General features: G+C 37.5%; 1 protein-coding gene across 2 annotated transcripts; it reads left to right on the top strand.

Moving 5' to 3' along the window:
- The first annotated feature begins 42,851 nt into the window (after positions 1-42,851).
- On the top strand, positions 42,852-106,471 carry LOC132951693 (protein tiptop-like). 2 transcript variants are annotated; one of them, XM_061023569.1, is made up of 3 exons: positions 42,852-43,456; positions 99,259-99,457; positions 102,085-106,471. In XM_061023569.1, the coding sequence occupies exons 1-3, from the start codon at positions 43,417-43,419 to the stop codon at positions 105,176-105,178; spliced, it is 3,333 nt and encodes a 1,110-aa protein (XP_060879552.1). In that variant the 5' UTR covers positions 42,852-43,416; the 3' UTR covers positions 105,179-106,471. The 2 variants fall into 2 exon arrangements, with proteins under 2 accessions (XP_060879552.1, XP_060879551.1); XM_061023568.1 differs by lacking the exon at positions 42,852-43,456 and adding an exon at positions 74,829-74,952.
- Positions 106,472-144,179: the final 37,708 nt, after the last annotated feature.

Here is a 144,179-nt window from a genome sequence, read left to right as displayed (position 1 = left end):
AATCCAAAAATATAAAGGAAAACATGCAAAGGAATCAAAGTTCAAGCCCGAGTAATAAGTATAACTCCGTGACTGAGACGATAACAATAATAAATAATAATATTGTAACTTGTAAGTACTAACGCTGTATCGTACAGAGTATGCATGGTTATTTAACTACCACGATGACTCGATATTATCCATCAAGCGAGGTATAGTCGCGCGCGCACACACATACACCTATCTAGGTACCTACCTATATATTATATTCGGAGCAGGAGGTTATTTATTGGATTTTTGTCAAGCTGCGTCAATAAAGGCACATATCATATTATTGTTACGCAGTGGGTATAATATATGTCACGATAATATTATAGGTACTATAAGGTACCTATATTCAATGGATAAAGGCGCGCGCCGGTTGCGTTCAGTGTAAACATTTTACGCGCGCTCTATTTTAGACGGCTACCTATCACGAGTAGGTACATACCGTAACATATTATTATAATATTATGTGTAATATGACATATGGCAATACGTTCGTCGTACACGAAGTACAATAATTGAATAATGTCCTGTCGTCAATGTTTTTACGGGTACGGAATGCGTCCGTAAAACCTTACATAGTATATTAATAAAATGTACCTGCGGTGTTTTATTCATTTAAATATACTGGGTACCTTATATAATAATATAATGTTATATTGACATTGATCGCTCATCAGTGAATTTATATTTATTTTTTGTCCGATAAAATGTATCCATTTGTCTCGCTATTTTATGTCGTCCTCATTCTATATAGTTATAAAAAAAAATCGGGCCTTATGCTGAACACGCAGTTTTGTAGTAATCACCTAACCTATACGATGAACGACGAACGTATACTATAAGTACATACATTTAAAAAAAAACGAAAATTGTCGTAACCAATTTTAAATCTCCATACACCAGGCACTAACTGCTAACAGACGTCTGCTAAGATATCCGTAACAGTATGGCACCTCAGATGTTCGCCACAACCAATCTCTATTTCGTTTGTGAGGTACGGCACGCATATAATGGTGGAGTTTGTAGGTAGTACAACAAGTAAATAATATGAAAACGCGCAAATGTGCCGTACAATAACAGTAAGAATATCAAAATAAATCCTTAAGATTTGCTAAGATCTCTTAAAAAATATATCATTTCGCCATCTACCTTAACCGAATAATTTAATTTAGGCACATAAGATATAATGATATTGCAAACCATTGACCATATATTATTACATAATATTAATATATTATACATGTGCAATCACGAAGTCATGAAAGATGAGGATGTCTATAATATAATATCATATACAACAATATACGTCTATACGATTGTACCTATACAATAATAATGTGTATAAAGAATTGTAATATGCAACGGTAATAACGGTATAGACCGCCAAAATATTTTGGCGTTTCCGTGGCAGACGTGAGTCTATACATATATCATATAATATTATATTATACTATATTGTAGTATAATATACAGATATTTAATATTATATGTTTATTGTATCTATTTATTGTCTTATTACATACTATGTATAGGTACTATTTGTTTTAGTTATACAAACACAAGTGTCAACTTCAGTTATAAACCTGGCCCAACGTTTTTTTCCGGTTTTTACTTTGATTATACGCGTTCATTAAAAACTCATTCGATGTATTACTTATATACACACATATCAACGCCACTAATACATAATAAACATGAAAAGCAATTTCCCCATGTAAATCGTGTATTCGATTTTACCGATAGAAAAAAAAAAATCTGATGAAAAATATTACAATTTCGACAAAATTTATCAAATTTTAAATTTTATAATTATTTTGTAGTTAAAAATTCATAAAATGTTCAACTTTTAAGGAATTAAGGATTGAACATTTAAAACAAGGTTCCACGTAAATAAGTTATAAATAAATTACTTTATTCACAATAATATCATCAAATATACTTAGTACCTAGTATCATTATAGGCTGACTGACCGTTTTCGCTCAGAATTGTTTTTCTTATACAATGATATTATATCATTGAATTCAAATTTAACACCATCCATTACAGTGACCCACTTGTAACCTTCTGTACAGCAGAGTGACACCCACTTGCCCACCTTTTTTTTATTTGATAGGTAATAACTAATAATGATAATACTGTGTCAAAACAAAGTTTGTATTTCCATGTTATTGAGATTTGACATTTAAATACAATTTAACATTTATCACGCTCATTATACTATACTTAATAAATATTGAATGCCTTTACCGGCTTTACTCATAAATAATCTTTATGAGCACTTAAAATTGTAAATGCGTCCTATAAACACTAAAACTAAATATATTATAGTAGGTAAACGAAGCTCCGTCCAAAATCGTTTTTCGAACTCCATGATTTATGATTCCCTTCAAAATGATAATAATTATACAACAATTGCTTGTAAAGTTGTAACTTACCTGTTTCCTTTCCATACATTTTTTTATTTAAATCGTTATAATTACAAATGTTATAAATATAATGTACATGTAATATATTACATTAGGGGTTATACGTAAGTAAATACAATAAGTATCTTTAGAGATAAATAGATAAATATTTTAGTGTTCTTAATTTGATAATAAATGTTTTAATTTTCAAATCTTCAATATATTAATTTTATAATGCGTTAATCAAACAATATTATATGAGTTTATTTAAAATATAAATATATTTACTTAAAATAAACGAACGAATACGGGTGAATTCAAATTAATTTCTTATTTTTGTTGAACTTAATTTGTTGGACATTTTAAAGTGAAATATCAGTGTAAAAAAATAAGAGGTGATACAAATAATGTTTTAGCTTTTACTATAATAATATCATAAATATAATAAATATAATATGTAACGTTTAACAGTTGATAATAATAATAATATGAGATTAAAAAATTAGATATTGGCAAATTTAAAAAGATACCGTATCAATATCATATAATTATAATTTAAATTATAATTAATATTATGTAGGTAGGGGTAATAACATAGACATAATATATTAATATAGAACAGAATATATTATTGTTATTGCATTTATTAAGTATATGTACCTATAGGTTGATCGGCATCTAGTATTGTATAAGTATAAGTAATTTTTTAATCAATGGTTGCCGTGTGAAAATGTCAAGTGCAATGTGCTTGCTAACTATATTGTATAATATATAGTGTATATAGTTACTATAACAGTAATATTACACACGTATAAACAATTCGGAAAATCATTAAATTGTATTTTCTTGTCCGTTTTATCGATTTTTAATTACCCATCAAAAATAACAATTACCCACGTTGTTTTATTATACATATTATGACTTGATGTTTCGTAAATCGCCTTTAAAACGCCCACAGTAATATATGCATGAGAATAAAATATCGTGACAAGTCGAAAATTGTCGAAACTATCGCCACTGGAATGAATACTTATACCAACACGTAAACGCACAATATGTATACGTTTTTTTTCTCCATTTCTTTTTTCGCCGACTTCCTATGTATTTTATATTGTCTCCGGCGTGGAAAATACCGTTCAAAATTCGATACAGCGAAAACGTCGCATGAATGCACCGAACGCTATTGATATACCTATACATATAATATTCCGTCAATTGCGATTAACAATGTGCGTATGATGAGGCTCATAGATATTATTATACATAACTACTATTCTCTTTCATTTTTTTTTCTTTTCCTATAAAAATAAATACGGTTACGTCTGGGGATCCTTATAATATTATACACTATTGTGGGAAACGATGAATGCGATTTATGTATATCTTTAGTGTGGCACTGATTCACCGGAACCTCCCCTCGGCCTGCGGGGTGCGTCAGGTATTCTTTTATATATTTTGTTCTGCTTTGCTTCGCTTTTTCTATAAATCGCTTACACGTGACATTCGTGCGATGGGGTGGGCGCATCGTGACGCGTATGCGATGTGCGTTGAAAAAATTCCGGAATCCGTACAAATTTTCGGCTGAATTATTATTGTGGTACAGTGAAAACCGTTTGGACACGCATACAAATAAAACATGCCCCCAGGCCCCAATTGGTAAACATTTTTCAAAACAGTCTATAATAATTACGACAAACTCAATTAAATTAAATGCTAACATTATAATACATATACATATACATATACATTGTATAATACAATTAAGACGAATATTTTATAGTAGAATTTTAATAGTTTTTTTTTTTTTAATTAGTATTGTGACAGCCTGTTTAGTCATTATATTTATTCCAATAATTGTTTATTAACAATTATTGTATTCATTTTTTTTACATAGTATCATAGTATCAGAATATAATATTATATATTTTTGTTTTTTTTTTTTAGTGAACTGATCTTTATATATTGTCATTAACTCTTTGGTTTATGAAGTTAATTTTAAGTATAAATAGAAACAAATCATCATAATACATCAATATGTATATGCAAAATGTTGACAGCTCTCAACGATAAGTGTTCAGAACCAATATTATTATCAAATCGTGATTATAACTTTTTAAGTACACGTCGAAATTTGGATACTTACCCTAAACGCGATGTACTATAGAAATGTACTGAGTACGAGGATGACGGACAGCTAAGTGGAGAATCGGTTGCAGTAGCTATAAAGTATATATAAATAGATAGTAAATCCGCCGTGGTGACCTCCTAGACGTAGTCAAAAAGTTCTTGAACCACCACTTAAAGTCGTCGTCAGGCCGCGTTACCTGTCAACTCCTTTATAAATCATATTATTCGAGATATTCGATACATTCAATCGACCTTATCAGTATATCAACATGCAAATTTGTGCAAGCTATTATAAATAGTTAAAATAATACATAATTAGGTAATACAAAATATATAATAAATAATATGATGCTATGATTTAAAAATCATTAACTATACTGCCTAAATTGTCAAATTATTTTTACCGAGTTTTCGTTACACGTACCTAAGTATAATATTATAATATATTAACTTTTAATAGTTATGGTGGATAATATACTGAACGTCGCACTGTTTAAGTTTATTATTATCATAATAATATATTATAATACAATAGTCGTGAACAGTAGCCATACAGATCCTGTACACACGAGTGTGTTTACCTGTGTGTGTGTGTGTGTGTGTGTGTGTGTGTGTGTGTGTGTGTGTGTGTGCGCGTGTATGTGCAATCGCCGCGTATAATTTAATATATAAATAGTGCAGGGGGAAAATAAAAAATAACGTCGAAACATAAAACTCGTAGAACGTTGTAAAATGCATAATTTATTTTAGATGTGCACTCTCCCTGTATATATATATACAATATACATACATACCTATACACACTATTTTATTTGTTAAAACTTTGGATATAGCACATAAAGACGGATAGAAAGTAAATTCGCCTCCGGTGTGTTGTTGTATTAAAGTCGTATATGGTATATAATGTATATATATATGTATTTATTTATGTATGTATATAGTCGGTGTACTGTAATAATAATAATAACAATAATAGCACGTGGAGTATACTATATATATGTGTATATATTATATACGTTGTTTGTCCGTGACAGTCAACGGCAAAATTGTTAAGTTCACCCGGTGTTTCTTCAGACGAACGTCAGGTCGACCTTTATTTCGTATATCGTAAAGCGTATAGTACGTAACGCAATTAGCGCAGTGTTTCAAGTCAAACAATTTCGAATACAACAAACGTTTCGTGGCGGCGGCGGCGGCGATAAAGCCAAAGTAAAATCCCGTTGGCGATTCCGAGGATAATACATATTATACAGGATGATTCACCAAGCATGCTCAGTGCTCACCCCAATAAATTTTCCTCTTCAATAATTCAGTAACTCAGTACCTGATTTTTGGAATTTTAAAATTTACTTAATGCCTATATTTTCAAATTCTTGACATTGTTTGTATTACTTAAGTGTCCAGTGGAAATAAAAACTTCTGTTTATCAAATGAGAACCCCCCACCCCCTTCTTTCTACTATACATGATAGCAGGTAATTTTTTTGAAAATCTGGACGTGTTCAAAATCAAAATTCGGCCTGGTAGTTTTTGAGTTATGTATGAACTTTATGTATGAAGAAATCATCTTTGATGTCCATGATAAGGAGTTTAGAAAATATGGATAGTGGGCTATGGTGATTTGAAGATTTTATTATCTAATTAATATTATTAATCTGTCAACATTTATAATTTGTGAAAATAGTTAAATATATTACATCTTTTATATTTTAATGGATCTAATTTTAAGGACTATTAGCTTTTCTATATACATTTTGATAACTGCAGAGAAACTACTGGTTCAAATTTTGAATTAAGTAATTAGGTTATACATAACCTACATAAAAAATGTAAATAAAAATATACACTAAATAATTTATAGTAAATAAGGGAAATTCTCATTTGAAAAACAGAATTTCTTATCACCATAAGACACTTTTTAAATAATATGAAAAAATCTTAATAATTTGAAAATTAATCTTCAAAAATTAGAATTTAAATAAATTCATCATTAAATTTTAAACAATGGTGGTGATCATGCTTGGTGAATTACCCTGTATACACACACACAATGATGTGATTTTATATACAATGGCGTGCATTATAATAACAGTATATTATATATACGCGCACTTCGAGGTAGGAGATCCGGCGTCAAAGACGTTTTTGCCATCGATCGACTTTCGAGCACTCGAGCGAATTTCGTTTTGGTTTTTTTCCACAATAAATTTCGTACTACTGCAACAGCTATATAGAAGTTATAGAACTGTCTATTATATTATACGGCGTATAACGACGTTTTGTCAAGCCCACCCGCGTTTTTATCGCCGGAATTTTAACTGCGACGATCGGAGTATGGAATTCAATTACGCAAACAACATCTATAGTAACTTTGAAACTATTATTATTATTATTACTATTACTATTATTATTATTATTATTATTATTATTATTATTATTATTATTATTATCTATCCGCAGAGATAATAACAACTGTATATAGCGCAGCAGTATAACATAAATCCGTATTATTTAACGGTATTAGAACACTGACTTTGTATCATGACAAACGCCCTGACCTAAAAGTTTATACGCGCAACAACGATATAATATGTATATATATATATTATATACGTACTTACTGAAATTATGGCAGAATTTGTCGCGAAAATAGTACCACCACGCAATTTTGTAAGAGTTAAATAGTTATCAGTTATCACCCTTGAACGTCGTTTTATCCATCGAATTCAAAATTACTATAAAATACTAATATGTATGTATACGTTTGTATATAGGTATAGCCGGAATAGTTGTAGTGTACAGATATATTATTAATTAATGGTATTATAACCGTATTAACAGTATAGATATAATTATTATATTAATTTTTCGAAATACTCAAGTTTAAAAAATATTATTTTAACATTTCTAAGAATATTATATTACAATTAAAATTTGTTTTTCTGTACATATTCAAAGATTCAAAATTAATATTCTTGTGAATTTTACGTTTTAATTTAAGTAGATATTGTTCGAGGTATACATTTTGTAATTTTTTTCTCGTCATTATTTTTCTTATTTTAAAATTTTTGGTTTGTTTTTATCATGTAAAAATATTAGTTCATCTTTATAGCACTCATCGAATCTTCATGTAATTTTTTAAATATTTTCGACCATGACGAAACTTTAATAAATTTATTATTATTAATTTATTTCGCGTTAACGTGGGGTATAATCTATACAAAGATGAATTAATATTTTATCTGTCTCACACGTTTGAGGACATATGTATCCTATATTCCTATCCTAACCATATTGACTACCTTTATATAGAGTGTTTTTTCTGTTTCCGTAGAATTGTGATGTTACGATACTTCCAGCATTTTGCTGTAGTTGAACGCGCATCGATCGAATAAACGACGAAACCCATCCCGGAACCGGAAGCCGTCGCTTAGTACGTTTTATCAGGTTTTAGTGCGTTTATACTTTATTCACAAAAGTCGAACCACACGGAGTACCTATAGTCTATACTATCAGTCCAGAACTCCAGACCGTCTGAAGTTCATCAACGCTCGTGCTTCGAAAACAAGGTAGAACGCTTTTAAATATCATATATATTACAATAGTATAATATTATGATTATGATTATTATTTATTATTTATAAATATGCACAATATAATATATTAAAAGTTAGGCTTATAGTAATATTTATAACAATCAACCCTTAATATTTAGTGTTGACTCAATAATATATAGACTCCACGGTAGTGTGTAGTATTTGAAGATTAGGTTGTTTTTATTTTTTATTTTGGTAGGAACCAACAATCATCATACTGTTATTGTTTCATATGTTCACAAAATGTCTTATTAAATTATACGCGCATCATGGTAATATTATCATATAGCTAAGCTTTAACAAGACTGCATTTTTTGCTTATTATTTCAAGATCTTTTTAAAAGCATATTAATATATTATATTTTATAAGGGATTCGGTTGGGTTAAGATTATAAAATATTTATATATTAATTGTTTTAAAAGTGTAAAATATAAAAATAAACTGTTTGTGACATCACCACCACCAAAAGTCACACCATAGATATCACCCCATACTAATTTATCCATGTATTTGTAGGTACTATAAATTACTATATGTATATTTATACGTATTATTCACACGATGGTTTGTTCCGTATACATCTAATCAACATGAAATTATTTTAAAAAGCATAATAGTGTACACAGTACACGGTATACATAAATACAAAATCTATTCTACCAATCGGATATTTAAATTAAAATCGTAGGTTATTGTAGGTGATATCATAGATTGATGCAGTTATAACTTTTACGAATGTATTGGTTCCGCGATTCGTCATGTGAGCAGGATTTCTCCACGTGTAAGCAAAACACAAATTACCGATTACGAAAACTTCTCGTCCCTATAATATAATATGCAATATATCAAACGCACGATTTTTAATGAAAACGGAACGCGATTTATCGATAAAGTCCTATAATACGTATTACGTACGTAATACTGCACCAAAGTTTAAATATCGAAATAATTCCGAGCGATAAAACAATAGGGCGCAGGCGGACTGAAGAGAACGCCATACAATACGCTGTACGTCGGGTACTGTGTGTACATTCCATTATATTAGTATGCATATACGTCACGCGTGTAAGCACGATACGTATACGTATATTGTATATAATATATAGAAGCAATCGTCGTTCAAAAATCAAAAGTATCTAATCGAGCAGCTTTTGACCTCTGAGTGCAGATTACGTCAAAGCACAATATAATATATTAAACGTAATAATTACAATAGTTTTGCCATGGAAAAGGATAACTTACAGTTGTCACATATTAATATTATAATATGTATTATGAATTATAATAAAAACTACGACAATTGCCTCCTCCGCCCACCAACAGTGTTCGCGCATAACAGAGGCCTCAAATGAGAGAATATAATAATCAGTTGCGGTGTGTGGATGAGGGGGTCTCTTTCACCCCCACAATTGGAGAACTATTTCACCTACCTACTACTAAAATGATTAAATACGCATAACAATATGATTACTTACAAAATAGCATATCATAATATTATTATAATTCCGGTGCGCGTGTTGCGCGTATAATACATAGATTCAAAAAGCTTCACTTGTCAACTGTACACACTATACACGATATAATAATAACATACGTATTGTATTATATAATAGTCGTATACATAAATAATAAACGATAGCTGCAGACTCTCCGCTTGCTGCAAAAATATATAACGACCGAGTTGTGACGGCGGCGGCGGCTGCTCGGACCTACGAAGCGCCGCCACACGTGTTCGGGTATCCCACGCGCGTGCTACCATTCGTCACTGTCCATCAGCCGCGGTATCTAATAAACAAAGGGATGATGACACCGTCGCCGCTGCCGCCCACCCCCCGCGAGACGTTTTTCCAATAACAACGACGACGACGACGACGGACGTATAACGTGTGTGGTGTGTATATATATATAATATGGCGTGTATGATTATTATTACTATTATCATTATTACAAGAGACAAGAGTATCATTTTTCAAAACGAAATATCCGCGTCGAAAACGTATTATTATTTATTATATATATTATTACTCTCCCTGTATGTACTGACGGCGCGAGAAACACCGCGTGATGTACCTATACTATACACACATATTATATATATTATATACCTGATATAATATATTGGTACTATATACACATTACATATATCACATCGTACGCGTATTACGTCACACATTGCGAATGCGTCGTGGGAAACGATATTATAGTAACGTGTAGACGACGAGAGATCGATATCCGGTGTGACGTCGATTTCCGGCGAGACGTCGATCGGTATACACACGCTGCAGCATCCAAGGAATATTGTCGTATATAGGTGTAGACGGGCTTAGTGATAAATATTTTGTTTGCACAACACCGCGAATTCCAGCCCGGAACGCTGCAGCCGTTGTAGCACATTATAATATTATAGTGATACGCGTATTATAATATAGGACATAGGTATAATAACAACGAAGACGGCGGAAGGTATAGTAAAAATATTATAATCCTTTACTCGAGAACGCGCTCGCAAATGTACCGTAAAATATGTATGGGGGTGATCCATTTATAACGTAAGTACCTATCACTCCATATAATTCAGAAAACAATAAAGTTTTTCAAAATATATTTCTTTTACGTAATTTTAAGCCGTTACAAAATATCAACGTTTTTTCTTACTATTTTTTATCGTTATCGAGTGTTGTACTCTATATTGAACAACAACGTATATTTTTAATTTCGAATTCCGAAATTAAAGTCTAAATGAGTGGATGGTATTTTGCGAGGTAACCCTGTACCACTTAACTCTGCTCTGCTTGACCAAACTTCAAATACTTAACTCATAAACTAGTTGTCCAAAATTCGATTTTTATGAATTGAAGTATAATCCAAAAAATATCCTGTTTGGGAATAAGGAATTAAAAAAGCATGACATTAAAAAAATATAATACATAACGATAAAAAAGTGAAACTTTAAATTATGAAAAGTAAATATTTTCTAAAAAGTTAGATAAAAATCTTTAAACGATGAATGTATTGCGTTGTATGCGTCAACCGATATGCACACGCGTAAACATCGCTACAGCAGCGTGCGTATAATAATATTATAATATAATATAACAAAACTGCAGATTTGGTAATAAAATTATTATTATTATTATTATTATTATTGTTATTATTATTATATGTATGTACACACATACGTCGTCGGCGGCGGCGGTGACGGGTGCTTCCTTTGCAGCCAGCGTGTCGGGTTTTTCAAACGGTATTACCTATAGCGCGCCAGAGAGCATTAACTCAACACGCCTATGGCGATTTATAATAATTCGCTCATTGTATAATATGTAGCGGCTGCTGCTGCTGTTTATACTTGGCCTCCTCTCTCTGAATCAAAACGCCCGTGTAAAATACGGCGAAAACGTCGTGTATACATATGTATATTGTATATAATAATATGTATAGTGTGCGTTCCGTATGTAATATAATATTATATACTCGCTCTGCAAAACGGCGGCCAATTAATCAATGTTTGTCGTCGTCGTCGTCGTGTACACATACCGATATATAATATAGTACACGTATATATCATACACATTATATACCTTCGATGTGTGTATACTTACGTAGGTATACTACCGTTTTTTTTCAGCGTGTCGCAGTTTCAATCAAACACGAGCCCGGACCCTTTTCTCTTCCGCGCCGCAGAGGAGCTATTATTCTTTTACGTCCGAGCATACGTATACCTAACCACGTACACGAGTACGGTATGTTGCAGTGGCGTAATTTCAGTTTTTGAGGGGGGGGGGGGCAACATTTTTGACCTACCCATAGAAAAACTGAAAAAAAACGGCTCGCTAACTTACATTGCATTACAATTGAATTTTATCTCAATACAAATAGCTTTCTTACATAATTGTATATTTACTGGTTAGTGGTTACTGGTCACTATCATAGGCATAAATAATCCATTTTTTTTGAGAGATAACAAACTAAATAGTTAATACTTATGCAGAGGGATACTTAAATATAATATTACCTATTAGCTAATATATGAAGACTCATAACTAGCCCATACCCGGTCCCACAGTGGCCCGTTAATGACAAGGGGGGGGGGGCAAATGCCCACCCTGCCACTCTTAAATAACGCCACTGACTATGTTAGTATACGGAGTGTGATGGAAATAACTGCAGGCGGGTTTAACTAACTGACTAGGACACTACGTACATTATTATTACTTATTAACTTATTTAATTCACATCAATTAATTTAAATTTGTTTTTTAGTTTAAATATTATACGTTTAAATAATCACTAATTATTTTTTTTTAAAAATGCGATATTCATCATTACAAAATAATATTTATCACATTGTAAGAGTTAATTACATTTAACAGCTATATTTCTGTTACACTCCGAAGGCACACTGTAGATACTGGATACACAGTGATTTACCAAGCGGTTCACCTCCATTTTTTCCAATAATAATGAATTTATTCAAATAGATGGTACACTGATTTTCGGAACTTTCAACTATAAATTTAAGGACCATATTTTCAATTATTTAGATTTTCATACCATTTAAGGGGTATCCTGTGACGATGATAAATTCTTATTTTCAAATCACAATCACCATTTATTCTAGAAACTGCTGTCAGATGCAAATTTTTTAAACATTTTGTAGATACATAAATCGAAATTTAAACGTGTAGTTTTCGAGTTATTTAACTTTGAGTTCTAAGAATAATAGGTCCATACGGCCATACTACGGGTTTTGAATAAATTATGGGGACTATGATGACTTTTTATATATTTATAATTTGTAGGCTATCGCCGTTTACGTTTTGTCAAGCACTGTATTATAGGTACGTTGGTGTGTCGCGCTGCAGTAACTGATTGTGGTCCTCTCGTTCTCCTTCTTCTCCTTCTACTGTTAACTATTAACTATTAATAAGTAGGTACTTATTACCTAAACATATTATTTAAATTATGTAAAAAAAAGTAATGTGATAAATGCACAATGTTATATTTAAGTACCAAGAGCATAATGTATGACTGTCGAGACTGACCAACGGTACCTACATTCAAGTACCAAGAACCTAACTAAAATCGAGAACCACAATCTTGATAAACACTAATTATTCATTTTTATACCTATTTAAAAAAAACTTATAATAATATTATGTTTATTATCTTATAAAAAAATTATGTGCGAACATTATGAAGTCTATTTTTGAGCATAGGTTATTTCAAATTGGTTCCATGTGTCAACGTATCCAAAAATCCAAATTATTAAAATTACATTTTTGAATAGAGGTGGGAGAAATATTATAGGCGGTCGGTGCAGTCAACCGCACGCAGCACGCGTGCTTTTTTCACATGACGAAAGCGGCCCTAGAGTATAATATACACGACAGTCGCACGCAGAAACGAAACCGTAAGCCGATTAATATACGTGTAAACAAACAACATGTATCGATGACAAATTCGACGGATCAGACGGGATACCTACAATGATAATTCATATTATGTAGCATATAAAACGCGGGCACGCACTTACGCCAAAAACCATCCGAGCGATTTGTTGCTGCGGATCGCATATTATATTATATACTATTATTGTACAAGGTGCCTACGGATTTTTCTCACGATTCACCCGCCGCATTTTCGCGGAGATTATTACATAAACCCACGGCTGCGAGCTTTCGACGTGATGGATCTTTCGCGGCGGTGACAACACAATAGCAAACAACAGTTTTATTATATATTATTGTTTTTTCGGCTCAATTACAATACCTCTATTTTAGTAAATCATATAAATTTTTAAACAAGAGGCCCTTACCCCAGTTGTCAGTTACTTATTAATTAAATAATATATGATGCGAATTCATGAAAAATCACACGATTTTTTTCCGTTGATAAAAATTTCAACGTGAACTTTTACGACCACATCAAAATTATTATAGTATAATAATATACCTAAACCTAAATGTGTATAGACATAAAAATTAAATTTTGTTTTTAGGAATGGACTTATTAGTAATATTATAGAACTTAATATTCATATCACGCATTTTGTTTTCAATGTCTAAGAGTATAATTGCAGTGAGTTTAGCCTGCATGTATAGCCATGTAGATACCACGTTATCATTGTATTAACGAAACCTTAATTTGAAAAATCAAAGATACCTATACATAAAACTTAACTTTTTATAGTGACGAAACGAAACAAGATTGCACTAATTGGATTGATATTATACTCTATATTATATACAATGTATATAATATTTATACATAGGTATTAGTTATAACATACGCATAGCTGGTACCTACTGTATAAAAATATAATATTACAAACAAGGTGGTGGGCGCGATAAATTGTATTTCGCGTGACTGTGTACATCGAAAACACTCAGATTAAAACTTGAACGCATAGCGAGTTTATTAAACACGTCACCGTGCTGTCAGTGGGGTGAGTGGTGGAGAGGTGGGGCGGTGGGGTGGCGGATGCGGTGACTACCGCGACGGAAAGGATAGACGCGCGGATTACGCAAACGAGTGAACGTTATAATAATATTATTAAATCAGGGTACAACGACGACGACGTAAATCAGGGAACTTTCGAGCATTACATTATTATTATTATTATTGTTGTTGTTGTTGTTGTTATTGTTATTGTTATCGTTATCGTTATTATATTATTATATTAATATTTATATAATATGAGTGGTGCGAGTTGGCCGGCTATACGCGCTAAGATTTTTTCCCTCCGTCAATTTGTATTACGCGCCATGGTAAATCGAAGTCGTTGTTTTTGTGACGTGTCAAAACGGAAAATCGCTGTACGAGATTTCGCTCGCGAAGTTAACATTCGATAATTACCTGCACGGACTCAGGCACCTTGGCGTGCAGTGGTATAACTGGGTAAAAACTAGGAGGGGGGAAATAATTTATTAACCATTTTAAAACCACAAGCCCTCCTCCATTTCCAGTTTAAATATACTATTATTCTATTTGTACCTAATTGTTTGACTCATTTTATGGTTTAGAAATAAACTATAGGTAGTAGGTACCTATAGTAGGTTGTACGGGGTACTTGATAAATAATATTAAGTTCATAAAAGTAAAAAATGTCAGGGGGGCATGTTTAGAATTGTACAGCTTTTATTGGGACAAAAAAGTTTTTTCACCTCTCTGCCCCTCACATCTTTTTACAAAACAAAACTACCAACACTGGTGTATTCCTATGTATAGTTTTTTGTGCGCATTTTTTACTTAATTGATTTAACGCACTAAAATTTAGAGTTTTTGAGATATAAAATAAAAACATAATGATCTAAGTCCAAAGCTTTCACAGCAATATGATACAGGAACCAAATTCAAATGGTTTATAGACGTATTAATATAGATCCTTTATCAATAATTCGGTGTACCTATGTTATCTAACTTGGGGCCTATATATTATTTTTTAAACTTAATAACCCTGTAAAAGAATATAAATATTTAATATAATATTATTGGGCCCAACAGTCCAAATCAAAGCATCAAATTCCTCAAGTGAAAAAAAAACCAAGTTTGACAATCATAACAATAATGTTATTTTCGTAACATTTACGCATAGTTGATTTAATATTTTAGTAAAGTGAATATATTATCTAGTTTTAATTTAATACCAAAGCTATTGTATTACATATTGAAAAATCATGGAGATAATGCAATTAACAAAAAAAATTTAAATTATAAGGAGATTTTAGTTATTTGGGTTTCCCGAAAAGTTATAAAAATTACTTTGGACCTACTCCTTATCGGGTGCAGAAATATTATAATATTCTAATAAAAAGTATTTTATATCATGTTTAAAAATTCAAAAACATATTTCAATAATTACGACTAGATATTTTATACACGTATTACAGTAAATATATTATCGTATACACTGTTCCGAATCACTCAGGATCCAGACTCCACTCCACCACCATCAAATACACCGTTGCCACCAATCTACTCAACCAAATGTAATATATAATATGTAAATTTATCCCAATGACTACTGTTGCCGAGGGTTATGTAAAATTAAAAAAAAGTATTTCTTCACTTTCAGTTTAAGGATTGGTCACCCGGTTTTTCAGCTTTGGTTTTTATTTATTTTATTATTATTTCGGGCCTTGTTCTAAAAAGTACTTATTATTAGGGTTAAAGTTCCAATTAATACCGGATTATTGATTAAAAATAAATTAAAAATAAATTATTATTTTTTTAATTAAAATATTTGATTTAAACATTTTGAACACAACAATATTTAACCTATATTGTTTTTCGTCACTAATGTGCTCAATTTAAACAAAGAACCAAAACATATGTAAGTCAAAAAATGTTTATCCTAAAAATCTGAAAATATTTTTATTTTTAAACAAAAAAAAATGGGGTTTTTTATTTACCTGCATAAAAGTAAGGTAACATGTTCATTACGGTTCGGCCCAGACCACGCGAGTTGATTTCAGCACTGCCAATTTTTCGAATGTAGTACAATAGTTTACCAACTGGAAAACATCAGTTGTTCAATACTTACACATTTCGCATATAAGTAGGTACATAATAGTTAGTACCTACTATACCCACAATTTACATTACGCTGTTTGAAATAACCGATTTATTTGTTTTATTGAATCGTAGGTGTTTTGCGCAGCAATAATCGAAAACGATACTCCAACTTCCAACTCTTGTGTGGGAAGCGGCGTGGCGGGTAGGCGACTATGACAAGATTTATTTTTAAAAAAATACTTAAAACGAGTATCTTACATAATAAACAACATAATAGCCAATCGTTGTCAAGGGTGGTTTTTCGGTGTCCGCGAGTAATTTTCTTCTGTACACCGTTCGGGATATTATGCGCAATTTTACGTTAACGGTAGGTAATAATACTAATGTACAAACCGTTTGATATTCGTATTATTATAATATATGTGTACAGAGATATGTTATAATATGAAGGGTCACAGGGTGGTTCGAATATTGCGTTTTAAAGTCGGAGGGGATCGCGTTCAGCTTATATTTTAATATTAACTCCGCCACTCACAAGTACACCCCGTATATAAATACTAAATAGTATATTCAAGTTCGGCGCTGGTATGACATTTATACACTAGTGGTCAGCGGCCATCCGGACGAATTGAAACAATAATAATATAACAGCGGCCGTATTATTGTCGTCGTTTTAATAATAATAACAGTTATTATTATTATTGGTAGTAGTAGTAGTAGTAGTAGTAGTAGTAGTAGTAGTAGTGATGGTGATAGACGGTAGTTGTAGTAGTGGAGTAGTTGGTAGCCGCTGTCAGACGGGAGGACGGGCGGGCGGGCGGATGGACGGTCCTTTTTCCTTCCGATTCGCGTCGACAACGAGCGGGCTCGCGGATGTAAAGATTAGTTTTACCGAAGAATTATTGGATTATCGGCTGCGTGATTGAGCACAAGTGTTCCGGATTTTCGGTAATTAACGTACACCGAACTGACAAAACTGCAGCGACCGCCCTCACGTTATATATAATATATATGACAGATAGACGGTAATAGATTTGTTCGGGGCCGTCTGTCAAATTGTTTCCGAAACTCTACGCCGCGCGGGATTAAACACATCGATCGGCGGCGGCACTGCAACTATAATATACAATACAACACAACTATTTACGCGGACTACTGTGTATAACATATTACATATATATATATATTTATAAACGACGACTGCAGCAGTTATATATATACACACACACACATAGCCTGGTCCGAGCGCGCACGTAGATGTGTATAGATGGACACGGCGGTAGTACGGGTTGGGGGTGGTTGCAGAGTGGTGGTCGGGAGAGGGCTATTCCGATGAAATATTATTTTTCTTGCCGCAACGATTGATCGGCCTTTGGAATTATAGCTAATCATTCTTTTCCTCCGGTTTTTATTACAAGGGGACGAAACAAATGTCATTCATCTCTCAACTTAATCCATTAGATATATATATATGCCATCATGAAGAGAGAATCTTTATGGGTCCCGCGCGCGCGTTGAGAGAGAGATATAGATGGATAGATAGAGAGAAAGAGAGAGAGAGAGAGAGAGAGAGACCATCCCGATTTTCTATTAGTTTATTGAATAACTCAAACTTGACGTTTTTATATCAACGCATTTTCCGTCCGCCACAGCCGCTCCGTGCCCCATACACACATATACGACCTAATGCGCGCACTATAACACGCACACCGTGTACGTGTATGTATGTATGTATGTATGTATATATATAATATAATATAATGTGTGCCACTGCTGGAATTATATAATATGTGTATTGCATATATACGTGCGTATATATTATATACACTTTATATAATAATATACACGCCGCGGTCCCGCGGGGGTCGCGTTTATGCAGTGTATAATATTATGTACGCGGCGGCCGTGGACCGAAGTGTTCTATACGAGGGCGTCGTCGAATCGTTGTTTGTCGTAATTAATTTATATATTTTTATCGTCATTATCACCGTAAAGTTCCAGCCACGGCTATTCAATACAATATGTACACCACCGCGCGCGTACATTTTAAAATTCAAAAAATAAAACTGACGCTTAAGAATTTAAGACGCTGCAGTGTACATAAGCCTTTATGCGTGAAACAAGCACCTAGGTATATGATATACATATAACGTGTGTATAAATAATTCATTTCCATTGTTATTGTACGCGCGTCTCTGTTAAATAAACAAATGTACCTATCTATATATACCTGCCAAATAAAAGTCTTTATAGTTGCTTCTCAATTTTCAAACGTTCGAGAACTTCATGTATACTTATATACGTGAACCGATTAATATCTTTTCAAATATTATATTATACTATATTCCCTATAATAGTCACGCGTTACTTGTTTGACTCATTTCCGTACGAAGGGATCTAAGCCACAGGGCCAGTTTTATGGGAATGCGAGCAGGTGGACCGTGCATGGGCGGAATACGTTACGGAGGTCTCGATTAATAAATTAGCAGGACGCATGCATGGTTCTAGAGAAATGTGGGGGAAGGAAAACGTTTGTTTCATAAAAAATACAGTTATAATTCGAGTATAGTATAATAAATTATAGATAACGTTATAGAAAAGATTTGATAACCATATAAACAATTGTATTTGTATTGATATAGGTATAATGCCATATATAATAATATATTACAAATCTACAGTACCCCCCCCCCTACAGTACCACAGGCTAATGACCTAAGCAGTCGAAGCCTTAACCCTAATAAAAAAAAAAAAATAATAATAATATATTGTTATGTCCGCTTCTGGCAGGACATACATTCTTTTAATTCTTTAAATTATAATATTTAATGTTCTCTTGACTACCCCGAGTCAATTTCAGTAAATTAGAATCGTAAAATAAAAATAAAAATTAGTATTATATACGATTAATAAAATTACATTTCCTTAACACTTTCATAATTAAAATTACATTTTTAAGAACATAAGTAAATAACTTAAAATTCAAATAATTACCTAATGAAAATAAAACTACAATTATGATAAAAAAATAAATAATATTACATATTCGTAATTTAATTATTTTTTTAATTATATTTATGTTCTTACAATATTCAATAATAATAAAAAATTGTGATCAGTGTTTTATGTACGTAACTTACAGTTAGACAATTATACATTTGTGGGGGCCTGTCCCCCTTAAATGCTTCCCAGAATCTAATAAATCTTTAATATAGGATAAATAATGAATTTTCGTGTTGTATAAAACCATTTGATTTTATTTATATTTTCCACTGTATTCTCGTTATATTTTCTAAATTGATTGGCATCATATACCTAACATGTGTTGATTTAATAAAAAAAAACTAAAAAGTGATTATTCTATTAAAATTATTCCGACTTCTTATCATTATATAATATACCCTTTCCCCCATATAATATACCTACATTACGTCACGATATTACTTGCAAAATTATAGATTTCATTTCAAATTTGTTAACAGCTCAAAAGTATCAAGTGATCCCGTTGCACCCGATATAATATAAAAGAACGTTATTATTATTATTATTATATTATAACTCGTATAGCAATATACATTTGGGAAAGTCGTGATTGAATGAGAGTGATCCCCAAACTCGCCACAGCCGTATATCATGTAAGTCAGCTGCCCACAATAGGTCAGAGTTCTCTTTTGTCCGTCCAAAGGGTCTTATATATTCGCCATTCGCCATGAGCCCTGCACCCGTGGTATATTATGTTACACAGTAGTCATGTCTTTGGAATTTAGGTACGGTATTACATACGGTGTGAAGTAGATATAGAGGTATACACTTCGTAAAAGAATCGAAATCCATACGATCATTAATCATCGTCCTTCAGACAACACCTCGCGACTTCGTGTTCGATCGTTTCACAAGAGCGATTAAACGTATTCACGGTGAGTGAATAATGTGTATAATTTACTTGTTATATAATGTTACGTAGGTATGTTACCTACCTAAAATCTCTGGAAACCATTTTAAATAAAGTCTCTATACACTTACTGGAATAATATACTCGCACTTATAATAATTGTTCGATTAATTTATTGCAGTGCTATGTTAATGCACATATTAAATGATTTCGTTGTTATTTCGTCATAGGTAGGTCATATTGTATGGTGTTCTGTTCGCCTTATTATTTTTCAAACATGATATATTATATTATCGATTAATATTAACCGAACTATACGTATTGTGTTTATATATTATATTATATTATATAAGTACTTCGTCACTAGGTACTCTGTATAGGAATATTGGAACTAATGCATTATTATCGTTATATCTACACAAAAAAATGTAGTGGGATTTATATATTTTAAAATGTAGGTATAACCTATAATAAAGAATAAATAAATAAAAGTTATTTAGGTACCAAATTTAATTTTAGGACAAAATACACGTTCATTAAAATTAATAATTCATCAATAGCTTTATTATACATTGCGATTTATGTTGTAAAATATATAATAAGAAATATTTTTTTGATTACATTTCATTGTATATAAGGTAAAAAAAGTGGCTGAAAATTTTATTGCGGGTTTTATAAATTTAAAACGAATACTTTTTGTTTATTTTGGAGAACTAAGGTATAGTAACTCACAAATGTATTTTAAATACGACAATAGCGAAAGTACCTACATTTACAAGAAAAACAACCGACAGCAGTGAAATGAAATGTTTTTCAGAATCTTATAATCTTAGTTTATTATATGAACTTAGCTCAACTTAACTTATAGTCTAAACTTTCTATATATAGTCTAATTTTTTTAAGTCAAAATTTATTGATAATGTGATATTCGATTTTACAACAATTACAATATATATATAGCAAAAACTTATGAAATCCATAATGGTGCTTGTTCTATAAAAATGGTGTGTTTTCAATAAGTTTTGAAAAATAATATATAGGTGCACTGTTAAACGAACTTTGTAGTAGTTGTAAAAGTGTATAAAAAATGTACAATATATCGTAAATGTGTATACATAATGTACACACTATACGCACGTACAGTTAAAAAAAAAAAAGAAAAAAGCATAACCAATCAATTTCAAATTTTTACGATACGCGTATAATACACGTACACGATACACCAGGTGTTAGGGAAAATTGGAAAAATCGATAATATTGCAGCAATAATAATAATATTAGTGCGTTATCGACTGTTGGCACGTTCGATGAAAACACCTGATTTAATCGATAGATGTGTCAAAACGGATAGCGTGTAGGTATACACAATATTTGAATAAGAATGAAATAAAACGTGTCTGCGATAAACGTAGGTATTATACGGGTACACACATTATAAACCGCATAAAAATCAACGGCGTTTCAAAATTCAAGTATCATCAGATTAAAATATATATAATATCTTCACGCGTTATGATATTATGCACAATAATAATAATATATGCGGGGTATAATATTATTATAATGTTATGTGTAGAATGTGTCGTCTGAGCGCGAGACGGAATGAAAAAATAAAAAAATGTCGACTTACCGACAGTTTATATCCTACGCGCTGCTGCAAGAGCTTATATCGATCGTGTAAAATACGAGTTAACTTATAATATTACATATATATTATTATAGATACGTATACCGAACATCTTAATGAGATACTATATTATAATGTGTGTACCTATCTACATCATGCGTCTATACATCATATTTATGTTCGATGATACGACGTATATAACGTTCAAGGGAATAGCCATTAGAAAATATTATATTTACCAAATGCGTGTGCATTGACGACGACCACTCCCTACCACAGAAACGAACAAACTCGGCATCAAATTTAACATATAATCATAATAATCGATTTTCAACTCACCGAACGGCGAATGATATGTATCGAATACCTCTATAATACGTACATATATTATTATACTATCCAAAATATGTACGGTATTCGAGAACTTAGATGCAGAGAATTTAGAATCAAAAATATTGTCGCGTTCAATCTCCTCGATTACTTCATAAAATTACGTGCCGCCCCTTCCGCTGTAGACACACACACGACACTTATTTTAAGACCTCCGTACCGCTTTATTTTTATACGCATCTATATGTAACTTAAAATTCATATTTTTCATTTTTATAATACATTTTTACATCTATTAATAAGACTTAATTGATTAACTACTAATAAATAAGTATAATTATATACTATAACTATAACTTATAAGTGACATGATTATGTCTATATGGTACCATTATTCGCATTTGAAGAATCTTCAATGTGGTTCGGTAGTTTTGGTATATTATAATAACTATTAATATTATGTAGGTTGCTGCGGTGATGTGAACGTTGCACACTGCACATCTCACACGGTGGTTCGGAACTATTGATAGGGATAGACTCTTAGATTGAGATGTCGCCGAATTCATTATAATATAAAATGTATTATACATAAGTATCTATTGCTAATATTAATATTATAAAAGGCATACCCAGCTATGTATTACTTTTACCGCAGGTCTATCAAAAATTTGATGCATCCTAAAATAAACCCTAATACCGGTTTGGCGGCAATTTTTCTGACACGCTCGCAAACGCGCGGTCCATCCATGAAAGTTCTAAACCATTACGGTCCCACTTCCATATTATCAAACCAGGTACCTATGTAACTCTAAATTTGCTAGTTTATAACCACGGTATTTACCATCGGTCAGTCTTGGAAAAACTGTCTTCGCTGGCAGATCTCTCCACGTCCGCGTCTGTCGCGTTCCGTCGAGTTCTCAACCAAATCCGTCGCAGTCCACGAGTGCGTTTATGCCGTACAACTGCAGTACGACGAAATTCAGGACGTACAAATGTTGTACATTTATTATGCTGTGCGTGCATGGTGTTCAGTTCCAACAAAACGCTTCGAAGGTCAATTAAACATAAATAATTATACATCATCATTCGTTATTTAGTGCGTTATTCATGGATTTCTTGTAGGACCTCTACAACCCATAATATACTCTTTAGGTATATTATTACGAGTGTGTTATGTGTACACACTATACAGGATCATATTGTAAATAGGTTTGTAAACTCCAAACAAAAATATGTTAAAATAGTTCGTGTACAAAAAAAAAAAAAAATGCAGGAAACATAATCATTCGATTTTTATACTAAATTTGTATAACATACTAGTTTTGTTTTACATTAAAATATAATATAGACTACGCCTATATACGTAAAAGCCGTAACCCGTATAAATGTTTGTGGTGGTGGTTATTTGTATAGCTGACAATGTGCTTGACGCCAAAATGTCGACTGTACAATGACGCACGCAGTCGCTATAACGACGCTACGCCTCGGTATATGCGCAGAGTAAAGTAAATTTGGAAAAATCGGGCTAAGGTTGGATACCTCGAAATACCTTAAGATACCTTGTTTTTAGGTATATTCTGCTTCCTGCGGTTGCCGACTTCTTATATTTGACGTCGGGTCGACGAGTGGGCAGTATAATATTAGTATATTATACAGCATGTTTAGGAACTTATTCATAGTCGCCTTGATAATATTTATCGAATGATTCAATATCGAGTACAACATAAAGCCGAGTGCAGTGCGGTATGTCATGTACCTACGTGTATATAATATATAATATCACTGCACATTGTTCCGATGGTGAAAACGAAACGAAATGCTCAGGCCGCGTATAATATGCGTTATACGAACAAACACACGGTCGTATTCGCGGCGGCGGCGGATTTCGATCCCTTTTTACTCGAGCAGTGGCGGTGGCGGCGGCGGCGGCGGGCTGCCGGCTATTAAGGTGCGTAATGGGCTCTCGACTGCGATCCGTGTGGCGCAAACACATTGATTCACCGGCAGCGGCGGCGGCGGACCTCGTGTTATTATACCGCCGCCGCCACCGTAACCGCCGCTGTTCCCCGTTCTGCCGGGTCTGCCGCCGCAGTCTCTTTAGCTCTTTTCCTCGTCCTCTCACTCCGCTGCAGAGACCCTTTTATTATAGAGATCCGCCACTCGTCGTAGTCGTCTTTCGATCGGCCGACGGAAAAAAAAAAACCCCTCCCCCCAGTGCGATGCGTACCGCGCCGGCATCATCACGCATGTACACTGCAGCACATTCGCGCGCGAGCCCGTCGCACTGCAAAACGCGCGGCACAATAATAATATATTATCGTCGTCGTCGTCGTCGTCGTCGTCGGTAGGTATAGAGCTGGTTGGTAGGTGGGTGCACGAGAGCACTTTTGTAAAACGGATACATAATAATAACATGTCCGTGAAGTCCGTTACAGTGGGCGCGCGCGCGCTATGGATTGACTCGCGGGGGGAGACGACCGGCGTTCGAAGTTAAAAGGTATACCACTGCAAATAATATACACACACACATGTACATTGCAAGTATATTATTATTGCAACGTTCCGGACGACTATGTATCGGAACCGGTGGACCGTGAGCCGCGAACCGATGCCAAAACGGCAATCGGAAGGAGAGTATTCGTTTCTGTATACACGCGGACGGACGGACGGACAAGCTAGCGCGTAAAAGGGCGCGTCGCGGCGGTTTAACAACGATCCGCCACACGGCGACGGGTGCCCGGAAACGGTGCAGTCTCTATATTATTCTCTGCGGCTCGCGCCCAGCTTCCGGTCCACGTGTACGTGCTTACCTATATAATATAGTACGTACGCGATCGGCCAAAACTCGCACACGCGATCGTCTCTCGATCTCTTCCTGCACCTATCGGAAACTTCCGCTGTATGCGCGCCCACCGCGATCGGTAGCTGCTGCAAAAATATACCTACAACATACGATCACGATACGGGCCGAGACGAAACGCGACGACGTCGTCATATTATGATACTATAATACCTGGTCTATATACTTCATATTATATGTAGCCATATAGACATATTATAGGCACATATTATACTATTGTACCGGGTGATATCGTTTCGTTTTTTAATTTTATACGAGTATTTTATGAGTATTTAAAGCTTAGTTGATTGGAGTGAAGTGGTATTAAATAGGTACCAATAACTTTAATAAACTACTTGTCCAAAATATGCCCCGAATATTATTCTGCTTCGGAATATAAAATTATAAATGTACCTATATTGTTATTCAAAAGAATAAACAACTTAAAAAAATGATAACGGTAAAAATATTAAAACCATAATTTAAAAAAAAAAAAGTCGTTACGATGTAAAAGAAATATTTCCAAAAACAATCATGATTTCTGAAATAATGCGAGTGTCTTACGTTAAATGGATCATCCCGTATACCATAAGTACCTAGGTATATACCTATATAATATTAAGGTGCATCGGGCGCATGCACCGTGCACACATACCTAATATATTCTAATTTATATTATTTAGGTTGTTAAAAACTGAAGACACACTTATCAAAGTAATACAAACCGGTGATACATTTATTATTCTGAGAAGACATGGTGCTACAACTGTAGGTACTCAGTATATCCATCGATTTATATTCAATATGATAGCTTTATATTGTGATATTGAAAAAAATCGTGAGTCTAGTGATGAAGGAGGATGAATAGCATCCCAAATAACTCTAAAATGACTTTTTGGAATCAAACCTGGGAATTGATATAGCCATATAAGTATTGCTACTCAAAAATAAATTGCTGACATCAATATAATTATTATTAAACCTGAAATAATTTCCCTAATTAAATTAATAACGTAAAATATTTTAAGAAGCAAGAACGGTATCAGTTTTCCCCCACTCATGTTTATGGTTAACACTGATTGAAAAATTAAATTTTATATTTCAAATCGTAATAATTAAGGTTTGAATTTTTGGGGTGCTAGAGACGAATGTCGCAAACTTATAGTTACGCCTGTGGTTTATGAAAATTCGACACACAATATTACGACGAATTTATCGCACGTGTTTATGTGTTTCGATTTCTGCCATCTGTTATTGTATTTTTATTGGCTCCTATAACTTAAAAGACACAGAGCTATATATACATACGTTATTACATTGGTAGAGGCAACTCGTTGGTTTTTTTAATACTGTATTGGACACAGATTTTAATTTAGTTTTTTATTTTGAAAAATAAAAATGTAATCAGGTTTGCTCCAATTACGCCGTGAAATCTAAACGAATGTTTATGTCAGTATACCATCGATTTAAATTTGAAAAACAAGCAAAAATTATATTATATATTGTACGCTATACGGAATTATTTTCCTTTCTCGTATATACTCGTTAGTCGTTAGTAATACATTGGCTTCCGTCCATATTTTTAAACCATTCGTTTCGTCTTTGCTCTTTATTAAATGTAACGTCACTGCCGTTTATTTATTAACTATTACATATTATACGCGCACACACACACACACACACACACACACACATATAATATATATTTATTATATTTGTTGTATATTTGACAGATCAAAGGGAATATTTCACGAAGTTTAGGAATTATAATACGTAACATTTCATTCTTCCTGGATAATGGAGTTTTTGTACTGCAATGATTTGTGTATTACGTGACTTAAAATAATCACCGACGACAATAATAAAATATAATATATAGAATATTCGTAGTGGTAGTAGCATATAGCAGTAGTACACGCCGGACGATTCGGTAATGCAATCTAAACGCTGTCGGTTATACATAGCGTTATATCGGGCCCGTGATTAATACTGTTTACTACAGGCCGACCGGTATTGTATAATATTATAATAGTGAACAAATCAAATTCACGGGAACGTTTAGTTTACGATACGTGTGATTCAGCCTCTCGGTTTTCTCTTGACATTATACGCGCACATGACTGCCATTGTGTCAGAGAAGAGCCATTGTATGCCGTCCGTATAATAAACGGCGTTTAAATTCTGTCCGAAGTATTTATGTTAAATATGTTGGCACGAGCATCTCATATATATATATACGTATGTGTGTATTTCTTTTTCTTCTATTAGCTATTTAAAATCAACAACGACGTACAATTGTGTTGATCGAGTTTTAGTCCAAGATCATAGGTTGCCACAATGTCGTGTGACGGGAATATATATATATACCTATATATATATAAAGTATAAACGTTAAATCTTAAAATGAGCTTAGGAAGGAAAAAATCAAAATCCTTACCGACGAGTGTGCGAGTACGTCTCGTGCGGTGGGTTTTTCTTCAATCGGGGTGGGTCGAAGCGACCCGATTTTGGGTCACGTGATCATCAGTACTGGGTTACAGTATACTTTTAATAATTAAAAATAAATAAATATAGTTCAAATGTAAATCATTCAATCGTATGAAACACATAAAATTAACGTAATAATAATAATATGATAATAATAATGTATAATGGCATTAATGATTAATTAAAAATTGGTCATCTATTTTTACAATCAGGTTGAAGACCACTGCCCATTATAATAAACCGATTAACTTTGGGGGTCTATACCTACCAATAAATAGAGTTTTAATAATAAGTATTTTTAATTTTTCGTTGTAGTGTTTTTTGAGTTTACAGCTTCAAACCTTCCAAAAATCATGGTAAGTAAAATATCTATTTAAACTCGTCATACACGGAGTGTTGTAGGTGTATGAGGTGTACTATTTTAATAGTTGCAGCGTATAGTGTATGAAAATATTTACCTATATAATATTTATGCATATTATTTCCTGCGAACGGTACTTTTATTATTAATCCGTACCCGATAACAGAAAATAAGTTCAGGTATACCATGTAGTCATGGCGTAGATAGTATAGATACAGTGTTTTCGCATCTGTTATTTATCGGGACGTATTCTAGTGCGCGGTGGGGTTATAATCGCATTTTCTTACAAATGCATAATTTTTTAATATATTAATATTATACGATCTCGGCCACGCCGTGAACGAAATTACACAAATATGAATGTAATATTATATAGGCACATGTTACAAAACTAATATGTTAAATTTTCAATCATAACATACAAGATAATATCTTATGAACTGTTTTTTTTTTTTTTGGAGGACTCAACACTTGCCCATTTATATGATATCAGAATACAATTTGTCATGGTCTCGAACGCATCTCGGGTGTGAATAATAATAATATTAACACTCGTTTATATAGTAATGTACCTACATGGCTATACACACGTATATCCGATATTATAATATATGACGCATATGGCGTAAAAAAGAAAACACTAACGTGTCTAGCAGTGTGCATAACGACGAATAATCTGCGTAGTCGGTAAAGGATTAGACGTTCAAATGCGAATGGATGTGATTCTGCTGACAGGTTCGCTCATTATACTTTATTATTATTATTATTATTATTATAAAACGCGGACACGTCGAGCACATATAATATTATAATCTGTCCGCATAAGGCAACGTGCGCAAAACGTCTTAAGCTAAATTATTATTATAATTACGAATAAATATATCAGTTGTGCAGTATGTATACATACTGCGTTTTTTTTTTATTGGATCATTACTTATGCCGACATGCAAAACTGAATTTAATGGACTCGAGACAACGAGTTATTTATTTCCCAAAGACGAAACCTCATCGATGGTTTACACACACACACGCATATACGTATGGAATCAAACACATTTTTTATAATGTCGTTTTATATTTATGTCGAATACATGTTTTATTATATATTTGTACCATAACAGAGGAGTATAGATATAACGTTTTAATCAATGTTATACAGATACCATCTCTCGAATTCCGCACACACGCAAATAATGTACAACCACAATAATTGATTGCGTATAATTGAAAATCCTTGTTTTAAGAATTATCAAAGTAACAGATATAATAATAATATGTTAATGCGTATAAATATAGTAGGTATAGTATTATACAATAAAACTTTTATTAACAAATATTTTTATCTCGATAATATAAATTATAATACAATATGATTATTATTATATGTGTATTATAGCGGGAAAGAATATAGGTATGTGCACAGAAAAAATTTCGATTATACTCAAACACATTCAAAAATAGTAATTATTTAAACTGCACTGAAATGAATTTCTACACACGGCGTACGATACAACAACTATATTATGTAAATTATACTATAATTGATGTTCTTAAATCGTTGTACGAATAATACAAATATAATAAATGTCTATTCTAATATACTATTATGTTGTATAATTTTACATGTTGTATTAGTGATGGAGAACCGCGGAGGAACGAGGAAATCCAAAGAATTGAAAATTTATTGATCTTGTGGCATAATATACTAGTTTAACGATACCTATAATGTATATGTATATTATAAGATATAATTATAATACTAGCGCGTGGGACGTGAACGAAGACATTCCACATGGCGCATATTGATTAGTTCAAGAGACTTTTTAAAGGTATAGAAACTACAATGTATGTGAAACTTAAAATATTCAAACATAACTATATTAATATAATATTATGTCATTGGCTTTAAGACTATTTATACTACTAACACTGTACTATATACTGCAGGCTGTCGTCTGTCAGCTTCAAACATGACCCATTAAAACATCAGTATGGACGATTATTGTCAAAGAGGCTTGTTTTCGAAAAAAATCACACTTATAATTTTTTTGTTCTAGTAATATAATACGTTTGATATTATACACGTAGGTATTAATATTAAATGTATTGTATATAGTCGAAGCCGACGCCGACCATATAGTTCAACTGGCAGTTGGGGCACTATAATATAATAATTGCATCGGGGGGGGGGGGGGGGGGGCATTGGTGTGATTGGTCTGTTAGAATATATTATGCAGAAATTCCACACTCGAGTGACATTAGTCGACCGCGACGACTCTGTGAGAAAAAAAATAAATAGACATTCGGAATTGACCGGACACCACAGGACTGAAGTACTACATTAATAATAATATTCACGATATAAATGATATTATACGATGGAAACGTTCGAATATTTTGTGAACGTCTTCACTCACACACCATTCAATAATGTTATATAATAATATATGTTTACGATTATTGTTCACATGTATACGCGTATTACGGTGTGCGCATATTATATTATATTATATATCGTTGGGTTGGCGCCACGGCCACTGTCCCGCGGGGAGGAACGGACGGCCATTACTATTGCGGTTAGTGCACTAACTGCATTTCGTACACAGTACAACACACACATGCACACGATAATAAGTCCCGTCCTTGGGATCGTATTATATATAATAATATGTAATATTGTAATATTGCACCGACTGCAGCACCATCGTCTGCGACTGCTGCTGCTGCTGCAGTAGTGGCTGTTAGGACGTTACATAATAATAATAATAAAGTTTCCATCATATATGTATATATAGGTACGTGTATACATTTTTCCGTTCCGCCGACTGTAGTCCGACAACAATATAGTATTGTTAAAGATCCGAACTATCGACGATTTTGAGAGATGTTTGTGTCGTCGACAATCGATTGTGCAGTTGCCGAGTCGAGTCGTATATGTATATAAAAACCCGTCGCTCCCCGCACTCGTCGCGTTTCGCAGATATCGTATTTTTTAATTATAGCCGAACCTTGTCCGCGTGCAACCGATAAATCTTTGTTATTTATGAAAAATAATAAGCCTATACGTATATTATAATAATAATATTATATACAACAACAACGACGACGGACGACTATGCGGAGATCGCGTGGGAGTATAAATTATAAAGGGAGGAGTGATAGAGAGCGGGTGGGGATCTATAATAAGAGAAAGAGAGAGAGAGAGAGAGAGAGAGAGAGAAAAGGGTGAGAGAGTGAGTGGCAAGTCGTCGCCGTATCGTCGTAGCAGCAGCAGCAAAAACGGGGATTCGTCGTGTTATATTCCTACTATGGCGGCGATACGGTGTTGTGTTGGGCCCCGTTTGATTTATAATATTCGGCGAGTTTTTGACGATTCTCGTCGGTCGGCCGGAGCGGTGGAGAAGGAGGCGGCGGCGCGGTAGATCCCTCGCGCGCGCATAACAACGACCCGTGTAGATATTTTGAAAGAGACCCAAGGCCCGCGTAACTCAGTCAGTTTTTGACAGATTTATAACCGGACCCGGGGAGCCCATAAATGCGCGCATCGCGGGACGCTGTTAAACCGGCGGCGTGGTCGGCGGAGGGGTGCAGCGGAGAAGAAAGTCATCGCCACCACCGCCTCTTCTGTATATACGTATAATAATAATAATATACGTGTCCGTATATATATTCGTGTATGGGGAGAAGGACTGAGCAAACGCCGCAGCACGAGAGAGTGAGGGTTATACGGAATTGATTGTGAAATCGGCTTGGACCGGGCTGTGCACGCACGGTAAGGGAAAGGGTGGCGACGGGGTAATAAGGATTTCAGGACGAGATGTTACTGTTCGATATCACAATGTACATGAGTAAGTGTGTGCATGTGTTTTTGTTACTCTTTTTCCTCGTTCTTGTATACATGGTGATTTCATGCTCATTCCATTTCTCCATTTAATACCTATAATGAATTTATTCTAATTCGCGGACAATTGGTATTTTTAAGTATACTCAAGGACCAAGATTTCAATTATTTAGATTTGTATATCGTTCAAGGAGTGTCCTGCGGCGATCAATTTTTATTGTAAATTTTTAAGAAGATTATTTTTTTTTTTTAAATGTTAATATAATATCATCTAAATTAAAATTCGAATAAATAGTTTCCGAGTAATTAAAACTACAAATTTATAAAATAAATTGAATATTGAATAAAATAAATATTGTCATATTGAACTAATATGACAAATAAAAAAACTTAAATAAAACTAACTTTAATAATTTGCAAATCATAAAATATTGATAGATTATTATTGATTATCTAGAATAATTTTCAAATAATCATAGTCTCCATATCTTCCAAATCTATTATCACGGACCTATTATATCTTTAGTATGTACATAGTTAATTAACTCAAAACTACTCATTCGAATTTTGATTTATATATACGTTATCAAAATATAGTTGCATTCAATTTAAGTACCGGAGAAGGGATGATTCTAATTTTTAAAAAAAGAAGAAATTGGTATTAAATGGTATAAAAATATAAATAGTTGAAAATAATTTGGTAATTATTATAAACATGTTATTATGTATACTCAGACATTCCTATTATAAAATTAATATTATAATAAAATAATTATATAATATAATATAAGTGCTTGGTATATTATTGTGGTCTCCTCTTCGTTGCAGTACACACGTCCACCCACCCCAAATATCATCGTGTACACTTCGATTCCGATACCGTATGCACGTGTAATAATATATATAATTCTATATAATAAATAAATATTATATATATAATACATACATACCTACCATACATTGTTGTATTGTGCTCGGTAGCAGCTACCCCGCTACCCCCGCGCCGCACACCGGACATAATATTATATACAGGTAGAGGTACACTTGCACCTACACGTACGCGATAATTGTGTAAGGTGTGTATAATACGTGATATATGCGTGTGTATTATAGTATACTTTTCACGGTTCGTTTAAATGCACTCGGACGGGTGCCGAGAGTCGAAATCGTACTTATACCTGTACATACGCGTATATAATGCCTTCACGGGTGTGTCGTCGTGGGTAGGTTACGCAAAATCCCAACTACTGTGGTGGCGGCGGCCGTGCAGGTACAATAATATACTAAAATACAATAATATAATAATAATATCTAACATCATATTATTACAGGCGTGAGTTTTCGAAAATCCTTTAATAGAGACATAGATTTGGTACAAACGCCCCGCCGAAATCGAACTGGCACGTCGTTTTTTTTTTTTCAAATTCATTATTTACGCTACCTATCAGTAACATTATTTTTATGTTTACGCGGAAAATTATACGAATTATTATAGATGATATCGCAGGACTTATGTACATTATAATATTATAAAATATAAATAAATTATAGTATTACGTACTTGAGATGCGTGTCCGTTCCAACAAGTTGACCTAATACGTGTCATTTTTTTTGTTTTTCCGTGAAATTATTAACCGAGAAGAAAAGCCAATCATTTTAGTTTTAGTGTCAAGCTATAAAATATGTATAAGTAGATATCGAAAAAACATAAGTATATAACATCCGAAATGTTATAAGAATCTATTAAGAGGACGTGTACCAGCATGTGTTGTCTCCGTCTTACAAGTACGTAACATAGCAAATTTTACGCTCAGCAGAACACGTGTAGGTCCGTTAATTTAAAATTTTGAGTGAATTGACCTCTTATAAAATCTATAGCTAAGATTATTATCCAAGCAATCTCAGAGGTTTTTTATTACATTTTAATTTTAAAGTGAATTATGAGTGTTTTAAAATTGTAAATTGTTTGTACATATAATGTACAATAATCTTACCTATAGATTTTATAAGAGGTAATTCACTCTAATTTTTAAATTTACGGACCTACACGTGTTCTGCTGAGCGTAAAATTTGCTATGTTACGCACTTGTAAGACGGAGATAACACATGCGGTTATCGCGTCCTCAACTAGTATTAAGTATTAAGATTGTATTAAGAGGATGTCACACCCACATGTGTTGTCTCCAACAAAACTCGTTTACACAGTAGAACTCACTCAATTACAAAAAGGACAATATTTTAGAGGGCGAGACAGTGAGTTAAAAAAAAAAAAATTCAAATTTTGAAAAGTTAAATGTTATTTAAAAATGTTGATATTTTTGCTATTTCTTAACGATATAATGAACGTTATATTGGGAATAATGGAAAAACGTACAGTCTTGCCCTCTGAAATGTTATCACAATTCAATTTTATTTTGAACAGGAGGTATTTTTACTCTAGAACCAAAATTGAGTGAGTAGAACTGAGTAGAACTCAGACTGCGTAAACACGTTTTGTCAGTGTCTTACGTGTGTAAGAAGGAGATAACACATGCGGGGGTGACGTCCTCTCAAGCTTTATAAAATGAAAATATGCTAATGAGTAAATTTAAGTCTTACCTACGGATTTTAATTTATAGACGAGGTTGATGATTTGTGAATCATGATTACCCATGTGAATAAATATTTTACGTTATAAGGTGATGTAAATATTTATGGCATTTAAATTAATTATAGATATTTTGGTACCTATTTTCATCCAAAAAATATTTCTTTTCAAACTTTTATTTTTCATTTATTTTTCTTTGGTATCTCAACGTTTATTTTATTATATTATTATATTAATTCGTGTGTTATAGAATTGGTTTCTCGGATATATTTACATTTTATAATTTATTTAAATCATATTATGCAGTATAAATTAAAAATTAAAACTATAGTACATAAGTAAAAACTGTTAGGGTTGGATTTTAAACTATTTAAATCCTCCAAACTCCAACTACGTACCACTGTACCTAAATGTGTATTGTTTTCAAAACATGTAATCAATTATTTATCATGGTGGTCAATACTGGTCCGTTTAGGTGAAGTTTGTTAAATGAGTAATACTAAAATCTTTTTCGAAAATCGTATGCACTTTAACAGTTTAACTACTTTGAATATGCTAAAATACAAATAAATGGACCCCAAATTAGAACATGACACGAAAAATATAAAACGATTTTTTTCATCAAATACCAAATTCCTCAATATTTCTTATTGGTCGTTTTAACTTTTTAAATAATCACGAATAGATAGGTAAATGTTGTATATAACAAGCCTGCAACCGACATAAATAGGTGAACAAACGCTTATTGAAGGAGTTATATTAATTACCTACTACACCTACATTAGTACATTACCTCATACCTATCCTTTATTCCTTTATAATAATAATTATCAAATACGCGTGTGTATAAAAATGTTTGTTGCGTAATTATGTTTATAAATAAAACAAAACGGCTAACGGGGAATCGGTGATTACTTCTGTAATAATATTGATCTTGACTTTTGCGAATGGGGAACGTAGAGACAATATAATATGTTATATATATTTTATATTATTATAATATTATGTACGTAGGTATATTATGTTGATTTACGTCTCGCTGCAGTATATACTAATAATATAGTTGTTATATTTTCAGAGGAAGCTTATTAAAACAAGTAGTAGTTGAGTTTATACCTACCTACGCGTAAGTACTGCAGCAGTGCATATTAAATACAAGAACATATAGAGTTTAGTTTTTTTTAATGTTTTTTGTGGAATCCATAAAATCATCATAAAAACTTTAATATCGTTGTAATAGGTACCTCCATATTATAATGCAGCATACGGAACGAATAGCGAGCTAGTAATAGGTATATACGCAGCCGGGTTATGCAGGTCGAATTTTGATATGCATTTTAAAGGATATATCACTATTAAAATAATGTGTTTACGCGTGTATATTATAATATATTATATTGTGTATAAATGTATATTATAATAATGTGTACCTATTTACATTTTTTCCACTGTACTGTACGTATATCATCATAATATACCTATTACATTAATATCTGATTTCAAATCAAGTTCTCGAAAAACCAGGTGGTCATTTATGTTATATACTGTTTGGGGAGATTTAAATTCGAAATTTTGATATGCGGTGTAGGTATAATAGGTACGTAAGTGGTTTGAACCGCGACGCGCAGGTATATTAGCAGTAGATGTATATCGCTATTTATACATACACAATCACACTAAATCGAATCGTTTTAGGCTGGTTGGTTAGGAAACAGTGAATGTGTATATATATATAGTAGTGTGAGTGTGTGACTGCAGTGTGTGTACCTATATACAATATGCATACTACCTATTCGTATGGAAAAGTTAAATATTTACTACTTATTAGGTATATTATTACGTCGTACGGTTTATAAGTAACCAACGGTAACCATATAGGTATATACACGTCGAAGAACGATCATAATAATTTTTCAACACTACACGACAGCTGCAGCAGAAAATCGTATTAAGTATTAAATTCATAATTATTTAGGTATAGCCGTAATAATATTATGTACTGGACAAGCCAAAAAATAAAAAAAAACCACCCTTGTAATTTCTGCAGATCACAGCGCGTGTTAAAATTTTTATAAATGTCTATATAGGTATAAACATCCGGACAATTAATGATAATATTATATCATATACTATATAGATACTTACAATATAATGCTGTAACTGTTTTTAAACAAATTTACGATTCAGTCTGAAATATTTTAACAGTGGACATGTTATTATTCTTGTACACATTTTAATTTTAGAATAAAAACTTTAACAACGAAATTTAATATAAAAAATTTGTACGATACTGGAAAATGGACCCATATTTTCTTCATCTCGTGCTTTAATGGGTTGAACAAATCATTTTCGATGGTCAAGTTTTTGCTGCGTTACATTCAATACAAAAATAGACTGTATATAGTGTAAACATTTATTATAATAGACATTAGACATAGTTTATCAACGTGATTAGGCTACTCGTCAAATCAGACTGCAATATATAATTTGGTAATTAAAATAAAATATTTAATGCGAAAGTATAGGTACGCGATATTATAATGTGCAGATAATGTTTAAACCTACTTAGCATCGAAATACTATCTATATAAACCTAACCTGAGCTATAAATATAAGCCTATAATTATAATTGTTTTTGTTTCCGTTTGACTTGTAATAATATAACATATTATTCTTATATTGTTAATTGTACTAAAGAGTGTACCTACTGACAGAAAGAACTGACAAATGTAATTAGTTATGTAATGACTTATTATTAAGTTTTCCCAGAAAATAATTGTTTTACAATTTTACGCTATAATATTATTAATTATACCAAAACTAATTTTTTTATTTTTTTAATAACAATTGATATTAACAAAAGTTATTCTATAGTTATCAGTTTCAAGGCATTTTTATATGCTATTCATGAACTATGGTCTAAATTTATACAAACTATATATGTTGTCATATACATGACAAAATAGATATGTCAAAAAAAATAAAGTTATAGCGCATTCTCCGTAGTTTTGATGCCATATCTATACTTAAAGCTCTCCACATTGCATATTGGTCGTTATTATCGTTAAACGGGGAACTACGCGATATAGACGAAGCAAGGGGTGGTATGCGTATCAATGTTGCTGCTATCTATTTAGTCATGGTCATATTATCCATGTATAATTGATATTATATTTTTAAAATATTATAATATGCCAGATCATCAAGCCGCGATCATCCTGGATGGTGACAGATGTGTCCCACAAGATATTATTATATCATATTGTGCACCAATTTATTTACTATTCTACTGGTTATTTTTGTCGCATGCAGAGGTATACACATACATAGTCATATCGGTACATAAAATAACAATAATAACCAATAATATACCCATCTACCTGTAAATCGAGGAGATAAGATACGCGTGTAAATACCTATATATAGTGGTTATTTCAAACGCGAATCGACTTCTATATTTTGTGCGTACACAAAACACGATGATATAATATTATTGTACAAATAATACGGATAATAATGTGATATTATTGTAGTCGAGTTGCTCAGCAGCTCAGCAGTATATAATATAATAATAACAACGTAATTTGAACAGCATACCTCTGGACGTTTACAATAATATAATAGCAATCCGTAAACCCAAATCGGTATGTGAAAATCGTATTGCGACACACGAGGTTTTTATGTATGGGTACGAGCTGCAGGAGTTATTATTTGGCTTGATTTCGGTTACGTTTAGGTGTGCGGGTCTTTCGTAATTTACCTGCGCTTTTCGTATTATATACGATTTACTGTATAGTTTCACGGATTATAGCGGGGTATAATAATATTATAGGTACCTATGTATACGAAGTACAAAACGAAAAGACACATGACGACGGAGAAGGTCATTTCGGCGGGGCATCACACTCGTCACATATTATATTATTATAATATATGGTAGCATCGTGCAGCAGTCAATGCTTTCGAATTGACATCAATGACCGTTTTATTTTTTTTTATAGATTCCTCGATGACCGTATGTCGGTATGAAGCGTATAATATAATGTGCCAGAGCGTTCAGTATATTATTATAATATACACACACGGCATAAAAGTCTGTCTATTTTGAAACGCAGTAAGACGCAGTTTTAACGGCGAATTCGAATTCTGGGAAATCTGTACGAATTAAGTCTCATTGATAATTTTTTGAATATACCTAAATTTATTATACTCTTTCTGTGTATATTATGCACGGCACATATTATTTTTACTTATAATATTATTATGTACATTATTTCGATTTAACAAGACCTTCAATCAATAATTATTTTCACATACATGCGCGATGCAAAAGTTATAGGTATTATGATGTATTTTATACATAATATGGTCATTTATTCTTGACGTTTGAGTGCACATTAGACAAGACGCGTATATTCTATGGATATACTTACTGTGAACCTACTTTAATAACTAGTAAAAAAACTTTACATTTCGAATATATAATAATATATAGACATGTAGTAATAGGTATAATATGATTATATATATATATATTATATTAACATTGCCATCCCAGAAACGGTCTATATTTTTAAATCCGTAAAAAATATAATAATATAACAACTGTTATATTGTCCTATAGGTACATAATAAAATCTTATTATAAGAATCACAAAATGATTACAATGACGAATGACTTATATTTTGGGTACGTACTGTGTGAATGGCATAACCTACCTGTGTAATATTTTTTTAACAATAAAATGTGTTTGTGTAAATGGCGAACCTAACTGTACTTTTACGCATTGTATCTAAATAATATGTCCTATTATTATATTATAATGGTACTATAGGTGGTATACATTGTAAATTGTGACATTGCTTAAAATGTAACCAAAGATACTAAAATATGTACTTAAACAACTGTGGGGTCATCTTATTTTATGTTGGCTGTTATATAATATTAATGTTACTATTAATGTAATAACGAATCTTGCCGAATTATTTTCGTTTAAAAATATTTAAGATTTACTTTACACATACTCTTTGTCATTCACATACCTACGTCGCTAGCCGTCTCCTGTCATTCTGACTGAAACATCATAACTATTACCTAATAAATAATTTAATCATTTGTCATAATACTTTTAACGAATAGTGATCCGATGATCCGATATTAAGTTTTATACAAACTTATAGATATTTTGTAAACAGATATCATATTATATAGTATTATTATATATCAAGTAGGAACATATTATACATAGATGATAGATACATGCATGTAATTATTGTACATTTTTTGAAGCCACCTCTGCTTGGAGTGAATATATAATACAACGTTATTGGTTGATAAGTAGCGGTATGATAATAGATGTACCTTATACATAGAAAAACTTTCATTTAGCTATTATTTGTATAATATTATGCTGATGAAATGTAATCATAATATGCGTAAAAAAACATTTAAAAATATTATTTTAATTTTTGGTTTATTTTCTAATTAGATTAGAAAAACATATAATTTGCACAAATAGAACACTATACAGGGACTAATAATTTTTAATGATACTTGTGTTAATAATCCAAAGAGTGTTTATTGGTCAACTTTTTTCTTTGAAAATTATAATCTCTTATAATTCGGCATTCGTAAATTGCATATACCTACCTATATAGACAGTATTATGCCAGTCTAAAACTCTAAATGTATCTATATTATATAGGTTTTAATTATTTATAATATAACTTATTGTACCTATATGGTATAATTATAATTTCAATAAAAGATGTTTTCCCTTTACTATTTCATTAAATTATTAAAATCATTAAGAATATTTTAAAATAAACCTTATTATAGCTAATACAGTAATACCTACCTATATTTAATTTATAAAGGTAGGTTATTAGAGTTACATATTAGTGATATTGCAAGTACCTACTTGTATTTACATATTTTTTGTTATTGATTTATAATCGATTCATTTTATTCATATACCTATCTTAATAATGATTAATGAATATGAAATTAATAAATTATTTTATAATAAGTGGACACTAAAGTTATAATTAGTAATTATTTAATTGATCAAGATTGTTATTAAGTATTTCAGGTATTTTATTATAGCTTTTAAACATTATTCTGGCAAACAGTCTGTATAGATAAATATAGGTATATAATTGTCAATAATTTAACTTCGATAAATTAGACTTATAGGTAGGTACTTGACGTGACATATATTATATAGGTAATATTGTATTAGATATACCTATATGTACTATGTATAGGTAGTAGGTACGTTTACCTAAATGTTTATAAATAAATATTGTTATAAATATTTATTTTGTACGCCTTACCTATGTAATTACTACCTAGTAAAATAAGTATAGGAAGGGAAATAATATATTATATTATATCCACAGGTGTAATGTGTATATACTATGTAAAATGATGACTGTATATAAGTAGTATATATAGACATCAGCCTTTTTAATTTTATACGAAGGCGTTTAATACAGTTATTACTTATTACTCTGCAGTACTATATATAATATTATGTAATCATTTTTAATAAAATATTTTATAATATTAAGTTTGATCTGTAGATTTAACGATTCGTAATAAATTATTTGTCGAATACTAATAATATGACCTCTACATTTTCGTGTAAAAAAATAAATTCTGAACTGTTTTTAAAATAAAATTACACGCCCCTTAAGACTAGTCGCATAAAAACAAAATCTCTGGCGTATATCTCGTGTGCGACGAGAATATTTGCGATTACAATCGATTTAAAAACAGATTTTTTTTTTTTATCGACACACATTTTTGCAGTTGTTTTGTCAACGTTTGCGATGTATATATTTCAATTGGCCCCCAAACAATGTCGTTTATACGCACACACACACGCACACACACACACACACACACACACACACACACACACACACACACACACACACACACACACACATACCCACATACACAAACTGTACACATTATACACACTGCCGCAGCAGCAGTCCGCGAGCGCGTTATTCTATTTATTGCAGCCGCCGATGGGTGCGCTCGGCGATATAGAGAGAAACGGACAAAATTTACGAGTTTGAGATGTTCTTGGGCCCTTTAATTCACACACACTCACACACGTATGCCGCACGGCGCGAGCTATAAATCGTTTTGGCGCATTTCTGTGTATATACCTACACGTATATACGAAGAAAACGGATTGATATATACTGCCACCACTTCTGCTGTGGCATGGAAGCTGCAGTGTTTGAAGCCATCATCAGCGGGTTCTCGCGTTTGTTCGGAAGCCTCGCAGACAGAGCTAGTAGGTACGTATTGTATAATGTATTGGTACCTATATATTATTACACATACTGCAGTGTTGTACAACATTATACCTATCTATATATATTATATATTATGTATACCAATCTGCAGCTGCAACGTCATCTGTCGTGTCACGTCCAAAAGTTGAGCTGAAAATCACAACTCTTGGCATGCGGTTATATAACTATATAGTGCGAATGATAACTGCATATTATGCGATTACAACGGCCAATCAGAATAAAATAAAAACTACACGACAGACCACGCATATTGCTGTGAACTCGGCGCGCGATCTTAAAGAAAGACGAAGTATTTGTAAATCGGTACATATACCTAACAACGGCGTAGGTATATGGCCTACAACACGTATATGGTCGGGGAGGTTTTAAATATTGTTATATAGTTGAATAACGTTATATAATATATGGGTAATATTCTATAGCATGACCGATGGGGTGGCGATTATAATGTTTACATAGACACGAAACTGGTAAAAAAAAATCATAAGCGTTAATTGAATTTTAATAATTTTGATAATAACAAAAATTATATTATTATATTATTAATATAACGTGTCGTGCACCGTGCGGCGACGACGACGAGCGGCCGAAAGATTTCCGCGCGGCACAGCGCGGCGTCGTTTGCCGCCGTCGCGGAGGAAAATCGGCGGCCGCCGGTCGAAAAAGTGATCCGGAGCGGTACTGGCTACGGTCGGTGGCGGGCGGGGATGAGTTATGTGCCCGTACCCCGGAGTGGGCGTCACCGAATGCCGCCCAGACCACGCCCGGGCCGCCCGTGACGTCACGGTCGGGCCCGTTCGGCAACCGTCGGGCCGCGCGCTCCGACCGGCGTTACCGCCGTCGTCGTCGGCCCGCGTTGTTGACACCCGTCAGTCAGTGATGGCCGTGTCCGCGTCCGTGGTCTTTGTGCTTTTCAAGGGTTCCGTCGCCACTAACGCCGCCGCCGCTACCGCCGCCGCCGACGCCGCCTCCGACACACACTGCGTCGCCGTTGTTGTCGGTTGACGATTTTTATATTGTTCCGTCAGTCGTCCATATAATATTACACACGTCTCACGAAAGTGTTCGCAATTTTTATAATATCGTACCCGCAGTCGATACTGTTTATTGTTGTAAATTTTTTTTTGTTCACGTCGATCGTTTCGCATAATAATAATATATAATAATATTATTTAGTGTTCGTTTTTCGAGACTGTTTACTCGCGTCCGTCTGTATTATAAAATATATTGTTACCGGTACGAATTTGTTATATTTTTTTAAGTTTTTGATTCTCGCGAAACGAGTCATGTCAGACGATGATCAGTGCTGTTCGTGATTATTAGACGCGAATTTCCGTCTTCCGCGTGCACTCGGAAGTCGCGTATCCCGCGCTCCACCGTGTCTTGCCCGGAGGAAGTATCCCGCACATTGCAGAAGCCGCCACACCGAAGTAACTCCATCACGATCATGACCAGAAGGAAGCAACACTGCCCCAAAAGGATGAAATGTAAGTACTTACTGGAAAATTACTATTTTTTACATGGCCAAATATTATGATAAGTATTTTGGTGTATATCTCTCGTCACCTCACCGTGTTATCACGCAAAAGCTCATAATTAGTCGTGCGAACCAAAAATCGTTGAAATAGAGTCCTGAGACATTTAAGTACCTATTATATTATTTTGATGCTTTTTTTTACACAAATATTATACATTTTTAGAAAACCTGTCTCGTAGTAAAAAAAAAAACTAGACGTTCTTAAAATTAACGAGATGCGCTATATCATAGGTTAATAAGTATACTGTATACGAATAGAATTTTTTTTTTATTAAGCACACTGTCCGGTGTCCTCGGCATCTGTAGCCATTGAATGTAATATTAATATACATTTCAGATAAAATTTATAAATTACATAAATAGGTATACTTAATTAATGATTATAGCAAAATTATTTAGTTGAAATAAAAAACCATTTGATTTTTGGTATAAAATCGCAATTTTTTTTTACGTCCTTCCCAGAAAAATTGTTGTTACTTCGGTCGTATCACGTGCGCGATCGTAAAACGTAGGTATACCTTTATAGGTCCCCGAAGGTATTGTTTGCAAACGATAACTGTTTAGGTATATTGTACATATAATTTATGATTACGAGATGAGGGATTATTTCTCAAAGGTCGCCGCTACAATATAAGAACACCTACTGTTCGTCTAAATGTAGGTGTATCTTTAGATATCTATAGCCGCGATTTTTTTTTTTCGTGTGATCCGCAGTGTTTGAATATTATATGTAGTTTTTCATCATTATGTATTATGTCGTTTCTACCTATGGACACTATATAATACCTAGGTACTTTATTTATTCTTCGCGGACGATGACGAGAGATCGGTTTCTATTGCAATTCCACCTGGTGCACTATCTATATAGGTACCCTCGCGGCTCTGTTGGGGGTTTTGTGGGTGTACTATATATATATATATTACAGGGAAACCATATAATAGTATAAAAAGGAGTCGTAAATTTTGGGCACAGGTTGCTGTATACATCACACACATAAATATTATATATATTTATATAGATACGCGCAATGACTTGCAGGGACCGTGGCGGCGGCGTCGCGTTATTAATGATGACCGCGCGACCACGTTTAACACTTTTTTCCCGTAAACACGCACGTTTTTCGGCGCCTCCTTTTGATCTCTTATTTTCTTCCCCTCCCCGGGCGAGAAATACAAAACGCGTTCTTCTTCGGGACTACAATTATATAATAGTCGTCATACAACAACACACGTTCGCCGATATATATATACGATACGTCTACTTATTATTATTATAATATTTTATTACACGCATATTCGGGTGTTCGTACGTGTAGTGTTGATGGTAGATAGGACCTACATAGTGCATTATATAGTATGTATTATATAGTGTATATTTTCATGTATGAGATTTTGTAGTGGGACCTGTTGATGGGTGAGCCGGTGTTTTGCAGCCGGCAGCGTGTTTCGGCGGGTCGGCCGCCAGCTATACCGCGGGGGAAGACTGCCGTGTAGGCGGCAGCAACAGAGCGGCGTCGCGGGCAGAGCAGGGCGCGCGCGAGGGGCGAAACGCCGCCACCGCTTTCGACGCCGCGTGTGCGGCTAGCCGGGGGTAAAGCGCATCTCTCTCCTTGTCACTGATAAATGAAACGGGCACGCCACCGTATATATATAGTTAGAATACGTATACACCACTCTCGTACACGTATATATATATTATATATAATGCGCGTATATAAACACGATGAAGCTTGATTATTGCTCCTTTCCGGGTGCCTAAATCTACAAGTGCGCGCGTAACTTGTACATAATAAATATATGTATCGTTTTTTTTCGGTTCGATTCATATTCATATAATATATACACTTGCAATTGGTTTTTTTAATGTTTTGTTTTTTGACGCTGGAGGATGAGACTGCAGGGTGCTGCGAGAATATGACACGAAATTCCACCGAAGGCCAGAGGTTGAAAAGAGAGAAAGAAAAGAGTAGGTAGTAGCACGACCGAAAAAAAGGTGCGCGTGTGTATAATATGTGTGTGTAGAGTGTTTAAAGCGGCGAATTGGACGTGAAACACGTGTGCCATTTATCAGCCATTTGACGTTGTCGTCGTCGCCGATGTCACCCTTCTTTTAGCTATATCATGCGTATACCTATACAATAGGTATACGTTTTTGTATGTCGAAAAACTGCGGGCCAAACATTGACTCTGCGAAGATTTATGGAACTATGAAAGTTTATTTGAATGCTGTCGAGCTCACGTTCACGCGTGACGATCGCGTATATATGAAATTCGTAGATACCGCTGAAGCGCACTCTACATGGTTCCCCCTCTCGCTGCCAATGCATTACTAGATATTTAAGTACATAATGTGATATTAGGTGTGTCTCTATATAAAATAAATATAATATTACCTTATTACTATTATTATGATGTAGGCTACTTCGCGGACGTATATCCGGAAAATATTGATTTTTCAAACAGTAATTAATCGCTGGTGCGTATAAAATTAGAAAATCCGGTATGATATGTCAAGGTCTGACGTCGGTGGTTGGTTTGTATAATATGTTATCTGGTCGTTTTTAATTTTTGTCTTTCGATTCTAGTGCGATTTTGTTGTTTTTCGTTTTATAATACGTCCCGATAAAATATTACAGTGTCCGCCGTTGTGACGACTTGCCACGGAAATTACATCATTTCACGTTACATTTATATTTAATCTCGAGTGTGTAGATAGGTTATTGGACGTATTCCAAAATTGTTTTAATCGTTGGAAATAAAGAAAATGTTACATACAGAAATGCACAAAAAAATGTATGGCCTGCTCACAGACCAAAATTGTAGTTACTCTAATAGAACAATAAATTATAGGTTAGTATATAATATTTTGGGGCCAGGAAATCGTATCGTAAATAGTACATTTTGCCTTTAACTATAATAATATAACGTGTAGACTATTGGTAGAAATGTACAAACTATGTCAGTATAAAAATGCTTGTAATATTAAAATAGTAGCTATATATAGTGTAAATGGTAATTATCTTTAAACTGCATTTGATCAATATTTATTTTCGTATTTATACCTACAACTTGCAAGTATATTGGGTAGAATTCGATGTACAAGTTTATAGTCATAAATTCCGTAAATATAAAACGCAAACAATCGTGGTTCGGTGGTAATTGAGCTTGTATAGTAGGCAACCGAATGTAGATAGTGCGTTTTTGTATACAAATTATTTTTGACCCACAGTTTGTCTTTCATTATTACCTGCACCCTTGGTTTGGTTTGCTGCACCTGTCTGTAGCTTATTATCAATTATATGTTTACATTATATGCATTGCCTCGCAGTATACTATAATATTATGTACCTATAATAGTAGCATGACTTGATAATCTGTTATATTGGAAATTTAATTTCGTTTTATTATAATATATTTGACATATTTTAATACATCATTATCAATTATTTAATTAAACCCTCATAAACAGAAAATATTTTATATTTATAGGTATTCTAAATATACATAAATTAATGGTAACCGATAAGTTTCCGTTCGCAATATGAAATATCTTTATAAACAAACTTAACACCGAAATATCGATTTTCTATTTTAATTTACTCAATCCCCATAATACTTACCTACGTCTAATTATAATAATATGTTTGGTCTATGTCAAAATTAAATATGGTTATTAAATTTATAATTAGGGTTGAATTCGTTCTTCCGTAGTAATTAGCTAACAATACTTTTTATTTTTCATCTATAGAAAACAACTAAATGATATCGGATTCGATATTAAAAAAATTGTACCAACAATTTTTTTTAAATTAATTTTAACCGATTTATAAAATTATGTTTGCCTGTGACTAGGTGGAAAGTTATACGTAAAATTATACGTCATTCACTAAACGCGTTAATCATAGCATGATATTTTCGGACGTCAGTTGAATATTTTTAATAAAGACTGTGGTGAAGATATTATATTTATGTGAATAATAATAATTCGTATAATAAAATGTGATTTATTTAATAATCACGTCATTTCTATAATATATAGAGCGACTTGTACATTTTAATAACATCGTATAATATACAACATGATAAATAACAATATTATTACACACACGCTCACGACACAAGGCCGACCGAAACTTGTGCGAAATCGTCGATGTGCATAAAATATGTTGGGTACGAAAATCGGCAGACGACTTCATTTGTTTTCAGACTATAGTCGCGATATGGCCGTCGAGGATATATATCAAAAATATTTAAAACGTTATGGAATAAGCACAAGTAATACCTATAATATGAGTCTATATAATTTAGAAACGGTGGTGTAAATTAACGAACGCTTTCATACATGTATAGTGTATATACTGTATAGTGTGTATTTATATTTAACGACTTTATTATTATGCGACGATAGTGACGGGGAGAGAGAATAACGCGCTTACCTGTGTATTACTATTATACATAATAGTATAATATATTGTATATGGATTAAGCCTCATAATAAAATAATAGACCTCGGCGGTGTAGGTATTTATAACGGGGACTCGGTGATAAGGAGGACATACTACGTGTATAGGTACTATATGTATATTGTTTTGTCGTCTGTTCGCTGCTGTCGCGGCCAAGGGTTGTAACTGCGCTAGTGTGTGTACTATATATATATATGTATATATAATACATGTGCCTGGAGACGATGTTTTCCCGTATGACAGTTTAGACAAAAAAGGAACGCGACGTTGATTGACACCGATTTATATATAATACGAAAGCGCCGTCAGAGACACACCACTCGTACCTATATACATATTAATATGTTCGTCTCTCTCCAACACACGCTAACCCCCGCTATCGTTTCGTCTCCTCTCGCCTTTAGTGCGCGAGAGTGCGCGTGCGCCGGCCTCACTGCGTTTGATTGATGCGTTACCTTACCTTGTACGCACGCACACACATGCACACAGATTAGATAGGAGAGACCGCCGCCGAGCATTATTATTATTATATTATTATTATTGTGTGTGTCACACGGACGTCTCTTTTAGACGTAATGATTTTGACATGTCTACCGACGACGGAGGGGACGCGTTTACTGCACACACACACACATATAATATGCCTGCCTACCTATATATCTACTTCATATTGTACGGGAAGAGAGAGCGGCCAGGCGGTCGATCAAAACTCGATTACACTCGTGGCAGCTCGTATACTTAAATACGAGTGTACCCATACATAATATATTATATATACATTGCACACGGGGAGAACTGGGAATTAAACGGTTTTATTTTTTCGTTTCTGTTTCTCCTGCGCTATTCGTTTTTGGTAATTTAGAAAGAAATTGCGTTTGCACCCGGTTCACATTTTACACACCGGTCAGCGACGATCATTAAAAAAATTAGAAAATGTACGTTTGCACACTATGCCGTCGCTGCCAGTTTGTATAATAATATGTAATATACCTATTGTTAATTATTATTATATTTTTAGATAGGTATAATATGTTATTATATTATAATATCATATGGATTGCGCTCTATACACGCGCACATGTTTATTCGTTTTGCGCCACCGTTTCTGATAAAAATATAAAGTATTTAATCGATTTGATCACCACTAAGTAAGAAAAATTTAATTTATTTGAAATCGAGGGATTATGATAATAATAAGTTTAATTTTTATATCTTTTTCCGCGTTCGGTGCAGTCGATAACAAAACAGTTTACCCGCATAATCAAAGCTGAGTTCTTTTTTCTGGCTATTTTCCGCGCTAAACGGCGTCTCCGATGAGCTCGATCATACCACGTGAACTATATTATTATAATATGATAAATGTCTATACTATTCCGAAAACTGGAGGGAAATGGATTTTAAATTCAATACATTATAGTAGTCCTGCGATAACGCGGTATACCGATAAATATACATCACGTGTAAGAAATATCGATCCACGTTATTAATTATTATTATGATAGGTACAACAATATTAAGTGTTGTGTGCATTATATTTAGGTACGTGTCTCGGAACAGACGTGTGTTGTGCCTGTCTACGCCGTGAAATATATTATATATTGTAATATATAGTAATATTGTGCCGGACACATCATGAGGCGACACGCCGGCCGTCTGTTAGTTATTGTAGACATTTTATGCTACATTATTGTAATCATATCTCTGCGCATTTTACACATCAATCATTTCGGACTTGTGTATCCGCTGTAGTAATGTATATTGCGTGTGTGTCTAAATACTATACATATTATACTGTGATATATTATTATTGTAATGCCACCGCGGCTACACACGATCACATCTGTTGAATATTTACACTTTTGACACACATATTTTTTTGTCACGCAATTGAAAATCGAAACGTTAAAGAAATAACAATAACATTAATAATAATTATAACGTATAATATAGGCGCACGGAATTTGTTCCGTTTCGTGTTTGACTAATGCCTATATCAATATCTAATTCTGATATAATTAAATATACATTATTTTATAATAATATAAGGTTGTAATAGTACATTATATTATATTGTCGCGTGACGACAATATACTTAAGACGGTGTATTTAATCATGGCTGGGAGGGTGGTGTGTTAAGGGGTGGTTTGGGGGGGGGGAAGTGCAACGGTAGATTCCTCTGGGATTTTTGGTCGGACTCCTCCGGCGCTCCGCCAGCGTTTCATTCACACAACTACCAGGGCTCGCGTACTCCACTATTATACACATACATACACTACCTATGTATTTTGCACACACACAGCCTCGCGCAACAACATCCTCCACCGATGCCACCACCGCCCTCTACGCGGGGGAATTTATATTCACGTGGCCGCGTGTTCCATTCAAAATTTTCTCCACCCTCGGCGGTCGTGCAACAAGCGCGCGAAACTCGGTTAAGAGTTGTTTTGATGAAAAAAAAAATAATAACAACAATGATATAATATTGATAATAATCTCGCTCGAGTGATATGAAAACAAACAATAAGTCAGAATAATCGATAGACTGTTATTATTATTATTATTATTTTTTTTTTTACATATTCCTATCCGATCTCTCCACTAAACGCGTGTGTATTTATTAGTCAGTAACATATAATATTATAATATTATATCAATTCCTATTTCCTATACGTATATTAACGCGTTTATATAGCTTTCCGAAAACGTGACAACGATATCACAGTCATAATATAATAATATATTATGCATAATCGTTGGCCTAATTTCTCGAGGACCGGTTTTGATAGAAAAAAAAAACCTAATAATAATGAACACATAACATCGCTACGCCGGGAGAAATAAACAAATATAAAAGTATTGGTACGGGAAGACGCGCTTATAATAATATTTTATACGCGTACGTTTTACCGATTATAATATTATACTATTTATTAGGAATTTTCGGGCAGTCACTCTGCGTCAATCACGTTTTTTCTTTGTTTATTATTTATTTTGTTTCCTAGAAATTAAATAACAGCCTGGGGATTCAAGTTTTTACGCATTACACACACTTTTTAATAAATCGCATCATATTTATTCATATTATTCCGGTGAGCCGATGTGGTGTTACATACCTACGCGACGTGTGTATATTATTTATTATTATATTATGGTGCGCGCACAATATACCTATATAGTATACCTATACGGCTATATATATATATGTACCTATATTATATATATATATATATATATTATATGTATACAGTATATTATATATTGTGTATATACAGTCGACCAAACGAAAACTATTATCACTGGCTTTCGGAAACCGTTCGGAAGACACATTTTTTTCTCCCTTTCTACATTTCGTCGTCGCCCACTCCTGGTGTTTGCTCGCATCAATTCTCGGGCGACTTCTATAAATCATTCGTCGCACACTCGCACACATAAAAAGACACTCGCGCGCCGCTGCAAAGGACGACGAAAAAATATGGGCCTTTCGCGGCGCGTTTTTTTTCCCGCCTGTTCCTCGTCGTGCACCGCGCGCCCACACCGCAGCCGTCGCTTTGTTTATTTTATCATCAACACAAATATTGCGAATACGTCCTCCGTACGTCTTTCCGACCTCCATCATTTATACAGGTGTCAAAATAAGAAGTAGAATGGGAAGAAAAAGGAAATAATATATAACTTAGGTGTACAATGTCACGCGCGCCGCACACACACGCACACACACACACACACACGACAGTTATTTTTTCAGCTGAACGTGCGTGCGCTGCCCCGTCGCCGCCTGCCCTTCGTATAGTCAAACTGGCTACGGTTTGTTGGTAGGTAGCAGTATAGCAGCGCATAGTCCGTCGACGCACCCGAAATAATCACTAATAAACGAAAAACGATTATAACAATAATTATTTAGTAGGTACCTACCTGGAATCTAAATTAATAACGTTGTTGAGTTTTTTCCAAACCGTTTCCAAAAATAATTACGTAACTTGCTTATCGTTTTTTTTTTTTTTGTACTATTTTCGTTCGTAGTATCGCGTAATGTTATAATAAAATTATGTATAAATTAGTACCGACTACCGGCGTATAATATTATTATAATATATACACAGACGCAACTTGTACATAGATATTTAGATATATTGTAATATGGGTACGCGTGTACCGGTGGCCGCGGTTCCTATCCGTTTGTGGCGTTGCGGTGTGCGGGGAGGGGAGCAGTTGTCGCTGTAAATGTAAATAATCCGTTCAAATTAACAGTCGATTGAATTAATTAGAGAAACAAGTTTTCTCTTTTCGTTTTCATATTATTACTATTATTATTATAAGCACCATATAAGCGCGATGCCGTAAGTCAATGGGCCAGTGGGCAAACGTTTTAATTGGGCTCCCGTTATACATGAAATATGAACCGAGATTTCGATCGAAGGGTCAGATTTTATAGAATTCTTTAATCAACGATTCCGATAACCTTATAATATTTGTTGGTAGTCGGCCGATCGGAAGACCCGACGACAACGTGCCATAAAATTGTCTACGCCATTTTCTCAGTTTTAATAATTTTAGATACTGGTTACAGGAAACACAAATCGTCGTAAAACGAAAATTATATCATACACACTGACATAGAGTCGTGGTCTTAATTTCGAATAGGTAATATAAAAAAATCAGTTTCGCGCCATACTCACGGTTTATACCTAATGGTTGGTTTACCGGTGTGTACATTATCCTCATGGCACATAGATCAATTTATTAGCCTGCAGTACGTCTGTAGTACGATGATGTATATAATATGACGTGTTCCCTTCACACGCAGGTGTCTCGTCATCGCGCAATTACGATTGTGTAATAATAATTATTATATTTGTCCCGGCCGCAGCCGCGGCCGCCGTCAGACTTGTTTGCTTAACGAAATAGTAATCACAAAAAAAAAAAAAAAAAAACGTTTCACGTATACCCCCCACTGTAACATAATAATAATACATATGTAGGTACTTACATATGATATAATATACCTACCTACCTACCGAGAAACGGGACTTTGTAGGAAAAAAACCGCTGTCAATCCGAAACTAATACAATATATTATATATATAATATATGATAGTTATACCGGTAATGAAAACGTCGGGGCGCGGGGTGCAGGGGTTGGTTTAGGCTTTTAAAATACGTGTCGTGAGCACCGCATTGAACGCGCAGTGTCTCCGATGGGAGACAGATGTTATCCGGACGGATGGGCACACACACACACACACACACTGCAACACGGCTATTATATATATATTTATCATTTATATGATATCCTAGTAGATCGCACCAGATCTCTATTTTCGTTGTCATTAGACAATGGGTCCTATTCGTCAGACGTCCCGAGTTTTTTTTCTCCATATACGCTTTACGCACTACCTATATGGGGGTTTGTGTGTGCGTTGGTGATTTTTTTGTCCATCTCATCAGGTCTCCTCTACGTGCGGTCGCAGTTGTGTCACATGTTTCTGTCGACGTTCGATTACATCGATGTTTCTCAGAAATAACAGTTAAAAAAATAATTTTCGTCGCAATTTTGTGTATACCCTGCACCTACCCAATACCCATTATAATATGCGTTTCATGACACATACAATTTACTAATGCACATAATATAATAATATATTGTGTTATTAGACGCATATAATAATATGCCCGAATACGTATTACAATATTGTCATTATATTTTTGGCGCTCCTCTCTCCGGTTTTCTTTTGAAAACGTTGCCGATGCGTAATAAATTCGTTTTTAAAATGTCTAACAAATAACTCGACTTATGTTAATGTTACGATGGCAATATAAATCATGCGTGCGCCATGTATATCGACTGCACGCTCGTTGCTTGTTATCTAGCCCGATAAAACACACACACAGACTCACTCACATAATATATAATCTGATACTCACATAATACTATAGTATAATAGCCATGTATGAGATTTTTGAATAACCAGTGATGTTAGGTTCGAGCTTCTCGTTATACAGTGAATGTGTATTATGAAAATAATATAGTCTCCCGAAGAATGTTTGTACCCGATAGTATCTATACGATAGTAGAACGACGACGATATAATAGTAATAAGCTGAACATAATGGGATTTTAAGGAAATAACAATAATAAAATATTATTACTGTATAATTAAATGGCGACCCCTCGGCGCGGGGACGCTCTATATACCGGAGACCTAGGGCGTGCGGCGGCTACAAGAATGGGATATTTTCATTAATATTTTTACGAGACCTCGTTCTTATACGTGTGGATGGCATTACTATTATTATATTATTTTCAGGCTGAACCGTTGCCACCGTAACCTATATAATAATAATATTTAATATATATATATATATAATAATAATGATAATAATAATAACAATAATAATATACTGTAGTGTAGTCGCACACTGTATATACAGGTATTTAGACGTGTACCCATGCAGGACGAGTGTATGAGCGTATTATAACATAATATATTTTTTCCGATCGTTTTCCGAAATCGACGTTGATGATACATTATTTCGATATAATATATAATAGCTACTTAAGGTACTTACACCCAAACATATAATGTATAATACGTGTAGTCGGGGACGTCGTTATTATTTTGGAGGTGTGTGCTGTGTAGTTTATTGTCTCCGGCCAGTTCTTGCCGCCAGAAGAAAACGGAAAAAAAAAACGAATTTCAACCCGATGTTTACTGGCCCGATTTTTATTGCTTTAAATAATAGACTGTGGCGCCCGCGCGAGACCGCCGTCGCCGTAATTGTAATTTCGTCTATACGCGTACTTACCTCTATACTAGTTATATACAACGTCTTAAAGGTAGGTATTATATTCACCTACCTATAATAATAATAATAAGATGATGATGATGATGATGCGATGATGTCGATGGCGACGGCGACGATAATAATATGACCCTTCTTGTCGCGAGACAATTCGGTCCGATATGACGACGCGTTTATGGTGGGTTACTCTACGCCGTCTAGTTTTCTTTGCCTACACTGTATTAGGATTACGGGTCGGTATTGTTGTAAGAATTTCGCTGGATTTAAGCAATTTTTTTCGAATAATTTATCCGATCATTGCATAATTTATTATTTTCGACGGCAATGGGCCACGGCGGCGGCGGCACAGCATATTATAATATCTGTACGGAGAGCGCCCACTTGTCATGACACTCACACACGCAAATCTGGTTTCGATATGTGATTTTTTTTCAAACTAAATTTATTTATATGTTTATACATCGAGTGGTAATATACGGGGCGTGTCGCCGACAACGTCCGACAATTTTACGGCGAAATCCCATTTATATAGGTGTTTGTCACACGCACACACCCTGTATAAACGTGTTACAGGTGTTTTACGTTTTTTTTTCTGTATTCGTCTCTGAGCGCGTTGTGTAATGCACTCGCTCTGTATATACGTATACTGCGGAATTAAAATACCATACATTATAATATTATAGCTGCGCCGGTCGTATGAAATATTATAAATCATTTTAATATATTGTGTAAATAGTGGTTTGACGTCGCAGACTTTTCCAATAAAACGCGATTTCAGTGTCCGTCGAATATTTTAATACCTATCCGCGATGTTACGTGTGGAATAGGTACAGGTATATATTATATTATATATTATGTGCATTGCTCGGACCTACATAATATTATTTATCGGCGCAATCGTTTGCACAATTATTATTATACTACCCGTGTGTGGGTTACGTGATATATACGCATACTACACCTGTCATAGTCGTCATATACGGTGCCTTGTCTCTTATACTTCTCTTGTCACCGCGTCTATAATATTATTATTATTTCGGTAAGCCGTCGGAGTGGTTTTTACTATCATTATTATATTATTGTGTTTGCTCGTAGACTCGAAAACAATATGTAGGTAATAATAATAATAATAATAATGCGATGTCGTGCTATGGTTTAATTTATGTGCGCTTATATACGACGACTCCCGGACTCCTAGAGGTCGACGTTTGTTTTACACACGCACGCACGCGCGTTAATATTATTATTTCTATGGAATTGGACCTACTGCAGGTTTTTTTCGTATGCGCAGACCGTCACGTCGTCTCCGCAGCAGGTTTGTTTTCGTCCGTGTTTCGTCATTTAAATAAATAATATTATTGTTTCATGTCCGAAGAGAGTCGCGCGCGCGCCGGTGGAACACGATATCCGCCGCCGTCGCCGCCTCCGACTCGAAGGGGATTGACGTACAGAACAATGGTCACCGATAAGACACAAGTGCAACGTCTACGTATACGCGTTTGTGTGTTACGTCGTCGTTTCCTCGGCAGAGATTTCGAGAATCTGTCAAAAAAATCTCGGCCGAGGCACCGAAACTGGTTTCGTTTTTCGCCTCCGTCGAACGCTCCCCGACGAATATGTTAATTTTTTTTTCGGGAAAACACGTCCTTCATCGCTGTGGCGACGTAGAGTGCCTTTTCTATATCGTCGCTAACACAAACACATTACAATAATAATAATAATATGTTAATAATCTTCGTACGCCGTGGAGTCAAAAACCAACGGACTCGAAGATAGCGCCTTTTATTGGGGGTCCATTTCTGTCGGGCGACTGGTCGCGTCAAAAACCCACCTAAGTACAGACAATATAATAATACGATAACGTGTGACCGTGTAATTTTTTATTTTATTTTATTTTACCCGTCTGCGTGGTCTTCGTCTCGTCTTATCCGTTTCATGTTTCACTGTTTTATTATTATTCGTGCACGCGCGCCGCCCCCGATATCGACCGCCGGACGTTCAATGATCGATAATAATATATATAATATATACGTGTGTGTTTTTTTCGAACCATACTTTGTTGGTCTCCGAAAACGTGGTAAAAAGATACATATACTGTAAACGGTCTATTGCATGCATCGTCGGGGCGGGTGGTAGAGATTTATTTTTTTCGACGGTCGGTCCTCTGTTTTTTATCAACTAATAAAGTATTGTGTATACACGAATTATTGGTGAATGGGTTCGTCAGCGTGTGTGCAGTCAGTTTGTAGCGTGTTTTATTACCATCGGACCGATGTGAACACATGCGCCTATATACTATAATAATATGTTATGTTATATAACATTATTACGCGCCCTATACTATATGGTCGAACAATCGGTAAACGAAATAGAATCCGTATATATATACACCGCGGAGAGAGTTGTAAAAATAAATAAAAATACGAATCGTCTTAAAAAGTCAATGCGGAAACTCGTTGGGAATAATACGGGCGTGGAGGGGAGGCCGAAGAACGCGTCAGTCGCCACCGCCGCCGCCGCACGTACAGGAAATGTATATACCTATCTATATATATATATATAGATACATATAGTAATAAAAACCAACGTAACGCGTTTTTATATTTCTCCCGGCCTTTGCGGGGGGGGGGGGGGTAAAGGATATATATTCGCAGCCTCCGACCGTCGTTTTCGTCTAGTGGTTGATAGAGGGGGGGAGGAAACAGGGGGAATGCCCTGAGGACCTGGCGCGCGGGGCCCACATAAACAGACATTTCGCACGGCTACTGCCAAGTGATAGACATGGATGGATGCCCCTCAAGAGAAATAAATAACAACGGGGCCGACACACTCACACTCGCGCGCGCGATTTTCAATCTAATTCCGTTCGATCGCACTCCGTGGCGGGGCACACTCGCCCGGTTCTCGTCCGTCCGTCCGTCATCCCCCGGCACCGCTACTGCCGCTCGCTTACGTCTCTCTGACCTTTTTCCCGCCGCGCCCGGCCGACCCCTGACCGATCGCCGTACCTACGCACCGAAATCACCTGCAGCAGAAGCTAAAAAAATTGTATACACACACCTAAATATACTGACTGCGCCGTGACCGTCGCCGCCACCGCCGCCGCTGCCACCCCTGGAAAGTTTTATCCGGCTTCGGTGCCGGGTTTCGTTGGTTTTGTATATTTTTTTTGGCCGTGTAATTACCTACTCCGGAGACGGGTGGATATACCTAATATGATTTTATCATGCCGGTTTCCTTTTTCTCCGCGGTGATGCATCGTACGTAGTAAGTTCGTGTGCGTGTGTGTGTGCGGTGTAATTCTTATGGGTTTTTGTCGATTACATATTATATATTTATTTACCTGTTGCGGTCAAGAGAGCGAAAACCTGTTTTCACGTGTTTGTGTGTATCGCCGTCGTCGTCCGGAGTGACGTGCTTCCCCAACCGAGTGACGAGACAGTGCTCGGCAAGGCAAGGCTAATTTAATATTATATCATAGTACATATACACCTACCCACCTTTTTATATATGCGTAATAATAATAATCTGTATAATAATTTTTTTTCGGTTTTGAAATTAAATCCGTTACGAACGTTTCATGTGGAAAGCCTGACGTCGCCTGTCACTCCTTGTCACGTCCGCCTGTGTACGTATATCTTATACGAGTCCTACGAAATTTTAATTCGGGATTGGGTTACTGCCGCCGCACCACAGTTCGCTTGTCGCGTACGATTTTAGTGTCGGCCGAGTGATTTTATATAATATACGCGCATCGTGTTTGTTTGTTTGTGCGTTTTCGTTAACGTGTCCACTGTTATAATATTATAGGTACATTATTGCAGGCATAATATTATATTGAATATTAAGAAAAATTGTACTTGGTGCGTATCGCCGGACATGCAATGTCAAAAAAAAAAAAATGAGAAAAGACTATAATATTATATTGATTGTTGCGCATTTTTTGACCGCGTCTAATCCGAATCAGCTTCGATTTACCTACAGCGTTGACGCGCCGGCAGGGTGTCGTCCATGTGTGTGCAGTGTAGACGGGGTGGGTCGTTGCGTCATATTATCCCCAAAACGATTATAAAACATAATAATATTATATCGATACACAGCTCGTCCGGCCCATACAATAAATAGTTTATAGTATAATATGTACGCCGAAACGTAAATAATGATTTACGGTGCGGGGACAGTAGCAGGCTGAAATGTCGAAAACCCCGCGAGGAGGACCTTCGGATTCCAGCGAACGCTGCGGGAATTCTTGGTTGCGCGTTCGTGTGTCCGGAATGGTCGTCACGGATTACGCAATTATTCATCGTGACGGATTCTCTTCGGTCCGCCGTTGTTCGCGACCGACGCCGTACACAGCATATTATATTATCGCGCGCAGTACGCACATATATTATTATACTGTATAATTTATAGGAGACTGAGATCTCTTATTCGTCTCTTTCTCGAAACAGTTTTAAATTTAGACGCTCCGGACCGCCGCGACGACGCGTCGATCGGCCAAAACGACTCGGCGTCTCGAGCGCGCGTACGCACGCGATATCATAATTTATTATTATTATTGCGCGACGAGATTTGATGTCTGGCTGCGGCGGACGCGTTGACGGACGCGATCCATTGGTCCGTCTGGATACGGCCGGCGCTGTGGTCGTTAGAGTGCGCGAAAAGAGATTGGCGCTCGTCGTCGGACCGGTGGCCAAAAAAGGTTCAGCGAGATGGTGATATTATTATTACAATATATTAAAAATGTCATCGTGGGACGAGTGAAAATCGCATTAAATAACGATATTATAATAATCACAAGACGCGTGTAGGTATAATAATAATAATATATTATTTTAATATAATATCGTAGAACCGACGTCGTCGTGTGTGTATATATATGTATATGTATTATAATTTACAACTGCACCGCTCTAGCGGCGGTGACGAATTTGAATACCGCGCTAGTGACGTGGCGGCGAAGGAGTGGTGTAATACCACGGGCTGGGGATTTGTCTTTTAGTCCGGGGGGGGGGGGGAGTGTGGAGGGACATGTGCAGCGCGAGACTTGACACATTGATGCATGGCGCTGCCGCCGCCGTCGCCGCTCGTGAAGGAAAGGACGACGACGCTGAAGAGTTTATCTGTAGTACGAACGACTGATGGATTTATTGGTCCGGCCTCTGTCGCGTCTTTTTATACGACACACACACACACACACACACACACACATGCTAAAAGCGAACAGAGGCGCATCTACACCGGACGTGTTTCGAATGCACAACGATGCGATATTACGGTCTCGTGCGTGTATATAATACCTCCTAATAATATTATTATATTTGATACGATATCGCCGTCTGCAAAATATCTCGCGCGCTTTTCCTATTCGCATTTGTGTTTTATATTATGTTACACGTCGTCGTCGTCAAGTGTCCCGATAGTGATGTAATATAAGAATATTGATAGATTTTCTCCCATATATACACATACGCCAGCTGATCGTCTTCTACACGTCTAACCTACACCTATGCGTGTACCCCGTTTGACGGAGTCGTCGTCGTCGGTGCGGCCGGTTTTTTTTTTATTTCTCTCGGGAGACCTTCCGTCATACGCTATTTGCATAATATTTTCTGTGTATCGCCCCGAACACTGTTTCGTCACAGCAACTACGCCATCTCGGCTGCTGTCCTCTGTGAATACCTGCGCGCTGTGTAGTGCGTGAAGGAGGATAACGCGTACCCCTCGTCATCCGCCGCCACCTCCACCGCCGCGCGAGTTCGCGGAGGGCGTTTTCGAAACGGTCCCGATCGTTTTCACGGTTCATAAATCTCTATTAGGCCGAGGGCTGTCTACGAGAACGAGTTGTCGTAGTCTAATTGTGCGAGTGCTGCACGAGAGAACCAGTTGTTAAATACTTCTAAACTGCTTTTTGACATGAGCTTGACGAGCGCAGAACAGGTATTATAATATTATAATGTGTACACATTATCACGGCGGCGCGGTAGTATTACCTATATTATATAGGCATAATACTTGTGTAGCGGGGCTACTATAGTAGTCGTCGTCGTGACGGCGGGCACCGGTTGACAGATTGTCGACCATTGTGCGCGAGTTTTTCTTTCTCCGCACACACGCTGCACAATATGTTTAATAATATAATATGTACGTACGACGATGACGATATTAATAATAATAAAAAATAATAATGTATACGCTCTGCGACTAATTTTCTGCCTGGTGTAATTTGAATGAGCCCGAACGGCGGGAACTTGCTCCCCGCGAGCAATCGTAATCAGCCCTTTTCATTATTATTATTATTTCGGTCCACTTGGCTGCTGTTTGTCTTCTGCGAACAAACGTCGGTGCGAAATCATTTTTTCCCGTTCTCGACGGACCGTCGTCGTTTTCTCGTCGAAACGTTATGCAACTGCACGACTACAATTATTATAGGTACACACATTTATATATATATATATAGGTGTGTGTATGTTATACGCTTTAGACGACGACATTTCAGGTCGCATAGATATATTATATACGTTCGAGAGAGGAATCGTCGGCGGAGAGTCGCCGCCGCGCATTGCGTGTGAGGCATTAATCCCGGTCCCATTTCTTTAATAACGCAATAAATCATCACCGCTCCTCCGTCCGTCTTTCTCCCGCTGTCCGTCCGTCTATATCTCTCGGTCTCGGCCTGTGCAGGTGGCGATGACGGCGGTGGTCCCTGGATTTAAATTTAATATTAACAAGAGAGCTGGACCGCATGCATGTATACGCGCTTTGGATTTTATTTTTGGAGTTTTTATTACCCGACGAGATAATATTATATTATGTTGTTGCGTTTCCTCGCTGCCGCCGCCGTCGCGCCGGTAACGCGGTACTGTGTATCGCCCGAAACCGCTAAACCGCACCGATGAACGTCAGCCGATGGCGAAATTAAAATTACATTTTTGGCCGTACGTCAAAGCGGTCGCGTCGTCGGTTTTTTGATTTGCATAAATATTCGTTACACACGTTGCACGCACACGAACTATTCAAACGGCCCAAAACAATATACCGGGCGACAGCAACTGCAGCGGCATCGGCAGCGTTAATCAATCATCGTGTGAAAATATGAAACCAAATAAATGGCAAAAAAAAAACTTTGCACGTCACGTTTCAAAGTCGATTCGTCGGATTTTATGGTCTACCGACTTGCGTCCCGTGTCGTATACACAACATCGTCCGATACTGCACGACCTGCTGCTCGCACGATTGCGTCGGATCACGATTGGCAGCAGCCCTGCGAGTGTTCGATCGCGACGACTGTATACTCGGCTATTACAATAATTTACGACGACGGCGACGATATCTTACGTGATTTTCACCACCGCCGACTGTCGAACGACCTACAGAGTGACTACCGTGTTGTAAAACGTTACCGCGTGCGTTGAGAATATAATATCTATGCATTCTAATAATATTATGCATTTAGGTATAAGGGAAAAACTTAAGAACCCAATTACGCGCGGTATAGAAATCGAAACCCGATAATCGGTATAATACGTCCGCCCCGCCATAATATATTTTATGTTTGTAGGTACGTCGTGTCGAGACGAGTGGTTTAAATTTGCGTTTCTTTTGAGAACAACTGCGCGCGTCTGCGGCACGACAACCGACCGACTATATTATATTATGTACGTTTTTAATAATAATATTATTCGTCGTCGCGCAGCCTCCGGGTGACGGGTAGGGAAGTGGAAAAAAAAACGTTGCCGCGGCGCATTAAACGTCATTATAATTTGGCAGGAAGACAAATCCGAAACCGGCGAGGAATGATACGAACGGTTTTTGACGTGCTCGGCGCGAAACGTGTTTGCAAATAAATTACCCCCCGGACATTTTACCGTGTACTCACTCACACACGAGCACGCTAGTCCATATTGTATATCTACGTGTAACGTGGTGGGTGCACTAGCCGAGAGTGTACCCCTCCGTCGGGTATGTGTGTGAGTATACTTATATGTATATATAAGACGCGGTCGGGCACGGTATTCTCTCGATAGGCCTCCGAGCGTATTCTTTGATCAACAACCCCCGAGTTCTCCGGGGCGGTGGGGGCGAAAACATCGTTACTGGATCTCGTTATAGGTCCGGGTAATTGATTTGAAGTCTTTGTGGAATCACGGCGGCGGCGGGCTGGAGGGAGAGCGCAGCCCGCGGCCTAGGATTCGCCGCCACCGCTTTTCTACCGCCGCCGACCTCTTTTATGTCGCTGTTATTATTATTTTCGGTAAACGAAACAAAAGTTTAATAATTCCGGCGGCGCAACACGATAACGTACACACACACATAATATTATTGTATACACATATATAGAATGTGTATATCCTTCGGCAACGCAAAACGACGTCCCGCTCGCATACACGTACATAATATATACACACACATGTATATGTATATTGTATATAATCGTATTTTCCAAAACGCGCGTGTTTACGACCGATGTGGGGATGAGGTACCATCCATATCGTCGGCTCGCGGAAATCGGATTCGATATCTCCGTCTCGAGCTTCACATAATACATATAGTTTCGCGTATATTATCATCGGTACAACACAACGTGTTTATCGTCGCGCATTGGGTCTACGGATATTTAAACGAAACGTCGTTTCTCCGCGTACGTGCCCGTTATGGTTGTTTAAACTATCATCTGACGTCCGGGACCGTGAGACGAGCGCTCTCGACGGGCGTAGTGAAATTGTTTAATAATCGTTAAGGTCCAAATTAATGCGAAAGACTGCAGCAGGAGAAATAAATAGCGATCGCATGTTCGGCCGGGTAAAAAGGATCACGATGCGAAGGTGTAACCCGAAAAGTTATTAATGGCGTACGATACAAGCGCGCGCGCTCGGACGGCGCGTATTTATCGAGTGGCGGTGGTGGTGGTGGTGGTGGTGGTCTACACTGGGAATCGATTACCGCGTGGTAGCCGGGTATATGTGCTGCAGGACGTGACGGTGGATCGGTGATGGGTCGTCGGTGGCGGGGGAGACATTGATGAGCCTGAGTCACTGGGTGATTGAAATACGGTCACGGTATGCATGTAACCGTGCTTCGAGAGGGGTGGGCGCTGAGGGGAGTGGAGTGATTGATGGGTGCCATTATCAGCTGACACGTTCCAGACATCATCGTGTCGGACAACTAATCCCGGGCCTGGTCCCTTTGTTGTGCGGACTCACAAGCGCTCAGGTTATACACTGACGCCCACGATTATTTATCATTGCTCTAGTTTTATATATGTATATATATGTTATACGTAATTAATGTCCGTAAACGGACGTAAACACACACGCCGGTAACCGATAAACCCCTTCGTCCACTCCTGCCGACCATCCGCCACCCCATCAGCGTTAATGTTTACCTACGTCGCGACCCACTGGAACGCGGGGCGGACGAAATAGGAAAATTCGTGTACAATTTTACACACACATAATATTGCTGTACTATTACCTATTATAGTAATATATATTATACGAACACGAAAACACAATTTGTTTCCCTCTCCCCGCGTTACGTTAACAACGTCGGTTTGGCCGGCTCGCACCGTCGACGTGCATGTTTGCGGAGGTTACTCGAAAAAGATATAACTTTTCACGGTCCTTATATGGATATAATAAAAAGTTTTGACGCCAGGTCTTTTGCGTTCACATTTTATGTTTCAGTATCGTCTCTCGATTGACGACGAATGATTTTGGAACTCGCGCTATAATAATGTTCGATTGCAGCTTTTCAGCGTGCGCGACACACTTTAAGCGATTCGCTCAAAGCGTGCGCGGGTAGTAAATATTTAATAAATAAAACGTCTTGTCCGTCACGACGACGCCCCCCCTCCCCTTCTCGTCATGTTTCCTCGCCACACCAATCTTGCCCACCGTAACCGGTTACACCTTCATGGTCCGGTTTTGAAATACGATAGTGATTGATCCGTCGTATACGGTTTTTTTTTCAACTCTTTCCACTCGTTGCAGTCGTTTGTCGTTTTATACGTTTTAACTCGAGACGGAAACTGTCAACTTTTTTTCTCATAATAATAATAATAATAATATTGATAATAAAAATAAAACACAAAAACCGGTTGTATTAACCCGCGAAAACAACACGTACCTTACCTATATCGTACCTCTATAATGCGCGCGCGCCGGACGGACAAAGATTTTTTTCGTTGCGGTTTTTGACGCACGTCCGGCTTACGTGGTAGGTACGTGACGGCGCGCGTGCACGGCCCCGAGATAATATTCATCCCGCGGCGGCAGGACGTCCAGCAGGAGGAGCTTTTCGCGCGGCGGCGATAACGTTGACGTGCGGCCGAACGCGTATAAATCATGTGGTCCGCCTCGGCACGTCCCGCGGCGGCACTGGGTTCTCGTGTGCCGAGCTATATGTGAATGCTTTGTTTTCACCCCGTGTGCGCATTTCTTTACGGGGTTGTTTTTTTTCGCTCGTCCGGTCAGCACCGGGGGTTGGGAAGAGGGCGGCGGCGGCGGCGGCAGCGGCGGCGGTGGTGGCCTACGGGGATTTGCGCAAAGGACCAAAGTTTTATATACATAGACACACAAGTATATAATATATATACCAGGCGGGCGAGTAGTCCGTCCGTCCGTCGTCTGTCTTCTCCCTCTCGCCCACTTGACGGGTACCGACCGCTCCGACGTTGTGCAGTTCGTGTGTGACGGGCCCAATACATCACCGGTTGACACACGTCAACAATATATCACTCGGCCGACCGTACAAACGGGCGTCCTCGCCACCCCCCAACCACCAACCGCCTGCACCGTCACTCGTCCGCCACTCTCTCGATTCCTGCATTTGCATGTAACCTCGGCGCCGCCGTATATATATGCGGCGAAGAACTTTGCCGCGCCCCTGCCTGCACCAAGTCCGACGGCGGTGTGGCGTGGCAGTCGACGGACGACCGCCGAGCGACGCCTCGTTGCCAGATTTATGACTTCCGAGCTCCAACGGTAAAAATTAGCCGCGGCCACGCAATGGCGATGGCTATACGGTATATATTGCACGTATAATAATAATAATAATACGCCATGTATATATTATTATATGTGTAACGTGTACAGGGTCGTCTAAATTTTACGTCATAATAAATGACGAACGACCCCCCCCCCCCACCAGTATACGCGCGAACAATAATAATATTATAATATCGCGCCCTCGTGTGTTATATGTAAATATGTATGTATATATATATTATGGACTTTTGCGCGGCGCTCGCCGATAAATCGCTGTCGACCGACGGTCAAAATATTTTCGATTTTTGATTCGCGTCGACGAACCGTACCATATCCTGCTACTCTATATATTATTCGCGCACTCGAATCAATTATAATAATATGTATACATGTGCGCGACGATTTCCCACGAGGCCACTGCAGCCGCCACCGGAGCTGTCGCGTGTAAATCACCGTCGCCGACGGACACGGAGTCGGTGTCTCGTTACTCGGCAGCCGCGGCTGCACGTATAGGTATATGGCCATATACATATTATTATATAGTACGTATAGAAAATGTATTGAAATTTGATAGGCAGATTTATACACATATTATGTGCTCGCGCGATGTGAAGAACGCACCCCGCCGAAGATATATTATTATTATAGTCGACCGATTTCGCGTGCGTGCTTGCAGTGGTACGCGCCTCAAGCTTTCGACCGTGAAGGGGGTGAGTGAGGGAATTCGCGAGCACGGCGGGTCGTACGATATTGTAAACACACACACTCATAATATTATATATATATTCACAAATCAGATCCGCTCATCCGCTCGCCGCCTCCGGTGAACTTTTGATAGATAACGCCTGGCCGGGGTCGCGCGCGTACATAATACGGTGGGGGTGGGGGGTGCGGCGGCGGAGTCTTTGATAACTTGTTTCGTTGCCAAAACGCCAAATTTGCTCGCACATCGTATCCCCCCCACCACGTCATCTGGAACACCCGCCCGCCCATCCGTCGAGAGAGCGCGGTAAACAACGCGTCCAAAATAAATATTAACGCCATAAATCTAGACGCCAGAGACGGACAGAGAGATACAGAGTTGGTGAGACGGCGAGAGATATAGAGCGTATATGTATACTGCGCGGAGCGAGTGAGATATGACGCTGCGGCGTTTTGACGGGGATGAAAAACTCTTACCGTCACTCGCCGCCCGCCCGCCCGCGTCCAGAGATATTATTATTTCTGGGTTTGGGGTACCTATACACGCATATAGTGTACCCACACACACACACACACACACATATATATATAATAATAATATATACTCACTCACTGCACACTGAAGCACATTTACGGGGGTGCGCTTGCGCGAACGTACTCACACACTCGCGCGTATATATTTTATGTACACACACAATCGACAGCCCGAGGTGATTGAAGGGGGACGGTAGGGGGTGGAGGGTGGACGTAGTATGGAGCAAGAGACGATTGACTGATGCCGTCCCGTTCACCCGCGTGGCCCCTCGCCACCCATCACACCCAACCGTCCAGACGGGGCCGAGGTGGGAGCCCTTTGACTTATGGCCGTAAAACGTGCGTTCCCCGGGAAATACTACTATACCGCCTCCACCGATACTCTATATACGACTACTACTATTACTACTACTACCGCTATTACTATCGTTCCGTGATATTGGCTCGGTTTTCATTCCCACATGTTTCATAAAGTTCGCACTTTATCGACCGTGCAGCGCGAAACAATACGAAAAAACATAAATTCGATTGTTATATATTATTATATACATATAATATAATATATATATATATATATATATATATATATGTATTATGTGCATGTAAAAACAACCATATATATATAATATACATATATATTTCTATATAGGTACGCGTTGGTATTCAGGCTACGGGTCGGTAGGTCTATACAGCCCCATAGGTGTATTATAGATGTATGCTACACGATATTACGATATGCATAAAGGTAGGTTGGCTACCTATATTTCCCGCGTAATATTTTCCATTTGCTAACGTCGATTGAAAACTTGCAGGGTTCGATTAAAACTTATCGTCGTCGAGAATTTACCACGAAAATCGTAAGTCTTCTTATACGTTTAAAATTGTTTTTCAGATACTTGCAGTGGTATATACTTACAGTTTGTTTTTAAATTACTTCAACACTCAACTCAGATATAGTTTTAAACATTTTTAAAGCAATTTCTTTATAGTTATAATAAAATTAACTCGAGAGCAAATAAAAAAAAATGGATTTATACAAAATTCGTTTTTAATTTCGTTATATTTTAACTTGTTAATATTTTTACACTCTGGATATTCCCGGATTATTCTCGTAATATTCAAATGTTATTTTGTAACCAATTCACAAATAAAGAATTATAAATAAACAGGTGCGCTTATTTATTTAGTTTACTCTGATACGCAACGTCAGTACACCGACTGTTAGATAACAAAATGGTTATCATGAAGCATGATAAGAATATATTAAAAACGAACTCATTACCAATGTATTTTGTAACTGTGTGTGAAATATTCATAAGTAATAACACTATAATATAACTTTTAATTAAATTTAAATCAATCTATCAAGTTTTTATTATGGTGACCTCGACTTATCTCGTAGGTAGCTGTATGAATTGGGATTTCAAAGTAAATTATTTATAAGAAATAGTACGCTTATTTATTTATATCTTATTTGTAAATTGATTACTTCGAAATTAATTAATTCGAAAGTTCAATAGTGAAAATATTACGTGAATAAGGTTGAAAAATAAAAAATCGTAAGAAAACTCTATAGATCAAATATTTGAAAAATCGACTGGTCGCTTTTTCTGACCACTTCGTCGAGAACAGAATATGTTTGTACCGTGATAAAAATTGTGTCTTATTACATTCTTAAATACAGTTCGCGGTATATAAACAACATTCAGTCGCCGCGATCTGTCGGATGTGCGCAAACGTCGTCACGTGATGCATATAATATATTACGATATATAAGGTACCTATCGTTTAAAAAAGTTTTTTTGTAAAATAATTCCCGCGAAGACAGATGCTCCTATAGCCGGCCATGGGGAAGGGGGAGGGGTGGCAGGATGTATCGCGGCAGCGGTCGTGGTGACACACTCTCGAGCCCTCGTCGTGGACGGGTGGGTGGTGGTGGCATTGGATATTTCGAGATCAATCAATTGGCCATCATGCGGCGGCTACTACTCCATCAATGTGTCAATTAAATTTAATTTGTACCGACGACGCCGGGCTGGAGATCCATCGATCAGAGACAATGCTCGGCCGTGTCTCGTACACGCAACTATATAATACTGTAGCATAATAATAAATAATATACGGACGAGTTGCGTCACAATATTGAACAGTCGCACCGCTAATAAAACGATGACTAACCCGTTGCGGCGGCCCTATATCTTAATGTAATATAATAATTTTCCGTAAAGTCACACACTGTCCAGACGGCGCCTGGGTCGCGAGTTCATTAACGATTTCACAATAATTTAACTCACACACACACACACACTTAAACACAAGTACAGACTTCAACGGACACACAGTACTCACTTACACACACACTCACACATGCGCGCGTAAACCCAAACACAGACTTACGCGTGCGCAGGCCGACGAAAACCAGTTCCCCGCGTCGCCGCCATCCATCAATCTCGAAACTCGTTTTCGTCCGTGTGTTTTCGACGGGAAATATTGTCACCTATCGTCGTCGTTGACGCGCCCACGTGCGTGTTAAGTGGATTTTGCTTTTATTTCCAACGTATCTCCGGCGACACTAATGTGCCCGCGCGTCTGTGTTTGTGGCACAATAATATTAATATATTATACCGTGCGGACGGCCCCGATAATAATATGACGTTTTACGTGTACTTTTGTCATGTGTCTCCGTACCGGATTTCTCCGACGCGTAGGTATAGCGGACAGGGCGTAGGTACCTTACAATAATATACATATCACTATCGCGTACACGACGGCGGACGACGCTGCCAATAATGGCCGATATCGATTTTGTGTATACAGTCGCGCGATATTATTGTCGAACGAGAAAAACATATTATTCCGTTTTGTCCGATCGCGACATAATGATTGAAAGGGTCGCTTTCACTCGCCCTGCACCGTCGATAAAGCTCGTTTGCTTTACAAACAATATTACGAAAAAATATAATTATATATCGCCGCGGTGTGACAATATGCATGTCATTATTAGAAAACAAATCGTCAGCAGAAACTTTCGGGAAACTTTAAAACCGCTTTTATACCGTGAGCCGGAACGATCAACCTACGCCGCTACGGTTCAATTCGATGCGATGTTGAGTTGAGGAATTATTAAGAAATAATAATCCAACTCCCCGCGGTTAAATCCCCAATGTCCGTCAAGGCCTATACAATATAATAATGTATACAAAACGAGACGGATCAGTTTTTAATATTATTATTATTAATAATTTAATATATGGGCGCTTGTGACAACGACCACATTAATAACCTGATTATTTCAGATAGAGAACTTTAATATATTAAAATATTTTAATCTCGATTGATATGAAATAACGGCCTCATTAAAAGAACATTAATGCAATAAATTGTGTATTTGTTTTTAATTTGAATACCGGTCGTGATGGTAGGTTAACCTAACCATATGCCATATATATAAATGTATATTTTATATAATAATATAATATATAATATCGAAAACGGACAAAATTAATTTAATTGCTTATTTATCTGCGGGCCATCGAGGCATTGAGAATTGACTTGTTTACAACTCTCTCATCACACGTGTTAAAATTATATTTTATGTAAATGTTATATTTGTTTAAAAAAAAAAAACAGAAATTTCCTATCCTGGCCAATACCTACGTATTGTTAGCAGACCGTAGGACGTGTAACATATTTTATATAATTTCAAAAATATAGAAAAATAGTGTTTAAAAGGATGTATAACCTACAGGTGCATTTCAGCACCTGTTAACTTTATCCGATTGCACTGGAGTTTACTTTTAGATCTATGTCTTACGTATTAACGCCTATTATAAGATATATTAGGTATAGGCATACTAATATACTTTTATAATACACAAACCGTCAAGTCGTCCACTACTTGGGCTCGTCATAGATATGGTCTCGTCTCGTTATGGCACCTCGTACGGGAGAGTGCGCGTGCGCCGCGGTTATCTTGTCGGAAGCGTCTCTCTTCTCGATGATAAAATCGTCGCATCGACTGGAATCGCATTTTTGGAAACTCTGCAGCGACGGGCGAAAATAAATAAGGCGGCGCGAGGTCGCATCCGAATCGTCTAAATAAGGGTCGGTCTGACGTTTGAAACGGCCTCGCGCGGGCGTTTTACTGCGTATTCAATAACTCTGGATTAGACGCGCGTTTGTGGCCTCCACTCCGCGTGTCACAGCCTCTCCGCGCCCGTTTTATGCGTATATATATATATAAATATATGTACGTCGATGCTTTTACCGTGGTATCAGAGTATCGTAGTCCGCCGCCACCAGTTCTGGTCGTCGTCGTCGTCGTCGTCGTCGTCGTCGTCGTATAGTCGTAAAAACGAGCGCCGGCAAAACGCAATATCAATAAAACGTAATGGAACACGGACGAGCGTTAATTCCGCCGAGGGGTCCCGGCGGCGCATTAAACTAATTCAGCGCCCGATGTTGGTCGGGCGAGGGGGGGTGGTTGGGGTCTGCGCCCGACCGCCGTATAATATCTATACGATGCAGCGGCGGCGGTAGCAGGAGCAGGATATGTCCCGTCGACTCGAAAACGGTCTTTCGGTAATTGCCCTATGAAAACAACGGCCGCGTCCGATACGGAATCCAAATGGTCCAATTACACGCACACCTTAACCCCGGCCGGAGGCGAAGGGTTTTTCTTTTCCTTTTTTTTATTTTGTTCTTTATTATTATTATTATTGTCATTATTATTGCTATTGCCATTATTTCGTAGTTTCTCCTCGTCGTCGTCGTCGTCGTCGTCGTTTTTAACGCCGATCGCACTGTATTAGCAGCGGCAGCAGCAGCGGCAGTACCACACGCGCGTATTATATATATTACGTATAAAAGGAAAGACTGGAGGTGAACAACAAAACGCAACGACGACGTGCTTTGGTATTAAAGTTACTCATAGGCGTGACTGGGCTTTTTATCCGCAGAGCCAGCATATATTTAAGGCCCAGTGCCATTTAAATTGCCGGCACTATTATTTTTCTAATCTGCGACAGAAGCGGGTGATAGTCCTCAAACTCATTTAGAGGGTGGTAAACAAGTGACGAGGTTTTTTATTTCTTATTTAATACGGCTACTGTTATGGTATATGGTTCGGTGTAATAATTTTTGGTTGTTCAATTAATTGTCGTAACTTGTCACTTGTCAGTAATACCAACCAGCAACGTTTAACCAATTTCAATAAAAAAATACGAAAACAGATAGCCCGAAGCCTGGAACATATAATATCAACATATCATAATATGTACCTAATATTACTGCGCTGTTATAATAAATTAATTGGAATATGCAAATTTTTTTTTAATTATAATATTATTAACTCTGCCCGCCTTCCATCACCGTACGTGTAGCTACGCCTATTTAGCAGAAGGTATACTGCAGCATCACCACACATATACCTACACTGTCAAACGAAAGGGACGGAGTTCATTCGGACGCGACCCGGTGCTCGCAGTTTTTATATAATATAGATAGGTTACCTTATATACCACACACACACACATAATATATGTATAGTGTGCGTAGGGCGGTGGAGAGTTTAAAAGACACTCCATGTATATATACACGTATATATATTTGCGAGTCGTGTACGCGTATATATACGGGGGCGGCTTGTCGCCGATATTGATTATATCGCGCTCGCGTTTTCCCCCGGAGTTGACTGACAACTGACAAATGACGTCACTCACGGGGCTATAAACGTAACAGAAAACGGGCCGCGCACTTGAAGTTTCCGTCTGTCATTGTACATGTGTGAAACACGCCGCGGCGCCTGTGTTATGTATATATATATATATATATATAATATGTGTTGTATGGTGTGTACGCGTGTGTATATAAATATAATTTACACGCGCCGCTCACACACGATCATCGAGGACGTGTGGTGTGCGTACGCGAAACTGCAGGAAAGAAAGAAATCGATGGGAAACCCGACGCTTTGTGTGCGTGTGCGTGGGTGGGGGGGCGCGCGAGAAAAGATGGCAATTGCTTTTGATATGAACTCGCAGTGAAGCTTTTAAGGCGGCAAGAAATAATAAAAAAAAAAAAAAAACTTTTACTCATTTTTTCGCTCCTTTCTGTCTCGGCATTTCGCCCCTTTATTTCTTTTCTATATTTCTCGTCTCTTGACGAATATGCTCGATATTTGACGTTATTTTTCTTTCGCGTTTCGTCGCGCCGCCGCCCGAAGCGATGGCGATTATACGCGCGGGGCGGCTGTGGTGGCGTCGTTGTCGTCGATCCCAATCATCATTGTGACGTAGTCGCCGAGGCGCCCTACACCGCACACGCATATTATTATAATATATAATATTATGTACGCATCGAGATCGGTTTTTACTCGTTTTTGTTTTTTATTTATACGTTTTTTTTTTTTTTGGCCCGTGTGCGATAAGACTTCGAGACACGTAAAGCGCCAAATCCCGGTTTTCTCGGTCGACCCTCCGGCAACTTTGACAACGACATCAGCAGCAGCACCGGCAGCGGTAGCGGCATCAGTAGCAACAGCAGTAGTAGTAGTAGTAGTAGTTGTAACAGATTAACATTTTCCCCACCGCCGCCGCAGCCGCGTGCTGTTTGCGTTTTTATAGGTTTCCCCTACTCCCCCGTCACTGTCCCACCGCGTCCGCGATGTCGACAAAATAACTCCCGTTTCCCGGCAAATCGACCATTTGGTATATATACATGTATACAGTTTGTGTGCGTGCGCGCGCGTGAGTGTGTGTGCCGGGGCGGCGGGTGAGGCAATAATCGAAAAGCTACAGGCAACGGCGGCGGAGTAGATCCGCGCGCGGCCCATAAATCTGATCCACGTCCCCTTGTCGCGTCCGCCTCGCCCGGGCCCGGTTTGACATAAATCAGTCAAAAGTCTTGGCCGGGGCGGGTTTATATGTATATGTATATATATATATATGTACGCGCCGGCACGAAAAGACCTTGAGTAGGCGGCGGCCGGGATTGTCCTGTGACGGCTATAACGGGTGAGATATGGTCCCTGAGGGTGGGCCGCTGCCATATAATTCACCCGGTTCTCTCTTTGTCACGCATCCCCCCCACGCTCTATCCACCGCTTCAGTACACCCCCCGCACCCACGCTACGCCGACGGTTCTAAGTCCCCCGTCTTCGTGATGGCCCATTGTCGGCGTCCAATTCACCACCGCGTTCTCTTACTTTTATTTCTCTCCGCCGTGCGACGACCATTATGCAGCACTACAACTAGACCGTATGCACTGTTGTGCCAAAAAAAAAAAAAAAAATATATATATTACCTATATTCCTACATATTAATATTATTGCTATCATATCGCAACGACTATACAACACCTGCACCGACAATTGTAAAAATATAATACAATATATAATAATGAAATGTATCATAAAAATAATTCGGAATATAATTAACTTGAAGCTTGTAGGTATTATATATAATATTATATCGTATTATTATTATTGCGCGGTCGGGTCGGGCAGCGCTCGGTATTAGGTACTATATACCTACGTGACACGCACGTCCGTTGTCGGGTTGACGTTTGACGCGCGTCGCTTTTGTACCACCCCGTAAGTGACATCTTGATAGACAGCGGCGGGGCTTCCGTACAACCCACCCGGCCGACGTTCCCCACACACGCCAGTAACCGTGTCGTCTCCGTCCTGCGACCCCGTAACGAGCTTTTGTCGTTAAAAGATAACACGGGCGAACGTGTCTCCGCCGTGTGACGTGACACCCGAGTAAACCTTTATTAATATACTATGTACATACGCAGCCAGTGGCTGGCTGGCTGGCTGGCTGGCAATCAATAGTTGGCGCGTGTGCTAATGTTTTTTTTCTTTTTGTTGCAGGTAAGTTGTGTGACGATATTATTTTCGAGCGGGAAGACGAATTGGTGGCGGTCGAAAAACGACGGAGGGCCGACAATATCATACGGTAATCCCCAAGCGGGTCGTTCATTACAGGTCCGGTGCTGGACTGACCGGCAGCGCAGCTAGCTAGCGCGTATATGTCAAAAGTCGCGTCGTCCGTCGAGAGGGCGCGTAGAGAGAAAGAGCGAGAGAGACTCGGGCGCGTGCATATTAGCCCCGCCGTTGCAAACAAATCGCCGCCGCCGGTCGGACTTTGCGGGGGCACGCGGTCATTAGGACAATTCATCAGTTGCTTTCGCCTCTCTTATATACCTTTCTCTCACCCTGGCACCTCGCTTCCACTCTCTCTCTCTCTCTCTCTCTCTATATATATATATATAAATATATGTATATATCTTTTTGACCTGCTTCTATAACCCCTTCGTCTCTCTCTATATATAATGACGAACTTTCGGTTCGCTAATTGATGGGGTCTCGTTTGTTATTCGGCGCTGCCCCCGCCGCTACCACTATACACTACTACTGCGCTACCACTACTACCGCCGCGGATCTGAAACTAGCGGGTCGGGCAGCTTTGTAGCCGGCATTTAGTCACATTCCGCCGTCGTCCTTTACACGTCACATTATAAAACGCAATTAATTCAAAACCGTCGTCCGCCGGACCGAGTTGAACGACGTTGACAAAAGGCCGGGTGCCCCTAATTATGTTATACCCCTCCGTCTCGCCGTGTAGGACTGTTTGGCGTGTGTGTGAGCGGTATATATAGTGTGTGGTCCCTACACTGAAATGTTGTTGTCACGCGACCCGTCAAACTTTCCAGAATTAACTACTTCCGACCATGAAATCGATTATTTTCCGTGTGCGTCGCGTCGTTGTGTTCGTCGTTATTATATTATGTGTGCACTGCGGCCGACACCGAGCCGTTTGGTCGGCGACGAAAACGACCAAGATTTCTTCTTCTCGTATATATACCCGACGCAGTATACTTACCGCGTATATATATAATAAATAAATGGCTCGTTGGCGGGCCGAGTGCGGGGGAGGGGGCAATAATAATAATAAATTTTCGACTCTGCGTCCGTCGATAAGAGTCGCGCTTAATTGAAGCGAGTGGTTCGGACGAGAGCGGGGTGAGGGCCCCGGCGAAGAGTTATGGCGGAGTTTGTCATTCACGGCTGGCCAAACTGCGCAACGGCGACGGCGGGCAACGGTCGTATATCTCGGCTGGAATGGCCTCGGGTACCATTAGAGCTTCTATATACCTTCGACGGGCGAAAACTTTTGGACCTCCGTCCACCCACTCTCCCGCCCCGTCGTCGGTCCGTCAGTCGCCCTCCACTCCGTGTGCATCGCGCGCACATAAAACGGCAAATGTTGTGGCGGAGAGGTATATACTTAAGAGCGCGGGGGGGAGGCTCACAATGTGAACGATATATAGAGGGACATTATGTCAAGACGAACAGATGTATTAAATAAATATCCTGCGCCCCGCGTGTCCGCCGTGAATCAGGCCGTCCCGGGTTGTTCGCAGGGGTCCTACGTCTCCTATATACTTTACGCCACGACTACACTGCTCCTATACTTCGTCCTACTTCTACTTCTTTTGGTCGTTCGTGTTACGACGACGTACGTACGGGCTCGTCCGGCATAAATCAGCCGGCCGAGATAAGAGAGTGCGGGGCGGCGGGAATTTTTACGATCTGCCACGGCGCTCGTTCGGCATCCCGTCGACTTGGTAGGCGATGCGATAGTGGGTGAGGAGAGGGTGGAAGAAATTACAAAGCTCGCGCGCGAGTAAATTACGACCAGAAAACTCTTAACCGTTATTGGCTCCGTCGGGCTTTTTTTCGCTAGATCACCCGTTTTGCGCCCGATCTAACCACTTATCGTGCATAATATACGGTTTAACGTCGCCCGCCGTAAGTGTCATCTCACCGTGTCAGTTTTTTCGCAAAATGCTGTCGATCGATATGCGCGTGCGCTCGATTATAGGTCTCCTGGTACCTATATTGCGGTGACGTATTTAATTGGAAACAAAATGTCAAATACGGAACGTGATTGTGTTTGTACATTTTGAGACTGGAAACAATATAATATAGTATATTATGCAATTAGGTGATACATGTTGTTCCGCGATGAAGAAATAAAATCGATTAGAGCCTGACGCGTCCGAAAAACAGACTGATGGCACACCATACGGTGTATGGTATATTTTAGTTTTCTTTCGTCCGACACACGTGATGGGTGTCGTCTCGGCACGGACGTCACCTACAACTACACAACAGTCGTGTGTATACTATACGCGTTTGTATTACGAATTAAAAAAAAACCCGCGATCGGGCACACCAGCGTCGTCGTGCACACACGTTGGAATAAAAAAACACGCGCATAGGCGTACGAGCAAGCACGCACACACACAAAGAGCTCGTTGACATTTGAATTCAAGCGCAATAATTCTCTGACTGACAATACCGGTTGTCGCACATAAATCACTTAACGGCTCTCGGCCGCCGCGCCGTACGGTCGCCGGCCAGTTTTTTATATTTTTTATTATGCGTGTATTATGCACATTGCATGACGAAACACTGTGTTGGCATTAAAACTATGTGCTGATGGTGTGTATGTGTGTGTGTGTGTGTGTGTGTGTGTGTGTGTGTGTGTGCGCGCGCGCGACCAGTGTTACAGCTACATAAAATGCAAAACGACGAGAGGCGCCTACGAATATTATAATAATCAACCGCCGCCGCCGCCGTACCCCACGTATTGTTTTTGTAAGCTCGCACACATACACACACACACACACACACACACACCACTCGCGGACACGACGTTAATATTATAGTAGTAGTGTTCATCTGTGTGTGTGTGTGTGTGTGTGTTACGTCAACCCAATTGTTTTTTTTCTGACTTTATTATGTATTATTATCGTTAAACAGTGAGGAAAATACAAAACTCCCCGGAGAACAGCGACGGGCATATTGTAAAGATTGTATATGATTATGATGACAATTTTTGTTTTTTGATTTTTATGATCGTTTTTGCATTTAAAAATTCGACAATTCGCAGTGATATTTATATTTCGCTCAGACGCACGCACGTTTTATCGTTCCTGGAACGCTCTAGACCAGCGGTTCTCAATATTCTTATATCCGAATAACACCTGTTCAAATTTTGAAAGTGTTCACTTACCACTCGATTGTTTTGAATGTATAATAAGTATACCTTTCTTAACTTTTGCTCGTATCAAAATATGTAATAATCATATCTGAAAAACAGTAACTATATAGCATTATAAACAATAAAACCGAATATTTTATTTTCTTTACTTAAAATTTGTTTTTTTACTATTCATATTATAATGATTATGGTTTAAATATTTTGATAAGAATTTTGGTGCGTCGTTTTTAACTAACAACATGACGCCGTGGTCAAAATCTGACTCCATATTACCATATTGGTAACCTTCAGTTTCAAATCATTCCAGTTGTTACATCGTAGCACGCATAATATAACATTCGATTGATTAATATCAATCCTAATTCTCATGGAAATCCATCGGGGCTTTCTTCGCGAGTTCCACCGATGCGTTTTCCGCGTAACCGTTGCTCTAGACTATGGAGTCTCTCCAGTATATTGCGCGCACGATCATCATGTAGACGCGCTGCAGCAATGGTATTTGTAAATTATTATAATATCGTACGCATGACGAACACCTGTCGTCGGTTATATATTATATTATTCGATAAGTATTCCGATACAGGACTCGCAGTACGAAATGACCGCGCGTATAATATATTTTAGTATAATATATCTTTATCTCCCCGCGGTGTACACGCTGCGTATGCACACAACTACATATATCTAACTCATGAATTTTCATGATACAAAAAAATAAAAATGTTTGTATATATGTGAAAAAACCGGACATCGACGCGTTCCAAACGTCATTCGTGTTATAATGCACGTCAGTCCGACGCACACGGGGTTTATTTTTTATCTAGAGTTCTTTTATTTATTATTTTTTTTTCTTTTAGCCTACGTGTTTTTTTGTTTTTTCTCCACGACTGACAAATAGCACCTTGCTCCGGGCTCCGTTCCGTCATTCATGACACTCGTGACTGACACTGATCCGCCACGCGTGTTATTATAACGCCGCTGCGGTGGCGGACGGCCGACGGACGGTCGGACGGACGGACAGATAGACAGACAGACATACAGACAGACATACAGACAGACGGACTCTGTGTGTTGCCCGACAGCTATGGAAACCGATTATGTTCAGTCTGAGTGTGTGTGTGTTTTCTTATTTATTTTTTCACGTTCCAAGCGACCCGCGAAAAACGCGAATATATATAGGAGAAACGAATTCCGTCTTTGGCACGTGTAATATTGCTCGTCAATTCCGTATATATATAGGTATATACACGATATCCGCGTAAACCTCTGGCGTGTTTCGACCGCCTCGCGACGCTTTCGGCGAGGGACTAGATTTTTCTTCGGTCACGTGCGGCGTCAATAACTTACTCTATTCGGACGGACGATGCGATAACGGACGACGCATAGGATCTCACACCCGCGTGTGGTCTCCGGGGCGCCTGTCGTGAATACCAAAGAGGTCGAACGGTGGCGGCGGTGGCGGCGTCGGCGGCGATGGTCGCACCACGATTAGTCCGGTCAGTCGACGCCGCCGCCGCCGCCGGAAACAATAAGCCGATGCGGTTCTTCTCGTTAGCGCCGGCACGTCGGAGGCACCGGAAAATGAAAAAAAAAAAATATATAATAAATTATTATAAACAATACGTGTCGGTACACGTTAAGGCCTTTTAGCGATCGGCAAACATACCTACGCACGCACACACTGCTGGTCGCGGTAATAACATCGATAACTCAACGTGTATACTCATTATAAACCGATTCGACTCGGAACACCTCGCCTCATCGTAATTATAATAAAATATTTTAACGAGCGGGTACCTATGGGAATTATTTAGTTGTTCTTACGTAGGCATATTATACTGCAGCACGCGTCATCGAGTGCGCGCGTATTGTTGTCGTGGAAACAATAAATTATTTTTCTCCACAGTTAGAGGAGGTTGTATATCATTGTAATATGGCGGAAACCATATTATTACAGCCGGTCACTACGCCGAAATTAACAAGTATACGCGTTTAGTCTTATGGGCTTGTGGGGAATTGACCGATTGTGTACATTTTATTTATATATATATATACAGTCCGGACGATCGGTTTCCGCCGAGATTTCCCCGTAGTACAATATCACGTGCGTTTCCGATTTGCTCCTACCCGCGCGCTCTGACGGACTCGATTTCGTGTATTCGTGTGAGAGAGTGTGTGAGTGTAAGTGCGTATATATAGCACGTCGAACTGACTGTAATACGCCCTTTGGCCTAGGGAAAGTCGTCGGTGACGGAGACGGGGAGGAAATAAAATAACAGCGGCGGATGACGACCGGCACACACGAAACTGCGGCGGCGGCAAAATAATAGTAATACGGCTTTAACGACGTAAGCCGATTTTTTTTCTTCACATATACACCTCGCAATTTATTATTATGGCATAGTCGTCGAGCGAGGAGAGCGTGAATATAATAGTTCGTATCGCAAACGGCGAGAGAATACGCCGCGATGACTGCTGCTGCAGTTTGATATATACGTGCGAGATCGATTTCGATGATAAACGGGGCAGAATGTATGCGGAAACGTGGGCAGAAATAGTCTAGGTGTATATATGGACTTATGTTTATGGTGCGTGATGGACTTGGACGTTGCCGGTCGTAAATCTATCGTCGCGAGAAAATAATAGGTACCTATACCTATATATAGAGTCGCGATCGACGCGGTGTAAATTTTTGTGCAAAGAAAATCGCTGCACTCGGAACGCAATATTTCGTGAAATCGACGGTAAACGCCGCACCCCATCTGTAGTCGTGGATGTATTGTTATTTCCTCGGGCGGTTGTTGGCGAGATAAATCTGATTAGCTCTCCAAATATAAAACGTCGCGTACGCATACACACACACATACTAGATATTATATTATCGCTGCAGCGTTGCCGCCAAGTATACGACCATATATAAGCATAATAATATGTAATATTATTTATATTATAAATGTTATTATTATTTGTGTTCGCGTATAGACTGCGCACGGCAAAGGCGGAATAGCGGAACACACCTTTTGCGCCTAGGGCTCCATTTTTGTTTGTAATGTTACGTAATAATATACTATGTTTACGCGTACGATGGCGGCAATAATTGAAACGGGACGTAAAAGGCGCACGCTAGGTAGGTAGGTACCTGCTCTGCTGCTGCTGCTGTACGAGTGAAGGAAGTTCGCTGGGTTTGACATCAAAGGCGGCCGCCCTTCCGGCTAACGCCTCTGCCACCGCACCACAGCCGTCGTCAACCCTTTACGCCGACCGCTGCGCTACCCCACGCTCATTCTGCCACCGCCGTCGTGCTCGCCAAATTGGAATATCAATCAACCGAGACCACCCCCTCGCACCCCGCCGCAGGGCCACACGTCCGTCAATCATTTCGCTCACGTCGTCGGGCCGTCATCGCCGGCACTGCAGTGTATACGCATATAATGTGTATGTGTGTATAGTCGTCGTTTCTGGCCCGACCACCGCAACCGGCAATGGGAGAGGGCAGCGCGCGCCGGCGACCACAAACAAAGCCGAATCTTAATTAATCTGGTGCGGACGTGGCTCTCAAACGTCAAAACGAGCTCGGCGGCGACCGTGTCACTTGCATCCATCGGACGGGCATCCCCGAGAAAACCCAAATCCGTCAACCCAGTGAAAACTTTTGATGAATCGCCCCGTCGGTCCAATTAAGTTTCCACGACCAACTCTCGGCGGCGCGGTCAAGCCGAATGTCGAAAAAAAACTTACTTTCTTCGACGGGGGAGTGAGAGATATATAGAGAGAATGAGGGAGAGCTGGAACTAAGCCCCGGCACCGTCATAACTCGTCCGAGCCCTTTCCACCACTACTGTGCAGATATACTATAATAATATTATATATATAATATCTATGTGCGACCGAAATCCACCACTGGTGTAATATATGTACACAATAATAATAACAATACTATCGTCGTCGTGGCGCGATAAGAAGGGCGCAGTAAATTTTGGGTGTATAAAGAAGGAAAAAACCAATTTTCGAGACGGCGTCCGGTTATGCAAAACGACTTGCGGATTGGACGTGCGGGTAGCGGCCGCAGCCAAAGAAGTTTTCTTATTATTTTCCGACGAATCAGTGGATGGGCGGTGGGTGGTTAGCTGGAGGGATGCCATTTGAAGACGACTGCGACGACGACGACGACGACCGTCGTAAACGTTAAGGTCGAAAATATCATTGCAAACCGGCCGGGGTCATAACTTGCTTAGCCCCTGGTGCGGTGCGGCGCTCACAATGAGGTGTTTAAATGCAATACTTGTTCCGGTGGAGGGTAGGGGGAGAAAACCTTTTGCTGATGCTGCAGCAATATATACGCCCGGCGCAGTGCTCATGCATAACAAGTAGTGAGCGTATTATATAGCGGCGTTTGCTAGTAAATATTAACCCCCTGTTTTTCGGTACGACGGTAATAAAACGCCAGAAAACCACTACCGCAGCCGTGGTGGTCGCAGGGCGAGGCGGGCGGTAAAGCGCGTGGTGTGACATTTCGTTAGGTCCGTATATAGATAATACGATGTATATGTAGACGTGCGCACCGCAATAACGACAAAGTGTCGGCAAAAAGAGATTCGACTACGACTACAATATATATTTATATGTGTGTATGCGTATTGTATATATATATATATGTATGTATGTGTAAATTGTGTCCGGTCGATTTCTAGCAGAAATTTTCGTGTCGTCGTCTTCTGGCCAACGGCCGGAGGGTATAGTCGTGCGGCGATCTTGAGGGATGATAGCGGGAGCAGGGCGGTAGTCGGAATTTCCATCGCTCTGCCAGTCTCTGCTGCAGTAGGGAGAGGGCGGTGGTGCGGTCGACCGCGGAAGAAAATCCTTGTCAATTTGAGTCGGTCCACCGGGCAAAACGTCACGGACACGATCGGATAAGTCAACCGCGCCGGAGAGAGACACGGCGACAGAGGTATAGAGATAGAGTGAGGGGACCGGCCGTGCAGCTATACATATATAGAAGTTGGCGGAGGAGGGTGTGTATGCAGCTCGGCGCTGTCAGTCGCCCGACGGTCGTGTCATTCCAAAGGGTTTTTCCCGCCACCGTCCGTTGCATATTCAATGAGCGCGTACGTCTGTCGTGCCCGTCGATTTCCAAAAACGCCTCCGCCGAAACCCAATAACGCGAGCGGCGGACTGACGTCTGACCGAGGACGCTCGCGCGAACGGAGAGGACGGGTTACCGCCACCCCACCACCGGCGAGAGGAAAAACAATAGTCTCCGCGTCTAACCGCCGAGGTGACAGCGGTTCGAGATTATGTACATATAATATATAATATATATATATGTACGTATAAATGGAGAGAGGATGAGAGAAACATTCGGCGGCAACGAGCTCGTTAAAACAAATAGGAAAAAATATCCTTTTTATTTTCTCTCTCAGCATTTGCGCGTGTATATGCGGTATGAGAGTATACCGCATATAATATATATATGTATGTATAATAATATTGTATTATGTGTTCTATACCTCTCTCGCCGTTATTTTATTATATGTACTGCATCACACCTATATATATTTTATGTACTCGAGACGGGCTATACATTATATACGCGCACACGTGGGCGGGCGTCGAAAAAATTCGCCGCCGAGCACGTCACGATTTGATGGGGTGCCATAAGTCTCCCGGCCGGCCGGTGCGCAAAGATATTATGACTGCGGACGTTGATCGAAGGCCGCGCATCGCGGTAAATAAACGCGCGGCGGACGTCGTCGGTAGTCCATCCGTAACGCTCATTGCCCGCCGTACATCAACCGGACGGCCGACCCCTGCTACTATATATATATATATGTGTCCAGGTCCGCCATCCCTAAGTCCTCACCCACCACCACATCCCCCGCCACCGTTTCAATCATATCGCTTTACTCGAATTATTACGTTCGTTTTGTCGCCCGCGCGCTGCTTTGCCTCACACACACAAATATAATATAGGAGATGTATATATATATTATAGTTCACCGTCCAATACGAGTGTGCAGTTGTTATCATTATTAATATTATTATTATTATTCGTCATCGATCAACGAGACAGACGCCACGACCCGATTCTATCGATTTTCCTATATGTCCTCTCAACGCGCGCCGCGTTGTTTTCTTTCTATTTTTTTTTTCACTCGTAACGAATTTCCTCGTCCGCGCTCCGGATATTCTTTTGTTGTTTCTCTGCCGTCGCCGCTGGAAAACGGCGGACAGCTGTCTCTCCGCCTGTATATAATATATACTTAAACGTGTGTGTGCGCGCGCGAGTATAGGAAAATAGGAGACCGCCACCGTTACGCGGGCGGCGGTGAAAAGAAAAACGGGGAGGACGCGAGGGTGACGGTGCAGCGCGCAGTACAGTAGTATTATATAGTAGTAGCGGGTTGCAGGGGTTGGGACGCGGCGACGAAAAAAGCGGGGAAAAGGAAAAGAATATATACCCGGGCGGTGGAGAGCGAGACGACGACGACGACGACGACGAGGAGGAAGAGGAAGAGGTATATAGAAAGAAAGAAAGCCGCATGACAAGACTGTCACTCATTGCCGTCGGCCGGGCAATCCGCGTTTTCCAATTTTCCGGGGGACGACGTCCACAAGCAATTTCCTCGACTACACCACCGCCGCCACGCCGTATACTTCTGTGTATATGTGTGTGTGTGTGTGAGTATAAATATATATATATATATATGTACGTCTGCCGCCGGTGATCTGTGGGTGACGTGAACAGGTCGCGCCGGGCTTCAACGTCACTTGCAACGGAGCAAAATAAAAAAAAAAAACAAAAAAAAAAAAAACAACCCTGTCAACCGTTGTGTAACGTCGACGGCGGCGGCGGCGAAGACGACCGGACACACACGCACGCACGCACACGCGCACGGATCGCCGCCAGTCACCGAACCTTTTTCGCGAAATGAAAATGTTTATATTCGGACGTATATAATATAATATTATTATACGCACCGCCGTCGTGTCGTCGTAAAGAGAGAAAGACGTAAAATCGTTTCCCCCAAGCGAATTTCACCCGAGTGGCTTCTGCCGCAGCTGCAAGCAGTGGTCTCCTACCCCGTCGCCGCGGCGGACACTGTCCGGACGTTTCCGCGTCCGTCTCGTACCGAATTTCGTGTAATCGCGATCGTCCGCCAACGGGGATTCATCCGTGTGCTGGTGCAGGAAAACAAAAAAATAATTCGATTAACGGCTGTGTACTTTTTTTTTTTTCGAACTGCGCGTAGGTACTGCAATTTACGACAAAAACACATCAAAACCAGCGTAAATTATGTGACATCGGGTGTGTGCGGTGGTACTTTTTTTTCCCGTCGTTAATGATCGCGCATCGGGCCCGAGGATTAGAGTCGTGCGTGGTGTTAACAATGATGTGCGCGATGGCGAAACTATATATTTATATGATAAATATATATATGTATATATTTTTTATGACCACGCTATGGCAATAATATAACAACAATAATGAAAGATGGAAAGAGTAGGTTTATGATGATCCGGGGCTGACGGACAAAACCTTGATTTATTGCCGTCCGCGTGTGCATATCTCGTGGCAATAATAATAATAATAACGACGATGATGATGATGATGATGATTATAATAGTAATATATATGTGTATATATAGCGTTTTGTGCGCGTCGGATTTTCGTTCCACGCCTATATAGTCGTCCCCGCGGTCAGCTGCAGCGTGCGTTCTGCAATCGGTTTCTCTCTCCGTATCTCCCTCGCTCTCTCTCTCTATCTCTCTCTTTCTCTAAGCCACATTATTCAAAAATATGAAATAAAAAATACTAAAATTCGACGTGACGGGCGGACGCGAGATTTATCGCGTCCGATATTGGTTAACTCCTCCAGGCCCCAAAGGAGACCTAATATACTGACGGGTGTGTATAATGTTGGTCTTGGTGGTCGCCCAGTGGAAATAAATACGATTTTTAACATAGGTACTACTACTACTACGCTGCAAACTCACGAAAAACCTTGAAACACGTCTCGGTAACTCACGCTTGTGCGCACGCACACTAATCGCGCGCGTATTATATGACATGTGCCAAAAAAGAAACGCCGGATAATGGCCAAACGAATAGTAATAATAATAATGATTGGTTGGCTCGTAAACGCGTCCCGAGGTAATAATAATTCGCCTTCTATATTAGCACGAATGCGGTAGGTCCTGCAGCGGCGCTCGTACCTATATATAACGTAATGTGCACTGCAAAATATTATTAAAATATTACAACTTGTGTATACAATAACCGTCTGTTATTACGAGACTTCATTATTATTGTTGTTAGGTCGTACGATTTATTTATTTTTCAAGAACGAGCGAGCGAGCAGCCGCCACTGACAGTGTGTAAAATATTAACGAGACGGAGACCAGCAAATTAGCGTCCTCGAAACGTCTAGATATAGGTATTCCAAACCAATATAATATTGCTGTCATACAATTGGATTCGATTTCAATTTTTCTACCGCGGCGCCGTTTTGATCGCCAAACGTCGCAGACATTAAATAATATACAGAGTGATTCACCTATATGCGTATTTTTTAAATTATAAATTGTTTATGGAATAATACCAATAACCAAAATTTTCAAGCTTATTGTCGTAGACCATTTTCTTAGTTTAGATAAAGTTAAAGAACTCAAAAACTATTTGTACCAATTTATAGATAATGAAAGGCACCTACACTAAAACCATAGAAAAAAAAAACATTTGTTCACATAATCAATTTACTGTAAAAAGGGGGGGGGGGGGGTACTCATTTGAAAAAATTAAGTTAGGATCGCCACGGGACACTATCGTTAAATAATATGAAATCCAAGTATTTCAAAATATTATGAACCTTAAAACGTGTACTTCAGACCTCTAATAATCATAATTTAAATAAATGCTTTATCACAGAATAAAATGGGGACTGACGAAGCTTCGTGAATCGTCCTGTATTTTTTTTTGCCGACAAAACCACGACGTATTGTTACGATTTGCGTACCGAGGACGACGAAAGAGAAAAGTATTTAGCGAGCGTTTAATTATATCCTATGGTCGTCCGCGGTAGGGGTGCGTAGTCGAATGTTTTTTTATAATAATATTATATATACAGTTTTTTTTCCGTCTCCTGTCGAGTGGCGTCCCCGCGGTGGTCGTTGATCGACAGCGTCCATCAAAACGAAAAAGCAAAGGCCGGAAAAGAAAACGGAGATGGGAACAGCGAGGGAGAGTGGAGGTATCGAAAAAAACGCGGAGCTGGAGCGCGCATCCCGCGGCGGTGACAGCTCTCGTATTTTTTCCGCAAAAAATGAAACGATTCGCAGGCGCCGTGTCTTTCGCCGCGGGCGGTCCGGGAGTAAAGTGCGCGTAATCTAAAATAAAGAGGGAAAAGACGAAAGGAAAAAAAAAAATAATAATAATAATAATAACAACAACGCGAGAATAATCGACGGGGTGACGGTGGAAAACAAAAACAACGCGACGAAAACCTCGCGATTTATATAAATACACATCATAATATACCGAGCACGTAAACACGACCGCCGCTCTCGTCGTGTAACATCGTAACCGCACACGGATTTCGGGACCTTGGCGCGGTAGTTTGTTTTCCGGCGGCGGCGGCGTTTAGGGGTTTCTTGACAAATTAGCCGCCGACAGCCGACTGCACCGCGGCGTCGGGGTCGCGGCGGGGTCGGGTTAAACGCGCCGAGAAGGTATATTATTATTATTATATTTGTATAAACACAACGCACACACACTCACTTGCACAATATATACACTTCGTTTACACACCGTGAGCATGTGTGTGTGTGTGTGCCGTCCGTGTAGTGATAGTGTGTGTTATAAGAGTGGATTATACGCTTGAGGAGTACTACGACATAGGGTCGGCGGCGGCGCGGAGAGGGTACGAGGGATGCGCGCGACGTCTGCGGATCGCGGGGTCGTTTACACGACTGCGGATATGTATCCACACGCGAGTATATTATATTATTATGTCGCATTAGTACAATACGCGATCGGCGGCGGCGGAATTTTTTTTCGTCCCGGTGTTCGGAAAATGGCCGTTTTCCGGGATTGATTCGAAAATCGAATACTCCGACGCGCCGCCATTCTTCAGCGTCTTCGTATTATAGATTTCCGTCGTATATTATATTGTATACATTATACTATATTAATATCATACGATATTAAAATTATGTATAGGTACGTATCGTAAGCGCCCGCGCATACATGTTTTTATTCGATATTTTTTTCGCGTCGAACATCTGCCGCGGCGGCGCTCGGTGATAAATGTTGACAGCCATTATTGTGCGCCTCCGTATAATATATGTGTAATTCGACAAACACATGTCCATCGCGCGCTGTGCACACACACCGAGGCGGCGGCGGTGGCGGTTATTAATTGCGCGTGTGTGTGACGTTTTTTGATTCCTCGCGCCGCCGACCGAAAAGTGACTATCATTATAATAATATGCGTACGACATACGTAGAGTAGTATACACTGCACTTTTGTCACTCTCCGCCTAAGTACAATAAATATATTATTAATATAATATAATACGCTTTGACGCCGCTCTCGCGGTGCAGTCTTCGGCGGATCGCTGCACTCCGTCAACAGGCGCACAAATAACGCACTATCGTCGTAAATCGCGTTAGAATATAATATATTTCGCCCCACGTCGTCCCCGATGGAATCGCATAATATGTACATCGTGTGTACGCGCGTATATATTATAATATAATATACATCATAAATTTAATAACTAAAAACGTAATTCTCCGCTCGTGTATGATAAAAATAATAATAAATGCATAATATCATGTGCATGTGTGCGGTGTTGCGGGTATGCATACAATATACACGAGGAGGAGTCGCAGTCGTCACAATTTATATTATATATTATTATTGTTGTATATTGTCGTCGTCGTCGTCGTTTTCCCCGCTCCAACTCGCGTGTATATAGGAGAGAGACCGGGAGAGTGCATTACGTTCGTATATATACGTTTGTGTGTGTGTGTGCGAGCACACGTCACCTCTTGATTTATAGACACGACGATGTCGATGGTAATTAAAGTGGAAAAAAAGAGGGGCAGATGTCCCTCGTGTGCGGCGACAGCGGAGGTCGTGTGTATCATCATCGTCATCGTCAACATCATCGTCACATTATACTCGCGTGTGTATACACTGTGCTGCGGCGATGATGTTTAAGCGCTTTTATATTATATTACACGCCAAAGTACTCTTATGTGCAGCAGCAGTATGTTGGCTATAATATATCGAGTCGGTCGAACGGATAACGTTGCCTCTATGTGTGTGACCTAAGTATCGAAATAATACGACATAATATTATAATGTGCGTAATATTTAAAGAAGGTGTTTCGGTAACGCCGTCCTCCCGTCACAGTCAACATGTGACCGACTCAGAGGTAGTCAGCTATACAGGTGCATACAGGTGCCCCTATACCGATTCATGTTTACACGAGTATTATTACCATGTATATAAACCAGTTATTTTGTAAGAGCTTTTTTTTTTAGAAATTCAAGACATTTTTTAAGTCCCCGAGACTGAAAACAAGAAGTCAATTCAAAAGTTGATAATATTATAGTGGATATTATTGTGACACTTTTTAAGATTTTTTTTTTTACAGTATTTTTGTGTCGATATTGGTAAAATAATGATTATCATTAGGTAGGCACGTAGGTTACTATTTTTCGTAAACACTCATACTTCCGTGTAACGATTTTCACAGCGGATATTTCATGTCGACCCAACGTTAGGAGTTTATGCCTGCAGTGTAGATTTATTTCAATATAGTTGGTATACTTGTGTATTCAACTTTATCATTATATATTGTTTTATGATATATACAGGTAGGTACAGAAGATCGGACGTTTTCTCTGAGGGTTTTTTTTTTTTTATTGCGAAATCTTGTTATGTTTTCGGTGGCATTTCATTTGTCTCGTCATACTTTTGTGATCCTTATTGAGTTAGCTGGAGACGGATATCTGAGTCCACCGATCGCGTTCTATATACGCATTTATATATTATTATCGTTGAATGTATGTGTGCGTGCGTGTCGACGATCTGTTTGCGTCGGCCGGGACGCGATTTCCGACTGTTGGCCCGGATTAGACACGGAAAAGAACGTATAGATTTATTGTCGTGCAGCCTCCGGGTGTTTCCAAGTCCAGAGATCTAACGATTTTTTTCCCGCCATGTGCATCGACGACTATATGACGACGACGACGACGACGGCGACGACTATACATGTGACGTCGATCCCTATATATGTATGATATATAATGTAATATAACAAACGTGCGTGTACACGCGGATTTTGCACGGGCCCCGGTGCCTTGTGTGGGGGGGGGGGTGCACCGGGGGGGTTGACAGCTGATCTTTTATTGCAGCAGCTTTCTGCGGCGGCGGCGGTGGCGGGGAAGCCGTTTATTTATGATATCAAATACGCGTGTGTGCGTGCGTAATATATATATTTTTTTCTCGCCCCGTTGTTGCGGCAAAAGACATAAATCAGTCAGAGGATATTTTCGACAGGGCCGCCGCCACGGCCGATCAGCGCCGTACGTACGAGCAGCAGCAGTTCGTCAGTACCCCGACGGACGGATGGCCATTAAAATTATTAATTACATAAATAACGCGCGCTCTCACCCCAACTGTATCACACACACGCACAATCTTTTGATGTCAAACCGATAGGACATAAATTACACAATTTTTTTCCGTCCCCCTCGTCCCGCGACACCCCTCCACCCCCCCCCCCCCCCCCGCTCGCGACGATAATATTTTCAAATGCACTACTGTGTAGTGTTATAACGCGCGCGCCCGCCGCTTTTGTCTCGACCGCGTGTGCCCACGTGATATATATTATCGAGTAAATAATATATATATATATTTAAGCGACGTCACCGTTTTTATCGGGGTGCCGTGTGATTCTATAGAATTTCGAGGGAAAAAAAGCGTTTTTTGTCCTCCCGAAATCCTCAAACGCATAAAACGCAATAATATAATATCATATTTTTATATAGATCATAATTAGACGATCCATTCAAATCCCCGATAACGACCGATCATGTATAGGTACCTACCCGCGTGCGTCACGTCGACCCGTATATATTATTTTAATACTCTAATTCATGGCTACTGCTGGTTGCTCACTCATATTATTATTATACAGCATCAGTGACTGTACATTTTCAAGTATATTAGAAAAAAAAACGCCGTCTCGGGAGATAACGATTAGACGTCAGGTACGTGCCTTTAGAGTAGGTGGTAATGATAATTAATTTTCGTTTTAAATGAATACTGCGCCAATCAAACGCGTAGATATTATACGTTTCGCCGATCACGCGTTACGACTAGTATGTGCATTTTTTTTCTAAAAATCGCTTACGCCTCCATTTGTACCTCAATAAAATCTATTAATATCTAATATTGATAACAATAAATGGAACAACTGAATACAACCCGCTCTACATGTTTTACGCGCACTTAGCTGATAGAATATTAAGTTACAGTGTACACTCAGATCGGCCCGAGATGAGGTCAGCAGCACAGTAGTGTGTACATTGTGACATACGCACTAAAACTACGCGTCAGTCGTAAAAATAATCGTTTTCGCCGCCGCCGCCACCGATGACACTATATAGAAAACCATGTGTTTGTGTTATATGACATTGTTTCGTTTTATCACATCAATTGTGTGTTTTCGGTCGCGTCGCAGGTGCTCCCGTCGGCCGGACGTTATAATATTTAATAATGCTTTTCTAAAGACGATAAAGGAAAGATAGACTGTGAGCGAGAGAGAGAGAGAGAGACAGAATGAGAGAGTGAGTAAAAACGATTTCGGAGCTCTCCTGACGTACACGCACACACACACACACCTGATGTGTTATATACGCCGTGGTATAATAATAAAATATACATGTACACGGCGGTGGCCAATAAAATCGTAAAAAATAACACGAAAAACACGCCACGCCGCACGGTGATGATGATAATTTACGGACAATTTATTTATTTTGTGCTTTACCTCGAGTTACGACCGTGGCAGTTGGGCGTCCTATCGAGAGGAGCACAACAATATGCATAATATACGCGTCTGTCTACGCGTTTGCGAGCGTGCGTGTGTTTATTTTTCGTATTTTTTTGAGAACGTACCAAGAAGTTTGTAGACTAGGTGAATTGGGTCGGTAAAATTAACTGGCGCGCACGTGACAGGCCGCGCCGGCGGTGGCGGGAAATCAAAATAAATCAACCGGCCGACGAACACGAATAATATAATAATATGACTCGTTTCGCGCGCGAAGATTTATGCCACGACAGCGAAATGCCGCCGAGTCGGTTGCGAAACTTCAAAATCGAAATAATAATATTCTCATTTTGCTATATAGGAGGTACCTCCTATAATATTATAGTAATACGGTACATACGACAGCTCTGGACGCGCGCGCGTTATGATATATTATATTTGGAACGATTAACGATATCCGAAGCCAGTCGGCCGGGCACTCGGGCCAACGATTTGCGGTTTCATTATAAATTCCTATGTCGCATAATGTATTTTATAATAATACCTATATAATATAATACGACCGCGACTCGAAAGAAAGCACGACTTACCTACCGCGCACGCGCATACCTATATATATATAATAATGTATAATACTGTATATTGTGTACCGGCTCGTGTTCATTAGCCGAGTTATGTCGTCGTCTGACCTGCCTCCACTCGTCCACCGCCCGAGATAACCACCTAACCTAACCGTTGATTTAAGAACGTTGATTACCGCGCACGGCCTTAGGTAGCCGTCTCGTATATTATATAATCGTGTATATATACGTATATGGGGTTTCGTTTTCAAGCCGATAATCGTATTTGTATACGGTCTGCAGACTGCGCAGAGTGATACTTCGCTGAACCGGCGGAAAATTCGCATTCGCCGAGTGGCGGGAGACCATCTGACGGTACGCGTTTAATAATAATTGACCGTAATTTCCCGCATCGACAATAATTTCGGTGGAATCGAGTTAAGCCCCGACGACTTTATTATGACGCCGTCTGCTGCAGCAACGGTACAAAATTCGATTACCCTGCACAGACGACCACACGACGGTTACATTAGGTATGCGACGCGTATACATTATACAGGTATAATACTCGTATAGTATAAAATTCCACCTCGCCGTAATAGTGCATAACATAATATTATACCTAGGTATATGTGCACCATAACGCATGTCGTATGTAATAATAATATGTGCAATGTGCAGCTGCATATGCGTCGCCGCCGCCGCCGGTGCACCATCGGCGCGTATCACACGACGACGATTGTCCAGAATATAAACACACACACACACACAAGCACAAACCACACACGCTCAAACACAAACAAACAAACACACTTACGTTATATTTACATGGGGGCCCGTGCCGATTGGCCGACCGGGGCCCGTCCATTTGGGGCGGGGGGGCCGGCCGTGCGTCGCGCGCGTGTTCCCGCGACGACGGACGGACGGACGGACACGGACGCATTCACTCGCCACCGCGTCCCGCCGATCCGGTGGCGGTGGCGGCGGCGGCGGCGTTTGCATCGGTAATGAGGTGCTGCGCCGAGTTACGCGTCGTTTACGTAGGTACGTACACAGGTATACAATAATAATATTATATACCTGTGCGTCGTACACGTATACAATGTTATATATATATATATATATATATATTATTATATTATATAATAGTAGAGTCCACGGGCAGTGTGTCGTGTGCAGAGCTGCATCTATTGTGTCGCCGTCTGTTGTCGTCGCTGTTGCTGTTGGTGCATCGGCGCGCCGCTTTTGTTTTTAATCGATTTATCGCCGCCCGATAGGTGCTCCCCCTCCCCCCCCTCCCACTCTCACCGTCATCGCGGGTCAAGACGACACCGTACGGCGGTATGCGGGGTTCCATACCTGCATGACGTGCACGCGCGTCTTCTCGGGTCGCCGCGGCGAATCGTTTTCGTACGTCCCATACGGTTTTTTTTTCTCATCCCGCGCGCGCGGACCGGTTTGCCGCGCGCCCGGCGCGTTTCGCCTCTCCTCGGGCCGACCGATTTCTCCTCTCCCGACGATTTTTGAATTTATTTATTTCAGTTTCGCGCAACGCAGACCCGTGCCACGGCGACGACGCGGTCATCGTTCATTTTGACAATTCAATGGGACCAAAAACGCGAGCCGGTAATAAACATCGCGTATATATATATACCTAATAATATATACCTACGCGTATATATATATATATGTGTGTCACGCCGCTCGGTTATAAATTTCGAGCCATCGCGCGCGTGCAGGAGATTTATGGCCGTCGACGGTCGTCGATATAATGTATACGTGTACAGCAGAGGTATATTATATCTACTGCAAGTCTGCAGCGCTGTCGAGAGCGTCTTTTTTTTATATATATATATACCCATGTTGTAACGGACGGACGCGTCGTGGTTTGGCGTCGGTGTCGGTTGGCGGTGGTGGGGGGGGGGGGGGGTCGGGCGAGGGGTGGAGTTCGAATGTGTGGACGACGATCGAAAAAGTGGTCGGAAAAAAAAACCGTCGGTGACCGACGCGGCGTTTTGATATTAAAAACATTATCAAAAAAAAAAAAAAAAAAACCCATCGACGCGGAGAAGATATAGCTGCTGCTGTTGCTGCTGCTATTGCTGATTGACGACAAAAGGTGCAGGAATTTCCGACCAACAACGTGTCGCGCCGCCGCGTAAGACGTCAAATTTCGCGTTTATTCGTTTAAATTCTTTTGTCGTCAACCAGTTTGACCGGGCCCGTCGTCCCCCGCCATAAATCACGCGCCGCCGCCGCCGCTCTCGAACAACGCTCGCGCGCACAATGGCCGCCGCCGCGTCTCGGCATTGCACAATATGCGCCCCGCTCGTATTATCATTATATATTATATATTATATTGGACACCGAAGGCAATAATAATATAATGTATGGTATTATATGCGCGTGTGCGTGTGTGTGTGCCCCTGTTGATTTTCCGCCGCATCATTTATTATAACCTTTTGCCGGACGTTTTTCTTATTATTTTCGCCATCGCCATCGTGTCGTGTACACGATATTGTATGCCCATATCGCCTCCTATACCTGGCCGTTTTATATTATTATCATTATTTTTTTTTTTCACTCCGGGGTAACTGCAGTACCTACACGTGTATATACGACGCATAGGGTGCAGGTCGTCGTCGTAATATTAATCAATCGACGGCGACGCCAGTCACCGGGCAATAATTTGACGCGGCCGAGATACTCCGAGGAATGCTAATGGTCCGGCCACGTCGGACCGGTGTCGAGATCGCGCCCCATTTTTCGCTGAACAAATTTTATTTTTACTATAGTGCACATTATCGGTACCTAAATAGAACGTCCCGGCAGAACCTATATTCGGCTTAGAATTGATTTATCGAACGAGTGGATATGAACCGTTATCGGTGTTCTCTCCAATCGTATTTGCAAAGAATATATTAATTGTTATAGTATGATTTCATATATGGTTCTATATTATTATATAGCAAAAATGTATGGCTACAATAGAATACAGTGGGCGTAACGCTCCCCCACAAATTATTATGATACATAGTATTTAAATATATACAATTTAAACATCCCCCTCCCCGGACTACGCGCATACTTTTTCCTTGCGTTTCTTCAGACGAATATACGATCGCCACTTGCAACTTTTACAATATACACGTCTAGTATATACGTCCTTTATTCGTGTAGATCGTCCTCTTATTCTAGACTATGCGGTATAATATATATGAGAAAAACACTGGCCACGACCTCGCGCGTTCAACAGTCGTCGGACAGTAACCTATCTGCACACACACACTCACTCACACACATACACTTTAATAATAATATATACGCGTACCTACGATGTGTATTATACGTATGGCCATTGTTTCGGATAGTCCGTCGCAAAAATCGGAAAGCGTTTAACGACGACGACGACGACGACGACGACGACGACGACGAGACAATACCGCTACACGCGCGTGTACATATGCAAATTTGCCACGGAATTTGCATACAAACGCCGTACGGTATGGCGATCGAGAGAGGAGAATAAAAAAAGGGGCGGCCGATATGTTATTATAATGTGCCTACATAGCCGAAGTGGCGTGCGGGATAAAAAATTGTTTTATTGTGTGTGCACCTCGATCCGACTCGAGGACAACGCGCCGCCGCCGTTTATACATTATATTATTATTATTATTATTGTACAGACACGTCGTGCTGTGGCCTCAGGTCGACGTCGTCGTCGTCGCAAAGGGAACAACGCGGCTCGGGGTAAGCTAGTTTTCGCGATCGTCGTCTCATTAATCGGCATATTATATGGGTACATCTGCAGCAGCATACGTATAGTATTATATCATATAGTCGCGTGCGCGCGTCGTCGGGTTGACTGATGGACTGACGTCGAGCGGCTGCCGTATCCGCCGAGACAGAAGAATATATTAACGTTATTATTATTATTATTATTATTATTATATTATTATGGTTATTATTGTGTTTATATTGTGTTGTTGCGTGTATATACGTTATGTACGCGCCGCGGTGCGGTGAGGGACGTGCGCGGGACGGCTGAAAAAGGGGTTTGAGGTGACAAATGAGAATTAAACAGACAGACGGCTCGCGCGCGGGATTCACCCCGAGCAGTGGGAGCAGGAGTCCTGGTCCGGGGTCGCGGAGGGTGGAAAACGCAACGACGTTATGCAGGCCCTGCCGCCGCCGGCAACTTAATGTTTAACGACATCACACGTTAATTGGTGCGGTTACCAGAGTTGACAATTAATTTACGAGTCTGTTTGTTTTGGCGGTCCCGTCGTCGTCGTCGTCGCCGTCGTCACCGCCTAATTTAGACCTTTCCAAAACGGATTGCCGCCGCACCGGACTGCGTCCCATGTGCTATATCATACAATATAGTAATATTTATATTATATACTCAAGTTCTCTTACTCTCGTCTACTGACGTTTTTTGCCGTTCTACGTTTTCGTATTGGTATAGCAGGCCATGTAATATAAAATACAATATTATAATCTCGGGTATTATACCGCTACCGCGGTAACATATGACGCCGCTTACCTATACATATATGTACAGTAATTGCGTCGATTTCCGCGTAGATTACGCGTCGCGCGTGCGCCACTCTAGAAACGACGACGGACGATCGGACTTGGGATAACAACCGTGCGCCCATACAATAATAATTATAATACATATAACCGACAAGCCGGTCGTGAGCGTGTGCCTTTGGATAGGTTTGGCGATAATAAGATGCGGTGGCAACGGCGGGTAACGACCACTTGCAGCCTGCGAGGAGTGGCGCTGACCGGTGGCGCTGAAACATAAAATATATAATAATAATAAAAAAAAAAAAACGGACCATCACGACCAGCACGTGAACAATAGACGATAAATCAGACCAATTAAAGGATATTTTCTTTTTCTCCGCATTCCGCGCACACATATAATATTATATTAATATATATTAGCCACCGTCGCCGTCGCCGCTGCGATGGATTTAGAAAAAAAATAAAAAAATAAAATAAACCGTACACGGTGCGGTAAGAATATAATATACTATTATTATAGGTACGTAATAATATTGGTAAGAAGAAGAGAAAAAACCACGCGCGCGCGAGCCTAATGATCGAGGAAAGCGTGGTGTGGTTTATTGGACGCGTCGTCTCTGAATGTTCATTTCATTACATTATACTATTATATAGAAATACTTGTACACCATTATAATAATATAATACTATAAAGTATTAGTCTAAACATACACATAATTTTCTCCTCTGCCCCTCGCGTGCCGGCGGCGGTGTACGCGAACTTTTCGCGGCGCTGCACAATGGTCGCGGGTGGGACAAGTCGGTGCGCGGGCCGAAGGGTAGGACGTCGACGGTTTTAAGTTTTCTTAAACAACCCATTCGTTTTTTATCGGGCCATCTGCAAGGCGTTAAGACAATAGGCTTTGGGTCGTGACGACTTTGGACAGGTTCGAGAGATCCGCCCCAGGTTTTATTGTTTTTACATCGTTATCAAGCGCGTTCGATCTTGAGGGTTTGTCGGCCCGGAAAATTCGCGACCCCCATTGTCCTCTTTTTTAACTACACTGCAGCAGAGTCCGCGCACAAAAATAATGAATTCCGCTGCACCGAGACCTCGTCGTCTCGTCTTTGCGCGCAAAAGTTTTTTTCCTTATAATATACCATACCATTATATTATTATTATTATTATTATTATTATTATTATTCGCTCTATCTCTCACACTCACTTTATTTTTTTTTCACCCCGTCCGCGACGTCTAAGAATAAAACGCGTTGATCAAAAAGACGAACGTCTGCGGAGATAATAAACTCTTTTCTGGGTCGTTTTTTTTTTTTTGGAAATTTTTTATTTTCTGCAGTTGTTCTATAGCGCGCCAGTTTTGTTTTGTACTGCGCGTTCGTTTCGTGACAACCGTCTGCTGCGGTCTATTCGCGGAATTTATATAATAATATAATATAATATAAGCCGCTGTGCTGTGTCGGCTCGTTAGGGAGGAGAACTATCGCTAGTACAAACTGCAGAACTGTACTGCACCGAGGTGTGGAGTGAACTCGGCGAGTATCGTTTTTTTGAAAAAAAAAAAGAAAAAGAAATCATTGACAGCCAACGCCGTACAAATAAGTACAAACGACCCGTCGTCGGGCGGGCGTTTGACGACGACGACGACGACGCGTACAGTTAATCTAAACGTCGACTCGACGGCAGCCCATTATTTCAAATTAGACTCTCATCTCGACGCGCGCGGGCCGATCGGACGATCCTCTATTATTGCGTATATCGTACTGGCACAGTAGCACACACACACACACACACACACACACATAATATAATACACGTCTCACAATTATAGTGTGTAAGTCCTACAACGAGACCGCCTCAATCCCCGCAATTACGCTTTCATATTACGTAGGTAGATACGAGTTTGTTATCATTATCGCGTCGAATCCATCGTATTTCTGCCCTATCTGTACGCACATACCCAATAAGTATACTATATTGTACGCGTTACCGTCGAACCGCATTAACACGGACATTCGTTTCGGTTTTTCCAGGGGAAGGTGGTGAAGGCGAAGAGCCACCAGCGGGCTACCAGGAAGACGACGGCGGCTGTCCGGAAGACGACGAGGACGAAGAGGAAGAAGAGGAGGAGGGCGTGTCCGGCGGATCGTCCGGCTCGCCGCCGAGGTCTCCCATCCCGTCGAGCACGGACGTCGAACAAGACGCGGTCGCTAACGAGCGTTTGCCTCTGAGGTCAGTACACACATACCATGGTATATAATATATTATTAATATAGGTTATAGGTACCCAATAATATACAGTTACGATTTATCGTTTTAGCACGATACGTGTATGATATATATATTTGTATATATATATATATATTATATTGATATTGTATATTTAAATTGAGACTTTATAGGTACGTGAATCCCCCCCCCCCCCCTCTCCATCCGCCCCCACCTGAAAACGCGTTCCGATTCGTAATAATTAACGACTGTGTTATAATAATAATTCTTCGCGCCAGAAATATTATTATAAAAGTATTACAATTATTTACAGTCGTTCAACGTCGTCGAGATCTATATATTTTTATAAAACAGATTATTAATTTTCCAACAGTCGTGAATTATTATTGTTATTATTATTATTATTATTATAATTATAATACGGACGATCGTTTTCTGATCCCGGTCGTCGTATATAACGCAATCTTAATTAAAACGTATAATTTAATCACGCACGAATAATATCGTTGTGTTCTATAAATATAATATATAAAGACGGTGATAATAATAATTATTACCATCGATACGGTTCGTTTAATTGGGCCTTGACATTATACTCTCTGTAGGAATGCCATTAAATTTATTCTGGTAAAATGGCCGATTTTACGCAATGTCACACACGTCTCGTCGATTATACAAAAACGCCTCGGCCATAAATCTGGTTTGATGAATATGCGAACGTGTCTTATGTACTTCAACGTCTTTGAAAATCGCGTTTGAATGTCAATTAACGCGCGTATTTTTTTATCTTCATGTTTTATTCGTTACCTAATATTATATTATATTAAATTATCAATATTTTTTTAATAATCTTGTGTGTATAAACGGTATCGTGTCCGCGCAAAATTATCATGGTAAAATCACGTCGTCAGTAAATAATAATAATATGATATTAGGTATACTATTACTGCTGCACGTTCAGAAATTATTCGAATGTAAAGAAATCGAAATGAAGTAAAAAAAAAAAACCTGGCAAAATTCGGCAATGCAATTTCGACCGAGGGCGACATTAATATATAATAATAATTCGTCCGAAAACTCTTCAAAATATGTATATATATATATATATATATATATATATATATTATATACAAGAAATGCTGGCGGCGGCCCCTATCGTCCCATTAAAAAAAAAAAAAAGCGTTCCGAATGTCGACGACGGCGAACAGTGTCGTCGTCATCGAGCGCCCCGTAATGTGCTCAGGGTGTGTTGGTTTTGCCCGTTCATTTGAATTTTCATTTAGTCTTGGTTCACGGCGGAGAGATGGCGGGACTCTTCGACTGATTTACGATAATGGCTCGGGTGCCGCCTCTCCTGCAGCGGCGGATAATTTCTTTTTTTTCGCCTACGCTTCGCGAAAGGAAGTTCCGGGTGCGGAGTGGAAACCGACAGTGTGTAGAGCGGTGCTGTATAATATGGGGGTGGCGGTGGCGAGAGCGGGAAAAAACTGTTATGACCTCCCCGCTGGGAACGTCAACTTTGTACTTTGGATTCGATAATTTTTAAAATATATCGCCCGTTGCTGCTCACGTCGACTCGACTATATATACCGCCGCCACCGGGGCACCATGATAACGTCGTCGTTCCACCCTTCCGCCGGCGCTACCGAAAGATACACCTTGTCAACTTGAATTCGTGACGGCATTATATTACAATTATTCCGGTTGCGCCGGAGACGACACTGCAAACTCCATAAATTGGTTTTAATGCGGCACTCGACTGAGTTTGTTTTTGCGAGAAAAGTCTTGCCAATATGAAATATTGTTCATTAATCTGTCTTGTTAGCCGGAAATTATTGCCGACGGAGGATCGAGTTCCGGGCGTGCAAATCTATTCCTCTCCTTCTCCCGCTAGTTCACGGTCTCTCTTTATATACCCGCCACTACGTGCCGTCCCAACGTCCCGACCCACACCAGAAAAAAGGGCCCTTATATCAAATTCTGAATAATATATACGCTCGTGTGTGAAAGCGAGAGTGGATTTGTGTGTGTGTGTATACTATGCTCCGGAGCCACCAGGCACCGAGCCAAAATGGCCGCGTGCTAATCATTCGGATTGAAATCTTGTCGCCAACTCAATGTCGGGTTATGCTAATTGTTTCCATTAATTAAACCGACTAAAAAAAAAAAAAATAATAATAATAATAAATAAATAATAATAATGCAGTCGGTTGACTGAAATGTGTAGTTGGCAGATGGTAATAATAAAAAAAACACGTCGTAATTAATGGAGAGGAGAAAAAAATATCAAGTAATTTTGATAAACGCCTTCATTAAATCAAGGACTTGGTCAATCTATTCGTGTCAATTTTTATAGTGCGTCTCGTTTTGAGACGACATTTAATGTCATCCGGTCATTAATCCCGTGTTATTTCAGGTTTTCATTATATTTTTGAGTATTATTGTAAAATATCGGACGTCCCAAAAGAAACGCGTTGTACACCTTGATATTATTTCACGTCGATTTTACTATAATATCGACCTCGAATTATTTTTAAAATAAAATTAATTAAATAATTTTTCTGTTTTGATGTGAATACGACGATGAGTAATGATTTAAAACGTGAATGTGTTTTTTTTTATGTTCACAGAGAAACAAACAGTCCGTCTAAAATGAGTAGAGGGTCGCCGAGGAGCGAATCGAGTCTTCCGCCCTACGAAGTACCGTTGTTGGCAACCGTGTCTCCGGGACGTTCGCCACCATCATCGGACGTGCTGGACTTCAGTACGAAAAGGCCAGCCAGCCCACCGGCTCCTTCCCAGCCTGCAGCAATGAACCTCAGCAGCAGCAACGACGACTCACCAATCGACCTGACTATCAGGAGCAAGAAAATAAAACTCGACCCGTCGCCGGTATCGCCGTCCACGGACGCGTACAACCGGATGAGCAGGCCGTGGGCACAGTACACTACACCGGTGATCAGGCCCATATCCAGGGGAGAGATGATGACGCCGCCGAGTGACCCGGTGCACATGTGGAACGGCAAGCACGGCAAAATGACGTATGGATCGTTCCCATCAGCGGCGAGTGACGCCACCAAGGCGCTGGAGAAGATGTGCGAACTGAGCAAGCTTCAAGACGAACCGAGATCGGTGCTGGCGCCGAGCTCGGGACGGCACAGCGCGTGGCAGTCGCATTGGCTGAACAAAGGAGCCGACCAGACCAAAGACGTGCTCAAGTGCGTCTGGTGCAAGATGAGTTTCCCCACGCTGCAGGCAATGTCTACGCACATGGCCGAGACAAAACACGGCGCCGCTTCTGCTCAAAGCATCCAGCCACCCCCACCCCCACCGCCGCCACCTGTGTCCGCGTCTTCCGGGCACAAAAACGATCTCAACATGTTGATCAAGGAAACAATGCCACTGCCCAGGAAGTTGGTACGCGGCCAGGACGTCTGGTTGGGAAAGGGCGCGGAGCAGACTCGACAGATACTCAAGTGCATGTGGTGCGGCCAGAGTTTCAGGTCACTACAAGAGATGACCACGCACATGCAGCAGACCCAACACTACACCAACATCATTTCACAAGAGCAGATCATATCGTGGAAGTCCGCGGACGAGAACAAGTCGTCGAGTGGCGCTAGCAGCAACGCGAGCGCCGCGTCCACCAGCTCGCCGGCCGGATCGGTGAACACGTCCGCCAATCACGTCAGTGCCGTGCTCACGTGCAAGGTGTGCGACCAGGCGTTCAACTCGCTCAAAGAATTGAGCGTGCACATGGTGAAGAACGCACATTACAAGGAGCACATGATGCGGTCTATCACGGAGGGTAGCAACAGGCGCCGGCAGACACGAGAGAAACGGAAGAAATCGTTGCCGGTGCGCAAGCTGTTGGAGCTGGAACGGGCCCAGCACGACGTGAAGAACGGCGACGGAGGATATCCGACGGCCGGTGGTGGGTTCAAGGCAGTCAACGACACCAACCACCGACTGGGCAGGATCATCTGTGAGAAGTGTGGTGAAAAGGTTGACGTGGCCAGCTTCATGGAACACTTGCGGGTGTGCGTGACGATGACGGCGGACCAGAAAAACTTACTAAAGACCGCACTGATGTCGCAGAACTCGATGTCTGGGGCGATGGCAGAACCGATTCGGGAGAAGAGACCCAAGAAGGAGCAGGACAGATCTCATGCGGCGGCTGACCTGTCGATGAACAAACCAGCCGCGGCCGCAGCCACCACCGGTTCGTCGCCGTCCGTACTCAACGCCATCGAGAAGCTGATCGAGAAGAGTTTCGACTCGCGGCTCCGTTACGGGACTTCGGCCACGGGTGCTTCGATCGGCGAGAGCATACTCAAGCGGTTGGGCATCGACGAGAGCGTTGACGCCACCAAGCCCATAATGGACGTGCAAGCGATGAGCTTGCTGCGCAGCTATCAATCGCTGGGCCGGCACGAGCGGAGTGGCAGTGAGTCGAGCTCAATGTCACCCGAGTTGGCAGCCATGCGAAGCGATTCGACCACGCCAGACCGAAAATACGAGCCAGCCGACTATCAGCGCATGCGATCGGTGACGCCCAAGTCGACGCCCGAGCGGCACAGCTCGCCCAAGTCGACGTCTTCGTCGTCCGGCAAAGGAGGTCACGGTGGCCAGGAGATCGCCGGCGGCGTGGAAGTCAAGACCGAGCCGACCGGCGGGCCCGATGAAGGGTGCGTCGCCGGTGACTTTGAAGTGAAGAAAGAATATGTGGACGAAGACGACGTGGTGGCCAAGAGTCCGGCAGAGCGGCGTGCCAGGAGCCGGGAATCGGCAGAGGGTTCGGTGGCGGACGAGACGAACGGATCGAGCCGGGGCCCGACACCGACCAATGTCAAGAGCCCGCCAAGTCCGGCCGGCAGCGACAAGTCCACAACGGACAACGGCAAGAAGACGCCGGTAACGTCCAGCAGTCTGGGCGCGCTGTCGTCGATGTTCGAGAGTCTGACCTCGGCTGCGAACATCGGAGGCGGCGGTTCGTCGTCTTCCGCCAACGGCGACGGGGGAGGCGGTGGAAAGAGCGGTGGAGGCGCTAGCAGCCACCCCCTGGCCGCTCTTCAGAAGCTCTGCGACAAGACGGAGAACCACCATCACCCGCACAACCACCATCACCACCACCGACCCAGCAGCCGTTCGTCGTCCAACGCGTCCGCCACCAACGGTGGACCCGCGCAATCCATGTCACCGCCCGCGTCCATCACGGGCAGCACCGCGCCCGGCGCGATCTTGGCGTTTAGCTGGGCGTGCAACGATGCCGTGGTCACTGGCGATTCGATCATGAAGTGCGCTTTTTGCGACACTCCGTTCATATCCAAGGGCGCGTACCGGCATCACCTGTCCAAAGTGCATTTCGTCAAGGAAGGCATCACGCCCGAACCGATCATGCTGAAACCGGCCTCGTCGTCTTCGGCCGCCGCCGCCGCCGCTGCTGCAGCCGCTTCGTGCCACCAACAGTCTTCGTCGTCGTCCGCGGCCCATTCGCCTTCGCCTTCGCCCTCGTCTTCTTCGCAACACAAGTCGTCTCCAAATCACAACAACAACAACAGCAGTAACAACAACAACAACAACGGGTCGCCGTCCACCTCGGCCGGCGCCGGCGGAGTGAAGAGTCCCGAAGCCAAAAACGGTGGCGGTTACGACGAGAGTCCGCATTCGAAATTCCTCAAGTACACAGAGTTGGCCAAACAGCTGTCCAGTAAATACGTCTAGTCAACGCGACAACGCACATTTAACGCGCGTCCGTTATTACAAGCACGGTGTATACGATGATCACGTCGTCATCGCGGTACCTATTTTATAATATTATTTTGTATTATACACATATTGTTGATTTCACTATATATTACGACCGACGTACGTCCGTTTTTGGTTAAAAATATCGTTCGTGCTCGTCAACTCCCCCTGTACATATTATGACATAGATTCCGAACGTTTATGTATACACACGCCCTACATAAAATTCATTATTAAACGTCTAAAACTTCTACTACTACCTACTACCTACAACTATAACTATACCAACACTACAAGTACTATTACTAAAAAATATAGACGCCTAGCGTGATGTCAAAAAAAAAAATCATATTTTTCAATATTATGTACTTAATCTTCCATGTATGATGTATGCGAATTGTATGGCGTCAAAACCATTACCTAAAATACAAATGTATACGCGTTAGGAAAATAACGAAACAGTGAATTGTTTTTTAATTTTTATTTTGTTAAACAATTTTTAAGAGAAAACTAATTCGCGAAAATCAATATTTATTATAATATATAATAATATATACATGTTATATATTATTATTATTATCATAACACGATACGCGAACGAATGTCCTTTATATTATGTATACGCGTTTACTCGATAATATTATTATTATTATTATTGTCCGCGTCGTTAGACTAGCGACATTTTATTAAAATATGATATATAAAAAATGTTAAATTATTTAGTACGATATTTGTAACACTATTACGTTTACGATACGTTTCTGCTCATACGCTACATAAGTGTTCTGTGTTAAAACGGATGTAACTTTAAGGATAAAACATTTTAAAAGGCTGTCACGTCAACTATGTATAACGATTAATGCTTAAGTGTAGAGTTAATTATTTTAATCGACGATAGGTTAAGGATATATTCATTTTCCGGTTAGACGTTTCCGTCTCGCGGAAACCATTCCACTTTAAAAACTAAACAATATTTATATTATATAAAATTTAAAAAAAAACCCACAAAAAAAAAACAATTATGTATACTTAAAATATTGTTTTTCGAAAATACTACGTCGCGTTCCTAATCCGACTCGTTTTATTTGCGTTCGGCTACAGACAAAAAAATTAATAATAATTGAAAAGGACGGTACCGGCCACGATCGGTCTCGCACACTCGAATTTTAATAACATTCATTCAACCCGTTCCCCGGAGGAATTAGTTTTTTTTTTTTATTATAGTTATTACCTAATTATTATTAATCAGCCAGTAAGCAAAATAGTTACCATTTAAATAATTTTATTAGTTTTGTTGGTTATTATTTAATTTAATAATGTGGGAATGTTTTCTTTTTTTCGCGTAAAGTATTTGTCGTAGGTACTTTTTTATTTTTTTTTTTTTATTAAGTATAATAATTTTTCTTGGGGAACACATAATAATATTAATTTTAAAGAAAATAATATTCTCGGCCATCGACGGCGGCTACAAAACAATATTATGACTTCAGGTGCCACAGCCAATCGGGAGCCGTGTGAATAATTTACGACAGATTTCCGTAGGTCATCATGCCGTTATACATATTTTTATTTCCATTCGATTCGTTCTTTTAGTTGCGTTATCCATCGCATTGAAATGCAATTATCATGTTATTATATTATGTTTTACTATAATATAATATTTAATGTAGCCGGTACTCTACGATAATTTATAGTGGCTGATGCTTTTTTTTTAATAATAATAAAAAAATATTTTAAATTTTCCATACGAATAATAATATTATTAATCATGTTAAGTAAATTATTATCGAAAACAATTTGTCCTATATAAATAACATATTATTATAATATACGTGTATACGATTATAAAACAATATTCTATCGAAAAAAAAATAATACTAATTTTGCCATGTTTTACGTTCGTGTTTCGATTCTATCATATTATTATTATTATTATTATTATTATTATATTGTAGGATTTACTATTTTGTTTACAAGGTTACTATTACGATAAATTATTATTATTATTATTATTATTTTGTTTTTATTTTAAGTTTTTATCAGACTATGAAAAACCTTTTGTACATAATTTAAATATATAGTATTAGACATCAAATACGATTGTAATATAAATTGTACTTATTTATTTATTTATATAAAGAAGTAGGCAATATTTGTTTTAATTTTTAACAAATAATAAAAGACATTTCAATTCGACGTGAGTGATTTGCCTTTTTCCGCCATCCTTTTCAGATAGTCCTCTCCTTTGATGACGATAGCAACAATAGGTGCTTCCAAGTATTGTTGTACATTATGATATAGCATAATGCGACGATGACGTCGAAATCTGTCTGCCCGACTTTCCGTTTTCATCGTTGCTGATGAGTGTTGCGTCCGAAAAATATGTAAAAACCAACTTTTACATGAAAGTGAAATAAACAAATCAAAATTACATAAATATAAAAATAGTGAGAAAAACAGTTATTCGTCAATAGGGTTAGGATTTATATATTTAGTATTTAAATATTGAAAATTGGTAAAATATGCATTTGGTTTATTACGAATGTGTGAAAAATGCAAAAAATGCAAAAAATACGAAAAAAAAATTACGACAATTTGGTACAACTGCAGATTGTTGGTCTTAAAAACTGCATTAAAAAATTCGACACGATATTGAGGACGTTTTGCACTGAAAATTTGTATTTTTGGCAAGTTAATCGAAAAAAGTCAAAATGAATTCGATGCATAAACAACGCACGCAACTCATTCGCAATACAAGACGACTATTATTCATACTTAAGTTTGGTGCCAGTTTTTCAAGTTTTCCACAATTCAATAAAATTTCAAAATAAAATTTTATATTTTAATTGCCCCCTCAATTATAAGACTTTTACAATCATCTACTACCCGATACCTATTTAGGGGGGGGGGGGGATGATAAGGTGTATTATATCGAAAAAAATGACTTAACTGCGGGAATAACTTTCAAGCTTTGTAGAATTGTCGGATTTTGATGACTATTTTTTTATCTGAAATAAGAAGACTTCCAACACGGGCTGTTTCCGATCTCTGATATTGTATTTGATTTCAAATAGTTGTATTAAAAAAATTGTAAAAAAATGCTTTTTATCTTGTATTTTTTTTAGACATATCATAAAGCTTGAGAATAAAATATTGAAAAACAGAGATCGATGCGGGCTGTAGAATATTTCCCTCTAGCAATTAAAAAAAAATTATGAAATTTGGTTGATTCTACAAGGCGGTGGTATTGTTATTCCCGCAGAGTGTATTTTTGAGGACAAAATTATGGCATCGGCACCGGGCGCCTTAAGTGTAAGTAGTGTTTTTGTATCATAATCTTAAAAAATAATTCCAATTTACAACTATCGCAGTTGTTCAATATTATATGATAATATTAAATTAAGATGATATATTAATACAATTAAACTATTATAAAATTACTATCCCTACTATAATATTATATGTAAAGGTTAGGTAATGAAAATAATTATTAATTGTGGCAAGTTATGTTAATTCAATTAAATTGCCTTCAGTTAAATTAAAAGTTAACCAAAAAAATTTAACTAGATAAGCTTAAAGTTGAGATGGAAAAAAAACTTAACTTACTCAGTTAAAAAAAATTAATGTATTTTCAAGTTACAATATTTTTAAGTCATAACGGTCAACACTGTGTAAAAAATTATATTATTATATAATTGGAAAAAAAACGACCAAAATCGAAAAAGAGTCATCGAATCAGTATAATTGTCTAGTCGGTTCTGCAGACACGAAAATAAAATTAACTTAACTGCATGACAATGATAATTAACTAAAAAAAGTTAAGTTACAACAATATAAACATTTTAATCGAATAAGTGAATAAGTTAAAAACAAAAATAATCAACCAGTAGGTAAGTTAAAAACAAAAAAAAAATTAACTTTTTAACAAGTTAATGTCCATCTATGATTATGTGGTAGGTTAAATACTGGCGAATAATTTGGATGGATATTATTTTCTATCTTATCATTTTACGTGTTCGTAATTATTGTAATGCGCATACATATTCAACTAAATATGGGGGGGGGAATAGCAGAAATATGCTAAGTAAAATAACCACCGTTTGATTCGACATGACGTGATTTGTGGACATTATATACATAATATGGCATGCCAAAGCATATAATATAACATAAATCCTAGCGTATCGATTAAAACTACCGTAATGACGTGCAAAACTACTATTTAATGAGAAAAAACTCAAAACCGTAATTATTATAATAACTAATATTGACACGTCGTCATATTATATGGGTTTAGATCAGTGGTTCTCAACCTTTTCATAGTCGCGTACCACTTACAAAATTTGAAAATTTTTACGTACCACCTGACCATTTTTTTTTTTTTTGCTTATTAATAATGTAAACGTTTATGTTATATGTATGTATAGAATTTTATTTCATTAGGAATTACAAAATGAGATAATATAAAATATATAAATATATAATAAAAAAGGTGGGTTAGTGGATGTAGCTCTGCTGTACAGTAGGTTACAAGTGGATTACTGTAATGGATGGTGTTAAATTTGAATTCAATGATATAATATCATTGTATGAGAAAAACGATTCTGAGCGAAGACCGTCAGTCAGCTTATGATATTACCAAGTATATTTGATGATATTATTGTGAATAAAGTAATTTATATATAACCTATTTACGTGGAGCCTAAAAGCCTTGTGTTCAATTTACAATCTTTAGCTATAAAAGTTGAACATTTTATAAATTTTTAACTACAAAATAATTATTAAATTATAAATTTGATAAATGTTGTCAAAATTCGATCTTTAAATACTTATAAAAAAATTGTGCCAATGTATTTTTAATATTTTTCAACTGATATTGTATTAATATATCAGGAGCCTTGTATTAAATTTTTACACTTTTTGGCCCAACAGATGAAACTTTATTGATATTTATTGAAAAAAAAAACTAAAAAAATTGAAAACTGAAAATGTCCGTAAACAGCTCAAAAAGATTCAAAATATTTTCAAAATTGTATGGTGTATTGAAAATGCTAATATAAACATTCAGTGAAATTTTCAAGTATCTAAATTCGTTCGTTTTTGAATTACAACAAAATAAGGAAATCGCTACATGAGAAATCGAGTGAATATCCAATGTTGTAAAAATTTAAATTTCAAACGCTCATAAAAATTTAATTTGACTGAATTTCGTTATTTTTCCAAAATGTGTTTAGTGTCTCGAATGCTGAAAGATCATTCTTAGATACTTGAGAAATAAATAAATCCAACTTTCTCACAAATGCATTAACTTTATCACTAGCATAAACACGTTTGTGTTTGATCCTTGCAGACTTAAATTTAAAATATTTAAACGATCAAATATGTCAGCCATGTAAGCTAGTCTTGACAGCCATTCGTCATCACAAAACAATTTGGACTTTTCTTCATCAATATCAGTCAGAAGTAATAAAATTTCTGACCTTAGCTCGAATAGCCTGGTGAGGACTTTTCCTCGTGAAAGCCACCTTACCTCTGTGTGGAGAAGAAGGGATTTATGAGTACTGCCCATTTCATTACATAATACTGTGAATAGTCTTGAATTGAGAGGTTAGGCTGGCTTTGATTAGATTTACGATTTTTACAGCACTATCAAGAACTAATTTTAAACTCTTAGGCATGTTTTTAGATGCTAATGCTTGCCGGTGAATCAAGCAATGCATAGTTTTACAAAACCAAATAATATTTAATGTAAATAATAATTCGTACCAATTTTTTTTATAAAGGAAGATTTTTTTCGCGTACCACCTATGAGCTCTCCGCGTACCACTAGTGGTACGCGTACCACAGGTTGAGAACCGCTGGTTTAGATAAAAACTATTTATTTGGCTACACAAAAACCAATATTGTTGAAATCGAAATTTTCTTAAAAAATCTTACAACAGAGTACAGTGGTAATAATAAGTATGGGCAGTGACGTATGAAATAAAGTCATCTTTGCTATATATATTGTTATCTGCGGCGAGTCGTAAGTCTCTAAAGTTATCCGAAACGGCGGTGTACGCCAGTGTAGGAAAAATCCGCAGCTGATATTATTAAAACAGCGATTTCGTTACCGGGAAAAGCAACTAGTTTTTCTCCGACCGGGTGAGTGAACGTTTGTATATATAAGTACGCTCGATGAGATACGCCGAGTAGAGGCTCTTGGCCTCTTTGACCTCTTAGGTCGTTTCGGTCGGAACTACACATTAATAAATATCTGTCGTCTCGGGGAAAAAAAAATAAGATTCTTTGCACCGAAATCGGCTGCGGGCAAGCGATCTCGACCCTTCGTATATACTTACACTGCCGTTTTCGATAGACGCCGATCGATATACTTTGCAGGGGATATCGTGTCCGGAGACTTGCGAGTTGTGAGCCGCAGCGTTTAAAAAACCGCGCAAACGAAAAAATCTGTTTTATGGCGTCTATTTGTTAGGCCTACTTACGAGCGCGAGCGACAGTAAGGGTAACAAAAACAAAATAACAATCTGTCAAACAAAAAGTCCGTAATTAATTGTAAAAAACCGTTAAAATTTTGTTCGGCCAATATCGGCCTCTAATATTTTATGCATCGGACTTGCACTGATTATTTAATGCGTCTTATGTGTGCGCCAAAAGAAACTGCGTCTCGATCATTATGTAAATGATGCTCACCATTATTCTTCAATAAAGGTATTCAAATTTCAAACTCTGATTTTTAGAATTTTTAAACGTAGGTACCTAAAGTCCATATTTTTAAATTCTTGAGATTTTTTTGTAAGTAAGTATTACTCGGACGGACCACAAAGACACGAGAAAAACGCGGGAAACGGCATTACCGCAGTTGCAAATCGCGACAGCTGACCGTTGTCTTCTTTTTGTAATGAAATCTTAATATTTCGATGTCGCGCGTACAAAAATAATGCATATACCTATACTGATTCGCGGTCGACGGCGAGGGAGGGTTCGATTTTGAACCAAAACCTGGTCGCTACCGTGGAAATAGCGAGAGGACAACACGAAATATCGATATTTCCGTTATAACGTGACTGTATATTTATACAAATAATTCAGTGGAATGGATCACGAAAGGGGGAGTAACCTATGTATTATAGTCGTTGGTGTATAATTATACGATGGAGGTATATTATATTATTAACTATTAAATTTGAAAGCCACGGTGCGTCGGTCGATTGATCGTGTTTAAAAAACACTGGCGTCACGTACAAACACATTAGGACAATATTCGTAATAGATATATTTCCCAATTTTTCCTTAGTAAATCCACACGCGTTCGGGGTCTTGCAGGGAATCGCGGAAATGAACAACTATTGACGGTAACAAACAAAATACCTAGAGCCAAAGTACCTACGCACCTGGTAACGGCGATAACGATAACGAATATATAGACAAAGGAACTATATAGTACTGAAACTTTAGGTTTTGTAGTTATTTTATCGCTACTTATGTATGCCTAATGGCTAATACAATAAATATTACTCGATTTGGAACACCCTAAACGGGTTTCGAAAAAAAGTTGTCATTCGTTTATGATCTAAATTATCGTTGTATAAACTATGAAAATCAATTTATTTAAATTTTAAATCGCATATAACTTTCGAAATTGGTCAATATCAATATACAATTGTCGAGACTTGTTTAAAATAAAACTATACTGATTTTAATCTAGATCAATTTCAGCTCAATTCTATCCATCTATGTTGATCTATATACAATATTTTAGTCGGTTCACCATATTATACTTCACTATAGATATTTTATTGTTGCATTATCTAAATAATAGAAATCATCATAAATATTTGGAAATCAGAAATATTATTTTTACGTAGGCAGTGGAGACAGTATTCTCATATTTTACTCGAGAAGAAGACCGGTAGATGCAGACAATTATTTATTGCGTTATACCTTAAATAGACTAGTATAGGTATCTATCTATATATATATATATAATATATTGCAAGTTGTTGCGATTGGACAAATTTATTCAAAAAAAAAGTAATAAAAATACCGAGGAATCGTGAAATCATAATATTTTTTTGTTTTAAAGAAATATGGTAACTTTCACTACAACAGCGGGCCGACCTCATGCTCCATATTATATACTATACACGCCGCCGTTATTAACGATTGTCTGTCCAGTTGTACTTAAACTAATACCGTCACACAGCTCAACAGTGACATTTCGTTACCATAGATGAAGTAGGCACAAACACAAATAATTACAAGCCAACGGTACGTAATATTTTATCATCCGATTTTCGTTTAACTATACTGTCAGCTAGTATTCTAAAAATATCAATGTACAATTATAACAAAAAAAAAAAAAATACTAAAAGAATAACAAAAAGAGTGATTTTCTAATGCGAGGCGTATGTGTATGTCAGGTATTAAAAAATCTCAAACATGAGCTATAATATAGCATAATATTATCAGTATACCTATGAGTTGATAAATGGTATGCTTGATAATAATAAACCAGCTAAAACGCATTCATTTTTTTCGAAGTTATTATTATAAATTATAAAAGTGAATAGTATAGAAGTGCATGAATGTACAATTATGAATTATTAAATCTTAAAATTAATCTCATTCATTGTTTTCTTCGGTTCTGTCTGAAGTAGGTATTGATTTTTTTGTTGTACCTGTACGGAAAAATGTTTAAGTACCTCGTAAATCGAAATAATAGATTCATTGAGTTTTGCACAATGATGGAATTTTTTTTAAGTGAATTAAATTTAAAACGTTTGATTTTTATCATCAATCATAATATAATGAATAAAATGTAATTATTATTACTAATTATAAGGTGTATCGTTGTTTTAAATTATATGATTATTATTATCCAAGTCAAATGCATTAGAACACACTTTCTTTTAAAATGTCAATGCGAATACAAAATATAAATGCAATAGATATAATATTATATAGCAACGTACTTACGTAGTGATATCGATGTAAAATCTCACCTACAGTTATGAATATAACTTAAATATATTTTTTCCCTTTTTCCTTTCATAATAATTACATTAATAATCACGAATCGCTTCATTATCGCTCGTTGACGGTAGAAAATTTCCATTGTCGATTCAAGAATTTATTCGTCACTAAAATCGGACATCCTCCCGAAAAATCATCGGAATACGAGACGACTGTTCACGTCCTTATTTCACAGGGGAATTCGTATTCTTTTACGATAACGTTTTGATACATATATATGTTGAACGAGCCACGAGCCGTATTGCGGTTTCATCCGTTGTGAATAATTGAGTTCAAAGTTTAAAAACGTCAAGTTCGACGTTTCGTTCCGGGTCGGTGGATTCCAATTTTTTTCCATCGTATACTATTGTAGGTCCATACAATTTGCTATTTTCCCAGCTACTGCTATATATTATGAAGACTGGTGAAAAGTTGCGTTTTAACACGACCTCGTACTATAATTATTATTATGATTATGCGCTTCTGAGGCAGGTACCTACCTGTTATAAATACTAGTTATTGTAGTGGTTGTAATGCAATTTTTTATTCTATGACAGTTTATATTTCTATTGGGAATCCCGCTAGGATTTGCTAATTTAAAGTTGTTGGCGTGGTGCGAATTCCGTTACCCGCGATGCACGTTAAATAATATTATTACATCTTTACGGTGTGTTGTACAGTACCTGTATCCTATGAATCGTACACGGGAAACTTCGTCGTGTATAATCGAACAACACTTAATGTCATACCAATTTGATAATATGAAAAAAGTGGGTCGGGTTTTATTAAAATGTATATACACCTACGAATCATGCATAGGACGTGTGGATGCATTTTTTTTATCACCGTCAGCTTTAGCAATTTTTTTTATTAAGAAATAAGGCTTCCAACTACTTGGTCATTAGCATGTGCTTACAATATTTAAACTAAGGTACGTAGTATATTAAAGTATGTAGTCAAAATAGTGAGACAAAATTAGTTGACATAGTGATACAAAACTAGGACAGCATAGATAGTATATACAATTATACAGGTAATAATAATAAATAATAATGGTTTGGATTATTTTGATTAAAATTTTATATTTTTTAGGTGATTCCGGTTGCTTTAAAGAAGAGATGAATTGTGTTTCACGAGAGCTGCTTCCATTGTGGTTGGGTGGTTTAGTATCGCTCTTGACTGTGAGAATATTTCGGACAGTGTAATATGATATGTTGTAAGATGTTCGTTCCATTGATCGCACATTGTACTAGCAATTATTTCGTAAAATTAAAATTATTCTATATATAACACACTACCCGACTACCCTATGGTATAATATTATAATGTGGGGTAGGTACTTCATTTATTATTTTGTGTACCTACATCTGTAGTAGGTACAAGACGTAATTACGACTCGATGTCGAATATCAAACGAACCAAAAGCCAAATGCGTTTGGTAAATGTTACCATACGCGCGTAGGTTAGGTTTATCAGCAGGTTCGATTTTATTTTTACGAGCTACAATGTTTAGGTATGGTACTTGATGTAACCTCGGTCAAAAGTAAACAAAAATAAACACGTTCACACGCACTGACATGCACTGCATTACATAATATATGCATGTGATCCACTGCATATCATAATGAGTAATGACGTATGACATCATAATATTTAAGTAATAATTTATAGTTCAACTCGTTACGTACAATAATAATTGACTGGTAAAAGCCTAAAGGGGCTAAGCGACAGTTTTACTACTTTTCAGAAGAGCAAAATCATAATGTTCATATCATGTTCTCAACCTTGACGTTGGTCGTTATAGGTTTTTATAAATGCTTAAGGAATGAGGTTATTATATATATATATACAAGGTGTAATAGAAAGACTCAACGAAAAAAAAATGATGCTATTTAAACGTGTGACAAAAATTGATAAAATTATATGATTAGTAAATAATTTAAAAAATATACTCATTTCAGCAAATTCTCAAAAAAAATATTTTGAAAAAAGTTATTGCGTTTCTAATTCATTTAATCAAAAAAATATTGATATTTTAAAAAATTTAAAAAAATTAACTTCTTGACTTAGATAAATGTTTTTACTATCAAAATTTTTGATCTTATAATCAGATTCAAAATTGTCTATTTTGTATTATATACAAAAAAATTTAAATCAAATTCAAATTTTTTTTTATTTTTAGTGTTAAAAAATAATTTTTTGTATAATATATGTGCAGCTTAAATGCCTATAAATTATATATATATAAAAAAAAATTTAAATATTGATTAGAACAAAAGTTATTCCAAAAGTCTTATATATATTTCTATCTGTTACACCCTGTATATACGTTCCATATTTTGTTACCCTTAGTACTTGAACACAATATTTTATTTAAAAAAACTGCCTTTTTATATTATTATTGCTAGGTAGGTACCTACTTACATCAGCTGTATGCGTTTATTAAAGTTTTAAAAGTATCAAATAGAATATATTATAATTGAGAACAATGTTTGGAATTTAAAGTTACAAATGTGTACTGCCAAAAGAAGTGGGAGGTGGGAGTATGTTAAAAAAATGAATTTATGCATATAAGTGGTTCGCACATAATAATACCTAACGTATACTATCGTGTAGGTAGTTCAATTAATCTTAAGACTTCCAACCGATCTGTATTAATGTTAGGTATACATGATTTTCAAGTGAATCAACACAATCGTCACGATAGTAATATGAAGGGCTCCGTGCAAGAACGGGCTTACTCCATTTTTTTGAAAAATGGGATTTTGGCCGTTTATTATCAAGAAAAAAAACTTCGAGTTTTTCTGTGCAAGAACGAGACGACTCCGGTCATTCGTTCAAGGAGATATAAAGTAAATGGAGTGGTCTGGTTTTTTTTCCCGCTGAAATATCAGATAACTCCGGAGTTTTTTGGTTTTCTGGTTTTTGCTCCGAATGTTGTCTACACTGTATTTTGTACAATATGTGAAGGGCTCCGTGCAAGAACAAGACGAGTCCACTTTTATCAACAGTTCAGGAGAAGCAAAACAAAATTCTTCATCTCATTTACCACTATTGGAGTATTGGAGGGAAATAATATTATCCATGTTTAAATATTAACATGATCTCATTCTATTATAAATTCAATAAATTGATGTTATGTAGGTAATGTTACTTTTATTTAAGTTTTGCAGAGTGCAATTTTATTTATTTTGTCTGAAAAATGATACATACAATTATATTTAAAGAAATTAAAGACATTTCTATAAATGTATACCTAATAATTAGAATGGATGATACTACTTTTTTCGTTTTAAACAAAAATTGATGAAAAATGAATAAGATAAAGAGTTCTTTTCAAAAACCAAGATAACTCCAAAAAAGGTATGTACCTATAGTTAAATATTTAAGTAGAATTTGTTTTTTTTTTTTGTCTGAAATATGATTCATAAAATCATACTTCAATAAATAACACAAATTTCTTAAAAATAGAATGAATAATATTGTTTTTTTGTATTAAAACAAATTACGAATAAATAATAAATACAAAGTTATAGTCAAAAAACAAGATAACTCCGAAAAATGTAGGTTAATATAAGCTCTCATCTCAAAGAAATTAAGAAAATCAATTACTACGGAACCTTTTTTTGTTATAGTCTAGTGTATCTAAATTTATTTTCAAATTAATTTTATCTTTATTTAAATATTTTTAAAATAACTTCATCGTTAACTAAAAAATTTTGAAAAATGGAGTTAGCCCGGAGTCTTTTTGATAGAATATTGTCCATTTTTTCATTCAAAGGCTCGTCTCGTTTCGTGAAGAATGCGCGTAAACCATCGAAACATATTATAATAATATTGTTGTCGCGGCGAATAAAGGCGCCGGCGAGACCGTACTAAGCGACTGACCATTTCCGGTCGGTCGGAATTTATTAATAGGTAGGTAACACATATAATACCTTTTAATGTCGTTCTCCTCAGTCGTACACGATATTAATTATTAATGACACACGCGACGGTACGACAAAACGACGTCTATATTACAATATATATGATGTATGGGTACTATTTTTACAACATTTTCCGGATGCGAACGACATACCTATTATTAATAATAATAATATAACAACAATATTTCGTCCGTACATATAATATTCACCACGCGTATAGCACAACGCCCGCCGTATTATATTATGATGTGTTACATTACATTATATTATTGTCGTTATTGATTATCGCTCGTCTTTGATCCCGCTCCGGTACAATACCTATACATACAATAAAATAATATAACGACCCGTACGATGCGTGTTTGTACGATGGTGGCGATCATCAAAGTACCGGACGGTGTTTATTGCGATCATTAAAAACTATACGACACCGAGTGCGGATGGTTAGGCGGCCGCACTGCGAAATATGTGAAAAAGAAGAAGAAGAAAAAAATTATATAATATAATAAATAAATCCATTAAATTGACGGTGACTGATCGTTGTGCTCGCACACACACAAACACACACACACACACACACACACACACACACACACACACACACACACAATAATAACGTGTTAGTCGACTGCATATTATTGTGCATGTGTATTATTGTCGTGCGTTCGTCATTTTTCGCGTAATAATAATAATTTATAATAAAATGATTCCGTATAGAGAATGGACGTGAAAAAATCGGGATCCGCCGCCGCCGACTAATGCGTGGCGAATTCCATAGATAGGTATAATATGGTATTACGGTAGGTACCAGCTATAACCAAACCCGGTGCCGCTATTATACCGCGTGTTTATAGCCTCTATACGTATACACTATACACATTATTATTATTATTACGTATTATAGAGTGTGTGTACCTATAGTCGATCGATAAAAATATTTGCAGCTCGTTTGGTGGTGGTGGTGGAGGCACAATCGTCCCGGCACATCACTATATGATATAATGATGTGTATAGTGTAGTAGGTAATTATATACGAATCATATATGGGGATATGCGTCCGTGTCGTCATAATTTTTTTTGAATTTTTTTCCATTGGTCGCACATGCGTGTTACGGGCAATGTTGACATTAAGACTATCATGTCCGTATGATTAGCCGGATAAAATTGGCATTTTAGCCAGTGTATATAATATTCTTCGTTTACAAACTCATGAAACATCTACCCTGCCCGGACAGTGACGTTTTACGTTAGCCTGTCAATTATAGTGGTCAATGTTATAAGTTATACTGTATTCGATGTAAGTGTAAGTCTTCTAGTAATTTGTGCAAAAAAAAATTGACATGGTAGCCAATATGACGATATTATGTAATAAATTATAACATATTATTATCTAGGAAATTTAAACCTAGGTTTATTTCAAAAAATAATTAAAATAATAAAAATAATTATCTTTATCTTTAGTAACTCGGATTATGTTTTATTTTTATTTTTTGTTATTTGGTAATATATTTTTTATGGTTATAATGACTGATTACGTCTTAAATACAGGACTATTGAAACCGGTTAACGGTTTTTACCAAAAACCGGTAATTTCCCGGAAATTTAGTAACCTAAAATCGGTTACCATTCTTTTATAAAAGTTTAAAAAGTTTATGTAAGTACCCGGTACCCACTTAAAAATTATAAATTGGACAGGAATGCACCCGTGGCCTACAACGACGTTATAGCGGCACTACACTAGGATTGCCGTTCAAACTAACTCGATCGACGACCAGTGTCCGATTCACGTGCGTTTCGTATGCTGACCAGAATTTTAATTTATTGAACAATATAATAATAATATATTGTTATATTATGCGCACTAACGACATAGTTGTCGACGCATCGTTCAAGACTTTCGACACTATGAACTCCATGAGTCACGTGGTCCGTCCTCGTCGTACGGGTATAATATCATGACCCGCCGTTACCGAGTTATGTATTTTGTACCACACTAACACGCATAATATTAGATTTTTGTTAACCTGACCGTGGTATACCGAACAGACGACGGAAGTTCTCGCGGTTACCCATTCAATACAACGGTATATACGGGTTTAATAAAATGTAGTGCTGTTCACCGTGGTCACCGAATTTATACCGCGGTCGAGGCGATCAACGCCGACCAAATAAGGCGTAGTTGTACAACCGTGGTCAGATAACTGCGAATCAGTTGACTAGTCTAAATCAGTGGTCTTCCGCCAGTGAGTTGCGCGAGCATAATATGATATAATAATAATAATAATAATAATAATAATGATACTAAATTAATTGGGTTAAAATCTTTCCGGTAGTACCTACACTTTTACATATCAGCTTTTTTTTACGCATGCATAATATATTATGTAGGTACGCGTTGCAAAATATAAAATAATTTAACTAAAACCGTCCAATCCGAGTCCAATCTGGTTGAACTTTTGAAGCCCACGGATACCGGAATGGTGGTCGTGCTTATCTAGCCTATAAAGAGGGTCTATACTTTATTGCGATACTATATAAAATTCGAATTTCCTACGGGATAAAGTACCTAAATTATAGTATTACAAATTAGGCGTTTAAAGTTTACGCAAGGATTAAAACAATGAATGTGTATTGTTTTGCAGTGCCATCAAATACGTTATAGAAATAAAATATTTTGAAAAACTTTAATATTTTTTAAATGCCGTATCATTCTGTATAACATAATAATATGTATATTGTATAATACCTAATCGCTCATCTCGGTTTCGCGATCATTATCGTCGCTTTTATTATAATATCGGCCGTGCGTTAATTGTTAATTTAAACGTGACGACGACAGTGTCGTTTGCTGTGTTGCACACACACACACACACACACACACACACACACACACACACACACACACACACACACCTACGTGTACATATTATTATAATCTAGTAGGTGGATGGAAAAGTTTCGGGGGCTTCAGACCTCGAGCACGATCGAAACTAAATTTAATTTTTCATAGACGAACGCGAATATGTATACCTATATATATATGTGCATAATATTGCTGTATAGATAAGGCGCGCGAGTGCGGAAAAGGAAAGCGATCGAAGAAAACTTAACGGCGGGTTATCGTCACTATACAATATATATAATATATGATAATATACGCGCGCGTGTGTGTGTGTGTGTTCTAAATATTATGTGGGCGCAGCACCTACGCCTAATTTATGCGTTTAAGTTTCGCGCGGTGCTCGAGATAGATACGACTACGATATCCGCCGTGACGCGAAAAGCGCCTCATCTATACTCTCGGTTCTACCTATACGCACTTTATCGTCGTCGTACGATAAATATTATTTTAATGAGCGTACGTGCGCACATTGTATGAACCCGTGTATTTATATACGATTACAAATCGTAATAACAATATATAGAATATAATAAACAGACCAACGGGTACGTCTTTCGGTGAAATCTCCGTGACATATAATATGATCTCCAGTCGAATAATCTCCGTGGTCTTTATAACCTAACCTCATGTTATAATAATAATAATAATATTATTGTTATCATCGTTTTCACCGAGACGTATCCGCGAGGAAAATCATCGCTGTGCAGTTTTAGAGCCTTTGGTTTATGAATATGCCAAAATATGTATAAGCTTGCAGGTTATGTAATTTTTCGAAATAATATTATACGTATATTTTGTTATCTTACCGTCCTGATGCGACGAAAATTATTATTACTCGTAAATCGTACGTCAAATGTTTGTCTCCGCCGTACTTGGAATTTATTTTGTGGACATTTCGCTCTGACGATATAATTTTTATTGCACATCTGCACCATTGATTTCGACTGTTGTAGCGTATTTTTTTAAAACTTTTTAGTATCAGCTATTGATAACAATACGGCTATATTATAACACGAATAGAACGAGAATAGTATTTCAAACTTGTTTGCCGGCGTTCTACGAGGCCCGTCGTATTTTTATTTATCATACATTTAAAGTTCTAAGCAAGGATTTTGTTCAGAATTTTTTTTTCTTTAAAAACAATTTGTTTGGTGGAGGAGGGAAAGCTCGAAAAGCACTTTTCAACAGTTCAAAGGTGGGACACTTTAACACTTTAGTCTGGAGTCTGGAGGGCGTTCCGAGTAGGACTTATTTCAATTTTCTCCGTGCATAGAAATATAGAATCGAGGAAAAATTACCGAAGGTCGGAAAGAAGACATGTTAGCAAGTGACGGTTATTTTCTTATCTATATCTATTTTTTGCTGATAAAACTTAATTTAGTATCAAATTTAAACTTGGTGCTTAGTTTGTATGTTTTTGTATGAAAACAGCTCACATTAGTAGTTTAACTTTTAATAAAAAAAAAAATGTTAAAAAATGTTAAAAAATGTTTAGATTCATTAATATGTATTCTCATTTAAGTGTTATGCTGTACAAGTATATTATGTATGTATACTTAACACTTATACTATATCTACTCTAATAGTCTTAGCCGTGTTTAGTGTTTGAGATTTTGGGACTGGGGGCTTTAATTCAGTCCCATACCAGATTCTTGTGAGGCTTTTCTCGTATTACTAAAACCAAAAAAAAAATGTCGTCAATATATTATCAAATCCTAATAGTTTTTTTGAGTGGAGAGAGGGGCTAATTGCGACCATGTATACCATTTATAACAGGGGTTGCCAATTAATATTTTTGAAGGGCTACATTAGGAATCTAGAAATTGTTCACGGGCCATCAACATTTCTGACGTCGGTAAAACCCAATGAACTAAATTGATAAACTACTGGAATATATAATATTACCGGTTTTTACTTTTTTTCTATTGTTAGAGGGCTGGTTAAAATTTGTTCGGTGACCCCCGGTCTATACCATATTATTATATATACATATATTAACTTGATTCTCTCCTATGCTTTATGTACATACGTTCATGTGGAAAATGTACACACAAATATTATATTTGCACCTACGTGCATTATTTTTTTAATATTGGTGGTTTGGGCGCGAGAAAATTTCACGAGACATAAGCTGGTGAGTTGGAGATGATAACAAATGGAGGAGGGGTGTGATGAAATATATCATTTAATATTCAATATATACATTTTACATCCTTGTTTGGATACAAAATCCTGTATTGTGCGCCCTCGCTGATATTATTAACTCAAAAAGCTCTACGTTATCTCATTCTATACACAAAGTTTATTATGTAAAGCATGTAACGTGTATTTTTAAAATATTCATGGTATTACATCGTGATAATATAATATAATTTCGTAAGGAGTAATTTATATACAATTTATTGTTAAAAACCGAACATCCTTCGCGTATTTGATTTATTGAGCAGACGAATAAATAACCAATGAATAACCAAATGCATTTTTTAGCAATTTTTATTGCTAATATATAAACCCTAACTCTATTGACGAATAATCGATGATATTTATTAATATTCGAATGCAATTTATTGACACATTATTGTACGGATGGATATTATTCCAAGTTGTGTAGCTTTTGTGGCATATTATAGTTTTGTTTAGTTTATTTTACCAAAAACTTCATAACATAATATATAGACCAACTTTAAGATTCTGAAATTCAGAATTTTTTTAGAAAAATCGTTTGTTAAATACTAATAATTACGGTCTATCATTTTGTAGTGTCTTAAAACAATAGCAAATTTCAGTGCAAAGTACAAACGTATATACATTGGTCAGAAGACTATATATATTATGTGATAATACCTGTACAGAATACTCTCAGCAGCAAGTGACCATGTTTCCAACTTTTAAAGTCAACTGCATATTTTGTGACTTACTTGCTAAGTCTGGTCTTTGCAACAGCTGCGTTTGAGACTTCTATAGCCTGATCGTCAGTTCAGAATCTAAGAAAATAAAATATCTATTATAACTACATCTATGAATGTGGCGAACAACAGTATCGGATAAATACACATTGTCAGCGATTCTTTTCTGTTTGGTAAGTATATGTTATATGACCGGTGAAATAATATTATTGATTTATCAACATTATTACCTTATTGTTACGATATTATTAAGGTCGTATAGATAAAGTATAGCCAGTAGGCATATACATATTATATACATTTCGTCTAATAATATAACATGCCTATAGGAGCTTTATATACGGACGATCGGTGAAAACAGTACTGCCTGCAGCTAAACGTTCGACTCTTTGATTTGTAGAACACAATTTTTGACATTAGACTAAAACACCAATCTCGCGCTCATTACGTAAGTCAGCGAAACAGGTGATTCGACAAACAGGTTATTTTACTCTCCAAACCAACGGACATTTATTGGATTTAAATTGGTTATTTTTTTTTTAAGATTTAGATAAGGTATTAAAAAAATTAAAAAAATTGTTTATTACATATATAAATTTGCCTATATAAATTTTTGGCATGTTTTTTCTGCGTCTAGGTAAGATGAATAATACGAAAAACTTCAAATACGTGTATGGCTCGTAAGAGTAATAAAAGTTTTAATTTTACGCTGCATCGCGAGGACATCGGATCAATAATTTTTTTTTTCGATTTCACTGCACAATCGCATATGTTAATAAACACACCGGTCGGTATAAGTGGTCCCACATAATATAGGTACCTACTATAGTATTTATACATTATTTTATATTATAAATAATGTGACAGTAAGTCGTCGGATTGACGTAGAAAACGAATAGGTACGGGGTTTATACGCGTTGTCTGACAAAAATGATTGACCGATTAAAGTGATCAGGTTTTAATATGAAACGTGTTTTAGAGAATTCTCGTAAAATTATTTCGTTTATTATTAATAGTTTTATAAAAAAAAAAAAGATAGTCTTGAAAGATTAACAAGTGTGCAGTCTGGTCGCAGCGGTAAAATATAGAACCGTAATTGAATCGTTACGCATTATTTTTTACACGTTCATAAATAAATATGAAAGGAAATACCTCTCCTCGACGTCCTGCTGTCGTCCCGCGTGCACTAGCTGCGAGTTCAGAGTTGGTTTATTAAATTCGAACTATTATTTTATATTATATTATATATGGGTACACGCTATCGCTAATTACAATAATATTATATTTCGTATATTATGCGTATACCTCGGCGGACAGGTACACGCCCGGTTCTATATAATATTATAATTTAATCGCTCCGCCGCCGCCGCCGATAGGTGCCTACGACGAATAACACTTTGATCGGACTAATAATAATAAAAAATATCGTATACGAAAAGCTATTAATTTTCGGTCGTAAAACCCGAGCGTAATTTTTTATTTTTTGTTCCCATCGATTTGCCGACGATAAGGGAACGTTATTTTGGGGCGCGGAAGGTTTGGCTTCGTTCGGAACGTATTATTATTACGAGTATATTAGGTATATATTATATAGGTGGCGTGATTTTGTGCACCCCCCGACCTTATACGATATATGCTGCTCTGCTGCACTGATGCGTCGAAAACAACTCGTCTCGAACTTATGTTGCTCAAGTTTCTTAAACACGGAATTTCCCTCAAAAATACCGAAATTATATTATTACGAACGTTTTGATCATTGGTCAGAGCACACTGCAGTTTTCACGTTACATAATTAACTATTAAATATCATAATATATGGGTACCACTAACTGCAATATTATTATTGCTCGATACAAAGCCGATCTAAACGACGTCGTGTTGTTCAGTAGTGTGTATAAAATTAAAAGGATAGTAGGATTAAGAGGAAATTCGGCATTTAGATGTCCTGAAAAATAGTGAACGAGCGCAAATTTCGTTCGTTTAAGTGGAAACTCTTATTATTTATTTATGAAAAAAAAAATAATCATAACATCATACAATTTAAGTTGAGTACTGCCAAAAACTAGTTTTTACACTTTTTTATTCTTACTTATAAAATAAAATTTAAATTTAAAAAAAATTAAAAAAATCATAATTGACACGGTAATTCAATATTAATAAATGTAAATTCACTTCGAAATGGATAATCACGCGAGATTCCAACAATAATTGTGTTCCACATTTTGAGATGCACTACAATACAAATGCAAATTTAATTAAAATATATGATGAAAACCAGAAATTTTAAAGGCGACAACGTGATATTGCAGGTATCATTAAATTCGTTATTTGTGTATTTTGGTGATAATGAAACCTTTTACAAACACCGATAACAACGTATTTAGCAATAATTTAATTGATTAGTACGTCAGCAACAGTTCGAGTAGGGTATACTCTTCTTTGCTCTTCTGGAAAATGTGTACAAGTCGGACAGAGGTACGAGTATATTCCATCGATTATACAGAGTGTTCGCCGTGTTTGTCATCGTTCACATAGAAACTCGCCCGCCCGCCAAGACTTGTTTTCATCTATTCAAGTGGAGATTTACAATAGCATAATTTAGCTCGATGTTAATTTATGTAACATGGAAGTAAGCATTATGACTTTCGCGTACTTTGTATAAGCCGAAAAATACTCAATAAGTTTATTTTACTTATTATGTATTAGGTATAGAGATGTACAATACGAATCTGTATAGAACCCCGCAGATCTCCGCGTTTACATAACGCGGCGGCGGCGGTAATTTTCCGGAAAATCTCGTTTCCGAGCGTGGTGCGGGACGCGTAGAGGTACTCGCAGGTGATTTATATCCGTATATCCGGGAATGGCGGCTGGCCGCGGACGAATTACTACGTTTGTCGGAGCGTTTTTTCGTCCCCTTCCGTGGACAGTCGCCAATAACTCTGCCCCTCGCCACCCTCCCCACACACTACGTTTCGGGCGGTCGTGCGCGAAATACAATCGTTTTTGATTACACGCAGACACACGACTAAAACTGCTGTGTGTGTACTCTGACGGTGCAGCATATATAGGATCGCGATGGACGCCGTTAAGGAGGTTTAACGACGGACGACCAAAGGGTTTTTGCGACGCCACCGTCTTTGCGGCAATAAAGGAGAATAACAGTGCGTGCGTGCGTGGGTGTACAGAGAAAACCCGTTCCGCACCTCCCCCCCCGCCCGCGGACACCGTCAAGACCGTTTTCTTCGAGACCGAATTGTTGCCGCTCGCGATATAGAGTCCAAGTCCACGCCAAATCGCACATCAGCCAAAATCCCGACGTCCCTCCGCTGCCGCAGCTGTTTATATATATATATAATACGGTGTCGCGTCTCTCCTATATAGCGTCCGTCGGTGGGCGTCCGACCGTATAATATATATCTGTGTGTGCGAGAGGAGAAGACGACGGGTCGACTGCACTGGAAAACCACCGGGAAAAAAGTATATATATAGTAACACCACTCTCTCGACGTGTATATATATATGTAACAATATATACGAGCTCGTCGTCGACCGCTGTTTCTTCTTCGACAAATCTTCTACGTGTACTTACATCACGCACACACACGTATACGTACGACGTTGTCACCGTATCGTCGTCCCGCCCCCGCCGCGGTACTTCGGTCTTTATATAAGACGATCGGTGACGCCGAGAGGGCGCGGATTTATATATACAAACATACGCCGTACGCGGGGAGGGGGTGAGTTTGTATACCGGACGTGCCAAATTTTCCGCCCTCCCCTATATATATGTGTGTGTGTGTGGGATCGTGTATGTGCAATGTACACGTGTGCCATCGGTGTACACACACACACATATATATATTTATTATATATATATTGTCTATCTTCTCCACCAAAACGTCTCTATCGTCCTCATCGGTCCGACCGCGGTTAATTTATTTGATTTTCCCGCTGCGGCGGCACCGGGATCCGCCCCGTCAGCCGAACAGTCTTCGGAATTCGCTCTCCGACGATATCCGTCCGGACGATTGCATTATCTTACCATGTATTCATCTCTCAACCCGCGATTCATATGGACCAGCTGTGGTCTCGTATAATAATATACATCCGACTCACCCGTTCGGCCCGCCCACGCGTGCTGTAGTCGTTGCGCCGGCCAACAGTTTTCGTTTATTCATAGTATATGTATAGGATAGGACTCAACAAATCTTTTCGTACTCGACGAGCTTCCGCTGTAAGTATGCTTATTCTTATGATCTGAAACAACACTTAAGTTAATAGCCTGTTACTCGATTTGTTCGAAATAACTGCGCCTAATGTCCGTTTTTCATTTCGGCAATTTTTTTGCGTTGGTATTATAATTTTCAAAAATAGAAATCGTATTGAAACATTTGTTTCTATTAAAATACAAAAGTGATCTTGGCAAGTAACAAGGTGACGCGAAAGAAAGCAAAACAACGTCGTTCGTAGAAAACCATTACAAACCAAACAAATTGTATTGTATTAATAATGCTATTTTAAACTTCCTTTATCATTTTTTTAAAGCGTTAATTTAATATTTACAACCCATATACATTTAAATTTGTCCAATAAGTAAATTTTAGCATAAAAAGACTCTCGGCAGAGTTAGATAATGTACATTGTTGATTTATTGACATTTGAGTTTTACGTGTTTTACGTATATAGGTCTTTGCACTGCTCGTTGTTTCCAACCTTCCCACTGACTCTTCGGGCTGTGGGAAGGGTCCGCGGTTGTAGCCGAAAGTCGTCAAAGCCGGGAGCTTCGTGACATGACCACGAGGGCCATGGCTCTGCAAGAGGCTGAGAAATCCTACAATGTAGTGTCTATATGTCCGTCAAGGAGGGTGAAGAGCGTGCGAGACAATTCGTGGAAATTCGATTTTGATGATGCTATCTGCATCTTTATGCTGTGAGTGGTACTGCACTAACCTTGTTGTCTCTAATTTCATCCATCTTCATATGGTATCATGGGTTATCATTGGCACACCAATAATGGCAGAGCTTACACAATATTCATGAGTGACGTGGTACGGCTGGTTTGGGAAAATAGGATGTGAGTACGAGGTTTCGAGGGTGGCGGAATCTGGTCAGCCTTTAAACCCCCCCTATCCCTCGTTTCGCTTCCGACTGTCTACCACTCGATATTTTTAAATGCATGCAATAATAGTTGATACTTGATTGATACTGAATAGTATACATCATATATGATTGTAACTGACAACACTGGAGTATAATAAACGATGCTGCTTATGTGGGAATAATTCTACAAGTGCCAACATAGTCCCAAACCTCAGTGGCGATAGCATAGGGGGGGGGGGATAGGTCTTTGTATACAGCTGCGATCGTGACGTCTATATTCGGGTTGGAAACTAGTTGGGAGATGAGCAGAGATGTTGTTATCTGTTTGGAGTATGCCACTTTGATGGTTCAAACGATAATCGTGAAGATATTTATTAGCGAGGCGCTTTAATGTGCGCATAGAAAAATCAATCAAAAAGTTCGAGTTGTATGGATTTGTAATACTAATATTTGTATGTCGTGTACATGCGACCACATGACGTCAAACTCATAACACGTCATGTCATAATCGCGTCATTAATCCGCGAACACGCGGCACGCGATTTTCGAGTTCGAAACTGACGATAACCACTGAAATATAGTGTCATAATACGCGGTACTCGTCGTGTATCGGAAGAACTCGAAAAGCTCGCGAGTTGGCGGCGGCTGCGGAGGCGTGATTGTTCGCGTACATATAGAGCGTGCGGAGATATGTCGTAATAACACTCGTCGGTATTGCTAATAACGTCGACGAAGAGTGAAGGCCAATATTATATGGGTGGCGGGTGCAGTGTATATTAAGGGTGACTGGATTGGGGGTGCGTGGCGGGGCAGTCGATCGGCCGCATTCGACGGAGAGCGAACAACAATAAGACGTCAGCGGGAAACGCGTTAACCGTATACCCGCGCGTATACCGCGGTTTAACCACCGTCACGCGGTGCCCACTTTTGCAAAAGTTATACGTAAATGACGTCACCGCCGGCTGCTCTTTATGGGAAGCTCGCTCCCGACCCATTCCCCACCCACCCCCGCGGACCGTCGTCTGCCGACGAAAGGGAAGGGGTGAGAGCGATAGTGTGAGGGAGACATCGAAAGCTTTTCTACTGTCCTCATAATATTATACGAACGCACGTGGTGATACCTATAATTATTATTCTACAGGAGTCATATTGTAACAGAAAGAACTGACGGATGTAACTATATGTAACTCGATATATAACTAATTATGTAAAAACTTTTATTCTTTTTGAGACTTTTTCTTAATTTAGTTATAGGTACTTATTGTAATATTATAATTGTTAATTACACATTTAAAACTGTATACAATTGAAGTTAGATCAAAAGCTATTATTATTGCGCAGTTAGTTGATTATACATTTGTCAGCTTAACTTGTCTACTTATGTTACACCCTGTTAGCAGAAGGGCGCTTCGACGTTCGCGGTTCATCAACGGCGGATTCGACATCTGCTTATACATCTGCTTCACTTTTCTTGATATGTAATATACTACAATTATTAATTTTATAATAATTATAAGTAAAAACATTATCTAGACGAGAAAAATTAATAACACTACAATTATTTATATTAAATGGGAGGTTATTTTTACGACTCCAATTAACAAATGTGTCTAGATTTTAGTGTAAAATTAAAGTATCAGTTGGATACCTTTAATAACGAATATATAATATAATATTTATTCATTATAATATAATTTTGATGTCTGATTACAAACAGTATAACTACTCGTGTACGAAATCGATCTATCCGTGAAAATTTGTCCATTTCATGAAGTGGAAACAGTAAATAATATGCTGTGTGTCCAAAAAAACAAGTAGACAGTAATGTAATATAACATAAATATTTGAGTCATTTTAAATATAATAAATAAAAAATAGTTATTGTCAAAAATGAAAAATTGTACGCTCAGCAGATCACGTTAGATTAAATACTAGGGTGAATTAACCTCTTATAAGATTTAAAGGTAAGATTATTATCTATGCAATATCATATCCCTTCTATTAGGTATATGTTAATTTTAAATCGAGTTATGAGTATTTTAAGATGTTCAGTTATATAAGTATTTGCTTTGTAAATTTTTTTTCCGATTACTAGGACATAATATAAAATATTTCTAATTCAAACACATTACCTATACAAGTAATAAGTACAATCATTTAATTTTTGAAATTTTTCCATATTTTATCACTAATTTTAAAATGTAAGAGTAAACAAGTTTAACAAAATTTGAATAGTTAAAATCATTTTTAATTGCGGAAATAGATACTGAGATACCATGACGGTCTACGATTATAGACTACGACATTGATAAACCGACTGTGTGACGGGGAGTATAAGATAATATAATATATTATAATCAAATGATATCCACCATAATGATTTCTTGTAATTAGTATAATATTCTAAGCAGATATATTTTATTTGCAGACATAAATGACAAAATATGAGTAACTTTGAAAAGCATCTTTCAACGTTTGTGTCGATTTCGGGAGAATAAACTAATTATTCCAAAATTACTAATTTCTGTAGGTTTCTATGAAACAACTATACCTAATTGGTAATAGTGTTTTCAATTATTTCTAATGCTGTTTTCAATAATTCGTCATTTTCTCAAACTCAGATCAATTTTAATGCAATTTCAATTTTATAATTTTCCTTATAAATAAAAAATTAAACATAAGCATAAATATTGTGTTTTCCTGTGTACAATTATTTTCAAAAATTAGCTTAACTTCGAAGGTGGTTTCTTGTAGAAATTAGATCTTTGTGTAGTTTATACTTTAGGGTAAAAGAAGTAGACATTTCTCAGAAATTAAAAAAAAATTAAGAAAATACAAAAAAATGTACAAAAAATTAGTTTTTGACAAAATCGATATTATAATTATTAATTAGGTTTTCATTTAAATCGGATATCTAACCAAAATTAGAAAATAAGAAAATTACATGTGTAATTAGTCACATTTGTTTAGAGAATTATTGTATAGACATGTAGGACGACGACCAGCTCCACAAAGATTCTATATGCATAGTTTTTATTCGTTTAATGATTTCTCATTGAATTCAAAATATTAACACATCCATTACAGTTGCCTATTCAATAGTCAACAACGCGGTACATTTGATATAATATCCTATAAGACAGCGTATGCTAATACCTATCTACTTGTTCGATTTTTCAAAATTTAACACATTTATTTTATCCTGAAAAGAATAGTACGACAAAAATATATAGTGCGTTCCCGACTGCGAATAATATTCTTATTGTGTATAGATACTTAGGTCTTGGATTGTTCCTAACTTTCAGAACTGCGTGTTATCGGTACGTAGTTTTTTTTACGCCCAGCCTATTACGCCTTTTACGCGTCTCCTACAATGACGCCTGAATTTAACGGTTCTCGTTTCACGCATTATATTGTTCCGAATTTTGTTTATTCATTTTTTTTAACGAAATTATTTATTTTTTTATTAAAAAAATTCGCAGAATGTTCAAACTCAAGAAAGGTGCACCTTGCGGCACTTTTTTGGGTCTAGTACCATCGTTTATTATTAACGAAATCAACATAAAATTAGTAATAATTGACAATACCGTACAGTGTTGTTCAATAGAATTTATATTTTATATGTCTGAAATAAATAATTCAACTAAAATGAAATAGAAACGTAATACATGTATGTATTCAAAAAGTATAAATAAACCACTTGCTATTTCAGTGTATAGCACTGTAGTCCATCCAATTCCTGCACCTCACTATAATATATTATATTTACTGTACCTAAGTAAGTATAAACAACGAACATGATATTGTGCCATTTTCTATGTTTATTACCTTAACAGACTTATAGTAAATATAATATATTATACTCGAAAAAAACCATAGTTTTCAATCATTTAAGTTTTCTATACCTATACAGACTATCGTTATAGGTATTGAATAAAATAAATATTATTTGGTAACAAAATTGTTTTTTTGAAAATATTGCATCATAAAATAATATAATAAGTATTCATGTAAAATAAATGTTTATGCAATTTAATAGTATTTGGACTACTTTTTAAAATAAACTGAACAATATTTATGTTAATGATCTCAATGCGTATTGCTATTCAAGTCAAATAAATATAACAATATTAAAAATTGTATAAAGTATTATTTTCGTTTTGAGTTTCAATAACGGAAGCCAATCACAACACAGTGTTCAGATTTCTCTTCCGAACGTTTCCATTAGTCAACAGAAAACCCAACGACCAGTTACTGGATGTATATTTATTACCTACATTTAGCGGTTTGAATGAAATTTCATTTTATTCAGAAAATATTAAATTATGTTTTCAGTACCAAAGACAATATAAATATTTTTAAATTTCAATGTGAGTTTTAACAGAAAACATCTGGATATCGATTAAATTCAGGATATACGCCGTATTTGTTAAACGTCTGTTTATCAATTCCTATGATAATCACGAATCAGCTTCGGGTAAAAAAAAATGATCACATTATAATTTATAGTTAGTTAATAGCTAATTATAAATGTAAATAAAGTAATCAACATTATTATTAAATCGATCAATTAATAGGACTAAAATATCATAAAAAAATTGTTTTCATTAGAATTAATAAGATATTAACAAAAATGATTACAATCAGGAAGTGCCCAACGAATATACGTGACCTGAGGTTGATGAACCGCTATAGACTAATATGCTCAGTTAGTGTTAAGAGTCGAAGAGTTCCGAAGTGAACTTCTCTGTACCTACAAAATATGAAACATAAATAGCTAGTACACTAGTACAGATGTCAACAACAAAATGTTCTGAAATTATCACGTGTAAAAAAAATATAAAATATTACCCTTATTTTATTATTTGGTATATAACATAATATAACATTTTGCTCTTCAATGGTATATGTGTATAGTGTATTATATTATATTATAAGACGAATTATTTTTGGCTTATTTTTATAGACAATGTTTAAAGTCCAACTATATTATTTGGTTGAGTAAAACTATACGAAAAAATTAGATTTATCGATAACATAATGTTTCAATAATCAATATATTTTTGTTGAGTGAGTAAAATATGAATTATTTATTGTTACATTTTAAAAATACTGAATTTGTTAAAAAATTTAAAATGAACAGCTTAATTACAACTAAAATGATAGGTAGTACATATATCACTTAGAATATGATTTAAAATGTATACTTACTAATAATTTATTCCAACTCACTGTTGAATTGCAGGTGCAGGCTTCAATAGACGGAACTATAGAAACTAGGGCGATCGACTTCGGTATTTACTATATTTTTACTTGCTGCCATCATAGTATTTTTGAGTTTCCTAACGTAAGATACGATTCTACTTATATTTTGTTATACTCTATTTGATTTTTATAATATTTTATTTAAAACTAATAATACTTACAATTTGTTCTTCTTCAGACTCTGTACTTATCTATGTAAATCAAATATAATATGAGGTACTGCAGAAAAATAGAAAGTATATGAGATTTACATCTATCAAAATGTATACAATACAATATATGTATTTAATAGTCCATGTACCTATAGAACTCAAGTATATATTATATTATACATACATAAATCCATAAATACATTGTAAAAACATAGTACTTACATACATAATAATTACAGAAAATATATGAGTTAGGTTAATTTTTAAATTTTTTGATAAGTTGATTATTATAGGACATAGGTATTCTTCGTAGCGAATTTTCGTTTTTTTTTTTAGGACTATCTTCACTGCATGTTATCACTAAAAATGACGAAAATACTACTGTAAGAGAATAAATCCTTGGATACAGAGTATTTAATAGATTTTTTAAATTAAATTTTATGAAACATAATATAATATTATTGGATGAGTGAAATGAAAGACTGGGAATTATCCACTAAACTTATTTGCAGGGTGGTGTAGTGGAATGGTGTTTGATAAACCGCTTTGTGCAGTAGCAGTTGGTGGGAGGACGTCCCGTAGAAAACATCTCTCATCAGTATTGAAAAATAATAATATAATATGTTCACCTTCACGAGTACACGAAAAGTTTGCAGGTTATAAATACTGACTTAATTATCTGAAATTACTATCACTATACTCTGTTCAGTGAGAGAAAGCGCCGTGCACCGACCAAAACTGGTTCCCCCACCCAACATCTTGCCATAAGAGAACCGGTTTTGATAGCAGTGTGACGCGGGGGGATGCGCAGAACCGGAGGTTTCACCCACTGAACAGAGTATAATATATATTTCGATTTATTTACATGATAATTAAAAACTTATAATAATCTGTTTGACAATTTTCATACGAAGGCGTTAAAGGAGGGTATCCAAGCTTTTTCTGTATTAATATAGCAAAAAAATGCGGTCCTCGTCGAATGGCATAAGTATAATGAGAGCATCTGAAATTATGGTATTTGAATGTAATTAAAAATTCCGAAAATCAGAATTTGAATTAATTCACTATATTAATTGAAAAACAATGGGGGTGAGCATGCTCGGCGAATCGTTCTATATAATATATAAATAAGCGCATCCGATTTACCGCGAATTGCAGGGTCGTAGTCGGTTTTGGACGGCATGTCGTTTTCATATACGTCAACAGATTTGGTCGATTCCGCCTGCCAACAGTATAATGTTATGTACTTTATTATTATTACGAGTCCGGGATTTGATGTCCTTGAAAAGCTTTTTAACACGGCGCGTCTGCGCGCGCAAAGATCGCAACATATTTCACCTAAGACGTACTCTTAAAATTCTTGTAAAAAAAATAAGACTGTTTGTCAACAATACTCGAACATAATATGTATTTATATATTGTAGTCGTCGAGAACGGGTTAATGATGCTTTCGTCTTACTATTCAGCGTAGTCGTCGTCTGAAGATTTTTTAATAAAATAATTGTTTACGTTTCAATAATAGTCTTAATGTCGATAGAATACAAAACTGATATAATTTTAGAAGTTTGACTTCTTCTTCTTCTTCTTCTCGTTTCAGGTGCTAGATGGTCCATCGATATTAATTGATTTGATTGTCACCGCTGTGGGGACTGGGTGGAATGATTGGCCTTAGGAAGGGCCGTTTTCGGCAAATATAAATTCGCCCAGTGGTGGTATGATTCGTTAGCGATATTATATACTAGTGGAGTTATTCTTTATATGGGGAGGGTAGGGGGGTCGCGTGCAGGCTCCCTTAGATATTCAACTATTGGTGTAACAGTTTTAAAGTTATTGAAAAAGAAAGTTATCAAAAATGTTTAATAGAACAATAAAAATCCGCGTGCAACGCACATGGGGGTATTGTAAGTGGTATTATTGGTGAAAATACATTATGAATAGGTAGTAATTATATGCTTGTGCACTGTAAAAGAGATGGATATGATTTCTCTCTTTATGTACATAATATTATATTACTTGCAGAATATACTCAAAATATTCCCTCAAAAGTCAAAACTATAATTGTATAATCTTATAATATGATGACTTATCGCTGAAAAATTCGTCCTTATAACCTGATGAGTTTGAGTGAGGGGGTCATATATGTTGCAGGTATAAGTACTCTGAAACTGTATATAATAATGTTATATTGTAAATTTGTAAAAACATAAAAAACCGTATAAAAAATATAACTTAATAAATTACTGCTATATTGGTTTTTTTTTTTTGTTAAACGTAACTAGATATATAATATTGTAAGTGGTCTTTGATTTTACTAAGCACGTCGCTGTATAATAATACATGTGTGCGATTGCTAATCCTTGTGACCTATAATCTGTACGTTTAGTCGCCATCGAGACGGAAAAACAGATGGTAAAAAAAATGTGGTAAATTGATCGTCCTCGGGTTCGTTTCAGGTGTTTTCTTGTTTGGCAATGTTTTCGTTATTCAGTCGATTTCTGAGGATTTCTATTATCGCATCACATTTAAGACTCACATAAGACGCACCGCTTTCAAAACCACACAACAGTGTACGCAATGTACAATAACGTAAGTGAAACGATTATTTTCAAACCAAAATATTAAAACCATCGTTCAAAGTTAGTTCAAAAGTTAATTTTTTTTTTTAAAAAAATTGAGTCAAAACCATACAGTTATTATTCAAAATAATAAAACATCTATTGATATTGGATTTATCATATTTATTCATGATGTAAACAATTAGTTTGAATAAGAATTAAGAAATAAAATATTTCTTAATTTAATAATTTATAGTTCACACAAAACATAATTTAACAGCCTTAGCCGCACGACAGTGTGTGAATAAAAGAAATAGTACAGGACTACCTCGTATTGTTAACTAAATGATAAGTAATTTAAAATTTCACAACCACATTTTGCGTGACCCAGGTGCAAACAATTTTAAAAAAAGTGAATCAACTTTTATTTAACAGAGTCAAGTTGTTGGATCTTCGCACGTTAACTTTAAACTATTAGAGTTATACATATTATTTGGTAATAATAAGACTTAACGTTTTGAACGTCGACTAAGCTTGACTAAGTCCAATAATTTTTTTTCATCATCTCGCTACCTCAGTATTGTTTTGTTACAGTACAATAGACGCGCAGACATCAATCACGGACCGCGCCCGACGAATTACGATTTTGATTCAGATTTAACTTATATTATAAGTCGTGAGTGACTACTGACAATGTTAATGTAAATTATCGATCCGATTGGCGACGTCGTGACGTCCAAGTCTTGGGATTCAAAGACATACTCTCGGAACGCACAAATTCGCCCTGTATATCCTCAGTAACGGGGAAACTGTGTGCACGGTAAGCTGCACAAATATATTATAAAATATATTACACTCGGTGTGTGTGTGTGAACAACAATATCTACGTGGGTCATTGTTGTTGGTTTTTATTATCCTTTCTATATTTTAAAATTATTCCTAGAAAAAAGCGCGGCGAAAAACGTTCTTTTTTATGGGGAGCTTAAAGTTCTTTCGCTCGCGCGTATTTTATTTTCGTATACTGCACTTATATACATATGCCGGGGCCTTTTGTAACCTTATATGTATTATAAGAGTTGTTGTGTTATTTCTTTATTTTCCCCGGGTATATACAGTTCATAATGTAATGCGCCCCGTATACGATATTTAACTTATTGCATCCCCCGAACGTAGGCACCCTACATATATATATATATATGTATACATAATGTAATATGTTGCAATAAACGAGTGTGTACGTTTTCGTTCGAGAATGCATTTCAAATAAACAGGTAAAACATTATTAACGATGGTAATTTCAAAACAAAACGAATTCACTGTTGGACGGCATTGTTTCTGCCTACTGATTTCTAGTTTTTAATCTGCCCAAAAACTGTGCTTGGGCATTTCATATTCGTCTGTATAGTTCATTAAAAATATACAAACAACAATAATATAATTATTTTATATAGAAGCGAATATTATATTATTATATTATTGTTGTTAGTATATTTTTAATGATCAATATAGAAATATGAAATGTCCGAGCACAGTTATTGGGCTGATTAGAAAATAGAAATCAGTACCTACATCGAATGCGTTAGTACAAATTGTAGAAATAATGAAAATAATAGCACACAAGTTTAATATTTATTTATTTTCCTTTTAATTAATACACAGGTACAATCCGTAAATCTATTTACAGAAAGCATATTATATCGTTTACAAGTGTAGGTAATTTATATGAGCACAAAAAACAGCAAGTATACCTTAAACTTTTGACGTGTTTTTTTCGCTTTAATATAAACATAAAAGAATGAAAACACATTATTATAAAAATGTACTAAAAATAAACGCGTGCGTATAATAATATAAATTAACACAAGAGTCTTCATCGATTCAATTCACTATATAAGTGTTGAAATAAAGTCCATAGAGACTTTAACTTTATCAATATAAATGAATACCTATATATGCACGATCAGTATATAATATATTTTTTAAACTTATTTAAATCATGATATAAAAAATGTTATGAAGAGTACCTAACTATAGAAAATTATGCAATTGAAATGTCAAGTGTCCACAATAATACAATATACATAATGCATACGCAACTTTACTTGAGTTTAAATAAGGTAAAAGATTACTGGGAAAATGTGGTAGGTATACGTAATGAATTCATGATAAATTTAAATTCAATTTGGCTTTTATTTGTATGCTTCTGGGAAACACCGTCTTATAAACATCATCGCAAACAAGTTGAAAAGTATCGGGTGGACATTCAAGTTAAATAGAAAACCATAAGCTATCACAATAAGACTGCATACCGTGATTACGACATAGGTACGTACAATTTTCAAGAATAATAAACATATATATAATAGTATTAACTAGATTTGTATATTTTTCGTTACGGATACTATACATTTTGTATACAGGATGAAAAAATTATATGTTTTTAAATAATTCGAGAGATACAGCGAAAACATTTCACGCGCCGTCAGTAAATATAAATAATTGTAATTGTAGAATTTTTAAATTGCATAAAATGTATATTCTTTAAATATTTCATTTCGGATAAATGTAAAAAAATAATATAAATTAAATTTAAGAATATACATCGATGTTATAGTAAGAATAAAAGTTACTCGAGCTGCAGTTAACACTATTCTGTGATGTCAAATCAATTAAAAACTTCAGTAGGTACTTATTTATAAAGTAGGTAACACTATAGTGGTTACCACATCAGTTGCGATACCAGAAGCAAAAAAAAAAGGTACTACCTACTATATATTATCCTCCTGAGGCCCAATGTCCATTATAATGGACAATTATTATTACTGCTTTAGCGCCCAAGCTTAATTTTATTTTTGTATTTTTACAAACCCATTGTCCATTACAGTGGACATTTTCTTTTATACCCACAAAAGCCCGCCAATTGTTGTTATTTATATTATACTTCTGTCAATATAACCTTAAACTAGTGATAATTTGGAAGGGTAAACATATGTGTTCGATAATGTCCATTGAAATAGACATTGGCCATAGGTACATACAATTTAAATTATCTAGTAACAACATATTTATTTTATTAACATTTATTGCGCCTGAGTACCTGATTACCTATTCTCCTATATACACATTATTTTTTTACTTTCATGAAAATACAAAAAACAATAGGTATTAATTACTTATAATATTATAATATATTATTAAAGTCACTAAAATTTAAAATGTGAGTGAAATTCTTATATAGTTATTATAGTATAGTATTAAAATTGGTATAGGTACATCGTAATAATATAATATGATAAAATTTATATTTTTAACCATGCAGTTTATGGGCAAATTAATTACTCATTTTTCTTAGCATATAGATTATAAAAAATATATATTTTTAAAAACTACCACCACAATCCGGTTATTTCGGTCAGTATCGTCACAATATTATTGAATATTCATCTCTGCGTGCCTATGTGCTAGCTAGGGGTGTATTTGGAGGTTATGAGCAATGTTATACTAAAACCACATTTAAATTTCACATAATATCTTCCACATGCTCCCTGTATAGGTATATGCTGATCCCTAAATGTTCGTTGTGTACCTGCAGTAGATACCTACGTGGAAATGTGAACTACAACATGTCAAACACAAAGTTCTATTAATTAGTGTACTCAATAATAATATTTTGTGGAATTTTATTCTATTGAAATTCGATTTCATATAATATAATTTTGTCAGTTCTCAGGAAATCGTCAAAAATACCATCCGATATTGATATAATTGGGTTGAATTTTCGTTTGTATTATATTCTATAAATGGATACGCGCACGGAATCGGTATATTTTAAACATTTTTTTTTAAAAATGTTATACTCCATTAATACAACACTTAAAAGCATAAATACAAAACCATTTTTTGGTATTACGCGTACCTATACCTACATAGTGTTATGTTTTGTTGGGTATACCGTCGAAAGATGTGGTAAATTGCAGATAGCGCGACAATTATAGATAATATTTAGTGGTCAAATCAATTATTGCGATATTGTAAATATATATAAATTGTCGCCTTCAATACTATTTATTTTGTTAATTTTTTTTTCATATGAATTAATTATTGACTATTTGTGAATCTAAATATTACATTTTATACCGTTGCAAAATGAATCTGTATTTCATCACCAGTGGCCGTACAGGTTAGTACATAAATCAAAATATAGATGTTCGCACATCATCATCGCACCGTGTCTTTGATTGACGTGGATTGTTGTTGTATTGTAGTAAAATTTCTCCTCTTAAAAATGTCCAACGTATTGCGACGAGACGCGTTCACCGACTCGTCCAACCCCGTCGCGGTTCTTTGAGCCTTATTCACGACCGCCGTGCATACAAAATATTTTAATAATATATTATTATTATGTTACCATCGTGCAGTAGGTATATTATGAATTACGGGCTCGTGATGTGTATATACAAGGGACCGATATATATGGGGTCGAAACTTTGTCAGTAACGAACGTTATAAAATTTGAATATTAAACGCGAAGTTGTAGGATAATGTTTAGAGGAGCTATTCGGCGAATGATTTACCGGAAACAATATAGTAATAATATTATTATTTCGTTCGGCGCGTCATGACGTGTCCGCGCGCGCATTGGCAAATTAAACGCACCCGTGTACAACGATAATAACAAACACATGACGGAAACGCGAAAAACATAAATCACGCCTAAAACTATTGTATATGATATTATGTAGGTACACAGCATAAACATTATTATTGTTATTACGATTATCCGATTCGTTACGCCGCCGCCGCCGCCGCTTTTCACGAAAACGAATCATTATAATTTTATTATTATAATATATGGCAGTGATGGGTAGGACGTTATAATATAATATTATAAGTATCTATAATACCTCATAATATTATATACCCTTTGAAAAATGTCTTACCAATCGAAATAATGATGTCGTAATATTATTATTTTGAATATTAGGAGAACATTTTTTTTCTTATCACAAGTCCAGCATCGCGCAAAATACTGATAAAAGATAATCAATCAAGCAACATATATTATTTCGTCGCGTTTATCGCAGGCGATGGTGGTTATGGTGATACGTCGGACGGCTTTTCGTTTTTTGCGTCTTCTCTGTTCTTGGATTGATATTTATATAAATCCACGTCCACCTGTACAGCATAAATACGATATTGTCATTGTATATATTGTTATATTCACCTACATTAATATATTAAGCTGAAGAGTTTGTTTTTTTGTTTGAACGCGCTAATCTCAGAAACTACTGATTCGAATTGAAAAATTATTTTTGTGTTGGATAGACCATTTTATCGAGGAAGATTATATGGGCTATATAACATCACGCTACGATCAATAGGAGTCCGGGGAGGCCCTCAAACAAGGATTTTCAGATTTACAGTGGAGATGTTTTTCTATTGGTTATATTGAAGAAATAGTATATATTTATTATTGGTTGCCATCGGTTAATCGGGCAGATCCGGTACAAGTATGCATCAAATCGAATTTTCACACATTGCCTGAGTTACACTTATAGCAACTTCTTGCACTTATATTGCACTTGCCAATCATTGCCGTTGTTTGCGATCCGACTTAGTCGGATTGCCTACTAGGGTGACTGAGTTTCACTTACTGTAGCAAGTTAAACCAAAAAGGAGTTGAACAATCACAATTTTTTCAAGAGTCGTCATTTTTTCGGGCCACGAAGTTCGCGGGATCAGCTAGTATAATAAAGTCTTGCACTTGATTAACGTTTAGCTTATCAGAAAAGGTGATACATTTTTTTAATATGGTTACAATAATTATTAGGTAGATAATACCTAGATATAGTTCGTTCTCAATGTCATCAAATTATTATGTTCCTTATACAATGGTACATAGTATTATTATGACATATTTTTAATCAACATTTTAAATTAAATGTATACGATTTCGTTAATCGTTATGAATTATATGCTATTAATATTTTCGTTAATATTTGGTCGTCTTCGAGGTGAAGATCTAAAACAAAACGGATGGTGTACATCGCACAGCTTACCAAATCGATTAAAAAACAAATAATACCTACTATAATATAGTATTCGAAGACCGTCATCGCACCAATTCTTTCCGTTTTAGAGGGTGCGAGCAGTTTGGACAATCGTGAGCGGAGAAAAAATGTACTCGAAAGCGGAAAACAGAAAGTCGCGTCTTTCTCGTCGTCGTCTGACGGGGGAAGTTATAGGGCATATTATTATATACGGGGGTGCGCGGTGTGTATTATTCACACAAAAGAGAGCACAAACGGATTGTGTTCACATCAAAGGAAAAAACGTTTAATTCCTTTTTCGGTCGCGGACGAGGTTGAGGGGCGGGCGGACTTGTACACATTATATAAAGTGTGCGGAGGACTGCGAGAGAGGGACGACGAAGAATATAATAATAATAATAATATGTTTGGTACGCCGAAAGGAGCTCCGGTCGAGGAGACGAAGACGAAGACGACGACGACGACGACGTTGTTGACGTTGTTTTTGCGACCTGTCAAAAACTGCTGCCGGCTGATGCGCGCCTAATTCTTGCGAGAGACCTATATCGGTGGGCGGGTGGGTGGGGAGGGAAAAAACAAACTGCCGAGGTGCGGGTGGGGAGAAAAGCGACTTGGGCTGCAGACAGTCGTGGGGAAGGGGAAAAAATAATAGTAAAAATAAAATAAAATTAAGCGTACGAAAAACAAACTCATTCCGTTTTCCGGACGGCAAACACACACAATTTCCGGAATACAAAGCGCAAACTTATTCATTATAGCCGCTGCGTGCACTTCGTACACGCGCTGTATATGTGTATATACAGAGTGCGCGCGCGCGCGCTTGCGTTTAAACGTTCCGCGTGTTGTGTACGTCACTTACAAGATTAAAACATAATTTACTGTGTAATGACGGGTTTTACGGGCAGTAATGCGTTTTCGTTTATTAAATTAAGTGTTTTGTTTTCCAAATAATATATATATAAAATATACACGCGGACGTTTTTCATCTCCGTCTCTATCTCTCCCTCTCTTTTTCTCTCTCTCTCTCCCCGTCTATCCCTCTCTTCATCCTCTTTCTCCTCCGGTGTCTGTCTTTCTCTCGGTCTCCATATATACCAAAG

The sequence above is a fragment of the Metopolophium dirhodum genome, chromosome 9, assembly GCF_019925205.1.
Source record: "Metopolophium dirhodum isolate CAU chromosome 9, ASM1992520v1, whole genome shotgun sequence".
NCBI classification, from domain to species: Eukaryota; Metazoa; Arthropoda; class Insecta; order Hemiptera; family Aphididae; genus Metopolophium; species Metopolophium dirhodum.
This window is presented reverse-complemented; position numbering and strand designations above follow the sequence as displayed.

Excerpts from the sequence above, each read along its gene's own strand:
- LOC132951693 (XM_061023568.1), top strand. The coding sequence starts at position 74,844 with ATGTTTTTTTTCTTTTTGTTGCAGGTAAGTTGTGTGACGATATTATTT. Across the intron at positions 74,953-99,258 it reads AGGGCCGACAATATCATACG|GGGAAGGTGGTGAAGGCGAA; the intron begins GTAATCCCCAAG and ends CGGTTTTTCCAG. Across the intron at positions 99,458-102,084 it reads AACGAGCGTTTGCCTCTGAG|AGAAACAAACAGTCCGTCTA; the intron begins GTCAGTACACAC and ends TTATGTTCACAG.